Source organism: Martes martes (assembly GCF_963455335.1).
Source record: "Martes martes genome assembly, chromosome: 12".
In the NCBI taxonomy this organism is placed as follows: domain Eukaryota; kingdom Metazoa; phylum Chordata; class Mammalia; order Carnivora; family Mustelidae; genus Martes; species Martes martes.
The window spans coordinates 93,600,849-93,728,811 of NC_137900.1; the positions used below are offsets into that span (position 1 = coordinate 93,600,849).

General features: G+C 65.3%; 3 protein-coding genes across 7 annotated transcripts; 1 reads left to right on the forward strand and 2 right to left on the reverse strand.

Moving 5' to 3' along the window:
* Positions 1-8,762: 8,762 nt before the first annotated feature.
* Positions 8,763-70,485, reverse strand: KCNT1 (potassium sodium-activated channel subfamily T member 1; the record flags this gene model as incomplete). Of its 5 annotated transcripts, none has more annotated exons than XM_080820317.1 (32): positions 8,763-8,883; positions 8,975-9,059; positions 11,741-11,803; positions 13,076-13,400; positions 14,000-14,020; positions 14,349-14,477; positions 14,563-14,646; positions 14,952-15,053; positions 18,200-18,311; positions 18,691-18,825; positions 19,022-19,093; positions 19,476-19,648; positions 21,671-21,776; positions 22,609-22,843; positions 23,047-23,282; positions 23,521-23,670; positions 23,930-24,038; positions 24,385-24,493; positions 24,608-24,671; positions 25,940-26,076; positions 26,177-26,341; positions 27,970-28,150; positions 29,061-29,155; positions 29,725-29,808; positions 29,874-29,948; positions 30,077-30,136; positions 30,206-30,254; positions 30,896-30,952; positions 32,987-33,086; positions 33,717-33,796; positions 39,801-39,842; positions 58,896-58,990. In XM_080820317.1, the coding sequence occupies 32 exons, from the start codon at positions 58,988-58,990 to the stop codon at positions 8,763-8,765; spliced, it is 3,651 nt and encodes a 1,216-aa protein (XP_080676443.1). The 5 variants fall into 5 exon arrangements, with proteins under 5 accessions (XP_080676443.1, XP_080676440.1, XP_080676442.1 ...); XM_080820314.1 differs by lacking the exon at positions 58,896-58,990 and adding an exon at positions 44,755-44,909; XM_080820316.1 differs by lacking the exons at positions 39,801-39,842; positions 58,896-58,990 and adding an exon at positions 70,364-70,485.
* A 636-nt stretch (positions 70,486-71,121) lies between these two features.
* On the forward strand, positions 71,122-76,177 carry SOHLH1 (spermatogenesis and oogenesis specific basic helix-loop-helix 1; the record flags this gene model as incomplete). The annotated part of the gene is made up of 8 exons (XM_080820256.1): positions 71,122-71,453; positions 72,267-72,320; positions 72,766-72,913; positions 73,279-73,400; positions 73,486-73,583; positions 74,667-74,853; positions 75,313-75,401; positions 75,960-76,177. 8 exons carry the CDS (start codon positions 71,122-71,124, stop codon positions 76,175-76,177), a joined length of 1,248 nt encoding a protein of 415 aa, XP_080676382.1.
* A 20,425-nt stretch (positions 76,178-96,602) lies between these two features.
* On the reverse strand, positions 96,603-99,713 carry LOC308353590 (minor allergen Can f 2-like). Its single transcript, XM_080820513.1, has 6 exons — positions 99,591-99,713; positions 98,734-98,867; positions 98,184-98,257; positions 97,772-97,882; positions 97,157-97,258; positions 96,603-97,063 (listed from the first exon to the last, which is right to left on the reverse strand). The coding sequence occupies exons 1-6, from the start codon at positions 99,663-99,665 to the stop codon at positions 97,038-97,040; spliced, it is 522 nt and encodes a 173-aa protein (XP_080676639.1). The 5' UTR covers positions 99,666-99,713; the 3' UTR covers positions 96,603-97,037.
* Between the last annotated feature and the right edge of the window lie 28,250 nt (positions 99,714-127,963).

Genomic DNA, 127,963 nt, shown 5'->3' on the forward strand with positions numbered 1-127,963 from the left:
CGAGAAGCAGGACGCACTGGGGTGGCCTCTTCTCTGGGCAGCTCGGGGAGCCTGGCTCCGACCCTGGGTCCGGTGTCGCCCGCTGACTTGCACGGGGGGCTCTGCCGTCAGTCGCACATGAGGCCCGGGCCGTGGATGTGGCCTGCGATCTCGGGCAGGCATTGGGCCCAAAAAGCGTCTCAGTGTCCCTGTCCTGCTCTCGGCTTCCCCCCGTCCTGGGCAAATCCGTGCGCTCGTTTGACAGTGAGCAGAGGGACGATCCCCACTCTGTCCCCACTCTCGGCCTGACGCGGTCCTCGCTGCCTTAGAGCGAGTTACACGTCCGGAATCGCAAGGGACGCATCTTGCCGAAGCCGCTCGTCTTGGGAATAAGTGACAGAGCCCAGAAGCGTCGTGAAAACCACAGTGAGAACCTCCCCACGGGCACGCGGTCTGTGAAGTCTGCCTCAGGGAAACACGTTTCTGGGCGATGAAAACGAGGGGCTGCTTCCCCTGCAGAGAAGCGGCGACGGCGTCAGACCTGTTCCCCATGGAAGCGCAGGCCCCGCGCATGTCCCTGCGAGGCCCGAGGCCGAGGCCGCGGCGGCCGCCGATCGGCTGTCTGCATGGGAAGTGGCCACTTCGCCCCGGGCTTGGGGGGCCCGCCTGGTGCTCTGGGGGCCACAGGTGGGGCGGGAGCCTGTCGCCAGCCCCAGGGGAGTCAAGGTTCTGACCTCAGCCCCGCTGGCCGGCGTCGGGGTCGCTGGAACACGCCACTGGCGGGTGAGCCCACGTGTGCCGTCGGTGTGGGTGGTGTTCCAGGGTGACGTCGCTGCCCCCGCGGGCCCACGTGGACCGAAGCTCCCGCACCCAGGCACGAGACGACCTTGTGACTCGGCTCTTGTTCTAGAAAGAAGGCACAAGACCGTCCCTCACTGTCTTCCGTCGTCCCCGAGGGCAGTCACGTGGTCGTGGTGCGGATGAAACCCTCTGGTGGCCGGTTTGGCAGGAGGCGGATTTTACTTTTGCCTTTTTATTCCAAATGTAGTTTTTTGTTGGTTTCGTTACAAAACGGTCCTCACTCTTTTTCTAAACCGAAGCAGGACCTACGTATGGAAAAGGAAGCGGCTCACGGGTGTGCGGCGCAGTGAATTTTCAGTTTTCGGACGGGTGGTTCCCGTGTCCGTTACCCAGGTTCTCCCTGGGACACTCCGCCGCGACGCTCCGCTCACCGTCCTCTCCTCCGTCCACGCAGGTGCCCAGCTGCCCGGCTGCTGCCCCGCGGGGCGACGTGACGGCGAAGCGCGGTCGGAGACTTGGCAGGGTGAAAGGCACCACCGTGTCATCGTTTTGTGTGATTTACTCGGCTCAGACTCTCGTGCAGCCGCAGACACCCCGAGTTTGACGGGCGGTCTGTCCCTGGGCCAGGAGCTCGTGTTGCGCGGTGCACGCGGGCCCGGGGGTGTGGCCGTCAGGACCAGCTGTGGGCTGACCGGGGGCGGCTTGGGCCCTCCCGCGTGCCCTTCCCTTGGGCCCCACCGGCTGTTCCTCCTCTGGGTGGAGTGTCCGAGAGCCGCGGCCGGGCCGGGCCGGGGAAGAGCCAGGCGAGGGCGCCTGGGGAAGGCACAGGCTCCCGGAGGGACCGCGGAGTCTGCCTTCCCCTCACTGTTCGCACCCGGGCTGGGCTGCGGGCACCGATGGGTGTGCAGTAGAAGTGGGTTGAACTAGCTCTTGGGTAGGGTCCGGGGACACCGAGGCCTGGCTCCTGCACCCGGACGGAAGCTTCGTGAGGAAGGTTGTGAGGGATCCCGTGTGACCCTGGGAGTGCCACAGGTTAGGGGCCAAGACGGCCATGCTGAACTCCATGGGGCCCGGGGCATGGTCGCGTGGGCGGCCCGTGTAGGTGGGACAGGGGCTGAGCAGAGCCACCACCTTGGTCAGACGTGGACAGGGCCCCGCAAGGAGGGGAGGGAAGGGTGTGTGCTCATGGAGCACGTGCTTGGTCGGGGCCCTGCTTACCCGGAGTCTTCCTTACAGGAGGGTCACGGGGGTCTTCGGGGGGGAGTAGATAGCCACAGGGTACAGGTACCTCTCCCTAATCGGGGTGGCAGGAGGGATGAGGCTGGACAGCCCGGCCTTCTGAGCCCGTGGGCCTGCGGAAGCCCCCCGGAGCTGAACCCACGAGGGCTTTGTGCGGGGTGGGGGTGGAAACAGGCCAGGCCTCAAGTGACCGTACATGGCGAGAAGGTGGTGGCGCTCTCAAGGGGCTGGGCCTCCTCTGGTCGCCTCCTGCTGACCCCTGTGGCTTGGCGCGATGTCAGGCACCCGGGGCAGCCGGGGCCCAGTCGGCCTTCGTCCCAGCGATAAGCACCATCCGTTGGACGGGAGGGTGGGAAAGAGAGAGGGGACGATGGTCCGGTGTAAACAGCCAGTGCTCGGCCAGTGTCATGTGGCTTTCCAGGAGGGCCACACATCTCTGCAGAAGATCGCAGCCTCACGCCTGCCCTGTGCGCGGACGCCCGAGCGTGGACCAACGTCGCCCTGCACTCTCCCGCCGGCAGCGTCCCAGGCGCCTGGGGTCTGGGTGCCGTGCCCCCTGCATTAGGAAATCGAGAGCTGCAGGTGGTGGTGTTGGAGGAGGAATTTTTTTTTCCAGTCGGAGCATTTATAAGCAAGTACTGCGGTCCTGTCTTTCCTGCTTTCAGATAGACCCTGTATCGCAGGCCTCGTTTAGAAGCCCCGTAGAGGGAGCACCGCTGTCCCCAGGGGGAGGACGGTTTCTCCCGACGGCGTGCAGCTCTCGCTGGGGCCCGGGGATGGTGCTGCCCACGCGGAGGGACTCTCCTTGCCTGGACTGGGAGTGGGTTCGTGGAGTAAAACAATCCCTGCTTTCCAGACAGTCAAGTTGGACTTTTGTTTGCACAGCTCTGTGGAAAGCATGACGTGTGTGGCCTCCTCTCCCGGGAGCCTCCGGCTTGTTCCCTGCGCCCGGGTTTAAGTGGGTTGCTTTCACTGCCTGGTACTTTTTCTTACCGATTCACAGAAATTTAAACAATAATCTAAACAGGGTCTCAGACGCCGCTGCTGGCGTCTGAGCTCATCTGACGCAAGCTCATCTCGGGCGCTCACCGCGCTGCCCTGACCACGGCGGAGGAGAGCACGTTTCCGTGTCTTTGCGGGTCGTTCTGAGTTTCCTCTCTTGTAAGGTGTCTGTTCAAGTGTTTCGCCTCTTTTTCTGCTGGGTTGTCTGTCTTTTTTCTTATTAATTCCCAACAGATACAATATTGAAAGGTAGCATGGGAAAGAGAATACAAACGGTCCATTCTGTGATGTTCCGTGGTTTAGCGGGTGTCGTGATAAACACATTATTCAGATCTATTTGGCCTGATTACCATGGATGATCTTAAGGCAGCCAAGTTTATGGAGGCGTGTTGGAAGTGAACGTGTCAAGTGTGTGTGGCGGGCTGCTGTGTTTGGGTCCGTGTGCATGTGGCTTTCACGGCCGTGTGTGAGGTGGACGCCCCATAGCGTTTCCCTGCGTGGGTCGGATGACCCACAGCCCCCTTGCCCCAGCGTCCCACCTGGGCCATGATGTGGCTCCCGTCGTCTCTTCAGGCCTGCTGGCACCCATGGGAGGCAGTGACATGACCCCACAGGTGTCCACGGCCTCGTCTGCAGACCCTGTGTGTGACTGTGCTTGGTTGGTGGTGAATGGGTTAAGGCAGCTTGCTTCTCAGCTGACCTTGTCCGTGGAGCCCAGCAGGGCACAGGGGCTCTCAGGAGTGCAAGAGGGAGGCGGCCGAGCGTCAGAGGAGGAGCTGTGGCCACAGAAGAGGGCACAGGAAGGTGCCACGCGGCTGGCTTCGGCCGTGGATGAAGGGACCAGGAGCTCAGGAACATGGGTGGCTTCCAGGATCTGGAAAAGGCAAGACACGGATCCTCCCCCAGCACCTCCTGAAAGGGGTGAAGCCTGCTGACCCCTTCTTACCCAGTGAGGCCTGGCTTGCGTTTCTGGGCTCCCCGGACTGGTGGTGAGCAGCGCGCCGGCTGCCTGTGGCCTGCTCGCAGGTCGTGGTGTTTGGGGAGGCACCTGCTCCCGTCCAGAGCGGCTGAGGCCTTCTGCATGTCACCGTCTGCGCGCTCCCACGACCAGCCTCCGAAAGCTGCAGTCCCAGTCGTCTTTGTTGGAAATTTAAAAGGATCAGAAAAAACAAAATGAGCTTTTACCAAGGAGGCTAAAATCATAGTAGAAGGTGGCAGGAAGGAATCCGGCGTGTGACAAGCGGACACGGATGAGAGAACCACGCGCGGTAGAGCTGGTCGGTGGATGTAGCGCGGCCGCCGGCAGGACGATCAGAAGCAGCGCGGGGCACGGGACCGCGGTCCCTCTCACAGGGGACGGACACGCAGAAGCCGGGCTGAAGTCGTAGAGTGGATCCAGCCGCATTTTGGAAGATGCGACACCACAGGGTTGAAACTGTCTCGGCGTAATCCGTGCTGGTAGCGTGAGAGCGCGAGCGTGCGTGGGAACGGCTGCCAGCATTGAAGGCGCACCCGTCGTTCCTGCAGTTAGAAACGCGGTGACTCGGCTACACCTGCCAGTGGCCTCCAGCAAACCCCACATCTGGCAGTGAGATGCCGGAGGGTCCCCGTGTCGGTCAGGATGGAGGCCAGGTTGCCTTCGGTCACCAGGACTAGCCAAGGCGTTACCGGACGCCCGAACCATCGTAATAAGAGAAGAAAAATGAGGCATGACTTGTGGAAATAAACAAAGGAAATCTCATTGAAAGTCGTGTCTGGGCGCGCCCGGGTGGCTCAGTGTGTTAAGCATCTGCCTTTGGCTCAGGTCAGGGTCAGGGTCCTGGGATCGAGTCCTGCGTGGTGCTCCCTGCTCAGCGGAGAGCCTGCTTCTCCCTCTCCCTCTGCTGCTGCTCTGCCCACTTGTGCTCTCTCTGTCAAACAAAGTCTTAAAAAAAAAAAAGTGGTGCCCCACTCCCCGCCCCCGCCCAGCGCTTGTGTTGCGACAGGATGAGCCTGTCCGGTCCTCTGTCCCCGGCAGAAGGAAGGGGCTCGCGGGAACTTGGCAAAGGAGCCTCCCGGCCTCCGCCGCTCGGCTGGCCTGGGCCCACCACGCGCCGCTCGTCCGGAGCTGTAATTCTCTTCTCTACCCCAGTAAACGCGTTTCGCTGGTAAAGTCGCTGGCTCTTTTTTTTTAGGTCAACAAAAGGTAGGAAAAGAAAAACCCAAGTGGTTATTATCTGAAAAAACATGAAAGTTCTCTTAGAAAAGCAAAGGTGAACAGGGGACGAGTGTCCTTGTCAGACAGGCGGCTGCTAACAGTCCACCATGTCAACCGGCGTTTCTGGACCCACTCGTCACCAGCTGCGTCTGGAAGTGCGTTGTGCGAAGGGGTCACGGAACAGTGAGACAGTGAAGGCCCCGGGAAGAAGCCCAGTATGAGACGCGCGGGACGCCTGCGGTCACCTAGGACGCATTTGGAAGCAGGGCAGTGGCCAGGGCTTAGCTGGGGAGACCCCGTCACCCAGGTGGGTCTACAGATGGAATGCCACCCCACGCGGAAATCCCCAGACACTTAGCATGCGGTTTGATCACCAGACTCTGGGTTTGGATTTGGGGACAAAGGACAAGACAGCCCTGAATTTGGTGCCTGCTGTTGTCCTGTCTCCGAGGCTTGGAGAGGGGCTTTGGGGCCCCTGGTGTGTCTTGTCCCTCTCAGCTCCTTCACTGGGCACCCAAGGGCTCGACACCAGCTCTCGGAGGAGGAGCTGGGGGAAGGGGTTCCCCTTGGAAGAGCCCTGAGCCCATGTACAGCAGGACGGCTGGGTACCAGCCACTGGAACCACCCCAGAGCTCAGGGTGGGTGAGGAGTGCCCCGGGACTCCTGTCCATAAGGGCCAGGACCCCAAGATGGGATGGGAGAGGGGGCTGTGGCAGATGCCCAGAGCAAATCTGGAGCCCGCAGCGTCTGGGGACACAGGACAGGGCAACAAGGTGGCATGGTGAGCAGTCCTTCTGGCAACCCCAGAGGGACCCTGGAGGCTCGGTGCTGGCGGCCGTGAGGAGCCCTACCTGGGAGCCAGGCACACCGCACACCCAGGAACCCTATCTGAGGAGCCCCTCCGAGAAGGGGTCCACTGCTGGGGCCCAGAGACCCCGGGGGCCTGCCTGTGCAGTGAGGGAGGCTGTGTGCACTGCCCCCTTTAGAAAGGGCCCCTGCGGAGTGCTGCGGGCACAGGGGGCTACTGCCCCGAAGACCCCAGGCTCTGCGCCAGTCCCGGGTGGGCAGGCCAGACCCGACGGGGTCATTCGCGGCTGCTCAGCGCTCTGCAGCCAGGGCAAGGTGGAAGGGGCCGCAGATGCTGGGGGCTCAAGCCGGCAGACCCGGGGCAGGGCCCGTGACCCAGCTCCGTGGGTGGACAGAGTCTTGGGCCCGAGACCCCACTCTGGGGCATCCCCAAGCTCCTGCTGACCTCACTAGGGATGAAGGTGGTTCCGGCCAGCTGGCTGCCCCGGGGGGCCTGGAATGGCGGAGGCGCTCCCCGCAGCCCCAGCCCCAGGCGGGCACCTGAGGTCCTGGACTTAGAGCGGCCCAGACGCTGCCCCGGACCGCAGACCTCTGTGTGCATCTGCCCTGCGGTCGGGTCCCACCCGGGGTGCACCCACCTTCTCCGCTGACCCGCAGCCCAGCCCACCGGTTGTAAGACCCCCGCCTCTGCAGCTCTGGAACGCGGGGTCCAGCCTCAGCCCCGCGAGGAGACCACGGGCGTGTGCCCCGGGGTGAAGACGAGGCCGCCTGCCTCCATGGTCCTGGGGGTCCTGGACGGGGTCGCAGGCTGCTCCTGGCGACACACAGCTCGGGCTTTTGCTAATTTGGGGGTTCCTTCTGCTGTGCATGTAGGTGGGGTAACCTGCCTGCTCCTTGCTGTTCTCCCGGCCCTGTCCTTGGTTTTGGGACCCTGCCTCCTGCCTGCGGTGGGTTTCACGACACCTTCCCCCGGCGCCGCGTCCCTTTGTCTCCTGGCTCATCGCTTGGACCTTCGGAGATGGTTTGGGGTTGTCCTGGCGTTTGCCGCCTCTGCCGCCACTTGTGGGCACAGCTTGCCCTTTTGCAGGGGGTGTCCCCCCCCGCACCCCCACGATGGCCCCTTCCCCTCGCCCTCCCGTCAGCCGGTCCTGCCCAGCCCCTTGTGGGGACTCCTGTCCGAGCAGTGTCCTGTCAGATGAGGAACCGGAAGTTCCTCCTTGTGTCTGAAGACTCCTGCCAGGAAACACGGAGAAGCTGCCCGCCCGTCCCGGGGGTGGCCCCTCCTGGCGTTCGTGCCATCGGCCTCGTCCTCACGCATCCGTGTGGGCTGCCGGCCCCGCCGGCCCGTCCCCTGAGGCCCGCACCCGCTCAGCAGCCCCTTCCTCACCAGCCCTGGCCCAGTATGGCCGCACGAAGTCCTTGGGAGCTCATTGAGGGCAGGAGGCCCTGGGGGGTGAGCTGGACTCGTGTGGCCCGGGGCTGGCGGAGCAGGTCCCTCTGCTGCCTGCCACCATCTGGATGCCCCATCCAGCACCTGCGAGGGGGCTCTGGCAGAGCCTGGGGTCCCCGTGCCCATCCCAGGGAGCCCCCGCCCCAGCCAGCTGCCAGCACCCAGATGCCCAGTGGCCATAGAGGCCCAGGCCGGCAGCCTTTCCTCGGGATGGGGGCTTCCCTGTGGGGTCTGGGTGGGGCAGGGGCCACAGCACGCATGTCTCGCCCTTGGAATTGGGGGGCTGGGGGGTGGGGCTAGGGGGTGGGACTGGGCCAGGCCTAGACCACGAGGCCACGGCGGGAAAGCCTTATAACTGACCCTCGTATTTGCGGAAAGCATCCATTTAATAGAAGGTTCCAGCACTGACCGCACACCTGTCACACACAGTGACGAGGGAAGCCCGGTGGCGTGGCACCCACGACCTCCACGTCCTTCCCTCACAGAGAGAACCTGGGCCAGTAGCCCAGGGTGAGTTGTGCTTTGGGTCGGTGCTAACGGGCGTCCAGCGGCCCGTGGAAACGCTCCAGCCCTGCCCGACGCCCATGGACGCGGGGCCGCGGCCGGTCACGTAAACACGGACGGGAAGGACGCCTTCTTGTTCTTGGCCGCAAAGTCCTGGGTCGCAGGAACCTTCGCAAGGCAGCGGGACCCCTCGGGGGTCTCGAGGCAGCCCACTCCCCTCCATGGGCTCTGAGCAGGCCCGGCCTAAGGGTTGGGGGCTCCAGGCCAAGCTGCTGACTTCCTGGGGTCCACGGCTCCCCTCTCCCGCCGGCCGCACCGTGCTGGAGCGCTCGCCGGCAGGGGAGCCCCTCGGCCCGACCCTGGGCCAGACCCTCACCGTCGTGTGGCCAGGCCCGGCCCCGTGAGCGGGCGATCGGTACGTGGCCGCGGGAACACGGCTTCCGCGTGAGCTGTGTGAGTGTGCACAGTTGTCGGGGGCTTGGCTCCCTCCCGTCCGCATGCACCCCTGCCTGCCTCCCCGTCCGCCGCAGTCGGACCCCGTCACGGGTTGCGGTACGTTGCGAGGGGACGCGGACTGTACAGGTTTGTAAAAATAGGTTAAAAAAGGCCTCCCCGCCAGCTTCTCCCGGGGCCCGGGGCATGCGCCCCCTCCTCCCCGGGGAGGGCTCCCGTCCGGGGCGGGCCAGACCGACGCCGGGGCGCTGTGGGGGCGCGGCGGGGCCCCGGCGCTCCATGCAGCGTGAGGCATGCCGTCGTGGGGTTGGGGCTCCTCGCGGGGCCGGCTCAGAGCTGCGTCTCGTCGCGGGTCTCGGGGTTGCAGGAAGCCAGCCTGTGGCTGCCGCTGCTCTTCCGGCTCTGCGGGCCACTGGCCACGTGCGCCAGGGGGTCGGAGCGGATGAGGTACCTGCAGGGGTGGGGAGAGCCCTGGACGCTGTCCTCCGCCCGGGCTGGGGCATGGGGCCGTGGGGTCCGCTCTTGGGGGGAGGGGGACTCACACGATGTCATTGGGCTCCAGCCTCGTGTCGGGCGGGGGGTTGATGAGGACGTAGGAGAGCGTGTTCTGGTGGTCATTCATCTCGTCTGCAAAGGACACGGGCCCGTGGTGGTCACCAGTCCGCTGTGCCCCCCTCCACTCTGCCGCACCCCACGAGCTGGGGGCTCTGGCCTGGCCCCAGGATCTTCCTCGCCTTCCCTGGCGTCTTGCCTGCGCCCCGTGGGGCTGGCCCTGCCGGATGGGTCCCTGCTGCGGGCCCGGCACGGGCAGGGGTCTGCCACGAGGGCGCGGGCACGGGCTGACACCCACAGCCCTGGGCAGCCGGCAGTTCCAACGTGGCAGCCATGAGCACACCTGCCGATGGCACGAACCTGCGTGTGCCCACATGCGCCCACACACACGCGCACACGCACACCTGACTCAGCCCTCCCGCCGGCCCCTCCCTACCAGGCTGACCACCCTCATCTCTCCTTCCCTTCTCTGCTTTGGACATACGTCCTGTTTCCCAAAGCGGCTCCACAGTGTCAGCCCACAGGCCCCTCCCCCAGCCCCTTTCCCAGTGGGGGGCCCCTTCGGAGCCCACAGGGACGGCCTGGTCTCTGGCGCACGGGTGGCCGTGGGGACGCAGCCCGTGGTGGAGAGAACAGGTAATGGAGAAGCAGCAGTCCCACCACAGATGTCCCCTTGGCCTTGCACAGGGCGGCCAGAGGCCCTGTGCTCACTGGCAGAGAAGCGAATGGCTCGCGACCTCAGTTTACCCATTGGCAATGTCAGAAGGCATCTCCTGACCCAGGGCGGCCATCAAGGGGGTGGCACTCCAGAGGGGTCTGGCTCTGGCGGCCTGTGCCCCCAGCTCTCGTCATTTCCTTCTCCTTGCACAATCCCCTGTCGGCGGGACTGTACTGGCCAGGCCCCCGAGGGAGAAGTGGCCCGTGGGCTGGCTGGGCTGGGGGTCGAGCTGTGCCGAGTCAACTGCACACTGCAGCCGGGGGCCGGGCACAGCGGCTTCCCTGGAGGCAGGCGGGGGCAGGGGCTGGGCCCTGGGGGGCCAGCGAACATGCTCAGACTTTTGGGCCATCCCTCGGCGCCAGCCTCTGCGTCCACTCCAGGAACAGCTGCCTGGTGACCGCAGCTCTCTGCTCTTTCCACAGCTCGTGTTGGGGCCCTTTGGTGGAAGCTACCGGCCGTCGAGCAGGGGGTCATCGGTGGCCGTGCGGGGCAGCACGCCTCCCAGCCCCAGGCCCCCCGAGTGTCTCCGGGGCGGGCCTCGTGGCGCGTGCAGGGGTGCCGCAGGAGGAGAGGGAGGCGGGTCTCGTTGACCCCCAATCACAGGCACCAGCGGAGCGGCCACGGCGAGACGGACGCCGGGGCAGCACACCGAAAGTGGGGGGTGGTGCTGCGGTCGGAGCCACCAGCTGGTCCCCCCCAGGGCACACGGGCCACCCCTCCGTGGCTGGGCAGCCATCCTCACGCGCTGGCACCGGCCTCACGGGGCCCTCCCCACCCAGCCTGGGCCCCCCCCACCCAGCCTGGGCCCCCGCATCTCCCCTGGATGACCAGGGTGTTCCTGAAACCAACAGCTTAGGACTGGACCGAGCCAGGCCCACCTTTGTGCATCTGGGGGTGCTGGGCCGTGAGGTGGGCAGGTAGGCTGTGGGGGCCCAGCCGTAGCGCCAGGGGGTGGGGGCTGCTCGATCACGAGCCACTGACCCCAGTTTTCCCAGGACAGGTGAGCTGCACTGTGACCACCATGCTCAGGTGGGGGCAGGAGGCTGATGATGGCCCTCCTGGCAAATGGCCAAAAGAGCCCTCACGTTTCCCTGCGCCCCACCCCTGCACTCCTACTGCCTCAGGCCTTCCCGCAGCCCCGCAGACCAGGTGCTCCCATGCCACTCGTCCTCCCCGCCCCACACCGGGCTCTGCGCTCTCTGCCCCCCAGCCCTGCACCTAACCAAGTCCCAGCCACCTCCCCCACGGGTGGCAGCGAGCAGGGGTGAGGGCATGCGGCCGCACCCTCGAGAGGGCCGCCTGGGGAGGATGCCCTCCCCGGGGGGCCTGGCTAAGGCGCTTCCCTTTCCTCTGCCCCCGGCCTCAGGCACTTCCCAACACCACATCAGGAGGTGCTCAGCCTCGGTGGGAAGCAGGGGTGGCTGGGTGCAGGGAGGGGGCCGGGCGCAGGGAGGGGGCCACGCGGCCTCCCGTTCGTGGAAGCTGCCGGACTTGAATCCGAGCTGGCCCCGCCGCTCTGCCTTCTGTTGGGGGTCTCAGGGCAGATCTAGGGGGCTGCTGGGTGTCTTCTTGGAAGAAACCCGACCCAGATGAGAGAAGGGAGTACAGACACGCTCTGTCTTGGCCGGAAAGGGGGACCCCCTCTTGGAGCTCCTGCCAGTTCACCTGATACAGGCGGCCCACAAAAGCCCAGGGCAGAGCAGACCCCAATTTCCCTGCTGCTGGCCCAGGCCTCGCTGCGCTCCCCCGTGTGCGTGCGTGTGTGCACACGCGGGACCCAGGCCCGGAACCATCCGTCTGGACGCTTCCCCGGAAGTGGGTGGGCTCAGGACACACGGGAGCAAGGCTGTGGCGCAACCCGAGGGCGGCGCGGTGACCGCCAGGGCCCTGCACGGGGGCGGCCTGGGAGCGCGGGGGCCCTGCCTGCAGAGCCCCTCTCCTGCCTACTCTCCTGTGCGCCTGCCTGGCTGGGGCGGCCTGTCGGCACGGCTGGCATGCCCCCTCGAGTGGCAGCCGGACTCGGCCGGAGCAGAATTACCTTGCAAATATCCCAGGTTTACCCGATTCATGACATCACTGGCCGTTAAATTTGCTACATCCTCTACGGAGCACACAGCGAGGGGGCAGACAGAAACAGAGAGAGAGAGAGGTCAGCAAGCAGCGCCGCGGCCGGCGCAGCGGGGGACAGCCAGCCGCACGCGGGAGGCCGTGCACACGGGGACCGGCCAGCGCCAGCCGCCGGGGAAGCAGGTCCGCCACCACGCGTGGCTTCCTTCTCTGCCAAGCTCTGGGGAGGGCGGGGGGGTGCGGAGGTTAGGGGAATGTGGGACAAGTGCCAGTCCGGGGTTGGTGGGCTGGAGTTTCTGCAGACCCTGGCCGTGGGGCCGGGTGCACACCGTCTTGAGGGGCAGGGACGTGGAGGGGAGCAGAGGTGGAGCGTGCAGCTTCTGCATGGTGGGGGCAGGGCCGGCCCCAGACTCTGGCCTCTGGTCCCACTTGGAGGGGGCACTAGGGCCCCTGAGCCAGGCACACGCAGGACGCAGGCTGCCGAGAGCCCGTGCCCGCAGGGGGACAGCCATGCCTGAGCCCCAGGCAGAGTCCCTGAGACGGAACCCCACTCCCGCCAGAGGCTCGACCCAGCGCAGGGTGCGGGTGCCGATGGGCAGCGGTGGGAACAGAGGCAGCACCTCCGGAGCGGGCGTGGGAAAGAGCGTCTCTCCTCTGGGTCTGTTCTTGGCCAAGGTCATGAACTTCCCCCCAAAATAAGCTCCACAGAAAAGGGGGCTGCCGGGGTCTGGGAGCAGCCACAAGCAGCGGAGGCAGGGCCCGTGTCTCAGGAGCAGCTGTGGGGCCCCACGTCCACGGTGGCCACGGCTCCAGCTGCCCCTGCCGGGCCCCGGACGCTCTGGCTGCTGGGAAGGCCGGGGAAGGGGTGGCCGGGGGCTGCGGGGTCTCCCTGCCACATTCCCGTTCTCTATGGGAACACAGTGCACCCTGCGTTTCTGACCCCAGAGGCGCCTCACTGAACCCACATGAGGACTGTGGCCTTGGCTTTGGGGGAGCCCTGCCTGGCCTGGTCCGCCCCCCGGCCACAGCTCCCATGAGTTCCACACGCTGGACTCAGTCAGCTTGATCTAGTCCCGTTTTACAGATGGGGAGACTGAGGCCCCAGAGTGGTGAGGGGGGCCCTTCCCTGCGGCACTCAGGGCCAGTTCCGGGGGGATCCCGCGTCCTGGCACCAGAGGGGCTCCAAGGGGCCGCATGGGCGTGGCGGGCAGCTCGGAGGCCCCGGGCGGAGGCGGTCCCTGGGCACCCGGGTCAAGCGCCGTGTCTGTCCCAGCCCCGTGGCGGGCGGTGGCGTCCGGGCTCTTACCGTAGCCGGTGGTGGGCAGCCCCAGGTGCTTCATGCGGTTCTTGACCAGCTCGGAGAGCTCCTGGCGCTCGGAGCGGCCGTACAGGCTGAGCCTCTGCTGGCCGGCCCACTCGGCGGCCGCCGCCTTCCCCGCCGGCTTGGGGCTCCTGCGGCTCAGCTTCCGGGCCCACGGCAGGCTCTTGCGCCGCAGCAGCGGGTGCTCGGCCGGGTCCCCGCCGACCGGGTGCCGGCCGTGGGTGCTGCCGCCGCCGCCAGCCTGCACGCCCCAGGGCCCCCTGACTTCCTGCGTGTCCTGGCAATCCTCCACGCTCACCGAGATCTGGGACTGGCCGAGGTGGGAGGGTGAGGGGAGGGGAGCCCCGCCTTCTGCTGGGGGACCCCAGGCCCCAGGGGCACGAGAGCCTGCCTCCTCCAGCCCGAGCCGCCAGCCTCCAGGTCTGCCCACGTTTGCCGGGGGAACGAGGGCGGCTCCTGCCACCTCTGGGGGTCCTCCCACCTGGACCCAGCCAGTCCTGATTTTGCCACAGAGGACCACCCCCCTGTGAGCCTCAGTCTCCCCCTCTCGGAGAGAGGAGAGCAGGAACGGGGAGCGTGGTCGATGGGAGTGTGACAGAAGCTCAGCGGGTGCACGGGGACCCGGCGGGGTGCGGGGAGACTCCCGCCTGGGCAGCGGCCCTCACAGGCTGCGGCATGGAGGTCGGATCAGAACAGCAAGGAGGGGGCCACTCGCTACGACGGGGGCCACAGCGGGACATGCACAGAGCACATGGGGCCGGAGGGGCCTGGGTCCTCAGGGGCCCTCTTGGAGCTGTGCCAAGGCCGACCCATCCTGGGGACGCACTCCCCGACCCTGCTGTCACCCTGTGCCCCCCAGGCTTGGGGTCGGGGAGCACACCTTCATGGGAGGCTCACGGGGCCACTCACCTGGGCTCTGAGGTCGTGGGGCTGCAAAGGAAACCAGAGACAGCCTGAGTGTCTGGGGGTGCCTTTGCCCCGGCCCCAGACACTGCCTGAGCCCCTCATGGGCCCGGGACCCGCGTGGCAGGCTGCCCACTGTGGCTCCAGCTGCCTCCCTCATTCTCAAGCTCCCCGGCCCCACGTGGGAGTCCCAGCAGCCCAACCCCATGGGGGGGGCACATGAGCCTGACCCCAGGAGGGCCTCGCAAGCCAAGGCCTGGATCCCGGGACTGAAACACGGCAGCGACACGAAATTCACAGGAAGCCTGTGGGCCGCCGGTGCGCGAGCCCACCCTCGGGAGCCCCTCGCCCGAACCTCGGAGGTCGAGAAAACGTGGCACTCGGTGCGGTAGATGCCGATGGGGATCTCGGCGCTGGAGGAGCACAGCTTCTGGAAGAGCCGGCCGTACGTGCGGATCCAAAGGTCCTCCTCCGCGACCCGCATCTGGAGCGAGCGGCGGCCCTTAGCGGGGGGCCGGCCGCGCACACCCCCGCATCGGCCAGCCCGCCCGGCCGGCCCCGTCACTCACGGCGCAGAGGTAGCCGGAGCCCGGCGTGGTGTCGAGGCCCAGCAGCAGCCTGGTGATGGAGATCATGTAATCCTTCACGAAGGACTGGCCGGAGAGGGAGGCCGCAGTGAGGCGGGGGCACCCCGGGGGCAGGCCGGGTCCCTTCCCGAGCCCGCTGGGCGCCCACAGTCCCCTGCTGGGAAGCCTGGCTCGGCCTCAGGGGTCGGAGACCCAGAGGCCGCCAGGAGCAGAGCCCAGGGTGGTGTCTTTCTGGGAGGAAGAGGACGGGGACACCAGGGGGGGACCCGAGGAGGGATGCTCCAAACGTGGCTTCGTCGGCTGGAGGTGGAGAGGAGGCCTGGGCTGCCGGCGGCCCCCACCCCCGCCCCCCGCCCCCCGCCCCCGCTGACCTGGTAGAGCAGGGTGTCCAGCATGCTGATGCTGAAGACGCGGCCCGCGGCAAACGGCAGCCGGAACATGAAGGCCAGGTTGGAGCCGTTCTCCCGCTCCCTCTGCGGGAAGGGGGCTCAGGTGGGCGCTCGGGCCGCGGCGGCGGGGGGGTGGTGCAGGGAGTGCGCGCACCGGCCGACGGCTGAGCTAGGCCCCAGCGCCCGGCTAGCGCCCCCCGACCCCAGACGCACTCGGCCCCGGAGCTCAGGAGGGGGACCTGCCCGGTCCCACGGGACCCCCCACGCTTGCTTTCACGCGTGGCTCTCGCCATCCCAAAATTCGAAATAATCTCCGTCACTTTATCCTCGAGCCCGTGTAAGTGAAGTCGGGTGGCACAGTGGAGCGCGGGGACACGAAACCACGGAAACACGTGCGCTGTTCCCGCCTCCCCGTTCCCCCGCTGCGCCCACCAGGCTCCGTGAACGCCGAGTTCCAGGGACCCGCCGTGGAGGTTCCCGTGGCCGCGGGACACGTCGCCACAGCCTCGCAGCGGGAACACAGAGCCACCCTCGCCCAGCTCCGGACATCGGGAGCCCAGCATGGATTTCACGGGGTGGAAGGAAGGCGCCAGCGGGGCCGCGCTCCTTCCCGCAGCTCTGGGGACAGTCTTTTCCTCTTGCTTCGTTTCTAGAAGCTGACCACGTTGCCCGGCTCGTGGCTCACTCCTGCCCCACCTGCTGACCTCTGGCCCTCTGCTTCCGGCCTGGCAGGTTCCCGGGGAAGACACTGGGCCCCCAGGGGACCCTCTCCTGTCTACAGGGTCTCTTGACTGCACACGACACTGCATCCAAACACTAGCGAGTCAGACGTGGACGTCTTCGGGGCCGTTTCCCCCCAGCACCCAAGATTCGTCTGCAACTGACGGCCAAGAGGCCCCCTTTCTCATGGGACCAGATTTGCTTCAAAGGCAGGAGACAGGCAGGGGACACGGAAGACCCAGGGGCCACCTCGAGGCCTTTCCTGCCCGAGGGCAGCAGGGTGTGGGATCGGGGCATGAAGTCGCGGGGCGGGCTCTGGTGGCGGCATTTGTCCAGTCAAGTGCGCCTTGTTTGGGTGCAGGTCCGCTGGCCCAAGTCCCCCGAGAGCGTCCGCGTCCCACAGGCGCGCAGAACCCGCTGCCTTCCTGTCCCAGGGGCACTGGGGAACCGAGGAGGAACCGGGTCCGCGGGGCCTTTGGAGGGGCAGTGGAGGCACGGCGCTGCGGCGTCTTTAACACGACGTCCTCGGCATTTGACACGGGGGCCCGTGACCTCAGGCTGCAGGAGACCCTGCAGATTCCGGGGCTGGCGCCTCGGGGACCCCTCCTGCAGGCGGAGCGGGGCGGGAGGCGGGACCGGATCGGCAGCCCCTTGGCAGACAAGCGGCCAGAATGGGGTGGGGGGTGTCCCACCTTCCCTGGCTGTCCTCCCGCCAGGTCCTCTCTTCACACGGCTCTGTGGCCGGCAGACACCACAGCAACGTGGGTCGCCGTTTCAAAAAAATGTCTCCTTTGTCATCTCAGTGTTGCTTGAAGTAGGAGACGCGCACACTTTTATAAAAATAAACTGCCATTAATTCTTCAAAAGAACAGCCCAGCCGCTCCTGGGGGAGACGTCGCCGCCCGGCCATCTGCTGAGCCATCAGAGCTGGGGCGTGCCTGGGTGCAGAGACCGTGGGGGACCCCAGGCCAAGTCTAGCCAGCGTGTCAGAAGACGAGGCCTCCGTGGCCTCCAGGCTGGGGGCTCACGGGGGGTGGGGGGACGTCGGCTCCGACCATCTGAGGGAAGGTGACAACCCGCAGCTCCGGCGGCCCCCCGTCTCCGTGGCCCAGGACCCCCAGCCCGCGTCAGCCCGGAGGAGCCCGGGCTGTTTCTTGAGGCAGTGTCCTGGGGTCACACGTGCCGATGTCCTCCCTTCTGTCCAGGCCCAGACCACGCAGCCCCACGATGGGGTTCGTCATCCTGAGCTGGGCAGGGGGTGTACCAGCCACGGGAAGTGAGGCTGCACGCGGGCCGGCAGGGGACGTCAGCCGCAGAAGGAAGAGGAGCGGGAGCGCAGGCCACCTCGACACCCACCTCCTAGAACAGTCTGGGCGGGAGGCCTCTGAGGAGCCCCGTGTGCTCCGGGGAGCGGGCAGCGAGGGCCGGGACCAGCGGCTGGAGCCCGACCCCGTGCCGGTCACCCCTGCCCCTGCTCAGGTCAGACCGGAATTCCTAGATCGCGAGACTCTGGCTCGGTCCTGAGCAGCATCTGGACGGAGCCCGGCGTGCTCCCGCCGTTCTAGGCGCGGACGCTCAGCCCCTAGGCCGCTGCGAGGGACTCAGAGTGGCCGGGAGGACCGGCCCCAGGTGGCCGGCAGAACGCACTCCAGGGAGGGCCTGGCCGGGACGGGCGCCAAGCAGGAGCCCGCGTGTCCTCCGAGGGGCTGGAGGCCCCCTGCCCAGCGTCCCTCCGGCACGCACGGCGCCAGGTCCTCATGGGCCTCGTGACCTGCCCCTGGGCTCCTTTCACCGTCCGCCCGCGTCAGGGTGAAGCTCTAGCGCTTGTCTCTTCTCTCTGGGGTTGACGGCCTGGCCTGGCTCGGGTGGACGGCCGCTGGGGCTCCCCGCTCCTGCCCTCACCCCAGCACAGGCTCTGCCCCTTGCTGCCCAGTGGTGCCCCCAGTGGCCTGAGCAGGGACGATATCACCAGGGCCTGTGTCCCCGGTGGCCCATCCCTGTGCCCCAGAGCACCACACCAATGCCAGCCAGTGGATGTCCCTCCTGGAGTTCCGTGAAGCCCACAGTGCATTCCCACCCCACCTCCCCTCCACTGTGTGGTCCTGGGCAACTTCCTCCCCTCTCTGACCCCTACTCCTTCGTGTGCACCTGCCAGCCGGTGGAGACCCGTCACGCTTCCGGTTTGGGCCCAGTACATGGGGCAGGGAAATTAGTCGGTGTCCCCACCCAGTGCTGGTATTTATGGACACGGCGGGCTGCCTCAGCCCCAGGCACGGCCAGGCCTGAACCTGGCCGTCAGGGGGACCAGGGTCCCTAAAGGCTCTGGGCGACATAGGAGCCTCACACAAGAGCTGAGTCCCTGTCTCGGGCCCCCTTTGGCCAGAGGAGAGCAGGTGCCTCGGCCTTCCGTGGCCCCTGAGCCCCAAGAACCCCCCCGGCCCACTCCCTCCAGGCTCAGGGGCCTGACAGCTCAGCACGTGGGGCGGGGGAGATCTGGAGTGGCTGCTCACCTTTTCCAGCTTGGAAAGAGCCAGAGAGTAGCTGTCCTTAGCCCGGAACTGCATGAAGCGCATGTTGGAAGGGTGGGTGAGCTCCGTGGTGATGCTCAAGCTGGGGAACAGCCTGCGGGGCAGCGGGGTCAGGGCGGGGTCTGCGGTGGCGGATGCGGTAGCGGGGGCTCGGGACGGGTCCCCCAGTCGCGGATGGGGCAGCAGGGGCTCGGGGCGGGGTCCCCCGGTCACGGATGGGGCAGCAGGGGCTCGGGATGGGTCCCCCGGTCACGGATGGGGCAGCAGGGGCTGGGACGGGATCCCCTGGTCGCGGATGGAGCGGTGGGGTCAGGGCGGGGTCCGCGATGGTGGATGGGGTAGCAGGAGCTCGGGGTGGGGTCCCGTGGTCACAGCGGCAGCAGTGGGCCGGGCTCCTGGATGGCTGGGGCGCTGTTTCTGGACCCAGCCTGGCCCTGCTGCGGCCGCCCTGGGAGCGAGCCCCGGCCTCTCACCGGAACATGGTCTGCACGTTGACGATGGTCTTGGCGTCCGCCATGTAGTCCTCCTCGGCGCTCATGGTGCTCTCCTTGTCCACCACCACCAGGTTGTCCGCGTAGATGATACCGCACTGCAGCAGGCTGTCCAGGCTGGGGGGGGGGGTGGATGTGCCACGTGGCAGGAGGCCCCAAGGGCCAGGTCGGGCGATCCGGGAGCTCCCTCTGGGTGCACCTTACCCCCCTCCCCTGCACCTCCTGGGCTCCCCACGCCCGGGGAGGAGTCTGTGGGGGGAGGGGCGGGGCAGGGAGGGCTCTGTAGGGAGGCGGCGCGGCAGACGTCCCTTACTTGTCCACGGAGCCTTCCATGTAGTAGACCATGGGGAAGCAGCAGATGGCCTCCAGAAAGTGGTGGTCGGGCCTGTGGGGACAGCAGTTCCCGTGGGTGCCCGCCCTGCTCTGCCGCTTGCCCCCCGGGCCCAGCTGGGGCCCTGCCCTGGGTGAGCAGGGGTCCCCCAAGACCACAGCGCATCAGACCTGGGGCCTTCACAGACCCACACGGCTGTTCTTTGTTTTGCCTGAGGGAGAACCACGGCCCCGGTGCGGGAGGGGGACTGGCGCGGGTCAGACCCCAGGCTCCGGGGGTCGAGGGGCTGGGGCCGGGCAAGGGCCCCCCCCGGAGGTTCGCAGTGCGGGGACAGGAGAAACCGTGCAGGAGGAAGAAGGGTGCCCCTGAGCACCGGGGGGCCCGGGGACACAGGGGGCCTCAGCAAGCGGGCGCGGGGGTGCGCGGCGGGTCTCACTTGTTGTCCAGCAGCAGCACGATGGGGTTGAGCTCCCGGCGGGATCTGTAGTAGGCCCGCAGCGGCACGATGAAGTTGTACAGCCCGTTGCCCGCCGTCTCCGCCGACACGATGATCAGCTTGTTCTTGAAGCCGTAGGCCTTGGCGTCCTCGTAGCTGTTGTGTTTGCAGCCCTGCCGAGAGCCCGGGGCCGACCTCAGCCTTGGGACTGAGACCGGAGGTTACTGTACCGGCAAAACCCGGGTTCACCGGGAAGAAGCAAGATTCCACCCGGAACAAGCCGCGGGCCAGTTCTGAGAAGAGCAGGCCTGCTGGGCTTCGGAGAAGGGGGGAGCGGGGAGGGGCTCTCCTGAACCGAACGTCCACTGGGGGCAGGTGTGGTGGCCTCTCATTGGCTGCCCCGTGGCCAGCCCGTCCCCTCCCCGTGGCTCTGCCCTTGGCAGCGGCCGTGAGGCGCTCCCTCTGCCCACCTCCTGACTGTCTCTGTGGGGCTTCCCCTTACTGGCTTTCACATGGCATCGGCACCGTGGCGACGCCAGGCTTCTCAGGGACCCGTTGCCGAAGGGCGCCCACAGGCACCCGGTGGCCAGCTGCTGGCCCCGGCCCCTTCGTGGCCTGCAGCAGCCACCTGGGAGCCACACGCCCCAGCAGACCCTCACCCCGCAGGTGAGGCAGCTCCATGTATGACCACCCTGGGGCAGAGCTGCGGCGAAGGGGGATGGTGCCGCGGGACCCCTACGTCCAGGAGGGGAGGGAGGCACTGTGCAAACCTGCGTCTCAGCAGATGCAGAAAGATCTGTGTTGTGTGCGTGTGCCTGTGTGTACACGTGTGTGTCACGTATGCACAAGTGTGTAGTATGCATACGCACACGCCATGCCTGCCATGAACATGCATGCCACACGCACACGTGCACACATGTGTGCACGCACACCATGTCACGTGTTACACGTGCATGTCATGTATGCGTGCAGGTGTTGTGCATGTCATAAGTGCACGTACATGTGCATGCTATGCATATATGTGTGCATATCACATGTCCTATGTGTTGTGTGTGCATGCCACATGTGTACACATGCGTACACATGTGTCATGCGTGTACATCCGTGTTTGCACATGTTCCAGCTCCATCCGCTGAGGCCCAGATGCAGTGACACCCTAGGAGCTGTGAGACACCTGTACCCAGAACTTGGTGTCACCCCCATTTTGCACTGAGAGACGTGGGGCTCCCTGGGGGAGTGGCTCCAGGACAGGAGCAGGGCAGGTGCACGACAGGGTGGGGATGCTGCGCAAGCGTTCCGGGGACAATAGGGACACAGTCCCGCCCCAACGTGCCCGAGCAGCTTCCCCCTGCAAAACAGGAAAGTCTGAGCCCCGAAATCAGTAACAATCGGCCACAAACGGCAGCACCACAGGAGTAAGCGTGGTGACAGCCCCGAACCAAAGAGGAATCAGAGGCCACACTATGCGAACCGGTAAGCGCAGAAGCGGACACGCTTCCTCGTGGCTGACCGCTTAAAAACGGGTACGATGGGATCTGGGCTGAGACACCTGGGCGAGGACAGACCTTCCACGTCTCCCCACAAATGACTCACTACCCACAAAGGCAGGAGCAGAGGAACCTGGGTGAGCCACGTGATCCACACCAGCACCCCCAGGGATGCGGCACAAGAACGTCTCGTGCCTCCGAGCACACGTGTCACCTTCGGAGATCGGGCCCCAGGTGCACAGGTGGAGTCCTCTCACGAGAAAGCTCTCAGACCCATGCCCCCATCCGAGGCAAGTGCCACCAAACCACTGTCCACGCCTCCAGACGCCAGGGCTGAGAGCCATGTGAGAAGGGTCAGGACAGGTGCGTGCACCGCAAGGTGTGGACGGGTCCTGGCAGCGAACCTGCTGTGTGAAGGGCAGCGAGGGCTGCGGGACAAGGGGGGCGCTCCGAAGCGGCCGGTGGACCCGACAGGGGCGCTGAGGGACGTCCTGGCTCTCAGAAAGCACACGGGAGGGGGGCAGGGGGAAGGGGCTCCACCTGCTCCAGGGGGTGTGGGTAAAACCCGCATGTCTACTATGGAGGCCGAGAGCAAACGCGGTGAGTCTGGGCAAAGGCCCAGGATCTCCTTCTCGTCTTGCAGCGTCTCGGGAAGTTCGCGGTTACCTCGAAAGGCCAAGTCCCGTGGAGCGTGGGGGAGCCACCCACCTTGTCCAGCCGCAGGCAGCAGAACGGGGCCTTCACGGGCAGAAGGTGGCACAGGGTGGGGGAGCTGCCGATGTAGGGCGAGTTGGGGGGGTAGCCCTTCACGTACCTGGCGTGGGAGACGGGAGCCGCCCTGACCGGGTGGGCCTGGGGGCTCCCGCTCCACCCCCGCAGCCCCTCCCCAGCCCCGCCCGGCAGCCCCCAGCGCAGCAGGGCTGTGCCCCCAAGCGGCCACACGGAGGCGCCAGACCCCGCGGACCGACCCCGCCGTGGGACTGCGTGTGGGGGGAGGAGGGCTGGGCCCCGACCACGGGCTCTGAGGTGAGAAGCCACGCAGCATGCACACGCACACACAACTCATGGACACACACACGAGCTTACACAGAGCCTGCGATCACGGGCATAACCCGAGGCTCGTGCCCTCCGTGAAGCTGCCAGCACCCCAGCCCGTGGGCCGACGCTGGCCCTCGGCCCCTCTCTGCCAGCTGCCCGGGGCTGGGCTGGTCTCCCCAGCAGCACCCAGTGCACCCCACACGGGGACGGCCACAGCCGGGCCCTGAGCAGCGTGGGGAGGGGACGGCCTTCTGTTCTGTCTCCAGCGGGCTTCGGGGACACGGCCTTGGCGGCCAGCCACGCCACCTGCCTCCGGGGCTGGATGGCGCCTCCCCAAGGGCTCCCCTACCCGTCACCGGGATAGACGATGCTCAGAGGACAGCCTCCCCCTCTGGGCAGGCCTGGCCCCGCAGGTGTGGCAGCTCGCGGTACGAGGCGGAGGAGGGATGAGGGGACAGGAGGCACAGTCCAGCTTTCATTCCGTTTGCCAAACGAGGTCTCCCATGAAGCCGACTCAGCCCACGGCGACTTCTCCCTCCCTCCCTGCTGGCCGCAGCCCCCAGGCCCACCCCCATCGGAAGCTTCTGTCTGGGCGCACGGGCACTCACTCCACCACCGACAGCCCCTCGTCGTCTGACGGCGTCATCTCGTCGTCCGACGGGTCACTCAGCAGGTCGCAGGGCAGCAGAGCTGAGCTGTCGGCCAGCTCCAGGACGGGCGCGATGCTGGGCCTCCGGCTCCCGGAGCCATTCTCTGTGGGCAGCGCGAGCTTGCCGCCCCCGCTGCCCCCACCGCTCTGTGCGGGCCGGCACTCTGTGTTCTGGAGGTCCATGGCCACTGTCCCTGCAGCAGAGCGGCTGACCTTGGCTGGGTCCCTCCCTGGGCTCTGCTGGGGGCGGCTGCTTCGCGGATCCGAGGTGGGACCGCTGGTCAGGGCGGCCTCCCCCCACCCGCTCCCAGAGCGGACACTGGGACGCCAGCGCCCCCGAGGGCCCTGCGGGGCGGGGGGGACCGACGGGAACGCGAGGCGCGGGGCGGGGGCTCACCCATGGAGGCCACGATGCTGTGCATGGGCAGGCGGGAGGAGCCGTCGTACAGCCCCTGCGCCGGGAAGCCCTTCTTCTTCTGCTTCTCCTCCTGCTTGAAGATGAAGGCGGAGTTCTCCTCCTTGGTGATGTTGATGTAGAAGCAGGTGTCGGACGCCGCCAGCGTGTGCCGCGGCCCGGGGTTCAGCAGGATGCTCTTGTCCTCGCGCTTCAGCCCGATGAGGCACACGCCGTACCTGCGCGGGGCGGCGGCTGGGGGCGACCCCGTGGCCACGCCCCCGCCCGCGTCCCCGCCCCAGACCCCGCCCCCGGCCCGCCTCCCCGCCCCTCCCCGCGGCCCCGCCCCCGCCCCTCGGCTCCCCGTCCCCGTCCGCGGCCCCGCCCCCGAGGCCCCGCCCCCGGCCATCCCGCCCCGCCCCCGGCGCCCCGGCCCCCCCCCCGCGGCCCCGCCCCCGCCCCCCCGCGGGCGCGTACTTCTTGTGCGCGTGGAAGGCGGCGTAGGTGAAGCTCTTGCCCTCGTACTCGCGGAAGAACTTGCTGTCCCCCATGCGCACGTGGTACACCTCGTTGCCCGAGCAGCGCCCGTACATGCGCTGCCACTGCTCCGGGGACTCCTGGCCCTCCCTGCGGGGCGGCCGCCCGTCAGCGGCCCCCGGGGGCTGCCCGTGCCGCCCCCACGGCCCCCGCCGCCCAGCCGCCTCGCGCTGAGGGCGGAGCCCAGCAGGCCGCGCCCGGACGGCCCCGCCCCCGCCCGCCGGCCCCGCCCCCGCCCGCCGGCCCCGCCCGCCGGCCCCGCCCCCGCCCGCCGGCCCCGCCCCCGCCCGCCGGCCCCGCCCCCGCCCGCCGGCCCCGCCCCCGCTCGCCGGCCTGGCCGCGCACTCACTGGCCGCGGGACGTGTGCACCAGCAGCGTGATGAGCGTGGACGTGGCGGGGCAGATGCAGTTGAGCGCCAGCATGGCGTACTTGCACTCCTCCTCACACACCACGTGGTCTGCGGCGGGACGCGGCAGGTGGCCGCCCGGGCCTCGCCGCCGCACAGCGGGCGCCCCCTGCCCTCCCAGCATCGGAGCCTGACCCCCAGCTTGAGGACCGCTCCAGGGCAGGGGGCGGGGGGGTCTGCTCGCCCCCTCCCACCGGGAGCCCAGCTGGAGCGCGACCACAGAGATGCCTCTCGGAGGCCCCACGGACACCGGGGCCCGCGCGCCCGACGGTCACCTCCCCCGGGGACGCCTGCGTGGGCTTCACCGCGCCCCACAGCCCCCCGATGGGCTCTGTGAGCTCGCGGGTGCTCCAGCCCCTCCCACGCCCCACGCGGGCGCACACCCGGCCCCACGCACCTGCGAACTTGACGTGGAACTTGTTCTCCGGCTTGAGAATCTGGACGTAGAGGGGGCAGTTGGGCGCAAAGTCCTTCACGGCCCAGGCGCGCAGGATGGTCTGGTGGTCCTGGGGGAGGGGCAGCGGGGTCAGTGCTGAGGGGCGGCAGCGGCCCAGGGGAGGGTCTCTGCCCTCAGGTGTCCCCCTGCTCGGGCCCCAGGCTGGGGGGCCAGTGGCACTCACCGCCGCCGTGCGATCCACTTCGTTGCGGCTGCTGAGGATAAAGCAGGCCTCCCCGTTGTCCATCCTGCAAAGCACCAGGTCTGAGCGCTGCCTGGACCGTCCACGCTCCGTCTCAGACGTCAGGAGCTAAAAGGCCGGAAGGGCTGGGCCCCGTCGGACCCCACCTCGCTCTGGGCTGACCGGCTGGTGTCAGGACTCAGACCAGCTCGCCGGGGGCCCATCCTCTATGACCCTATCAACCAGGGCTGGGCTGGGCTGGGGCGCAGAATGGGGGAGAGCTTGTGGTGATGAAGAGGCCAGACCCTTGTCCACTTACTGGCCTGTCCCTCCCAAGGGACTTGGATGGCCCGTTCTGCTCTCCTCTCCCACCCCTGAGAGCCCCTGGCTGCAGCGCGGGCACTGGGGAAGTGCTCATGCCCCAGGGCAGGGAGGCCGCTCCCTCCCCAACACGCTGCCCTGCCACCCACCCTGGCTCGTCACTTGCCCCTGCCAGGCCTCTGCCTCTCCCTGCCGCTTGGCCTGGAGCTGGGTGTTGGGTCACAGGAGAGGCTGGGTCTCCTGGCCACGGCCACCTCCATGCTGGAGTCCTTTCTAAAACGTTACAGGTGGGAAGGGGGACCCAGGGCTCAGGAGGTGGGCGGGGGGGGGCGCCCTGGCTATCCGGTCCACTGCTTCCCCCTGGCCCGTACACCCCACACTCCATCACAGGATGAGTAGAGGTCCCTGGAATGAAGATGTGGCGAGGGGGGTCTCCTGGGCTGTCCTGCAACGTGCACTGGCACATTCTGGGAAGTTCCGTCTGACAGCTGAGTCTTCTTACCTCAAGTCACTCTGGCAGCTTGTCTTTTTTTTTTTTTTTAAGATTTTATTTGTCAGAGAGTGCACCAGAACACAAGCAGGCGGAGCGGCAGGCAGAGGGAGAAGCAGGCTCCTCGCTGAGCAGGGAACCCGATATGGGGCTCGATCCCAGGACCCCGGGATCACCACCCGAGCCAAGGGCAGAAGCTTAACGGACTGAGCCGCCCAGGCATCCCGCAGCTTGTCTTTAAAAGAAACCTTGCCCATGGCCCCCACCCTGACCCCACCTGGAGCCATTCCCGGAGCCTGACTGCATCTCCCATCCCGGAGCAGGGGAGAGTGGGAGCCCCGGCAGGCTGACCCTTGGGCATGGGAGGACAGGTGGGCTGGGCATGCCCTGGTGCTCAGAGGAGGGGTCCATGTGGGGCCTGGCTGGCCTGGGCGGGCAGCGGGCCCAGAGCCCGAGTGGGAGCCCCTGGCTGCCCCGATGACCCTCCCCACTCGGCCCCTCCCTCACCCCGGGCCGGCACTCACTTGGCTCGCATGAGGTCCTGGTCTTTGAGCGCGGAGCCCTGGAGGTAGATGACCCGCTGGGACCAGAGGGGGATTTGCAGGACCCTGCGGACCTGGATGTCCATCTCGGTGGGACACAGGATAACCACGTAATAGTCCTGCAGGGGGCGGGGTCAGTCCCACCACGGCTCAGGCGCAGCGGGCCCATCCGCGGAGCGGCCGGTGCAGACAGCGGGGATCCGAGGCCGCAGCTCTCACCTGCAGCCGGGGGTGCGCGTAGAACTCGTTGAGGAAGTCCATGAGCAGGTCGACCTTGAGGGAGCTGACACACAGCACCACGTGCTTCTCCGTCTGCGCCCGGTGGCGGCTGTAGTTCCCGCCCGACTTCTGGCGCTCCATCCACAGGTAGACCAGCTCCTCAAACTGCGGGGGAGAGCCGCCGCGTCCCAGGGGGCCCGGGCTCGGGGGCGTGCAGGGAAGGGGCGCTCCCCCATGGGAGCTGCACACGCAGAGCCCCCTTCCCTGACAGCACAGGCCGCCTGGGGCGGCACTGGGAGTGGGAGGAATGGATGCCCTGCTTTCTGGCCCCCGGAGCCCCCGCGACGGTGACGCGATGCCCAAGTCCACGCTCCCGACATGGGGGCGATGATGAGAACTTGGGGTCGCCATGGGCCCCTAAGGTCCCTTTGGAGAAGCCTGGGGGTGGCAGGAAACACTCAGGCACAGGGACCAAAATCCAGACTCCCGGCGAGGAAGAGACTGTTCCGTCCCGTGGGGATTCGCCCGCCCGGCCCACGCCTCAGGGCCGCCAGCCTGGCACCCACCCCATGTGAGTCCTTCTGAATTAGGAAGGAGAGGGGTACAAGCGGCTCAGGGAAGGGAGCAGGGCTCCGCGGACCCGCGGGGGTGCGGGCGGCCTCCTTCTCCGGCAGTTTCCCCGCTATCTCCAGGGCCCGAGTTTCAACACCCCTGCCTTCGGCGGCTGCCCTCTGGTGTGCTCACCCCTGCTGGGCGGCCCGCTAGTATCCTGCCGAGATGGCATCGTTTTACTGAGTTTACGGCACACCTGCTAGGTTCTGGGAACAAGACCCCGTGGCCCTGAAGCATAGGACCGGCTCCGCGGCTGGGGGGGGGGGTCACCTGTGTAGGGCGGGGGCCGCGTGCATGGAGTCCGGGCCTCAGTCTCCCCCTCTGTAAGATGGCGCGATGGCGTCTGCCTCCCGGGGCCGAGAGGCAGCTAGGTGACCTGTGTTAGGTTCGACCGTGTCCCCTAAGATTCACGCCCACTCGGAACCTCCCTATGGGAACTTCCGTGGAAACAGGGTCTTTGCAGGTGAGATTAGTTAAGATGAGGTCAGACAGGACTGGAGTGGGCCTCCTCCAATGTCTGGTGCCCCTAAAAGGAGGGCAGTGGGCACGGAGACACGCGAGGAGGAGGCACGTGAGGCCGGGAGCAGGGATGGGAGGGATGGAGCCACGCGCTGGGGGAGCCCAGGGATCCCCGCGGCCCCAGAAGCGGGAAGGGTGTGAAAGGGAGCCTCCCTCGGGGTGTCCAGCAGGAGCTCACCCTGCTGTCACCCTGGACTCAGATGCGGGCCCCCAGACAGGGTCAGGACGTCTCTGCCGTGTGAAGCCTGCGTGCGCCACGCGGTCAGTGGTGGCCGCTGGCTTTGCTCTTGTCCGTGGGAGCTAACCGGGCAGCGGACTCGAGCAGAAGGACACGGGGAGAAAACGGGGACCACCCCTTTCCACCTTCCACGAGGGGGCGGGCAGCTGCTCCGGCACCGAGCTCAGCCGCATCCTTGATCCTGAGGCCCCAGCCCCGTCTCCTCCAACAGACCGCGGTCCCGCACTGAGAGCGCTGCCCCTGGCTCCTCGACCCGCTGGCGGTGGCCTCACCAGCCCCAGACCCGCCGCGGCTCCCGCAGGGCCGGAGGCGAAGGGCTCGCCCCGTCCTGTCCCACGCGGGTCTCTGGCACTCCTCCTTCCCGAGCCGGGCGTGGGGGTGGGTGGGGGCACGAGGGGGGTGGAGGCGCCGACTCAACGCGCACCTGCAGCGGCAGCACCACGAGCGCCACGCAGATCATGATGACCACGAGCAGCTGGGACGGCCAGATCTTGGGCGTCACGTCGCCGTAGCCCACGGTGGAGAAGGTGACGATGCAGAAGTAGAAGGCCGTGAGCAGGGACAGGTTCTCGCCTGCTCGCTCCAGGTGCTGGATGCCACAGGTCCTGGGGATCCAGGCGGTCAGAGGGCCATGAGCGGGGCCGCGGCCACCTCACAGCTCCCTGGGTGCCCCATCACTGGCCGGGGGACCCCCCACCCCAGATGTAGTCCTGAGTCTGGCTCAGTCCCTGTGGGCTCTGGGTGCTCCCCGCCGCACCCCACCAATGGTCTGCCAGAGCCCGCACATCCCCGCCCGTCGGATTTCCCCCAGACATTCCCTTTCCGGCGCACGGCTCTTTTGAAGCCCCTGGAAAATGCACCCCGAAGTTCGTGCACTAGCTGAATGTGGGCCTAGGGGCCCGTGGGGGTGGGTGTGCCCCAGCTGTGAGCCCCCACATGCCACCCCACCTGCCAGCCTCCTCACCCAGGAGGTCAGACGGGGTGCAGGGATTGTCCAGTCCCTCCCGGGCCCAGCTGGACAGCCCTGCTTCCCGTGCCTGTGACCCCGAGGCCCAGTCCCCAGACGGAAGGTGCTGTTGGCAGGGCCTGGGGAGCCCACAGCACCCACCATGGGGTGCTCAGCACAGAGAGGGCCTCAGAGACCCTCCCCCAGGGGGACAGGTACAGAGAGAGATCAGGTTGAGCCCCCAGCTCTGCTGGGCTCTGTGTGTGTTGGGGGTGGGGGCGGCCAGGAAGCCTGTGGTCCTCCTTCTCTCTCTTTCCCAGGCCTTGGTGCCTGTCCTGCATCCTTGCCCGAGGCACGGGAGGTGGTGACCAGCTTCACCAGCACCGGGCAGGGCGCATCCCCGGCCTCCTCCCAGAGGAGCTGGACTCAGGCCCCCGCCGGCTGCGAGTGTGGGCTCTGAGCCACCCCCCCCCCGGCCCTGGGCCGGACTGCCAACCGCCCCCTCGAGGCCTCCCTGACCTCCTGGACACGCAGGCGAGGGTGGCGGACCCCCTGCAGGGCGCACTCACCCCGTGAACACCAGGCACAGCAGGGTGCAGAACAGGATGAGGACTTGGTTGAACATGGCCGACTGCGTGCGCAGGATGGCGCGGTGGAAGTCGTTCTGCGGGACGCCGGCCGGTCAGGGCCACGGCCTGGGACCTGCCCCGGAGCTGGGCCCCTTCCCGCCGGGCGTCCCAAGGCTCGGGAGCGAGCGAGGGGGTGCGTCGGCAGCCCGGGCCCCCCTGCGGACACCTGCCCTCGGCCCTCTGCTCTCCGCGGCCCCTCACGCTTCAGTGAGGATGGGGGTGAGCCCTGGGGGGAGCCCGTGTCCCGCTGCCGGCTGACAGCTCGGTAAAGGGGTTTTGGCCAGACACTCGACCGAGGGTCTGTCTGCGGGTCTGGGTCACGTGGGCCCGGTCCGCGGCCCCTTGGCTCCCGCCTCTCCTCCTGCGGCTGCAGGCAGAGCTCGGGGCTGGACCTTGGCTGCAGCACGAGGCCGCCATGGGTACCGGTCGGGACAGAGCCGGGACGGCCGGGACGGGCCTTCCGCCGTGACGGAGGCGGCGCGCCGCCGCACCCCAGCCTGGCCTCCTGGGCACGGCGGGACGGTGGCCAGCTCCCTGCCGGGCCAGGGGCGTCCTGGGGGGCTCACACCCGGGGAGGCCGGCCGCTGCGTGGCCCGCGGCTTACGATCATGTTTTCCAGGGCGTGCTTGGCCAGCCAGCAGTTCAGAAACACGGGGATGAACAGGTTCCTCAGGGGCGCCCAGAATATCTGTGGAGGAGACGGGTCAGGGGGCTGGCGCTGGGGGGCCCCCCGCTCGGCCGGGGCTCACCCACCGTCACGATGAAGGGCAGCGTGTTGATCATCTCCAGGACAAAAGAGACGCGGAAGATCTGCTCCCAGATGTTGCCCTGGGCGCCGAGGCGGCGGAAGAGACACACAAACCAGTCAGGAGGTCAGGAAACGGGGTGCGGGGACAAGCCGGCCAGGAGTGGGGTGGGGGTCAGAGGGGAGGGTCAGGCGAGGTGGGGGTACTCACTTTGTAGCTGAGGTAAATGAGGAGCATTGTCTCCAGGAAGCTTATTATGGCCACGATGACCTAGGAGGGGCAGAGCCTGAGTGGGGCTGGGGGGAGCAGGGCCCACCCGGAGCCATGCCCCCCACTCACCTGAATCGCCCACAGAGTCATCTTTCTTTCCACCCAAAGGATGGGCGCCCTGGGGAGGGAGGGAGGTGAGCCTTGGGCTGTTGCCCCCCAACCCCCCGGGCCTCTGGTGACCCGAGCTGCTCCTTGGGAGGATGGAGGGCGCCAGCCTTGCCCCCGGAGGGGACAAGAGCAGGAGGGGAAGGCCACGCCCGAAGCTGGGGACACGAGGCAGGGCTGCAGGCTCAGGGGGGCCCTTCACCCTGGACAGGCTCACTGGGGCTCACCGAGCCCGGGCTCCCTTCCTCCCCTGCTCCGGGGGGTGCAGTCCAGTGGGGGAGGGGACAAACTGAGTGAGCCGGAAGCCAGAAGCCCCTCTATCCAGGAGGTGGTCGAGGCCTGGGGGACACACACTAAACTCTGACCCAGGCATCACGGTCGCTCTGGGGCCATGGCTCTCCTTGGGTGAAGGTGCCCCACACAGGGGGAGCAGCCCCGACTCAGTCAGGAGCCTCCCTGCTGCTGCCCCCCACCCCGGCCGCCGTCTGCGGGCTGAGCTGGAGTGAGGGGCTGCTGAGTCGAGTCTCATGGTGGTGCCTCTAAGTCTAACGCTGCCCCCGAGGCCTCAGGGGCTCTCCAGGGGCACCCCGGTACCGCCCAGCGCACCGGCCAAGGCCACGCACCCGTCCCGAGGGGCTGGGCCAGGGGACTCACCAGTTGATCTCAGAGGATGAGCTGTTGAAGGTGTAATTCTGCTTTGGGCAGCCCCAGCTGTGGAGAGAGAGAGGCTGGCCCAGCCGAGGCCCTGAAGACACGCTTCCCGAGGTGGGCGCCCTCCGCACCCCACCCAGGGCCCGTGGACGCCCAGGCAGGCAGGTGGGAAAGCACACCGCGCTGGGGCAGGGAAGGCAGAGCCCAGGGACGAGCGGGGGCTTCGGCCTGGTCTAACAGGAAGGTGCCGGGGAGGGTCAGAGGTGGAGCGTGGAGGCTCCCGGAGTCCGGAGCTGCCACGCACAGGGCAGGGCGATGCGTGAGAGACGGGGGACAGTCAGCGAGCTCCCACCCTGAGCTGCTGACTGCAAGACGCATGTCTGTGGGTCACTCCCAGGAACAAAGCTCTCCGTGGCAGCTGGATGCCCAGCCCCTGGGGAGGGGGTAGGGGCGTGGCAGGCCTGCTCATTGTGCCCCAGGATGTAACCAACGCCAGGGGCACTGACCGAGGGGACCTCGCTCTCACAGAGCCCCATGGTGATAGGCAGCTCCTCCTTTTCTTCCAACTGACCCTCTTTCCCTGAGCCTTACTGGAGCGAATGTTGCAAACTCAGCGCTCATAGATGGGGCTGGCTGCCCTCCCACCCGCCCACCCAGCCTCCATCCACCATCCGTCTAACCACCATCCCTCCAACTGCTCTCTGTAGTTCACTCGTCCGTCTATCCGTCCGTCCAGCCACCACACACTCATTCATAACTCATCCATCCACACCCCTACCCCCATCCCCCCTCCCCACCGGCCCCTCCTCCATCCCCTTGCCCCCCCCAGCCACGTGCTGGGCACTGGACAATGAATATAATAGACCTGGGCCCTGTAGGGTTGTGGAACCAGATGCCTCAGGGTGTGCTGGGGATGGGAGAAGGTGACAGGGACTCGGGAAAGCGGTTTGAGAGTCAGAGCCCTCAGTTTTCTCCTCAAATCCCCACGGCCGGATCTGTGCAGCCCCCCGGGGTGAAGGCAGGAGGGGTTCCAGGGGAGCTGAAACAGTGTGTGGCTTGGGGACACCAGGCCCGGGGCAGACCGGGGTGAAGTGCAGCTTGCCCTGTCCTTGGGCCCCAGCTTCCTTCCTGCCTCGGCCTGGGAGCCCAGTGGCTGCACCTTGCCCCCAGGGAAGAGGCAGGAAGACCGGCTCTGCGGAGGGAGCCCGTCCACCCGGAGACAGAGCCGAGCCCGCCCGACTCGGCTCTGCGGCCCTCGCATGGGGCTGCGGACACTCCCTCAGCGCGAGCTCGGAAGAAGCAGAGACTGAGCCAAAGAGAAAACCGCAAGCAAGAGCCCGGTTCCCGATGCCACCTCGGGAGAAGCGGGATGGCCGCGCCTGCCCGAAGCAAGGGGAGCTCCGGGAATCGGGGCCCGAGGCAGAAAGACGGGCCGGGCTGGAGACGAAGCTCAGAAAGTCGCCCCGGAGGAGACGCGGGGGACCCGGGATCGTCCAGAGCCGCACGCACGGGCGTCGGAAGCCCAGGGACGGCAGAGGAGGGGAAGGGTGTCCTCTTCCAGGGCCCTGTCCCCCGGTCTGGCATGGGAGAGAAGGGGCCACCCGAGGTGTCCCCGAGACTGCCAGGCACAGAGAGATGATTCCACCAGGCGGCCGGCGAGAAAAGCGGGCGTCCCCCAAGGGTGACCAGCAGAACCCGAAGCAGCAAGGCCACGTGGGGCATCCGTGAGCCTGCGGGACAGCCCAGACCTGGGGGGGCGGCGGGTACCCCCTGCCAGGGACGGGGGCCCAGGAGGAGCCGTGGCACCGCGTGCAGGCCCAGGCTGGCTTGTGTCCTGCCCCCTCCCCGGCCAAAGCCGGCACCGAGCCGCTGGCCAAGCCCCCCCGCCGTGCTCCGCTGGAGGCACAGCCAGCCGCCGTCCACGGCCAGGGCGCCTTGTCCCCGGGCTGAGCCCGTTGGTCAGCAGGACTCTGAGTGAGGACACAGGGAAGGCAGGAGTCCCCGAGGGGCCGGGCTGGGCCGGGCGCCGTCGCACACCCCACGCAGACCCCCGCGGCCTCGGCCCTGGCCGGCGGCCGCCCCCGTGTCACCCACCATCCGATCCCCAGGGCCGGGTCGTCAAGGAGCACGCGGACAATGTACAGCAAGCAGGTGAGCAGCTTCAGCGAGAAGTTGAACAACCGGATCCTCAGGCCTGCGGGGGAGGGGCCGTCAGAGCTCCCGCACCACCGGAGTCCCTCGGCGGTCACTGCCTACAGCTCCCCCACCCCTGGGCCCCTGGGCCCCCCTGGGCTGGGCTGCCCTGGGGACTGAGGGACGCTCTGCATGGTCGGGGGCTGCTACTGTCCTGCCCTACAGATGGGGGTGCAGACAGCTCCCCAGGCCACCTACTCCTCGGGATGGGAGGATGGGAGTCTCGGGGGCACAGGGACGGGTGAGGCCCTGGGGGTACGGCCACCACGCCACCATCCCGTGTGCCAGAAGAGTCCGAGGTGGCCAAGCTCCTGCTGGGAAAGCAGGTGGAGGGAACCTATAGGGGAAGGGTGGGGTTGCACGGAGGGGAGCAGGGAAGCTAGCAGGGGGCGGGTAGGAGGGCCCCGAGTCCAGCCCAGTGTCCAGCAGGGGGCAGGGTCCCCACCGTTTCCAGGGCCTGAAGCTAAGACCAGGGGCCTTCCCACCCTGCCCTGCGTCCACCACTCACTGACAAAGCCCCTCCTCTGCCCCAGCCCCTGCCCTGCACAGGCCCCCTGGCTCAGTGACATCCCCCTCCTGCCCCCCCAACACGGCTGTCCCTGCAGGCTCTGCCCCCCCCGCCCCTGCTCACTGGATCTCTGGTTTTTGATGAAGAACAGCTTGAGGCGCTCCTTGAAGGTGTTCTCATTGACGTAGAACTCCACCTGGACCCTGGGGGCAGGGAGAGGGCCATGGGGGGCTCTGGCCAGCGGGGGCGCCCCCGGGGCCAGACCAGCTACCCCTGCACTTCAGGAGCTGGGCAGACAGATGGACAGAGAGCGTAGCAGGACAAGGAAGGTCCCCCCGCTCCCAGTGATCCATGCATCTGTGTGGTCCTGGCAGACCTGCCCGTCCCACCCTTGCAAAGCCAGTGGGCACAGCGGGGGCCGGTCAGCAGCCACCTGCTTCCCACCAGGGCCCTTCAGGCCCTGAGAGTGAACACCCACAGGCCCCCAGCCTTGACTGTCACAGGCAGCCATTCACCCGGATTAAATGCACCCTGTGTGGCCTTCAGCAGGGGTTAAAACATGCCAGCTCATCTATGTAGAATGTTCTGGAAGCTGATAGTTGCTCTGTCTGATGACCCCTGGTGGCTGCGGCCTGAGACTTGCTGCAGCCTGCAGGATGGTCACGCAGAGGGGCCGGGAGACGTGACCTCCCCTGCAGCCAGGCCAGCACTGGGCCCCTCCAGCCCCAGCCGCCCTCGCTCCCTCGGGCTGGCTGACGCCCACAGGCTCCCAGTCCTGCTCAGGCTCCCAGCATCCTGGGACGGACCGCAGCAGAGCCAGCACATCAGTGAGGGAGTCGCTGTGGGGAAGGGCCGTTTGGTCCCCCGCGGTGACACAGGGCCTGGGGCAATGGGCCGCTGGCCACCACAGCTCTGGCCTCACACAGGGGCCCCCTGTAGCCGCTCTGCCCCGCGTGGTGGTGGGGGGTCAGGGTCTCCCGGCACAGAAACTCCAGTGACAACAGCAAGCAGGACAGGCGGGGCGTGGTCCTAGGACCAGGGATCCCGTGGCAGGCAGCCTGTCCTCCTGCCGGCCTCCCGGCCACTGACCACCAGGGCAGGGGCTCCATCACATGGCGTGTGGACCGAGGCTCCGTCACGTGAGCTGTGAACCGAGGCCCCGGGCACCGCCCCCCGCCACCGGCCGGGGCAGAAGTTAGCCGGCTCTCACCCTGACAGGGTGGGCCCGGGCGGCTGCCTCATCTCCAGGAAGCGTCCGCAGCGTCCTCGTTCCCCAAATGCTGCTCTGGGCAGAGCACACGCGACACAGACGCGGAGGCCGTCCGCACCGGCCCTGGTCGTGAGCCTTCGGGAGGGGCCTCGGACTGGGCGCCCGCACCTCCCTGCCCTGCTCTGGGCTGGAGGCCTCGGCCCCGGCCACCGCGGCTTCTGCCGGTCACAGGGCTCAAGAAGGGGCCCAGAGGAGACAGGGGTGGTGCGGGCCCCTCTCCTCTCTTGCGTCCGGTGCAGGGGGTCACCCAGCCACAACCTGGACTCCTGGAGCAGCAGGAAGAAGCTCCCATAGACCAGTGTGCCCCGACCCCAGAGCCAGTGGGAAGCGCACTTCCTGGTACCCCAGCACAAGCCCTGAACCCCAACATACGCCCATGATACCCCGGCACATGCCCTGAACCCCGACACGCCCTCTGTTCCCCAGCACACGCCCTCCATACCCCAGCACACGCCCATGGTACCCCAGTACACCCTCTGTACCCCAGCACATGCCCCGTACCCCATTGGACCCCAGCACAGGCTCCTTTCCTCTCTCCCCTTGGAGCGCTGCCCCCTGCTCTCCGGGCTTCCTTCAGAGCCCCTGAATCCCGTCTTCCTCTGTAGCTGTCACCTGGAGCTGGGTTGGGGGCCCCCGAGAGTCTCTCTGGGGAGTTGGTCAGACAAGCCCAGTGGGGCCTGCACCCGGTCTGGTCAGGTCAGGAGTACAGATGCGACTCAGTGAGCCCAAGGGTCTCCCCAGGGCCCCAGAGCACCCCAGCTCAGGAACACACCCTCCCCGCCACTCTGGCCCCGTCCCAGCGAAGCCTCGACATGGGTCTCCCCACACCACCTGTGCCGTCCACTCTGGCTTGTCCCTGGCCAGCAGGGCCCCGCCTGCCCTCGGGTACTGGTAGCCATGGGGCACCTTCCTCCTCAGCTTCCCAGGGCACTGACCACGCTGCCCTCCTACCCCCACCCGCTCTGGTCCCCTCCCTCTCCCCCGGACTCCTTGGCCATCTCACATCCCAGCTCTGAATGTGCGATGCCCCAGGGCTGGTCGTGGGTCCCTCTCGACGCCCACCTGGCCGGCTTGTGCGAGGTGACTTAGAAACTCCCGCTCTCTCCGAGCCCCCCGCTGGCCTCCAGCACCACCCCTTGGGGTGCTGCTCCCTAAACCAGCAGGACCAGCCCCTCCCCAGGCCAGAAGCGGCTTCCTCCCCGACGTCAGACCTCAGACCCTCCTCCTCCCGGGGCCACCCTCTATGTGGCTGAGTGCCCCTGCTCTACTTCCTTCCAGGGGTCCCACCACTTCTGCCTCCCCTGCCTGTTCCTTCTGGAAGGCCTGACACCAGCAGGTGAGACAAAGGGCAGGAGGCTAGAGTCCCTAGGTCTTTCCCGCTCTCTGTCGGGAAAACTCAGGGGCCCCCCGCTCCTTCCCTGGCACCCCAACCCTAACCCCACCCGGCCCCCTGCCCCTGCCTCCCGCCAGCCCGCTACTGCCTACTACAGCCTACTACTGTCAGGACCGCCGACCTGGGGCTTGTTGGGCCCCGGACACCGTCGCTTCCCTCCCCTGCTCCTCAGAAGTGGAACCCTAGTCACTCCTCGGCCGGCCCTTGTCCCCTTGTGGGGCAGCTGCAGACACCCATCAGGACAGCCCCCAAGGCGGTCGGTGGCCAGCAGCCAGCGGCCTGTGGACGGAGGCGAAAGAGGCTGGCGGACGTGGCCGCGTGGACCGAGCCTGCAGGGCCGGGGAGCACAGGAAACCGCCCGAGCTTTTAATTTTTCATGAGCTGCGGCTGCCCACTTCTAGCCCCACCACGAGAGTGAGCTCCGAGCTGTCTGCATCCGGAGGTACAGGTGGTGATGAGCCTGACGAGGCCCAAGGGGCACGGGCGGACGCAGGAGGAAACGCCTTCCCGGCCGCCCGGCCCCGAGCCCCCGGTGCACCCGCAGGCTGGGCCCGGCTGAAGGATGCGATCTGGGCTCGGCGAGCTGGCGGGAAGAAGCGAGGGGCCCCGGGGGCTCAGACAGTCTGGCCCTCCTGAGGCCTCTTTGCTGCCCAGCCGCTCCGCGGCCTCCTCACCTGGGGAAGGAACAGTGACAGGACCGTCTGCCACATCGTCTCGAGGGAGCCAGGCCGGGGCTGTTACCTGCCCTCTCTGGGTCTCAGGCTCCTTCCTGGGAAATCTGGCAAAGCGTTCATTCCCGGATGGAGGATTAAGTGATTGATGGCCCCTGTGCACGGCCTGGAGCTTTGCACGCCCCGCCTCCCCGGCTTGGACTGATTCGGGGTGCCCACGGTGGCCCGCTCTGGCGCTCCCACTGCCCCAGAGAGATGGGCCCTGGGCCGTTGAGTCCGCATGTGTGGCTGCAGATGGGGCGTGGCCAATGCCCTCCGTGGGCAGGGCTGTGACCCTGGCTGGGGCCACCCCCTCCCCTGATGGCTGGTCCTGCTGTGGCTCAAGGCCCTGGGACGGGGCTGGTGACCGAGCTCCCAGGAAGCCACCTGCGGGAGAGCCGGGAGAGGGGCCCTGGGAACCCACACACAGTGCGGTGGTCTTGGGGCCGGGCGTCGGCCCCCAGCGGCCAACAAACTCCGCCTGGGCACCACAGGCCGGGGCGAGCAAAGAGGTCGACCTTTCTACGCATCCGTTCTCGGCAGGAGGCCTGAAGGGGAGGGCTGGGCGCGCCCGAGACCTCTGCTTCCTGCTGCCAGGGGCCCAGGAAGAAGGTTGGAGGCAGGGGTGTCCCTTGGGCTTGCCGTGGGTGGGCCTGGTCTGGGGCCCAGAGGCTGTGGGGAGCCTGAGGCTCAGACAGCTGGGGTCGGGCCACCAGCCCCGAGGACCAGACGGGCTAAACATGGGCCCCGTCCCTGGGACAGTCCTTAGTCCTCAGAGGTGAGTGGCTCTCAGGCTGGTGAGGACAGGGCTCCAGGCTGAGCAGACAGACGGGCCATCTCGCTGAGCCCTGCCGTGGGGGCCCTCAGAGGGTTCCAGCCACACTCATCGCTCCATGCGCAGAAATGAAGGTCTCACAAGGCCCGAGACTGGCCAGGATCACCCAGTGGGTCACAAGCGCTGGGGGCTCTGGGATCCCCATGAGACCAGGGCCTCGTGAATGTTTGGGGTGGAGAGTCAGTCCCCAGCCGGCTCGTGTTTGAGGGAGGCCCACCGCCCTCCTGGGCCCCACGGTCTTGCCCACGCTGGAGTGGACCCAAGCAGCCCCCCTTGTGCCGGCAAAACGGCTCAAACGTCCCTCACTTCATGCCAGGACAGGACCCACCAGGCAAGGGTGGCTGTCCAGTTGTGAGGCGGGCAGGGGGAGGCCGGGCGAGAGGAGGCGGGGGGCCGTGCATCTCCCCGCTGCCCAGTGGGCTGCCGGGTGAACCGACAGGCATCGGGTGAACCGGCATGGACGGCCTGTGCCGGGAAGCTCCAGGGGCAGGCCCTGCCGTCAGCCAGAGGGGAGGGTGGCCGGACACTAAGCCCGTGGCCACAGAGCCGTGCCCTCCCGTGGGGCTGAGATCCCACTGCCCGCTTCCCTCGGTTCGCTGCCAAGTGCTGCCGGTTCCACCGGCAGGTGCCCGGGAGCTCCCTCCACACCGGGACCCGCGGACGGACGGGCAAGAGACAGGCCGGGGCCCAGGCCTACCTGCCGAGCCTGAGGCCAGCTACTCTGAGCAAGGGCCGGGCCGGTGAGCCGGGCAGGGGCCCAGCGCAGGACAGACGTGGGGCTGGCAGCTCCCCCGCGCCCCAGCTCTTCCTGAGGCCTGTGGGCACGGAGCCGGGCGTGGAGGCACAGAGCACTGGCCGGGGTGCCTGCGGGGCGGCGGGGCACGGGGGGGGGCGGCGTGGGCACGAAGGCTGCTTTGTCCCCGCCACTCCCAGCCCCGAGCCTGCAGACTCCCCTGTGGGGGGCTGGTGGCCACATCCTTCCTGCACCCCGACCCTCACCGGGGCTGAAAGCGCTCCTCTAGCGCCTGCCCACGGCCAGGGGCTGACTGCCGGGGACGTCCCCTGGGTGGGGAAGCTGGAGGAGCAGAGCAGCCCAGCCTGGGCCTTCCGGGTAGAGTGGTCCCGCCTGGGGCCTGCTGTGTGCATGTCGGGGAGGGCCCCGTGTGGGTACCCTCGGCTGGGCAGGGGCCTGGGAGAGCCTCTGTGGGCCTCCGTGGGCCCAGAGCGTCTGCTCTACCGGTGACGACTCTGGGGGGGCGGGTTGGACTTGTAGCCTCGGCCCCTCAGGGGACTGCACACGGTCCACGTCCCCCCGGGCAGCCTGGGGTGCCCCAGAGAGCCCTGAGGGCAGTGAATCCCCCCATCACCCACTGTACCATGGGGGCCTGGGCTGGCCCGGCCTCCTGGCTCCCACACTCCGAATGGGAGAACCCCAGCCCCAAGCCTCAGGCCGCAGGGAGAGCGTGGGCAGCAGGAAGCACCGAGGGAGGGCGACTGTGCCAACGGATGAAGTCAGGCTCCACTTGGTGGCCACACCGAACGCCAAGGGCCTGGGCAGGATGTGGCCAGTCTCAGGACGACGCAGGTCTCCCCAGCCTCAAAGCCACCCGCCACCTGACCTAGATCTGAGTTGAGCCCAGGAACAGCCTTGTGCCCGGGGGCCTGGACCGGTGCACATCGCCCAGGCTGGGTGAGGCAGGAGGGTCCCAGCCGTCATCTACGCGCCTGTCCCCGTCCAGGCAGAGGCTGGGGGTCCCCGCCTCTGGACAGCCCTGTTTCCCACTGCAAGGCTCCGCCAGGGGTACTCGGCCCACACTCCAGCCCTCAGGCCCACATCTCCTGTTGGTGCGGGGAGGGGTTGGCCGGTGCTTCCTCGTGCCTGCTCCTGCCTGGAGTACCCCCCGCCAGAGTCGGCAGGGCCCGAGCCCCCGCGTCCCCAGGGCCGCCGTGGGTGCCAGGACACCTGCCCGTCCCCGCGGGCGTCCCTGCAAGCACTTACTGAGACAGAGAGGACTCCAGGCTGAAGTCTTCCGCGTGAAGCCTGGGGACAGACACAGGCACTCACGTCAACACGGAAGACGGACGGACGGAGGGCCTGGACTCCTGGACCAGGCGGGTCACGGACACTCAAGCAGGCGCTGGGCAGGGTCCGAGGGAAGCGGGGCGAACCCATGGGCACGCACCCCTCCCCGACCCACGGAGCCCCCAGGCGGCAGAGGGGCCCACGGGAGGCAGCCTGCAGCGGGGCAGTGACCGCGCCCGGAGACCTCGGTGCCCTGGAAAGCAGCACAGCGCAGGCAGCAGCGGGCACATGCGTCCCCTGCCCAGGCCATACCCCACCCAAGGCCAAGGCCAAGGCCACCCGCCTTCAGCCCAGGGATTAGGACAGGATCAGCCTGTGCGGCGAGTGCTCGCTGTCCCTGCTCCGGCCACGCCTGCCCCAGGAACCACAACCCTGGCTCCGGGGAGAGGCACCGTTAGCCCCACTTTCCACCTGGGAAGCCGACTTGGCGCGGGCCAGTTCCCGCACAAGACACGACAGTCAGGGCTCCCTTGTCTCAAGTCCACCCACCTCCCCTCTGCTCCCCTGCTCTCTATGGGCCACAGAGCCCATGAGCCCTGCACCCTGACCTCCCAGGGAGAGGACAGGCTGAAGCTGGGTGCTGATGCTTCTTAGGGGGTGCCCAGGTGCACTCCCTCCACTGACCAACCACCACACGGCGGCTGCCCTTTGGGCCGCCTGCCCTAGGGTTCTGCTGGCCTGGCCACACACAGCTGACCCCAAGACGGCTGGGCCTGGGTTGGAGGGGAGGCTGGTGGGAGCTATGGGGCTCTGGGGACTGGCCCCCGGGGGGCTGGCGGGGGTCTGTGTGTGTGCCGAAAGTCTACTCTTCTCTGATGACGCGCTCTTAATCCTCAAAGCAGCCACATTCCAGAAGAGGAAGCATGGGTTCAGAGAGGACCACTTCTTTCCCAAGGCCACAGGCAGGAGGAAGGAGCTGGCCTGACCCGTTCCCTGTGGCTGGGCAGGCTCCCCTCCCAGTGCCCAGCCCGCAGCTCCCGCTGCTGGGGTGGCCAAGGTGGGGCCGCAGGACGCTCTGGGAACGAAGTCTGGACCGGGTGTACAGAGGGGCTGGGCCCCCCATGGAGCAGGGGGAGCCAGGGCTGCCCCGGGCCTCAGCTTGGAGTCACCGGGCGCTTCCGGCAGAGTCTACACGTTTGTCCAGCTCAGGTTCCCTTTGTAGGCCCCGGCCCTGCCCCAAGCCCCGAGTTGGGGTGACAGCTGTCCCAGGAGTCTGGCAGGGCCACGGCCGTGGTGGTGGAGCCGGGAATTCACCGAGAGTGGGTGCGGGGCCCTGGGGGGTGGTGGGGAGGGTCGAGTTTCCTGGAGGAGCAGGGGGGCCCCAGGAAGGGGAGGGGGGCGAGTGCACCTGGGGGCGGGAGCTCTTCCTGCCGCTGTGGGACTGAGACAGGCAGGCTCGGGGTCAGGGCAAACACGTGGGGCCCTGGGAAGAAGAGCAGGAAAGCAGGACCACACTGGAACCCCAGTGTGGTGAGGGCCCCCAGATGGGCTTGGAGCACCGGGCGGGCCGGCGCGGGAGCGCGGAGCGAAAGGTGTTTCCTGCAGTCCTCGCTCCCCCTCCCCCTCAGCCGCAGTGCACGGACGCTCCCGGGGTCCTGCGTGCGGGGCCGGGCCCTGCCCCTCCAGGCCCCTCCTCAGTGGTCAGAGACGCAGCCGGACGGACCGGCTGCGCCCAGGGCCGCTCAAGGCAGCCCCCACCTGGGCTCACGGGGATGCTAACCCAGGCCCGGCGCCGGCCGCCCCGGCTCCGGCCCCGCCCCCGTCAAGCCCCGCCCACCAGACCCACCTCCGGGCCCCGCCCTACACCGCAGGCCCCGCCCCCCCCGCGGGCCTTGGCGCGGAGCCCCTGGCGGGCAGCTGGAGGTCCCCCTCCACTCCCTAAACCCCGCCGGTCAGCCCAGCTCAGAGAGACCCGCCCCAGGATGTCCCCTCCCCTGAACTACCAATGGCGGGGCACAGACAGCTGCACGGCCAAGTGCACGACTCCTCCGCCCAGGCCCTCCTGCTGCCCTCCCCCTTGGGGACCCCACTTTCTCTCTTTCTGCCCTGGGGACACCCTGGCCTCCACCTGCCCCCTCACACAGGGCCTGATTTCCATTCTGGCCTCTGACCTTCTGCCCGTCCCCTCCCCTCAGGGCACCCACACCCACAAGTGGGCCCCCGCTGGCCAGCCTGGCTCCTGCCCCTGGAGTTCTCCTGGCTGTGCTTCCAGGTGCCCCAGACTCAGCTGTCCACGGGGCGCCCCTCACACCCCGCCGCGCTCCCCACAATTCCCACAGCCCCGGACTCTCCCTCCTAGATCTGCAGCCCTTCCCTTCTCACTGGTGCTGCCATCATGCCTTCCAGGCTGCCCACCCAGGTGTCCCCTCCAAGGATACACCAGTGAGCCCTCCTTTGGTGCAGAGCCCGAACCCTGGTGGAGGTGGAGGTGGAGGGGGTTCCCAGTAATCAGGCCTATCGTCTCCCGCCCGTCTGTCCTTCCCGGTCAGCACGCCTGACCTGCCGTAGCACCTGGAAAGAACAAGGCCACGCGGTCCCGGGGTTGTTGGGGGCACAAGGGGGCCCCGGAGCAGCGCTGACGCCTGTGGAGGGCTCACTGGGCCCCTTGCTCAGAAGCTCTTGAATGACGGGCTGCATCACTCCAACCCCCAGATCCCAATTTCTAACCATTGTCCCCCTCCCACACCTGGCGTCACAAGGCATAGGGGAGGCAAGGGACAGAGGAAAAAGGGGGAGACCCATGAGCTCAGAGCCCAGGGAGCCTAGGCTGGGTGTGTGTTGCGGGGGGAACCCATGCGGGCCCACAGCATCCCTGTGACTAGGGTGCACTGTGTTGGGGGTGGGTGGGTGAGGGGCCTGGGCATGGGACCGGGAGCAGGACTTCCCGGGGCCTCACTGTCTCCCCAGCACTGGTGAGGCGTCCGGAAGGCTACCCTGAGGAAGGCTCCTGCTGCCAAGTGGCCCAGGGAGCTCCGGCCCTGGCAGGCCCCAGCGGGCGGCCAGGCACGCAGATGAGACCAGCTTCAGGAGCTGTGGCCCCTAGCTCCCGCTGACAAATGTCACCAGCACCCTGGAATCTGGGTGTGCCGGGTGCTCGGTCACATCTGAGTGCCTAAGGAGGTCTGTGAGTCCCGCTCCGCTCAGGAACCTGTTGTGGGTGCTCTCTGCTCCCGTCCAGAATGAACCTCGCAGCATGTATCTAACGTCTGGGGGCATCAGGCAGCCGGGCTCCCGGCCCTGATACTATGCAGCCTCGGAGAGTGCCCTTTGCTCCGCGCGAGGAGGCTGATATGGGCCCTACGCTTCAGGGGCTGTTGGGGACAGAATGAGCCCCTCACGTAAGCACCAGCACGGAACTGAGGGCAGGAGAGTGCGGGCACGGGAGAGGGCTTCCTGGAGGAGGTGGCCTTGCCATCTCAGCTCCCGTTCTGCACTGCAGGCTCAGATGCAGCCTGGGCAGGACCTGCCATCGCCGCGTCCCTGCAGGAACGGGGACAGCAAGGGGAGCCGATCTCTTCCAAGGGCTGGGCTGGCAGTCACCAGAGCCTCTAGAATCACTGCCCCCCACGGTGTCCAAGAAGCGATGGAGGAGAGACATCCGTCCTCAGGGCTTTGGCCAGCGCTCTCTTCCTTCCCACCCAGGCTGCCCATTAGCTGCCCCCGAGCCTCTTAGATGCACTTTGCCTCCATTCTTGACAGTCTGCTCCAGGGACTGGGAGTAACCACTGGGCAGCTCCAAGGAGCCGGAAATGGGGTGTGAAGGCAGGGAGGGGCCTGGACAGCCTGCAGCCCGGTGGGAGGGGCAGGGGAGAGACTCCCTAGGCACCCCCGATTCTGCCATCTGCCAGGCCAACTCCCTGCCAACCTCCGCCCTGACCTTAATGAGGCCTGGCGCCCCCGCCCCTGGGCTTCGGCCCTGGCCGCTGGCTCGGTCTGGAGGGCCCCTGCCGACCTCCTGGAGTCCCTCCCTGAAGACCAGCAGCCCGGGGAGCCCCCGCTCTCCTCACCCCGGCCCAGCCTGCTTCTCTCTGCCAGACACAGGATTCCGTGCCCACGATGTGTGCCTACACCAGGGCGGGTCTGATTCATCTCTGTTCCTCCCGCAGCATCTAGAAGGGCTCCCTGCACACAGAAGGTGCTGGCTAAGTACTAGTGCTAGCAGTCCAAGCCTCAGTGTCCTCATCCGTGTGATGGGGGTGCTGCGTGCCCCCTGCCCGTGAGACGGGGGAGCTGCGTGCCCCCTGCCCGTGAGATGGGGGGTGCTGCGTGCCCCCCTGCCCTCAGAGGAGCCGGAGAAGGGCCTGTGATGCCCCCTCCCCAGGAGAGCCCCCTCCCCAGGAAACAGGCCTTCTGCACCCTGGGGGCCACTAGCTCAGGGCACTCGTCCCCAGGAAACCTGAGACCTGACTATGTCCCAGCACCGATCTGCTGTGCAGCCTTTGGCCAGGCCCCCACCCTCCCTGGGCCTCATGCTGCCCGCGTCTGAAGTGGGGATGAGGACGCTGGCCCTGCCTCCCGACAAGCAGCCACTAGAACCAACAGGAGTGTGGGCTCAGTGGGCCAGGACAGGGCAGGGTCCCTGAGCCACCTGGCACTGTGTCCGGGTCCTCTCTTCCCTCTCCCCTCCAGTCTTACCTGCAGGCCCACCGTACCAGTTACTGAGAGCAGGAGGGAGTTGCGGGGGGAGGGGGGAACCACAGGCTCCGCGCGCCTGGGTGAGGGTTCCCGGCGGGGAACCCAGTCATCGCCCCCCTCCCCGGGGCTGCAGGCAACGCGGCAGGTGCAGCCCAGCGGAGCCCGTGCGAGATGCGAGCGGCAAAAGCAAAGCCCCTCCCGGTGGCTCGCGGGGTCCCCAGGCGCGCGCCCCTACCTCTGGCCCACGTCGCTGCCCACGGAGCCCCCGCCGCGGGCCGGCAGCAGCGGGCTGAGGCCGTGCGGCTCCTCCGGCGCCGAGGCGCCGGCCGGGGCGCCCCCCGGGCCCGCCTTGCCCTCGGACGGCGAGCGCGGCAGCTTGGCCCGCGCCATCCTGCGGGAGCGCACGGGCGGGAGGCGGCGGGGGCGGCGCTCCCATCTCTGCGCCCCGCCCCGCGCTCCCCGCGCCGCCGCCGCAGTGGATCGGCCCGGGCCGGGCGGGCGGGGGGCGCCGAGAGGCGGGGGGGGGGGTGGGGGGCGGCCGGACGCGCGGAGGAGTCCCGGCGGGAGGGGTCTCGGCGCCCAGGGGCCAGCGCCGCCTTGTAACGGAAGTAGTAGTAAGAATCACGACAATCACGGCGGCGCTGGGGGAGGGGAGCAGTAGTGGCGCGGTGACAGCTGGTGGCTCTTGGCCACTCACCTCCGCAGGCAAGAGCGGCTGGAGCCCACGAGCTCGGTGCTCAGCCGTGTGCCCAAGCCCCAGGCGGCCTGCGGGTCCTGGGGACTCAGGTGGGGCTCTGGATGGCCTGCGGGAGCTGTGCCCACCTTGCAGGTGCCCCCAACCCATGCTGGCTCAGGTTGGGTGATCCCACCGCCGCCAGGTGGGACATGCCCCATCTGTCTGCCCATCCTTCATCCATCCCACAGGGCCATCCGGTGTCCGTGGGGGCACTCACTGAGCAGGGCCCATATGCTAGGCTCAGCTCCGTGCTGGGCACAAGGGCCCTGCTTTGGACAAAGCAGCTGCTTCGTGGAGCCCCGTCTGCACCCGATGCCCCGCTGGGGACGGCTCGGGTCACCCCGGCGACCGGGAACAACCTGGGAGACAGCGCAAGCTTCAGTTTTGTTAAGTGGGGAGATGAGGCACGGAGGTCGGAGGTGGCTTCCCCAGGAGACGGAGGCAGGGAGAAGCAGACAGAGGAGCCGGCAGGTGAGGCGGCTTGGCCGGGGAGCTGCCGGCAGGTGTGGGTGCTGGGGGCCGAGGCTCTGGCTGGAGCCCGCTGGGGGCAGGAGGTGCTGAGAAGCGCGGCTGAACTCAGTGGCCAGCGCTCCAGGCCTTCCTGACTTGCCCGAACCCTGACGCCCAGACCGGGGGCTCCAGCTTGCATGGCTTCTGGAAGGCCTGTGGAAGGACGGTGGGCCTCAGAACCCGCAGCCCTTGCCGGCCCCTCCCCAGATGTGGAGAGGCAGGAAGTCCGGCGAAGAGCCATTTGGGGTCTCGGCAGACCCCCAGCACCCCCCGGGCTGTGCCCCCATCGGGAATCTGACGTAAAGGAACGAGGTGTTGATGTGGGCAAAGCCCCACGCCTGCTCCTAGGGGGGAGGGGGCGAGGAGATGGCGGCCACTTGTCCCCCTTCCTGCGGGACGACACGGAGCGGCTGCCCCCAGTGAGTGCGGGACTCTGGGCAATGCCATGGCTCCTTCGCTCAGTAAGGAGCAGGACGGGTGGTGGGGGTGCTCGCGTGGCCACCTGGGGGGAAGGAAGCTGTGGGGCTCCTTGGGAGTCGTTTTCACCCACAGACAGGACACGAGCTCGTGGTCCCTGGGCCACGATGGCGCAGTGCCCGCCTGTATGCGCGCAGACTGCCAGCGCGCCCGTCCACTGCAGGGCAGCCCACACATCTGGCCCGGCGGCAGCGGCCGCCACGGCTGCCGGGTGTTCTCCCGTTCCTGGGTTTTGAGGGCACTTGGTCCACATGCGGCGATGGCTTCCGAGGTCCGTGGTAAGGGGGACAAAGGAGGGTTTTCCCAGCGTTATGCATGACGTGGCCTAACGGAAACCCTCGGCTGATGTGCAGGGACGGACCACCAGGCGACCGTCAGTGTCGCTCCGTCTGGAGTGGGTGGCGGAGGCCCTTCCAGCTGGCCCGCTGCAGCGCTTACGTAAGCTCTGATTTATTTGGAAGATGGTCATCCAGTTTACTGCACGGTCCCTGCTTCCTGTATGTGGAGGAGAGACCCCCGCGCGTGGGGCACCGAGTTCCCTGGCCATGGCACACCACGAGCGGTGTCCCAAACTGCCCACTCCCGCTGGGCTTGGACAAGCTCGAGCCCCGTGGCTGCGGCAGGGGGGCGGAAGCAAAGAGCCGTCTCCCTCTCCCTCTCCCCCAGCACCACGAACACGGCTTTTCTCCTATTGCCGGAGCACCCCGCGGAGCAGGGGTCCCGCTGCAGCTTCTGTGGCCAGAGGGGCCGGGCCCGGCGGAGGAGGGGAGCGCAGGTGGAAGCCGCCAGTCTTCTGGGGGACTGGATGGCGGGGGAATCCACCCGGCCTGAGGGAGTGGGTGAGGGTGATGCCCCGAGACAGGGAGGGCAAGAGGGGCAGGTGGGGTGGGTCACCAGATCCGCTCTGGGTGTCCTTCACGTGCCTGCCCAACACTGTCTCGTGGGGGCTGGGCGCCCACGCCTGGCACGCTGTGGGCAGCAGGGCTGGAGAGGGACACGGAAGCAAGTGAGGCCTGCAGGTGGGACGTTACAGGTGTGCGGCAGGGAAGAGGGCTGGCCCCAGAGCCTCTCGAACCCAGGGAGAGGCAGAAGCGTCGCGAGAGGGCACGCGGGATAATGGGAGCGGCAGGCAGAGCGCGGGCTGGGGACCCCCAGGCGGGTGCCGGCCTCCACCCTGTGAAGCCAAACTGGGGTGTGCCTGCAGCGTCCTCGGCATCCGCACCCCCAGCCCCACGTCGGGAGAGGTGACCCGGGGGTGTCCTGATGGCAGGCACCGTCGCTGGGCCGGGGCGGTGCCTGGGCTGCTCCCAGGGGCCAGGGAGCCCACGGAAAGATGCTCGACACCGCCAGTCACAAGGGCAGTGCGACTCCAACGAGAAGCCACCGCGCGCTCGCCGGGACGGCGGTGACCGACCCGCAGAAAGAAAACGTGCTGGACGGACGGCGCGGAGAGCTGGGAACCGTGCGCACCGCTGGGAGCGGGAGAGGCCGCGGTGGCAGTGGGAGGGCCTGGAGCTTCCTCAGGAGTCCCCCGTGAGCCCGTGGCTCCGGCCCCGGGCAGGAAGCAGGGTCTCTGGGAGGCAGTCGCACACCGCGTGTGGGTCACAAGAGCTGAATGCGGACGTGGCCCAAGGGCCCAAAGACAGAAGGAAGGTGAGACGCGGTCCGTCCACGCCACGGAGCAGCACTCGGCCTCCAAGAGGAGGGAGTCCCGGCACCGGCTGCAGCGTGGCGGAGCTGTAGGGCTGGTGCCGGCAGAGGTCAGCCCGGCACCGCCGGACCAGCTCTGTGTGAGCGGAAATGCCGCAGGGGAGCCGGACCCACAGACGAGGGGCGCGGGGCACGGGGTGGGGCTGCGGCCGAGGGAGGGGACAGTGTTGCACTGGGACAGTTTAGGAAGATGACACGTTCTGGGGAAGGCTGCCCAACATGCATGTGCCCCGAACTGTGTCCCTAAACACAATTAGGATGATACGTTTTCTGTTACGCGTGTGGGCCGCCGTGAAGAGAAGCTGGGGGGGAGGCAGGGAGCCCGGCCGAAGGGGCCACCGCTGGGCCAGCAGGGACAGGTGAGCACCGGGACGGGCGATGATTAAATCACAGTGGAGGGGTTTCCTGCCGCTGCCAGGACAACTCACCCCAAACTGAGTGGCTGAGAACAACACGAGTTTACCATCTCCTAGTCCTGGGACCCCAGCTCCAGGCTGGGCAGGGCTGGTTCCTTATGGAGGCTCTGGAGAGGGATGTTCCCCACCTCTGCGGCTTCTCGGGGTCCCAGCCTCATGCCGCTGACCTCTGCTTCGGTCCTCCGCCTCCCTTAACCGAGGACCCTAGGACACCACAGGGCCACAGCAAAGATCCCCCACGTCAAAAGCCTCCACCTCGCCATGTCCACGAAGGCCCTCTGGCCTGCGGTGGGGACACACGCCAGGTGCCGAGAACTGGGGTGTGGGCGTGCTGGGGGCTCTGCTGAGCCTCTGTGGCCCTGCAGGTGAACTCTTTCCTCGTGCCCACAAGGAGGGTCAGAGAAGCGGCCCTGTGGGGTCACGGCCGGGGCTGCCAGGACACGCTGCCTTGCTCGGGAAACCGGTGACGAGAGAGAAAGGACGGTGCACGTTTTTCTGCCTTTTCAGCGGGAGTTCTGGGTCAGGGTGCACACCCAGCTCCCCTCGACGAAGAAGCAGCGGCTGCAGAGGCACGTGGTTGACACTTGGGGGCGAGATGCGGACGAGGCAGGTGGCAGGGCCCTGCGGGGAGCTGCGGTCCTTGGACGCACATGGGGTCCGTGCAGGGCAGCCGGGGGCTGTGCCAGCCCAGAGCGGGGCTGCGCGGCGGGCCCTAACCCAGCGGGATAAGGGGCCACGTGGCGACCACAGCATCACCTAGAAAGTCCTTCCTGTTCGGTCCACGGGGCCTTCGGACCCAAGAGCCAGCGTGTGAGGAAAGTGGAGGCAGAGGGACGTCCCCGGAAGGGGCAGCCGGACGCCGGTGGACAGCGGGACGCCCCACAGGGAGGAGGCCTCACATATCAGCTGTCTCTGCCGCGCGACCAGTCGCTGCTGCAGGCAACGCCTCAGCCCTGCCGGTGCCGCAGGGTGAGTCCGGGCGCAGCCTGGCTCCACCTGTCCCGGGGGCTCGCGAGGCCGTGGCCGCATCCGCGGGGCTGGGCTCTCTCGCTGGCAGCTCCTCCAGACCCCGGCGGGTGGCGGGTGGCCGAGCCCCTGGTCTCGCCGGCCGCCACCGGCTCCTTCCCCGAGGCTGCCTCCGTCTTCGGCTTGCGAGACCCCACCTGGAGCACCAGGCATTGGGTGCCAGCGGCCCCGTGCCTCAAACCGCCGGCTCCTCCCCGACCCGCCAGAGAAGACGTCCGGCTTCAGTGCGCTTGTGTGACGGCACTGGGCCCCCCCGAGAACGTCCTTCTGATCAGCTCAGAGGTCGAGCTGAGTCTTCTTAATTATACGGGGGAGTCCCTCCCCGCGCAGGGAAGCAGTGCTGACCCAGCGGCTCGAACAAGGGAAAGCGGGTGTCCCGATGCCGGGGCCGGCAGGGCCAGCCCTTCCGCGGCTCCCTCCCCGCCTTGCCCCTGGGCGTCCTCCCTCTGCCCGCCTCCAAACTGCCTTCTGCCAAAGGGCCATCGTGTAGACGACCTCATGGGGACCTCGACGACCTCGTGGGTACCTCGACGACCTCGTGGGCCCCCTCGACGACCTCGTGGGTACCTCGTGACCCTACTTCCACACAAGGTCCCCTTCTGAGGCCCCGGGGGGGGTTGGAACCCCAACACGTGACTTTAGAAGTTCAGCCGCTGACACCGTGTTGTGTACCGTGAACCCGGGTATGGCCTCCCATCACATTCACGGTCCTGGGCAACCGTGGAGATCTTGGGGGGGCCGCCCCGGGTGGGAGCTGTTCGGAATCACGAGGAGTCCAAGGATCCTAATAACCAGACAGGACACAGGACTCCTGGTCTGAGCAAACCAGCCGCGAGGGGTGAGCTCTCCCCTGGGCAGCTGCTGCTGCTCCCCTCCCGGGGTCCCCCAGCCCCCACTCCCCTCCACGCCCTCCACCAATCCCTGGGCACCACCAGAGGCTCCCCAGCACATGGCGTGAGTCTCGGGGAGTCCCCTGTACGTGCCACTGGGAACGTGCTCCCGGGAAACAGTGGCTTCCCAGCGTGGGGCTGGCCCGCGGGCCTGGGCACACCCCAGACGGAAACGGGGTGGTTTCTATCGATGGCCACCCTCCCCCAATAATTCCGTGCATTCCAGTGCCCACGGCTGTCATAGCGAGGACCGTTCCCTCCCAGTTCTAAGCCCCAAAGTCCGTGGTCAGTACCGCAGGGCTGTGTCCCCTGGCTTGGACCGTGTCCCCCTGATCCTTGCCTCTGTCCTCATACGAGCTTGTCTGTGTAAAATCGCCCTCTGCCTCTCTCTCTTTTCAAATTGGGGTAAAACACACAAAATTTACCATTTTAACATTCTTTGCCTCCTTCTAATGGGGACGCTTGGGACAGCACTTAGGGAGAACCCTCTCCCCATCCTAAATCCTTACTTTGGTCCCACCCGCAAAGTCTATGCCATCTGAGGCCACATTCACAGGCTCCACGAATTAGGACGGGGACCTCCTTGGAGGACTAGCCTTCAGCCGACCTGGGCGGGGGGGTCCTGGGCCCTGGCTTCCTGGGGCAGCTCCCACAGCCCACCTGTGTGCCCCGCTCCCGCCCAGCGGGTCCGGAGGAATGTGGCGGGGCTGGTTTGGTGGGGTGCCGCCGCTGTGGGGGGCACTGCCTGGCCATGGGGCCACATCTCCCCTCACGGGCATCAGAACCCCTGCCAGGCTCGGCTGGAGTTCTCAGCCACGCTCCCCTCAGAAGGAGACACGGGGCTGGGGTCCTTCTCCCTGCCCCCAGGCCCTAGTTAATTGCTCCGGAAGGGCCTACAACGAAGGACAAACCCCGGAGAGGCAGAGCAAGACGGAGAAGACACAGAGACACGGAGACAGAGAGACAGTCGGCTGCTGGTTAGCTGGGGGGGGGGGGCAAGGCGGGCCCCGCGGGGAGGGTCTGGGGCTCTCCAGGGGCTGCACGTGGGAGCTTTCCCCAGGGGACCTCACCTCAGCCTCTCCGGCCCCCCGGCCCCCCGAGGGCCCACTAAGGCTGGAATGGGGTACGGAGGAGGGAGGGAGCCAGGACGTGGGCCCCCCAGGGGTGAGGAGGCAGCTGGTTCACCTCCCAGAAGGGACTCCCACCCCTAGAAAAGACAAAGACGCAGTGGGGGTTGGCCAGGCTTGGGGGGGGTCTCCCTGCCCAGCACACAGCTGTGGAGAGGAGAGCTGGGGACCTCTACGTCTGTCCTCTCATACTCCCCCTGCCCACCTGCCCCAGGCCCCAGCCCCCTGCCCAGCACAGACACCTCCCCCGCCTCCTGCGGGCCTCCTCCCTGCCCCTTGCTGCCCCAGGGGAGCTGGGTTCCCTGCCTGCAGAGTGGCCTCCTTCCTGGGCTCTCGTGAGGGTCAAGGTCACGAAGGACGCAGGGCCCCCCCAGCCCCTGAGCCCTGGGAGCCATTGTTCCCACAGGCTGGGGGAGGCCCAGTGGGAGGGAGCCCCTTTCTCTGCTGAAAAGCCTATTTTCCACGTCAGTGTAGGACCCGCTCCAGAAAACACCCCAGCAAAAGGACGGGCCACGTTATTCCCAGACTCCATCCAACCTCCGTGGGCCAAGGGTCCCACTGGACAAGGGCAGGAACCACCCTGCAGGCCCAGGGTGCCCTCCACGGCCCCACGACGCAAGCTCCCTTAGTGCCCAGACAAAGGGGCAGGTGCCAGGTCCCTGGTTTCGGAGCCCCCCCCCCCACTTTACCCTGTGATAGCGGTGTCAGTGTCCTGGGGTGCCACAAACTGGGGCCCTAAGACAGCAGGAACTCATCTTCTGCCCGTCCCGAGGCCAGCAGTCCTTCTGGAAGCTCCAGCTGAGGGTCCTTCTTGCCTCTCCCAGCTCCCGGGGCCCTGCTCCTGGCTTGGGGCCATGTCCCCACAACCTCTGCCCTTGTCCTCTCTTCTCTAGGGACACTGGTCACGGGGCTCAGCACCGACCCTAACCTAGAATCGTCTCACCTTGAGAGCTTTACCTTGATCACAGCTGCAAAGGCCCTATTTCCAAAAAAGATCGCGTGCACAGGCTCTGCGTAAGCACGTGTTCTGGGGCTGGGGCTGGGGGCTCGTTGCAAGCACTGTTAGGGGTCTGGGCCTAGGGTACTCTCTGCAGCCCACCCTTCCCGAAGCTCCCCTAATCAGCCTTGGAAACCTGGACGGGGCCCTTTGCTGCATGCACGCCCAGCCTGGAGGGGACACGGGAGGCTCCACGCAGCCTCTCTCTCTAGTCTCTCCTGGGGCGCCCTCAAAGCTTAAGGACTGTGAAGTCAAAGAAGAGCTTAACCCCACGAAGGGAAGGGCCACCTGCCACCTGCCATTTCTCTTGTAGCGTTAACTCCTCTGCCAAGCCTGCAACTTCGTATGCTGAAGCCCCAGCCCCCGGTGGGATGCTGTTGGGAGGCATCCCTGGGGGGTGATTAGGGTTTGCTAAGGTCCCAGCGCTCCCTCTGTCTCTCCACCACATGAAGACACTACGAGAAGGTGGCTGTAAACCCAGAAGGGTGGTCAGCCGGACCCACCGTGCTGGCTCCGTGCTCTCGGACCTCCCGTTGCGAGAACTCTGAGACGTCAGCGTCTCTTGCTTCAGTTGCCTGGTCTAGGCCGTTTTGTTACACAGCCCGAGCTGACTGCAGCACGGCTCGAGCCCTGCCGCCTCCCTGCTCCGTTCTGGATGCTTGCACGGTGTGACGGTCCCCCCACGACATGGCTACAGCGGTAAATGGCCATCACGGGGAGCCCAACAGGCGCTAATGGGAGCTACAGTTTGAAACCAAAACCAATCATGGTTTTGGAGCCCCTGGGGGATGCTGGTGCCCCTCATGGGGGGTCCATGCCGCACTTCACACTAATTTGGGAGGAAGTGAACTCTGAGTCACGCACACGTGTCTCCCAATGTGGGCTCAGAGCTGGCACAGCCCAGCGGCAGGATGGGGAGCACGGGTCCCGGGGGACACCCAAGTCCCCATCTTGGGGACTCTGAGACACCTCCAGGGCATGAGCAGGGGGCCCAGGACAGCTGGCACACGGACTGAGGCCCACCACTCCCCCAGCGCCCAGAAGACAGAGCGGCGTGCCCAGTCCACAAACACACACACACAGGGCCCAGAGCCCGGCTGACCCGTCTCGGCACACGTGGGCCTGTGCCCCTCCCCCTCCCCCTCCCGTCCCTCCCTGTTGTCCCTTTACTCCCCGTCTGCCTGCTGCTCACCTTCTCAGGCTGGGGGACCCCAGTCCCCAGAACCCCCACTTGGAGAAAGGCACGACCTTCCCCCCAGGAGCCTCCACAGGGGTCACCCGCCCTTCTCTCTACCTTTCCCCCACCCCCAACACCACTCGGGCCCTTGTTCCCTGTGGGGGACCCCAGGTGACACGGGGAACAGAATCAGACAGCCCCGGCCCACTCACAGTGCTGTGGGGGAGGCGCAGGCGATGAGCCTTGGACCGGGAAGGTGAGTGGAAAAAATCACCAATTTTACTCCCTTAAAGGTCCTTAAAGCTCCGGGAATTGGCCAGAACCTGGCCCCACCACAGGCTCTTCCTTGGTTGGATTGAGCAGCAGTGCCGCAGGGAGCCCCAGACGGACGCGTCCCTGGAGCAGCCTCACGGCATCCGGCATCAGCTCCTGGGGCCACACGCCAGCGCCCGGGCCACGCCCTGACAGCGCGAAGCCAGAAGCTGCCCAGACTGTGCGTGGGGCAGCGGGCCGTGGGGCTCAGGCGGGATAGAGGTGCGGCGGGCAGCTGGGGGCACAGGGATTTCGGGTCAGAGCCAGGGAGCGAGGGAGGAAGACTGGGAGTCCATCGGAGAGGCCGGTGGGCAGCCGGCAGGTGCCCAGGGGCAGGAACAGCAGCTCCCGGGGGTGACGGGCTCTGCAGGGCTGCACTCGTTGAATGGAGTCTCTGGGGGGAGCTGAGGGGTTTGGCTTTTGCCCCATGTCCCCCCTGCCCGGGCCCCACTCAGTCCTACTGCGCAGGTCCTGAAGGTGGCAAGAGTCCTCCAGCCTGGGCCATTTCCCCGGCCCGCGCGTCCTCCGAAGTCTGCGTGTTTGCAATCAACCCAGGCCGCCAGCTGGGGCAGGGCAAGGAGCAGGTGCTGGGGCAGAGTGGGGGTCCCACCTTGTCCCACCCTGACTATGGAGCCACCAGCCCAGCCCTGCCCGTGAGTCACGGCACAGAACAAGAGGCAGGCCCCCAGGAGGTCTGAGCCCGGCAGCCCCACGCAGGAAGGACCCAGCGCGAAGCAGTGGGCTCCTCTGGTGCCAAGCCAGCCGCCCCTTCAGCCTGGCCGGCATGGGCAGGGGCACGTCCACGGTCCCTGGTCCCCCTCTACTGTGACAGGGCCCTCTGTGTTCCTCATCCGCAGGGAACACCCACGTGCAAAACTCGGACTAGCCTGCTGTCCCCACAGCCTCCCTCACAGCCCCCAATCTTCCCCGGACCCCCTCCAGAGCAGAGATCCCCGGCGGCGCTCGCCCTCCTGGGCTCTCGGGAGGGTCCTGGGTCCTGTGCCGGTGAGCGGGGACAGTGTCCCGCTCTGAACCCTGTGCATCTGCTGGAGCCCCCGGAGGGGGGGAGGGAGGGGAAGGGCCCTGGGGCGGGAGCAGCCTGGGGCGGTTCTGACCCGACCACACTGGGCCTCTCCCGCGGGGCTCGGCAACGTGCACTTGCTAACAGTTACGGCTGAGTGGCCCTGAGGACAGCTGTTCCCGATCCCCCCTGCTGCGGGGGCCTGAGCCCCTTCTGCTCGGCGGAGGGGAAGGGACGCACCTCCCGCAGGGACCCCAGCCCTTCCTGCTCCTCCTCGCACCCAAAACCTGGGTTTGAGGGTCCCCAGTGGACCAGGAGTCCTTGCCCCGGGAGCCCCGGCTGTCAATCACCCTGCTGCAGGGCGGGCAGGGGTCTGTGCTCGAGCCCCCGCACCCCACCCCAGGCCCCAGCAGCACAGGACTGCCTGTCTTCCCACTTCCCAGTTTGTTGTGTGAAATAATATTTGGCATTGCTCGACTCCAGGGAAGCAAGTCCGGCTCCCTCCTCTGTTGTCAGAGGAGCAGAGACCAACAGCCCCGTGGGGTCCCCTGGAGTCCTGGCCTCTTCATCCTTCCTGTAGCAGCCTGGTGCCCCCCCCAGGGCCCCTGAGGGCACTGATCCCTGGATGCTTCTCAGGGCCCATCCACCCTCCACTCAGATGCCTGGGGGAGAGGGGAGGGCGCCGATGCTGACACTGCCTCCAGCTGCAACCCCCCCCCCCCGCAGGCTGGGTTCCGGCCCGGCAGGCAGCTGTGGAAAGCAGCTGGTCAGGGACATGCAGGCCAGGAGGTGGCCACATGCCAGGCCCTTTGCCTTCACCTGTGGCTCTCCCCACCCCAACCCTTTCCACAGTTCTCCTTGTGGGGGACAAGGCGGTGGTGTCCCCGTGTCCCCCTGTACCTCAGGGGACAGAGCCCACCTGCATCTCCCTGAGCCTGGGGGTGGGCAGGGCGGAAAGCCTCCCATCTGTGTTCCAGGACAGGAGGCGGAGAAACACTTATGATGACAAAAGCCCCCACCCATGTCGCTGTCTCATCACAGTGCTGTTTGCGGGATGACTGAGGCTGTCATCACCCCTTCCTGTGGCCCCCAGCTGTGAAGCACTCAGATCCCTAAGTCTATCCCCCAGGAAGCTAGTGCCACGTGCGCAAGTGTCCAGGTGCGCGGGAGGGTCAGCTGCAGACCTGGGGTGGGGGGGGAGCAGGAGGCGGAGCAGGGAGTCCCGAGCCCCAGGCCTTGCCTGGCCCAGGGCACTTCTGCAGAGTCCTGCTCTCCAGGACCTCAAGACCTGGCCCTGCAGGCAGTGGTGAAGGTCACCCCGAGACCTCAGCTGCTCCCTGGAAGTTTTGTGAGCTCTGGCTCTGCCCTCCTCCCCCGCTCGGCTCCCCCCGCCCCCCCAGGAGAGGCCGAAGCAGCCTCCTCGACCCACGTGGGCTGAGTCCCTCCCTCCCTCCAAGGCCATAGCGTGTGAGGCTGCAGTGACTCACTGCTGGTGGCTTTATTTCTCCAGAGAGCAGGAAGCCCACAGCCCTTCCTGCCCACTCGCAGCCTGCCAAGAGTCAGGGCAGCAATTCGCAGCTCACCCCACAGAGCCTGCCCTGGGGCCTGGGGGCTGCAGGTGGAGGGCTGGGGGGAGGGAAAGGGCTCCAGGATAATGCTGGGTGGGGTCCGCCAGAGCCCCCAGCCTCATGGTGCTGGGGGACAGCCTGCAGCCCCAGAACCCCATGCCAGGCCCCTGCCCCCGGAAACACCCTGACAAGGTTTCTATACATGCAGAAGGAGACCTGCCGGACTGGGCAGAAGCCTGCCTCCATCCTCCACCTTGGGAATCAGTGATGGGGGAGGAGACATAGGCACTGAGGATGAAAAAGGGACAGAGGTAGAAACTCTAGGGGCCCATGTCACAGGCATCCAGGACAACAGCCCGGCTTCCCTGGCTCTTCCTCCCTGAGCTAGGACTGTCAGCTCTGACCCAGGCTGGGCCTCCCTGCTTGTGAGTCCTGACGGATGGGGGTCTCAGCTGATCTCAGCCACCCCCACCTCCAAACACTATCCTGGCCCCAATAAGACCTAGGAGCACAGCCTGTGAGCATGCGGGGTTCACGAGAGGGACAAGGCCACACCTGCTCCAAAAAGTTTGAAAACAAAGCTCTTCTCACTGCGCTCCTGGCACAGTGGCTGGCAGGGGGTAGAGGAAAGGTCCCTCCAGGTCCCCACTGTGCCCATTCCTCAGCGCCGCTCCCCCCCCAGCTGGCGGCTCCTGGAACCCTGGGCAGCCAACACCGCACCTCCCAGGGTCCCCTCCGGTCCCCAAGCAAGCAGGGGTAGCATCACCTGGAACCCGGCAGGAGAGGTGCAAACCGGTGGCCCCCTCCCCACCCAGGAGCCCCATGGACCTTCCAGGGGCCAGCCACATCCACCGAGGCCCTGTGCCTCCTCTCTGGGGCAAGCAGGGAGAAGACCTCGGCCATCCACTCCTGAAAGCAGAGGGATGTGTGGCTTAAATTATGCCAACCGCAGACACTGGCATTTACCGACGCAGCCAGAGGCCCCTGGCCTTCTCCGGGCGACAGACGCCATTCCTGCCCACGTTGGAAAAATCTCTGGGGTTGCTGTTCTCAAGACTTAACGGAGTCCCAGGGAAGCAGGTGCCCAGGGGCTGGTGCTGCCCTAGGAAGCTGCTCAGAATGCAGGTTCAACTCTGCGTTCCAGGAGGGCAGGAGAGCCCTGGCCACAGGCGGAGTTCTCCTGACCCCCTGTCTCCCCAGAGAGGAACGTGAAACTCTCCCTGTGTGTGCTCTTGGGTGGGCTTGTCATTACAACATCCAGTCCGACAAGAGGAACCAGGGATCAGGAAGCCTGTCTACTGAACTCTGACCTTGACCGTGAGTGAGCAGGCGGGGTCAGCTCCGCTCTCCTCCAACGCAAGCAGATGTGCTGGGGTCCGGTGGGACGCTCTGCTTCCGGCGGAGGGCACAGTGGTCTTAAAATCCCTTTCCACACGCTTTGGCAGCTCCTCACCGTCCTTACACACTGACCTTGTTCACAAATCTGACTTTTCCCAGATCAGCTTCAGCAAACGATCATCCCAGGGGCTCAGTCTGCGTCCGACCCTTTCAACCCGTGTGCGCTAGGTGCTGACGCCAACAGCTGCACCATGGGGGGGACGCTGGACCTCGCCCAGCTGGTCCCGGGCTGGGTGGGGAGGGACCTGCAGGTGCCCCGGGGCCATGGAAGGCGGCTCAGCACACACAGCAAGGAGAGCCGGCTCCTTCCCCAGCCCTGCAGGCTCCGCCGAGTCCCTGCGCTTGCGGTGAAGGCGGGTGGAAAAGTGCCTCCCTGGAGGCTGACGGAGCTTAAGTGCCGGGTGTTTACCCAAGACAGCTATTTGGGGAAAAGGCAGAGAAAAGCAACGCTTCTTCCAGCTTCCTGCCAGCTCTCCCGGTGTATGGATTATTCCCAAGAGCTGGTTCTGCTGGTCTCTTACCGAAAGACTCATGTTGGTTTTCTCCAGCCAGGAGAATTGGAGGTGAGGGGCGGTGGTCACTCTCCCTAAGGGACCACGGCAGGAGCTTGAAAGAAGCTCCCTCAGCTAAGAATAAACGGCCCCAGCCAGAGTCTGGAGGACATCGGCCTTCAGCCAGATCCCGGGCTCTGGCGCGGCGGCCGCCGGCGTGCTTCTGGCCCTGGCCTTGTCCCTCAAGTCAGCCGGGCTTGGAGTGGGGCTGGGGGCAGGCACGCGCGCCGGGAGGCCAGGCCGGGGGCGGTCTTCGGGAGGACTCCCCAGCACAGAGCTCCCCGTTCCCCCCCCACCCCGGGCCCCCTCCAGGAAGATGCGCGCCCCCTCGCCCAGCCCCCCACCGAAACTTCCCCCGCCCGGAAGCCCGCGAAACCCGGGAAAGTTGAAGGGCAGCGGGCGGCGCGCCGGCCTTCAGCACCGCGGACAGCTCCGAGCGCGCGGCGACCCCCGCGCCTACCTGTCGTCGTTCTGGAAGGACGGGTCGCCCAGCAGCAGGTCCCGGAAGCGGTACCGCGGCGGCAAGGGCAGCACCTCCGTGTCCAGGTCGCTCATCTTGAAGCTGCCGCTGTCCGGGCGCTCGCCGTCCCCGCGGCCGCCGTCCCCGCCGCTCGGCTGCCTGCGGGCACACGCCAGCGCCCCCTCAGCCCGCGCCCGCGCCGCGCCGCGCCCCCCCCCCCCACCCCGGGCTCCGCCTCCCGCAGACCCCCGCCCGCGGGGTCAGCAGAGCCATCCGCGGTCTGCACCCCCAAGTACCCCCACCCCACCCCCGTCTCCCACACACGTCCGCCCGCGGGGCCCGCATCCCCCCCAAGTACCCCCTCCACTCGCAGCCGGCTCGGCTTCACGCAGCCCCAACCTGCCCACCCGACCCCAGCCCCGGCCCCCTGCAGGCCCCTGTCCCCTGGGTCAGCCACGCACAACCCTCCCCCTCCCTGCACCCACCACCCCTCCCCCCTGCATCCCCTTCCCCTGTGCATCCCCCTCCCCTTCCAAAGACCCCTGCCTGATCAGCCCAGAGCAGCACGCTCTCACCCCACCTGCACCCCCAGTTCCCCCTCCAGCCTGCCTTCTGCAGGCCCCTGTCACCCACACCAGCCCCCCCCCCCCACAACTCCACCCTACCCGCCGGGTCTGTGGCCACTGTAACGCACAGCACCTGCCAGGGGCTCACTCCAAAGCACACAGGGAGAGGTTTGTCAAGTCCAGTTCAGGGCTTTGAAGCCCGCCCAGCAGCCCCCTCCACAATCCTTGCTGCTAAGGCTATCTGCTCAGTTTTCCTCCAGGTCCGGAACACCCAGAGACCTCCTCCCAGACCCTCAGGCTCCTGGGGAGGGGGAGTGCCTGACCAGAAGACTTAAGAGAGGACCTTGTTCTCTCTCGGCCTCCCTGGGGCCAAGGGGCTTGTCTCAGATCAGAGCCTAGGAGAGGGGTGTCACTTGGGGGAAGGCTGAACTGCCCTTGGCGGTGTCCACAGGATTCAGAGACCACAGAGCCCCCTGCCCCCATCGCCTGAGTTGAAGAGCCCTGACCATGCTGGCACAGGGGGTTTGGGGCCAGACTAGGTAAGCCAAGGGGGTCCCTGGAGTTGCAAGCGTCTTTCAGGGCTCCTGCGCTTTCCCTGTCCGCCCCATCGCCACACTGGAGTGAGTTGTGGCTAGTTACCCGTAACAGAAGTGCGTGCGGGCAGATGCCAGCACAGCCACCCCCAGGCTCCTGGCCTTCTGGGGCAGCAGCTCCCAAGGCTCACGCACCCTCTCTGCTCTCCAGGCGAGAGGGTCACTAGCCACCCCTTGAGCCCATAACCTCAGAACAGCTCGGTGTCTCCTGACCCATCTCTTAATGGGATGCCTCCGTGGCACAGATGTGCAAACACGGACCCAGGCTCCCGACCTCAACCGGTACCCTGGAGTCCCGGTCCTCTGGCATCGGCAGACCTTCCAGGGCAGTCCAGCCCCAGGGCACCCCTTGGTGTTGCTTCCCAGACAGACCATGGTGGGATGTTTGGGAGAAAGCAGGAATCCTTCCCCCGAAGCCTCTACCTGCCGGGCTCCCCCTCCCCAGGCTCCTGTAAGAGCCAAGAACCCCAGGAGGGCCACACCACAGCTGTGATTCTTCAGAGTCAGGCGGGCCCTGGGCTGGGCCTCCTGGGCCCCTTCTGAGCTGCTCCAGGGAGAGCAGAAGGAGCTGGGGACGGTGCCCTCCACTTTAGCAGCCCTGTTCCCCAGTCTAAAGCTGGGCTGGCGGGAGGGCGGCAGGAGGACACAGGAGCTGGACTCGGCCTCCAGGCAGGCACAGGAGTCCACTGACCACACTCTGTTCCCTGAGCTGGAAAATTGAGGGCAGGCTGTGCCCAGAGGCTGGAAGCGACTGCGGGCTTGGGGGGCACTCACCTGGAGCACGAGATCCTCTCGGGCGGGCAGGCGGGCGCCTAGAAGCCCTCCTCTCCTTCCTCAAACCCAGAGGGTCAGGCACATTCCCTGAGCCCCCAGCAAGGGCCTGTCCCACGCTCCCTGTGCCCTGAACACGCAACAGGGGGGTCTCGGCACCCCCATTCCACAGGTCTCAGAGCTGCTCAAGGACTCGGAGCACTCCCAGACCAAAGCTGCAAGCAGCAGGCACAGGCCCGACACGCCCGCGTGCTATTTTCCCAGGTTACAAGGTCAACCCCGAGGATCTGGCAATGTTTGAAAAACAACATTTTCCTAATTGCATCAGTGTGGCTGCGTGTTTTTCCTTAGTCACACGCTGGCTGGGCTGTGGGGAGGTGCGGGCAGGCGGGAGGGCAGAGCCTGGGGGCTGTAATTTCTCCGTTTGGCCCCTCTCTTGCTGAAAGCCTCCGTCAGTGCAGAACCCCGAGAGACTGCCGGCTCCCCGGTCAGGGCTGCCCCTGATTCCTTCCCAGGCTTCTTTGGGACCTTGTCTCTCCTAACCTCCAGGCCCAGACCTGCAGGGTCCACGGAAGAGTTCAGAGGGGGGGAGACACCGCTGCTCGGGGGTGGGGGTGGGGGCAGGAAGCGCACCAGGAGCCGGCGGGCCTGGCCTCCCACTCCTGGGGTGGGTGATAAGGGTGTGTTGTCTTCATCCCCGATGGTGCCGCTGGCATACAGGACCCTGGAGTCGGGACAAGGGCAGCCACAGGCCTCCTGGCCCCTTGCCTTGTTTCCCCGGCAGAACAGAACGCCCAGGACTATTCGCTGTGCTGAGGGCTGGGCCCCCGGGGTCTCCTGGAAAGTGGCCCATGGCTGAGCCATACTCCCCGAGGCACTGGGGTCTGGTAGAGACCTCTCCCCGAGCCTCAAGGCACATGTCCCGGGAGGCATGCTGTCCCATCCCTGCCTCGGCTGAGGGGGTCTGGGTGGGGCAGGGACAGGACCCTGGCTCGGCTGCCCAGACACAGTGTCCACCGCCCCCTTCCTGCTCTCTTGTCCCCGCCTGACCTGAGGGGCCTGGGGAGGAAGCCTGGGAAGTCCGAGACTGTGCCCGTTGTCTTTCCGTCTCCTGTGACGTGGCCGCACCGGAGGACCGCTGATTTCTACAAGCACCGTGTGCTCTGGTGGCCCAAGGAAGGCCCCCATCTCCCCAGCCCTCACGTGCCCTCAGGACAAGCCCGGGAGCCCCGTCTGTGGGACCTGCCAACCCTTGGAGCCAGGGCAGAGGGGGGGCGTCCCTGCTCCTCCTGGGGACTCTCAGGGCCCGTGGGCACCGAGCACGGGGCCCAGGCAGCAGCAGAGGGGTCAGAGGACTCGAGCGAGGCTCAGGCCTGTCCCTTCGGTTCATGCTGGGCAGCCCCAGCGGAGTCACCGCCCCTCTCTGAGCTTCAGCTTCCTCATCTATGAGTGAGAGTGCCTCTACCCTCCCGGGCTGGTGGTAAAGGAGTAAAAAGGAGGTGAGTGTGACACGTATGGCGTAACCCTGGCACAGGACAGCTTTGTCTGCATCAGTGTCTAATTCCAGGCTGGCTGGGCAGTGTCTGGCCAAGTTCCCATGGATAAAGGTTCCGACCCCAAGCGTCAGGTTCCTGGGGTGGCCAACACCCCATCCTGCCATTTCCAGGTCAGTTGGAGGCCCCTCTGGGGAGCTGGGATTTGTGATGCTGACCCCAGGCAGAGAGGCTGGGGATGGGAAAGGACGCGTACAGCTCTGACACAGAGCGAGTTCCGTGCGTGCGCTTTCCTGCGCCCCAGACCCCCAACCCTGCGGGAGGAGAGCCTCGGCGGCCCGGCGGGGTAGTGGCACGGGGTCTCGGAAACAAAGAGCACAGAGCCAGGACTCACAGCGCCTCTCCTCTGAGGTGAGGACCCATGGGCTCACGGAGCCCAAGGATGTGGGGCTCCAGAACAGGCCACAAGGGAGAGAAGCCAGGCTGGCCTGATGCCGGAGCCTCCTGCTACCAGCAGACGCGCTCGCTGCCTTTGGGTGGTGAGGGGAAGCCCCGAGAGTCTGCTTCTCTGTCCTGCTCGCATCGGCCCCTCGGGTGCTCAACGAGCCAGTCGGCAGGACTGCGGGAAGGTAAATGGTCAAGGACCCGCTCCTCCCACCAAAGGCACCGGGACCTAACGGTCTTATGCTCAGTTTCTGCCCCCTCAGTCAAACGGCCCCAGAGCCCAGAAGGCAATGGAAACTTCTCTGCTCCTCCATCGGGGCTGGCCCCAACCTGTCGCTGAAGTCACACTTGCACGGAACCGACGCTGGCATCAGCCCGTCTCCCTTAAGACCCGGTGTACAAACAGCCTGAATCGACTGTTCACGATGGGGCCCAGGAGCTGTTAACGTCGCACGACCAAAACCAAGTGCAGCTTACCTAAAAAAAACGTGCAACGTACTTTGTTATGCTGAGAAATTCAAGGACGACGTCCCTCTGGATCACATTGGCAGACACAGAAAAAACATTTGTTAAGATCCAAAATCCACTGATACGTTCCACAGAGGAAGACACACCCCCAACTTAATTAACAACAATGAAAAGAACCTTCCAGCAATTGAGGCCAACATTGTGCCTGTGGCCTGGGACGCGAGTCTGCCTGGTACGACGGGAGTCCCGGCCAGCCCAGGAGACAAAGACGAGAGTGAGAAGAACGAAGGCTGAAAAGAAACGCACGTGTCTCCTGGCGTGTGGCCAGCACGCCCAGAACCCCTGAGAGAATCGACTCAAGAACTGTTAGAACAAACGGGAGCATCTCATCGCCCAGCCCCACCTGAGCACATCCTGCAAGCTGGGAGCAGGAGCAAGGACACGGCGGCGAGCATCTTGGGCAGACCCCGCGCGCAGTGGCCGCATGGACCCCGGAGCCGAGGGGACCGCGGGGGAGACCGCCCGGCACGCGGATGCCGGCTGGAAGCCGTCGCTGGCAGGACGAGGAGGTCGTGCTTCCGACAGCTCCGCAGCGCGTTCCCCAGACAAAGCAGCAACCCGTTCCCATCAACACACGTGGTCAGTCTCTCAAAATGTGACAGACCGTTTCCGAAATTCAGACCGAAAAAGAAACGTGCAACCCAGGCCAAGACCGGCCTCGCGGCTGTCGGCACGAACTGCGGCCAAGGGAGCCCTGGGGTTTGGCACGAGAAAGGACGCGTGGCAGGGAGCCGGGGACACGCAGGGGTGGTGGGTGTGGTGGCCCTCCCCACCCCCACCAACCGCGGTGACGGGACATGGGGACGTGGGCCTGGCGGGGTAGGCGCTGGAACGCAGGAACCCGGGCTGCGGCGAACACGAGACCCCACCTCGCGGCCGCCCACGGAGGAGACTGGAACTGGATGCCGGGAAAAGCTGTCTGGCATGGAGAGGGCCTCTAACGCGTGACGACCACAGCACGTCGAGAAACGGAGCGGAGGACAGAACCCCTATCTCCAGGGACAGCCGCTGCCGGCAGCAGCAATCCCGCCGGGTCCCCCGCGGGACCGCCTGCGGGTCGCAGAGGAAAGACACACGGGCACAGAATGGCGAAGGACGGGTACGTGGCAGGTCAACGAACACACACAAAGTGGTCAGCGTTCACTGGAGAAGCTTTCCGCTCCCCTGGCGTTCGGGGAGACAGAGCCCAGCACGGGCACATGCTGGTGGCCGCGTGTGGTCCAAGAACATCCAGAGCGGGGAGGGCGTGGGGCGGGCGTGGGGTGGGCTCCCGTGCCCGTGCCTGCCACATGGACACGAGTGGAGCCGCTGGGAGCCATGCCCTGGCTATGAGGGGACAGCGGGGCTGTCCGGCCTGGAGACGTGGCCCTCACAGGGACTCTCACACTGAAGACAGCACAACTCCAGTCCCAAAGAACCTCCACAGGAGGGCGTTTCCTCTGGCGCCCAGCTTGTGGGCACGGACTACCCCCACCGTGCGGTGACCTTGGTTCAGGGACAGCAGCAGGTGGAAAGGCCACGTCCCATCCACAATGCCACACGAGGAGCCCGTGTCACATGAGCTTGTTGCTGGGGGCCAGGAGGCCAGGACCGGCCCTGCCACCGTCTTCCCCAGGCCAGAGCGCCCGTCCCCTGGCCCTTGTCCTGGGCCCACCTCTGGGCAGGCCTCTGGGGAGAAGCGCCCTGCTCCTCACACCGGGCGTGGGGCGTCCTGGGAAAACACTCCTCCCCCCAGGGCCACCATAGCGGTCCGGATTGCGGACAGTGCTAATGAACACTTCCAGGGCCGTCGGTGAGTGGCAGTTTCTCTAAGGGACACGGTGTCTCTCCTATGACGTGTCCCTCTGTGGTTCAAACTGTTCAAAATTCCCAAGGAGCCTGGAAAGCCATGCATTGGGGCACTGGGGATGGGGGACGTGTGCACGTGGACGTGTGCACAGACACGCGTAAGCACACGTGTGTGAGTACGCCTGTGCACATGGGTATGTGTGTGAGCACGGCCCCACGCACCCCTGCTCGGCATCCGGGAGAGCCCCGAAGTCACTGCAGCGTCGTCGGGGCGGGGGGTGGCGGAGAGCCGGGCATGGTGCCCGGGGAAGCAGACAGCCACGGAAGGCTAAGTGCTTCCTCTGCGCGATAATTAAAAAGCCGGAGCCTTTCAACCTCCTCGGCAGCGGGCGCGCAGGCATCTCTGGGGAGCGTCCGCCCTCTCTCCACAGGGGACGGGGCTCTGACTCCTTGCCTCGAACTGCTGCTCCCCACTACCTCCCCCCTGCGTCCGGTTCCAAAGGGAGAGCTTGGAACATGTCATTGAGCTGAATTCAAACTGGAAAGTCACCCAAACAGACCCTTCACAATAGCTTTCTCCATGCACGGAACTAACCCGGAGGGCAGGCAGGAAGGACCTGGTCATGCTGGGGATGTAGGGCCTCGGGCCTAAAGCCCAGGGCCCTGTCCCTGCCACTGACCTGCCCTGAGCCCGACGTCCACCCAGAAGCCACGGGGATCTGTAGTCCCCACCCCGCCCACCCAGCTGGGCTTGGGCCTACCTCTTAAGAAAGCCCCCCCATTGCACACGCCAACAAGGACGTGTCTTGTCCTTGTCCCTGGTCCCTCAGGGACGGACGGTGGGTCCGTGTCCAGATCGCCAGGCCCAGCACTCCCCCACTGGGTGCCCACGACCCTTAGCTGGTCCTGCCCGAGAGCTGTGTCCCATCCTCTGGCTGAAGGTGCCCACGGACCTGTCCCTCCAGCGGGACACACGGGACGAGGGGCCCTTAGGAACCCATCAGGACGGCCAGCCCAAGGTGGGAACGTGAACTCGCCTCTGTCATGGCCGGGCATGGGGACTCCCCCAGAGCACGGCTACCCCATCTGTCCCTGCCAGGCTCCTGCTCAGCCCGCAGAGCTGGCCACGGGGCGTGTCCCTGAAGGCTTCCCTGCCCTGCAGAGGTGTCCTCATGGAACAGAAGCCCCGTGGGGCTGTCACTCTGTCCACGCGTGACACCTCACTCCTGGCAGGTCCTCGGCTCTCTGAGTCTCGTGCTCTCGGCGTCCAAGAGAACCCAGTGCTGGGTGGCTCCCCTGACCTCTGACACCTGCCAGTGCCTCCGGGGTCACGTTCCCACCAATACCCTCAGGGCTCCCACAAGGACTCCACGCCAGGCTGTCAGCCTCTCCTGGGCCCCAGGCCCCTGCCGGCCTGGCGCTGTCATGGTTACTGCGGGTACAAACCCTGAGCTCCGGTCACGGTCCCCATGGGGGCAGGCAGGGGAGCTGGCTGTCACTTGGCTGGGGGATTGACAGGTTGGTCGACTTCCCCGAGCCTTTCCACACCCGTGTCCCACAGGGTCAGGGAGGACCTCTTCGGGCCTCCAGGACCCCCAGGTCCTCAAGTGCTGGCCCTGAGACCACGGGTGCCCCCGTCTCCCCGCATTGCCCAACGCAGGGGTCATGGGCGCCCCCGCAGCGGCTGAGCTGCACCTGCTCTCCTGCCCGCTCCCCGCCCTGAGCCCTGAGGAGTCCCCACGTGCTGTCCCCACGCGCTGTCCCCATGCTCTGTCCCCATGTGCTGTCCCCACGTGCTGTCCCCACGTGCTGTCCCCACGCACTGTCCCCACACTGTCCCCACGCACTGTCCCCACGATGTCCCCATGTGCTGTCCCCACGCTCTGTCCCCATGCACTGTCCCCATGCTCTGTCCCCATGCACTGTCCCCAGTGGCTTGGCAGGGCGGACCTCACAAGGATGCTCGCCCCTGTGCCTGAGCCACAGCATGGGCAGCGGACACCATGGCCTCCACGCTGCTCGGGAGCTGGCCACGGCCCCTTCCTGTGGCTGCCCAGCAGCCCAGAGCTGAGTCCTGAGGTTCTGCGTCCCCTCCGCTAGCAAGGACATGGCGGCTGCCCTTCTTTTCAGGAACCAGAACAAGCCGAGATCCCCAGCAAGCGGCCTCTGGCCCGGTCGCTGTCAGTGTGTCAGGCAACATCACGGGCCAGCAAGAGCCATCGCCTAGGGAGGCTGGCGTGTCCGGAGGCCTCCAGACCTCCCTCCCCACCATGGACCAGCCCAGAGCGACAACACGGCGGACTGTCTACTACACCCCCCATGGAAGGTCCGGACGGCACCACAGACTTCTCCGGAGCGGCTCTCGAGGGACTCAGTCCAGGCAGCCGGCCCGGCCCCGCCTCCATCCCCCACAAACATTTTTTTTTTTAAAAGATTTTATTTATTTATTTGACAGACAGTTCAGAAGTAGGCAGAGAGGCAAGCAGAGAGAGATAGAGGAAGAAGCAGGCTCCCCACTGAGCAGAGAGCCCGATGCAGGACTCGATCCCAGGACCCCGGGATCATGACCCGAGCCGAAGGCAGAGGCTTTAACCCACTGAGCCATCCAGGCGCCCCCCACAAACATTTTAAACTCACCAGCGTCTACTGTGAGCCTCACCTCCTGGGCAAGGCCCCTGACTCCGCAGGGGAAAAAGATTTCGGGGGAAGGTGTGGAGGGGGACACCCACCCGCACGCACGGCCCGAAGAGCTCCCGAGCTAACTTGACTCCTGCGGCGTCCGGGGCTGCTCCTGAGCCGACACCCATCTTGGGGTGCCCCCCGGAGACTCCCCGCACCCCCACCCCCCCTCCAGCAGCAGGCAGGGCCCCGCTCCACATTCCAGGGGCCCCACTCTCCTACTGCAATGCATGTGTGTGACACAGGCACACACACCCAGGTATGCACACACCTGCCCGTTAGGCCCCTTCACGCCCAAGGCTCCGGACACACTCAGGGAGACGTGCCCAGGGCACAACTCCGGGGGCTTGTCTGGAGAGAAGGCAGGCAGCCCTCCGAACAGCCTGCAAACCCCCGCCTTCCTCCGGCAGCCCGAGCAGAAACCTCGGTGAAGAATTCACACTTAGTCACTAACCCTCCGTTGGGAGAGGAAGTCACAGTCACAGAGCCGACCTCAGCCACCCCGAGGGTTACTCAGACCCAGACGGGCAGACAAGCTGGCGGGCGCACGGACTGGCACACTTAGCAGCCGTGGGGCAGCTGGGCGTGAGGACACAGGTCAGGCCCGCAGACCCGCCCTCTGACAGAAGCAAGCCCCCAGCGGCCACCCCCACCCCAGTCTCCTCACTCACCGCTGTCTTTCCGAGCGGCTGCTGCAGACTCCTCTGGCTGAAGGCAGACCCGAGTCCCCCCAGCCCCCTAGGCTGGGAGGCCACCCTCACACGGCCTGAGCTGGGGTGGACCTCGGGTCCTGGGAACCTTCCCCTCAGGCCTAGGCCACTTCCTGCTGCCCTGGAGGGACTGCTCCCTAATATGGGCCTGGAGGGCCGGCAGAGACCTCTGGCCAGGCACGTCCCTGGCAGGACGCCCGCCAGCCCCGGCTCTCTGTGCCCTCTGCCATCAGGGCCCACAGGAGGCCACGCCAGCCCCAGTGGGGAGGGGTAGGGCTGAGGGGAATTGGCAGTTCTGGGAAAGGCCACAGGGCTCGGACCAGAAAGCTAGCACTGGCCAGCTCAGGGGCAGGACCGGCCTCCCCAGGCTTCTGTCCCTTCCATAACGACCATTACCTGCAGGGCAATGACGTCTGTACTTGGGGGAGGAAGAGGATAAAAAGGGCAGTGCCCATTGATCTGATGGGTGGCCGGAGCCTGGGACCCCACCTCCCAGGGCTAGACTTGGGGTCCAGGCACCAAGGTAAAGATTCCTGCAGCCCAGAGAGCCCAGAGCCCTCCCAAGGACCTCTCCTGCTTGACCTCACAGCCTAGGGGCCGGCCCCCGCCAGCAGCAGGCAGGCATACCCACAACCCCCCACCCCCCGGCCCAGAACCACAGCGCTATTACCGATATCACGCAGCCCCTCTCAAGACAGAGCCTCACCCAAGGTCCGAAGAGCGCGCCAAGCCAGGCCCCTGGACTCCGGAGCTGCCCCTGCTGTGAAGCCTGGGACAGGAACCTCCCCAACCCAGGCCTCCATGTCACCCAAGAAAGGTCTTCCTTCTCCAGCTAACGCCCGCGCCCCCAACCCCGCGCCCCCAACCCCGCAGCCTTGTCCTTTGCTGCTTCCACTCCGGTCCGGCCTTACCTTCGTTGGGCCGGCGTGCGGGGTGGTCCTCACCCAGGCTAACTTCTCCTGTGGCCTCTCCATTCAGCCTGACCTTCTCCTGGGGGTCCTCACCCCGTCTCCCTTTCCCCATTCAGCCTGACCTTCCACCCAGCATGACCTTCCCTGGGTTGGGACAAAAAGCCCAGCAGGTCTGCTGGGACTCTGCCTTCCCTGGGGCTCCCCGGAGTGCTGTGCCCTCTGGGCCAGTCACCTGGCTGCGCAGGACACGTGGCATCCTGGGACACGGCATGGGGAAGGGTGGCCGACCGTCACTGGCTCCCAAGGCACTCAGAAGCTATATCAGAAACGACTCTCACGTTGTTGAGCAAACAGGGACCCAGAAGAGAAAGCACAAGCCCAAATACCAAACAATCAAAAGCCAGGATTCCTGCCTTTGATGTAAAAGTGCGCCTCCCTCCCACACCCCAGTCTGGGTCCTTCCTGGAAGGACGGCCCTCGGACGCCGCTTCCCTGCGGGGTACCCTTCTGCCATGGCCCACTTGGGGGCCGCCGGCCACCCCCCCTCCCCGCAGGCGTGCACCCCAAGGGCCCTTCTTCCAGGTTGGGTGGAGGGGGGCTGGGAGGCCGGCGTGGCTCCAGCTCCCCAGCCCGCGGGGGCTGCACCTCCCTGCGCCTGGGAGATGCTGAAGCCCCACACGTAAAGATGGCCACGCCAGGACCACCTGCGCGCTGAGAGCGCTGAGAGCGCAGACACACGGACGCCAGCCCGGGGCACCTGCGGGTCGTTGGGGTGAGTGCCCCTTTGGCGTGGCTGGTTCCTGCGGAGCGCCCCTGTCCCCCCCACCCCGGTAGGCGGGGGAGGGCGCTCGCGGCGCGGGCGTGGAGATGGACCTGGGATGTGGGGCTCTGGGGCGGGGGGAGGGTCTTGGGTGCAAGGGTCCTGGGAGGGGGTGCAGGCGGGGACTAGGGTCCCTCCACCAGGGGACAGGCGCGTGGGCCGTACCTGCGGGCGCATCTGCCGTCGTCGAACACGAAGGTCCGGTTGGTGTGGCCCGTGCCGCGCGCCCCCCGCCGCGCCCCCCTGGACAAGCCCCCCGGGACGCGCGCCCCGTCGGGGAGAGGCATGCGCGGCGGCAGCGGCTGGGGTCCGGAGCGGAGGGAAAAGCTGCTTCCCCTTGGCCGGAGCACCGCACTTTTCTCCCTCCTTTTCTCCCTCTGAGCAGAAGAAAGCCTGTTCCGGGGTGGGGGTCGGGCGCCAGGCGGGGCGTGTCCCCTGCCGGCGGCGCCGCGATCGGTCGCGTGGGCGCATCTGCACCCGGGGACCCGCCCCCCACCGCGGCGCTCGGAACCCTCCCAGCCGCTCTTTAACGCTGGAAACCCCCAAGGACGCATAGGGCTCCTCGCTCCTGGGGGGAGGGGGCTCGGTCCTCCCACCCACGCCCGCCCGCGTCCCTGGAGGCGCAGCAAGAGAAGCGGACAGACCCTGGCGCTCGGGCACCGGATGCCCCAGGGACCTGCGGGGCCTGGGCTCTGAGCGGCGCTCCCCGCGGGGCAGTGAGCCGAGGGGGTGGCGCTGGGCAGGCCGAGGGCACAGGCGCGGCCAGAGGCGGGGGCGGGGGGGCAGGCCGGCCAGCCCTGGGCTCTGACGCGGCCCAGGGAGGGAAGATGCCGTCCAGAGCTGCGGCTGGGCGCGGTCCCCGAGCCCCCGGCTCCTGAGCGGAGGGTGGCACGTCCCCGAGGAGGAGCGCCTGGGCAGGGGACATGTTTCGGGGGACAGGCACCCGTGCACGGCAGACTCGCCGGCCTCCGGGGCAGGTGGGTGTCCTCCAGCCCTCCGCGACCGACCCGGTGCCACAGATCTCCGACGGCAGTTCTCAGACCAGCTGTCCGCTCTCTTCTGGGAACCCCCAGCGGGCTTCCTGGCTGCAGAACCTTCCAGAAACCCTCAGCTCCTCCTCCTCCTCTCCCCACACCTGGGGCTTGCCCGCCTCAGGGAACACCGACCGCTCCGTGGGGGGCGTCGTCCCTGCCACCTACATGCCGGGGCCCGGCCCGTCCAGAAAACCCCTGTGCCCTCCTGCCCTCCTGCCCGGGTAGGGGTAGCCTTCGCTTGCGTCCCCTCCCGAGCCAGGCTCCCCACGGGCAGGCCCGGCCTCGCAGGTGGCTGAGCGCGGCTGAGCGGGAGTGGGAGCGGCCCGGCCCCCGATCCCGGGGAGAGGGCGGAGGAGCACCCAGGCCTGCGGACTCCAGCCTCCGAGACCGCAGGCCACGCCCGCACCCCCCTGCAACGCAGCTTCTGCGGGAGGGCCGGGCGGGTGGGGGCGGGGCCGCACGTGGGGCAGGGGCCCACGTGAGTGGGCGGAGCCGGCCTGCGCATGCGTGGTGCGGGGCGCGGGGTTGCGTCCCTGCCGCCGCACTTATGGCGTCCTGCGGCCCTGAGGCTGCGCTTGGGGGCTGCGGGTGAGGAAGTGGGGGGCGCTGGAGGGGTCGGCTGGAAGGCCTCTGCTCAGGGGTGCGGGGCTGGGGACCCGAGCAGTAGGTCCCCATCGGGCGGGACCGCCTGGGGCAGGGCACCCTGCGCAGGCCTCGTGGGGGGCGGCGGGCCGAGGGGGGCCTGTCCAGCAGCAGCCCCCACTGCGCCCGGCGGCCCCCCAGAGACGTCCGTGAGGGCCCCTGGGTCCCGGCAGCCTTTTCCCGGGTTCACGGAGCTCCGTGTTCTTGCCTGTCCTGGGCAGTGGCTCGTCCCCATCCAGCGTCCTGGGCTGCAGCGAGGACTACGGCCGGGCCGCCCGCCTGGTCAGGGCGCCCCCCGAGCGCCCCGGCTCCGGCTCCGGCTCCGGCTCCGGCCCCAGCTCCGGCTCCGGCTCCGGCTCCGGCTCCGGCTCCGGCTCCGGCTCCGGCTCCAGCTCCAGCTCCAGCCTTGGCCTCCCGAGGAACGTGCTCAGCGAGAGGGAGCGCAGGTGGGCGGAGGACCGTCCTGGGCTTGCCGGGGCCTTGTGGTGGGGGCGGCGGCGGACATCAGCCTGGGGGCTGTGACGTGGGTGTGGGCAGCGGACCAGGGATGTGGGGGCCCGTGCAGTCAGCGGGCAGTTAGCATGCGGCCAGAAAACCCAAGGGAGGGGCTTCCGAGGGCCCACCTGGGCAGCCCCCTGTCTGACCCCAGTCCTGGGCGGCTCAAGGGTGTGCTTCCGGGGTCTCTAGCAGGGGTGGTCCAGGGATGGGCTAGTCAGAGCTGGTGCAAAGATCTGGTTAGCCTGTGGCCCACAACCTTGAAGGGCTCACCTTGTTCCGAGAGCTGCCCAGGGGTGAGCCCGGGGTCCCTCTGAGGGGAGAGCCCGTGGCCGTGGTCCTTCTCCCTGGCCAAGGCCGGGTGGGCTGCCGGACATGTGGCTTGTCTGGAAGCAGGAAGCGGATCTCAGTGAGCTGCGAGCGCCTTCGGGCCCTGCTGCCCCGTTTTGATGGCCGGCGGGAGGACATGGCCTCGGTGCTGGAGATGTCTGTGCAGTTCCTTCGGCTCGCCGGCGCCCTACTTCCCAGCCAAGAGCCGCACACCGTGAGTGGCGTTTGGCCCGGGGCCACACTGCGCGGAGGAGCTGCCAGGGGACATCTCGCCCCCGGGGGGGGGGCAGCCAGGGTGGCTGTGATGGCGGTGGGACGGTGTTCTCTGTTTGTGCCGGTTCCAGCTGTCCGTGCACCGTCTCCCCCAGTGAGGTGGGAGCCCCCGGGAAGAAGCTGGGTCCCGCTTCAGTCCCTGACGTCCCCTCCGTCCAGCGTTCTGCTCTTCCGGGCTGTGGTCTGCGCTCAGGCTGAGCCTCTCGGATCCCCGCGGGGCAGCCCGTGACGACCCATGGGCTACGTTTCCTCTGTGTGTGTGTGTTGCTCGGCAGTTGTCATTTATGAGGCTTGTTTCCGTTTTAGGTCCTGGGTCCGTCCAGGGAGGTGTGGCGCGAGTGGCAGACGGACGTTCTGCCGCAGGCCCTGTCGCATGCGGGCGCAGCAGGGTCCCCAGACTGTGGCACGGGAGCCTCCGGCCTGACTGGGTTAGTGTCCCCTGGGGGCTGGGGGGCCCATAGGGGCAGCAGATGCAGACCGTTCAGGATCTCCCTCTGTCTTCGTGTCACCTAGGCCACCGGCTCCTGTGAGCTGTGGGACCGCAGGCGCAGGTGAGGACGAGGCCCTGCCGGGGGCGGCCGCGGTGGTGGAGGGGCCGCCAGTCCTCCTTGGTAAGCGAGAGCAGGTCCCGGTGCGGATGGGTTTGGTGTCCTCGCCAGGGGACAGGCCTGGGCTGCAGGATGGCTTCTGAGCCCGGGGCACGGCGGGGTCCGTTCCTCAACGAAGTTTGGCACTTACCGTGATGTCATCATGACACACCCACGTGTCGGGGTGAACCTCGGGGACCCCACGCTGCTCTCAGCTGCGGCAAACAGGTTCCTGGATGCCGCCGAGAGCAGGGGTGTGGCCGAGGTGCCCTGGCTTCTCGGCTGCAGGCTGTCCTCCGTCCGTCCTTGTTGTCCTTTGTTGGGGAACAGCATCCGCGCTTTTGCTCCCCGAGGACAGGCCCCCGGTCCTCCTTCACCTTGGGCCTCTGGGGGTCCCTGGGTCCTGTCCTCGTGCCTGCGCTGGCCACTGCTGTGCCCGGCTCTCTCAAGCAGCCCCCACACAGCCTGGGCTTCTTGGCGCCCTCCTGATCCTGTCTTCTGGAGCCGTGAGTCACAGGCTGTGCACGGGGAGGGCGTCTGTCCTCTGTTACTGTGCAGCCACCCACGCAGGGCATTTCCGATGACTGCGTCTGGCTCGTGCTGGACCCCGCAGCCCAGCCGTCTGTCACTCCTTGGGTGTGAATGGCCGCGGGGGGTTTAGGCCCCATGCACTTGACTGCCTTGGGAGCCAAAGCTGTGCCTTCTGATTGCCGGAATGTGCCCATGGAGTGGGGGAGGGGACCTCCTGTCACCGGGGCTGGCGGCGGAGCTGGGGTCTCGGGGGGACTTTGGGAGCCGAGGGCAGGCGTGAGGGTGCAGAGGTCACGTGGCAGGGAGCGAGACCTGAGGGTGGAGGCTGGGGAAGGGACGGTGGGCAGCTGGGGCGGGGTTCCATGTCTGAGCTCTCAGGGCTGAGCTGAGGCCAAGCGGGTGTCTCCTCTGAGAAGCTTCCCTGATCCCGGTGGCCCAGCCCCGCTGCCCTGGGTGTCTATCTCTGGGTCATTTGTCTGCCTTGTGCTTGTGAGCTCTCCTGTCCCTGTGCCGGGGACTGTGGACGGGGGCCGAGGGCTTGCGGGGAGGCCACCCTGCACCTCCCTTCCGTCGTAGAGCCCTGCAGCCTGCTGTCCCAGCCCCCAGGCCCAAGTCCTTCCGAGGCCCTGAGGCCGCCCCCGCTCTGGCCTCCTCACCCGTGGCAGCCGCCCTCCCCCCTGGTGAGTGAAGAGGCTCAGAGCTGCCTGGGCCGGGCCGGGCCCCCCGCGGACGGGGCCGACCCTGTCGGGACGCTGGACACCAGGTGGGTGCCCTAGTTGACCTTCAGAGCAGCCACTACTCTGCCCGCCCCCGCCCCGGGGAAGTCTGCCCGCCCCCCCCCCCCCGCCCCCCGCTGTCTGTGCCCGGGCCACAGCTGGCTGCCCGGGCCTGTTTGAGCCAGACGCCACGGTGTGGCTTTCTGACGCGTTTCCAAAAACGTTGTCGTGTTTCTAGCCGGTCTGTGTTTTGGCTGATAGTAAACGAGTTTGTGTTTTGTGAGCGTGCACCAGCTGGGGCGTGGGAAGGGAGCGTGGCAGAGGCTGGAGGGAAACCAGCAAAAGCGGGTGGCGGGATGGGCCCGTCTGTCCTCGGTGGGCAGGTTCGGTCTGGTGGGGAGGGAGGGGCGCCCTGTTCATCCTGAACCTGAAGCCGCCTTTGAGCTCCTGCACTTTCCTCTTGAGGTTTAAGGAGTTGGGCTCAGCTGGGATCACTCACGATGACGTCTTCTGATCCCACGCAGGCCCGTGTTGGGATGTGATGTGGAAGCTGGGGCGTCCTACTTGCTGAACGCTGGTCCCGACTGGTGGCTGGGTGAGCGGCAGTGTGTGCTTGGGCCGCGCCTCAGGGTCTCAGCCAGTCTGGGTGAGGGGCTGGGCAGGTGGCTGGGGTGCACGGGGAGGTGTGAGGGGGCTCACCTTGCTGTGTGCTACCAAGGTTCTGGTGTCTGTCTCTGAGCCTGTTTTCTCTGTGCTGGTGGTCGTCAAGGTCATGGGGGTGGGGAGTACAAGGTGACGCATGTGCACCTGGAGCGCCTGTGTAAGCGTGGTGTGTGGGGCTGGCTGGGGGGGTCTCCTGCCGCTCGGGGTCTGTGTGTTCCCTCCCTCTAAGCATCCGTGCGAGGGCATCAGGACGGGAGAGAGCAGGATGTCTGCGAGATGAGCCACGTGGGACATGGTTTCCCGTTGTGCTCTCATGGGTCCTCCCGGGTCTCGAGCATGGCCAGCAGGAGTGGGCTCGTCCACCTGTCATGGCACTTGGGAGTCAAGGGCTTCTGAGCTGGGCAGGACAGAGAGGGGCGGGCCTCTTCTGCACCTTGATCCCGCCATGTCGGCCGCGGTACCCAGACTGATGTGTCCCCTCTGCTTCCAGGGTCCGTGGAGGGCAGAGGTGCCCGTGCCCCTTCTCGGAGTGCGGTCAGGAGCAGCCTGCTGGACAGGGCCGAGCCAGGCTTCCCAACAGACCCTGAGCCCGGCCTCCACGAGCTCCCGGATGGCCCCCTGGAGCCATGGGGCTCCGATGCGGGCTGCCCCAGCCTGGCCCTGCGGGAGGAGGTGGACAGTATCTTCCCCGACTTCTTCCCCTGCTAGGCCCGTGTCGCACGTGTCCATGTCGGGTGCCGTGCGGCTTATTTTGGGTTCGGGAGGCAGCTGCGCTGAGCTGTGGCGAGGTTGGCGGGCCGCGGCCGGGGGAGGCTGAGGATTAAAGGCGGCGATCCTGCGGAAAGCGGGACTTGCGGAGCATCTGTGTAATCAGCGCCATTCACTCGTTCACTGGGCAGATGGCACGGCTTCCGCTTGGAGCGCGGGCACCTGCCCGGGGCTTTGTTTCGGCGCTGTTCTTGGCCATGCAGAGTCCGTGAATAGCCCTGCAGCCTGGGGAGGGCTCCGCGGCTGACTTCTGTGTCCCCGGCGGGCTCCCTGGAGAGGCAGGCATGGGACTCTACCTCTCGTGCCCTGGGATTGGTCCGAGTGGCCCTCACGGCCCAGGGGTCTGTTGGGGGAGGCCCTGGTACTCTCAGCCACAGCCAGGGCCCCGAGGGAAGGACTGGTCTCCCTGCCTTCGAGGTGGGGGGGTGTTCTGCCCTCCTCTCTCGAGATGTGGGTGTGCCTGGGACAGAGGCCACCTGGTGTCAGCATCTGGAGCTTTTTCCTGGCGGGCACAGCTCCAGTCCCAATGGCTCTGGACCACTGGGGGCTGGGGATGCTCCTCCCAGTAACCCAGGCCTTCCTCAGCCCCCAGTGGTTACTGGGAGGCCTGGGTTACTGGGAGAAGCATCCCCAGCCCCGTGGTCAGGTGCAGCGGATCCTGCCCTGCCTCTGACCCCCTTTCAGTCCAGCAGAGGCGGGTGTGTGTCCCTGACCCAGGCTGGCCAGGGCCTCACTGCTCTGCTCCTGCTCGTGCCTTTCTGGAGATGCCCCAGCCCCCCGTGACCCTCCAGCCCAATGAGTGCTCTGGGGGCCAGAGGGCTCCCCGTTCTCCAGGAGAGTAGGTTCTCCTGACTGTGAGTCCTGAGCCCCTGGCCCAGGTTGCCTGCCCCACACCTGCGTGTGTTTCCGTTCCTGCAGCCGGAAAGTTCCATTCATTCTGTGAGTCATTGCAGACGACCGTGAGGAGCGGCTGGCGTGGGATGGAAGCTCCGGCTGAGCGAGCCCGCGGTGGGGCTGGAGGAGAGCCAGGCAGTGGCTGGGGGTTGGGGGCACGCTTGCGGGAGGCCAGGTGCCCACGGGGGGCGGCTGTTGCCCCCGGACCCCAGTCCTCAGGACCCCCGTGTTCTCGTGTGTGTGTGCTTCTGGGCTTCGCTGCTGGTGTGCACACGCGTGTTCATGTGTGTTTCTCGAGTGCACACCTGTGCCTCTCTTTGGGGGGGAGAACGACGCTGCAGGTGTCCCACTATCAGGCCAGCACCCTGAGCCCAGCTGTGGGGGACCCTGCTGTGCCAGGCTGCCGTGTCGGGGCTGAGGCAGGTGCCAGGCCCTGCCCCCATGGGTTTCTGGCTCCCTGAGCCCGTGGGGGACCTGGGGAAGCATTGCTGAGCCCTGCCTGACCCCCGGGAGCTGGTCTGTCTCTGCTGGGGTTCACCGCAGGGCTCCCTGGAAATCGCAGCTGATTCTGGTCAAGCTGACTTAGAGCAGGCAAGCTCTGAGCCCTGGGGGGGGCCACCTGTGCCCCCCGCCCCTTCGATCTCAGGTCAGCACCCACTGAGGGAGATTGGGAGCCGCAGCCAAGGCCCTGGAGAACAAGGAGGAGACCCGGCCCCAGGCTCTCCCTCGGCAGGGGAGGGACGAGGCCCTGTCTCGGGCGGCAGGCCTGTCTCACCTCGAGCCCATGGAGGGGGCACCTGGAGCCAGTGTCGCAGATGACCCCGGGGCCCTGTCTGGGCCTGTGGGGTGAGAGCCGTGGTTGATCGGCAATGTCTGCCCCCCCTCCAGCCTCCAGGGGAGAAGAGTGGCCCGGAACCAGCATTCCCCCCAGCCGGGCCCCATGGGGCCACGGCCCCTGCCCTGCCGGCCGTAGGAGTGTGGATGCAGAACCCCATCCCTGAGCCGGTTGGGGCCTGGCCTCCCCGCTGTGGACAATGACATGCAGGGCAGAGGCAGGCGGGGCTTGATGGCAGGACGCCCCTGGGGAGCTGGAGGGGAGAGGGGCTGCCACAGGGCCTGCTTCGTGCTTGGCAGGAGCTGGAAGGAGCTGCGGGGTCCAGGGCGCTGCCTGCCTCCCGTTGTCCTGCCTGTTGTCCTCTCCAGTGCTTTGTGAACCCGAATTCCGGCCCCGGGGGCAGTGGTCCTCACTGCGTGTGCTTCAAGCTGTGCCGCTGGCAACTTCGGGCTTGTTCTGGGGCCTTGGGGGTGGCTGGGGGCTTCAACAAGTCTCTACCCGGCTCTCACGGTGACTTGCTTCCCTCTCCACTGCCCCCACCATGAGGATTGCCTGGAAGTAGGACACACAGAACGGACCCCGCCCCGGCAGGACCCCAGACGCCCTCAGGCCACATCCTCTCAGTCCACACTCCCCTCGAGTTGGGACATTTTGGGGGGCTGTGCTCGCATCTGGGCCTCGGTGACAGTTGGCCATTGGTCTGAGCAGTGACCATTAACACCCTGTCTTCCCCTTCTGAGTCCTGCCCACTCTCCTCTCTGTTCTCCTGTCTCTCTGCTGCTCCTCTCGCTCCTTGGGCCTTGTGGCCACTGTGGTCACCGTGAGCTGCGGTCTGGGTTGAGGTGTTCGTTTCTGCTCGGGGACCTCATCCAGCTCTCTGGCCACATGGGTCCTGTCCTAGGGGGCTGGGTGCTCCACTGTTGGGAGGAGGTGCTGTCCTGGGCCCCTGATTTGCCCCCAGGCTCTGGTCGTCTCTTGGCAGGACAGGCATAAGCTCCCTTGCCCATCTCAGCTGGCCAGTGAGTGAGTGAGTGAGAGGAGACCTTGGCTTGACTGATCAGGCCTCACTGTCCGCCCCCCCGCCCCGACCCTGGCATTCAGACCCGAGGGAGCCAGACATCCACTGGGTGCGTCTCTAGCCCCGCCCTTGTTCGCCAATGGCCAGGACACCTTGCCCCCCAGTAGGCCCCACTGTCCCTCAGCCCATCACCTGGGCCCAGCGGCCCCCAGGCCTGCTCACAGCCAGTGCCCTAGTTTGAAGGTCCCATTCCTGCTGCTCAAAGGATGGTAGACATGGCCCTTCACCCTTCCTGTCTGCCTCCCTGTGCCTGGACAGGGCATTCAGGTTGTGGGCCTAGATGGGCTGGGCCTGTCCTGGAGGGTGGCGGGTTGCGGGGGACAGGGCCTCTAGGGTGAGAGCAGCTGTGCTGGCATGGAGAGGAGCGAGGACACCGGGCGCCCAGAGACTGGGACCCAGACGGACGTCCCTGTGGGCCAGGGTCGGCGCTGCCCCAGGGTGATGGCTGGGGGAGAAAGGATGTGGGGGTGGGACGCAGGGGTAGCCCGGGCTCCGGGGAGCCGAGGAGAGGGACCTGGTGTTGCCCCTGGATTGGAAGTCGAAGAGGATGGGGTTGACCTGCTGAGCAGCGAGGCCTGTGGCCGCTGAGACGCGCAACCGCCCGACCCTGCTGGACGAGCTTCCGGTGTTGGGTCTTGCTGGAAGCGCTCTTGGTGGGTCCGGTGGCTACAGCGGCTTCTGATGAAGGCGGCTGGGGTAGGTGCCCGAGGGGTGGGGACCACAGAGGGCGTCAGGCAGGGAGGGCCCCTTGGTGCTGGGGGGTCTTGGGGGTGGATCCGCGGGGCCTGGGAGGCTCATCCCAACTGCAGACCCTTTCTTCTGACTGGGGGACACCACAGCCAGCTCCCCCTCATCCCAGGCCGACACAGGCCTTGGTGCTGGACGGCACGGCCTGCCCTGAGAGACCCCCTGGAGGAACCCTTGACTGCTGATAAGACCCCCCAGTCTGGGGCAGGGGTGGGCTTGAGGGATGGTTCAGATGTGGTGGCCCCAGGGGAGGACAGGGCCTCCATGCAGCAGGGCACCGTGGAGGGGAGGCTGGAGCCTTCAGTGTGCCTCAGTGGGGGCTGCGGGCACGCACCTGCCGGGCCTGCACAGTCGGAGGGGGAAGGGGCAGCGGTGGCGTCCCCTGCCAGCTGCCCAGTGGCTGTCCCTGCCCCGGGGCCTCAGTCCCCATTTAGCAGACACACGTGTGTGGCCAGAGGGGCTCCTGAGCCGGGCCCGACCTAGATGGATGGTGCTGACATCTTTGTCCTCACGACACCTGCTTCTGGCCCCGCTGGGTGGGAAGCCCTGGGACTGGGCACCAGGTGGCCCTGGGGTCTGGCCTCGCTGACTGCCTGCATCATGCGTGGCCATCACTTCTGAGCGGCGCCCTGGGAACCACTAGCAGCTTCCTCCACCATGTGGACGTGAGCCTGCAGTGAGCTGGGTTTACTCGGGGGGACGGTCCTCACCTCCCTGACCCCCGCGGCCCTGGCCCTGTGTGGTCACCGGCTGGAACACCCCCACAGAGCACACTCGGTCTCAGGGCAGGAGTCATTTATTGGACACACCAGGAACGGTCTCCGGGGATGGGGGGCTTCCTGGGGGGATGGGAGCGGTCGAAGGCTCTTCGGTCGACTGTGAACTGTCAGTCCTTTGCAGCTCCTGTGAGCAAGAGGCGGGCAGGGTGGGTTTAGGGGTGGGGACGGGTGGGGCGGATCCCGCAGTGTCCTGGGCTCTGCCCCTGGCCCGGGGGTGGGGGTCTTCCGTGAGCAGACCTTCCCCATCTGCTCTGCCATAACCTTCCTTCTGCAGACCGGCCCGAGCCCCTCAGCAGGTTCCCCAGGCCAGGCTGGCCCTGCCCCCGTCAGTGCTCCAGTGGATGCCGTGGGCATCCCCACCTTGGGTTCCGGCCAGCAGGACCAGCTGTTGAAACCTCCGCGCCGTCCGCCCCCCGCTGCACGGTCCCCACGGCTGGCGTGGCCGGTGCTTAGGGTGTGTGGGGCAGCAGTCACCCCTCACCGCTCTGCTCGAGGAGCCCCGAGCCACAGCCCTGCAGGGTCAGAGGTCACTCACCTGGGCCCAGCGGCCTGCCTACTGTCGGGCACGCAGGCAGCGATCTGTGAAGAGGGGCACGGGTTCCTGAGTGGGGGTCCGAGCTGCGCCCTTCCGGCCTCCGGGGCTGGGGCGAGGGCGGCCACTTACCCATTCGGGTCAGGTAGATGATGTTGGCCGGGCTGATCCTGTGGTGTTTACAGTAATTCTTAAACATCTGCATGATGTCCTAGCTCACAGTAGGGCTCCGGCCTGCAGACAGAGCGACAGGGGCTGTCCCTCCGGCAGCTCATTTGAGACTACGGGCTGTGGGGTTCTGGGAGCTTGGAGACGGCCCTGGGTTTTCCGGGTGCAGGCAGGGTTGTGGGGATGAGCTGCCCTGGCCAGAGTGGGAAGGGTGTGCCCGGAGGGCCCCGTGCCAGGCTGGAGAGGAGGCAGGGGGCCCACAGAGCTCCAGCCGGCCCTTGGCTGGGGTCCGGCCCGTCCTCTGGGCCCCGGGCCTTGTTCCCAGCCAGTGATTCCTTTGTCAGCCGCACGTTGGGGTCAGGGGCCTGGGCCTGAGAACATCTGTGGGTGTCTGGTTGTCGGGGTTGTTTAAAGGCCAACAGATTGACCCAGCGGTGTCTGGGAAGCATCAGGGGGACACGGGTGAAAGTTCACCATCGCGTGCCCTGCGACCCCGGTCCTGCACCCACCTCCCGCAAAGCAGAAGCAAACAGCTGTGGGCAGCAGTAGTCTTGCCCGCCTGACGGTCCGCCTCTCCTCGCCTTTCCCGAGCATCGCTCTGCCCCGGGGTCCACAGTCTGCTCCCCCCGCGCGCCTCTTGGCCTGGGCGCGGCCAGTGGCTCCTGGACGTTTGGACCTCACCCCACCGGCCCTGCGGATGTGGGGGCCCAACACGGGGCCATGCACAAATCAGATCGTCTTCATGCTCCCTGCATGGCTGGAATGGGGCCCCTGAAAGGTGGGGGTGGGTCCTGGGCCCCAGAACTTGGAAATGGGGTAAAGTCTGGAAGCAGGAGATTTGCAGGTGTGGCGAGCATCTTAGGATGAGGAGGTGACCGCTGGGTTCAGAATGGGCAGGAAAACCAGGGACAGGTGTTCTTTTAAGGGAAAGAGGAGGGAGGTTTGAGAACAGGAGAAGCCCCGTGGCTTCTCAGAGGCAGAGCTCAGGGACACGGCGGAGGCCCCCAGGGCTGGAAGGGGCGGGAGGAGCTGCCCCTTGGAGGGGCTGGAGGGAGTCGGGCCCCTTCCCACGACCCTGCCACAACCCTCGCTCGCCTCGGAGAGCTCTGTGACTGCTGAAGCCCAACCAACAGCCCTTACCTCTGGGCCCGAGTGAGGTCGCCAGCCTGTTTGCTAAACACGAACATTTCCCCAGCCGCGTCCGGGTGCTGCCATGTCACGCCGAGGGTGCCGGGGTCCCCGCTGAGATGTCCCAGTGAACCCACAGAGTCCTGTCTCTTACCTGCGCTTCTTGTCTATGGGTCTCTGTGGCCCTAGTGGCCTCGGGGAAGAGCAGAGGCTCCTTCAGCCCGGGGGCCGCTGGCAAGACCTCGGGGCTCCGCTAGGGTGGGAGGGGCGCGACCTCGGGTTTCTTCCAGACTTTACTGTCCATGAAGCTAACAGAGGCCCACCGGAGCTGCTGGCGTGTTAGGTCTCCCCTGCTGGCCTTGTGCCTTCCTACTTCCCCGGACCCCGGGTCCCGCTGGCCGGCGGTGGACACTCACCGAGGAGGTTCACCACTGCCGTCTCCTTCCCGGCCCAGCTGTTGTGGAACCAGAAGATGAGAAAGCGAGTGGGGTGCACCTCCTCCAAGAAGATGGTGTTGTGGCCAGCATCTGTGAATCCAGGCAGCAGGGCGGGAGGCGGGAGTGCGGGGTCCTCCCCGGGGCGAGAACTGGGCCCTGGGAGCCCCGCTGTCCCTCCACAGCCTTGGACAGCTTGGTGCTCGTAAGCAGTTGGGCCCCAGGAAGGGGCAGGACTGCGCACAGGCTCCCCACCTTCCCCAGACACCCACTGCCAGTGGAGGGGCCCTAGGGGGTGCCGAAGCCGGCCGGGGACGCTCCTGCAAGGGGGCATCCCGGCAGGTGAGCTCCTGGCCACACACTGCTGGGACTCCCAGGGGCTCCCCGCTCGCAGGCTGGATGATGCTGACTGTTCATACTTAACATCTCGGTGTGTACTGAAATTTCTGTTTTGCTCTATCTGCCATCATTATAATCAGGACACACATGCCCTGTATTCTGGGACAAGATTTCTTAGGACCCCGGATCCAGAAGACGTGCCCACAGCGCCCCTTGGTGGGACTTGGTGAGGCTTGGCCATGCTGGATGTTGGACACACGTGTCCCATCCCAGCACAGCGAGCCGCAGCCCTGCCCTGTGTTACTGTGTCACCCTTTCTCCAGTGTCTTGGTTAGATGGCCTTGAGCCGACTGGGGATAGGGCACGGGGCTCCCCTGGACCTTGGCCCCGTCTGGCAACCTCTTCCCGGACTTACCTTCGGTAGAGATGAAACCCCATGGTCCTGAGGGTCATGCAGATTTTGTGAACGAAGAACATCCTGTCTGAGTCCTTCCAGAGGAGTTTTGGTTCACTGGAAGCCTGGGCTACCGAGAACCAGTTGCCGCTGACCTGCCAAGCAGAGGTAGGTATGCTGGTCCCGGGGAGGGAGCGGGGGGCTGGCCGGTGCCTGGCCCTGTCCCCCTCCCTCTGCCCCCAGCTGCCACCTCTCCCCGCTCCAGATCCCCACTGTGGCTACCAGATTCTCATCGATGTTGGGGTCCTGGGGGCCTGTGTGCAGGGCATAGGCCCCCCTAAGCAAAGCCAGCACCAGCACCAGCAGTGGGGTTTTCATGGTGATGCAGGCGTGGCCCAGGGATGACTGGTGGCACCCCGGGCGCCCAGAGCCTGTGGCACTGGCCCTTTTGTGCCCTGCTGGGAGAGTGCTCCTGCCACATGGCTGGCTGTCACGGGTTCCCTCCCGCTCACCACGATGATCTCTATTTGTTGACACTACTGCCAACAATGGTTACTTGGCCATTTGTCCACAAAGCCCCTGCCCGACCCATGCTGGCGGTTGTGCCGTTTCCCAGAACCACAACCGTGTGCCTGGGCAGCCTCCAGGATCCGTGTGTCCCCAGTGGGCTCCGACCTCTGCTCATGGAGTCACGGAGCTCCTTCTGATGCAGCCAGCAACCTGGGTGGCTGTGACGTCTCCTCGTGAGGCCGCCCGTGTGGTTGAGAGCTTGGTCACGGCATCCAGGGACTCTGCAGGACATCTGAGGAGGCTGCAGTGCCCGTGCCCCATGCTGCTGTGCCGGGGCTCTGGGGACTGCAGCCGCTCTGTGAGATGGCCTCGCTGCCCAGTGCGTCTCCTGGAACTGCCCATCTATGTAGGGCAAGGCGAGGCCTAGGGCCCAGGAGGATGGGAACGGGCTGGGGGCCGCGGGCTGGGCTGGGGGTGCACCCCATTTCCACTTTGGCCTATTTCCAGAGCCTCCCCGCTGCAGGGTGACCCGAGCTGGGCCAAATTCAGCTGCTCAGAGACCCCAGGGCCCAAGGGAACAGAGACCAGCGCAAGTGCAGGTTACAGTGTCCCCTGTGGGCCGGGGGCCTCAGGTCCTGAGCCCCAGTGTTCTCATTGTGGACGTGGCTGTGACGACTCTGCCTGCCCGTCCATCCACCTGTGCACTTGGCTGCAGACTCCTGGGAGGTGCTCACGGAAGATCTCCCATCACCCCACCCCTGCACCCCCACCAAGGCTGGGTCACTGTGCTGTGTCCCCGTGCTCACCCCTGCCCCCCGTGGTCTGTGCTCACGACGGTGGTGGCATGTGGTTATCAGAACCAGACCTGGACCGTTACAGAGAAGGAAGTGTTACGAGTCTCACTGACATAAAGTGGGCCCAGCCATGTGTGGCCAGGCTGCTGTGTTAGAGTCTGTGGGGTTTGATCCAGAAACGCAAGGTTGGTCACGGAGAGTCACTGTATTTCACGCGCAGAGACACAGAGGAGATCGTGTGGGCGTCACGTTAGCAGCAGGCAAGGCCGCCGAGGAGAATCAGCAGGATGCGTGCCCAAAGCCGCTGTCGACACAGAAGGGAACGGGTCTGTTGGAAGGGGGGTTGCCAGATTCCTACAAAACAGTCCTGTGTCAGCATGAAGCAAGGAAAGCTGACCTCACAGGACGGTGGACGCTGTCACCCCTGCCGTTGGACACGGCACCGGCTCCCTCCGGTAAGGGACGAAGGGAGCACGGGGAGGGTCAAGGAGCGTTAGCGAGGTCGTGGGACGGTGGCCCGCTGGTAGGCTCGTCACGCTGGCGAGTTCAGGGAGGCGAGTTGTCCGAGGGTCTGTGCACAAAAGGCGCCCTCCCTGAGTGTGAGCGGTCCTCCTGCGGAGGGGAGGCCGAAGAGACTATTTGCAATTCAGAAAAAAAAAATCAAGTAACCAGCAATAAATCCAACAAAGAAAACCAGGCGGACCTTCTGGCCGGAAAACTACCAGCTGGTCCTGAGACGTCTGGATGAACGGAGTCCATCACAGACCAGGGCCTGGGCTGGAAGTCTCAGCACGGCCGGGTGCGCTCTCCCCGGGACCAGCTGCGTCCAGACGCCCGGCGGGAGGCGTGGCGTGTGGTCCGCACGTGCCGCGGCGCCCGGCCGCTCAGTTTGGTGGGACTCACTCCGGCAGACTTGGGTTCTCACCACAGAGGTTTCGTGTTGAAGCCCGTGAGGAATCGGCAAAGCCGGAAGGAAGCCCTCACCCTCCCTCGTGTGGGCCCGCAGAGAAACGGGGTATGAGACGGCGTTTTTAAGACTGGGCGCTGGATGCCCTTTGGGACGAGGATGAGTGTGAGCCTGCATGATACCCGCACAAAGCTGAACCCCAGCAGGGCACTGTGTGGTGCCCGCCCCAGAGCTGGGTGGCCCTTCTGTCGCCGGAACCTCAGAATGTGACCTTCTTTGAGATTGAGTCTTTGTGGGTTTAATGCAGCGCTAGGGGGGCCCACAGAGCAGAGGTGGGGGGATGCGGCCACAAGCCAGGGCATGCCGGCAGCCCCAGAGCTGGAAGGGGCCGGAAGCACCAGTCTCCCCCTGGAGTCTCTGGAGGAGGGTATGGCCCTGTCACATGGAGGGCGGCCTTTGGACCTCAGAATTGGCTGTGTCTGCCCCACCTGTGATTCTTTGTTACTGCAGGACGCCCATATGGCAGGACGGGGAGACAGGTCCCCGCAGGAACAGGTGGCCCACTCAGAGGGGCATCTGCGGAGTTCAGGGAAGGGACTGAGGCTAGAGTGTGGGAGGGCAGGGAGAGGCCAGCCAGGGGAGGGCCGGACCCGGGGAGGGACACAGCAGGGTGGGCTGCTAGTGACCCTGGACTCCGGTTCCCGTCTCCCACGGGGCCTCCCTTCCCTGGGTCCCGTGGGAAGCTGCCTGTCGCTGCAGCTGTAGGGACGTGGTTGTGGGTGGAGAGAGGGTCTGTAGGAGGAGGCGGAGTGTCCCGCACAGGTGGATGGTCCACTGGGATGTGAGGGGCAAAAACGGCCAAGCCCCTGAACCGGAGGAGGACTGCAGAGCACATCCCACGGGCTCGGGGAGAAAGATCCAGCAGAGACGGGACAGAAAGGGCAGGGCCTTTGGCGAAAAGCCCACTCAGCTGGACTGTGGGAGAGGAGGAGCCCCATTCACTGAAGACAAGCAGGTGAAAATGCAGCCACAGGTGGCAAAGATGAACGTCTCTATTACCAGCCAAGGGCTCTTCTCCAGAATATGTAAAGAGCACACACCAAAGCATCAAGAACGCGGTGATGGAGAAACGAGCACAAGACTTGAGTTGCGACTTGACCAAGAGGCGATCCGACAGCCCAAAGCACGGAAGGGTGTGCGACCTCACTGGTAACCAGAGAAGTGGGAATTATACCGAGATTCTCGACACCCCCTACCCCCCGCACCCCAGAATGTTAGAAATAAAATGACCACAGCAGCCGTCGTGAGGATGGGAACTCGCAGGAGCTCGGATGCCGTGGGGCAGGGGGGTCAGTGGGTCCAAAGCCCTCAGCAGGCCGGTTGCAGCCGGAGCCCCTGGACACGGCCGGAGCCCCTGGACATGGCCGGAGCTCCTGGACACGGCCGGAGCCCCTGGACACGGCCACTGCTCTGCTGGGCATGTCCCCACAGAGATGTGAGCCCACAGGCCCCCGGGTCCCCAGCATTCTCCACTCCAAAGTCCAGGGGTGGGACCGTGGTTCTGGCTGTCCTCAGGAGGCTGGGGAACGTCTGGCGCTCATGTTTCACAGCTGGTACGGCAACCCGCGCCTCCCAGAGCAGCCACCACCTGCCAGAGGCCCACTGCGCCCCGGGAGTGCCGGGTGTCCCCCTTGCCATGCTGCCGTGAGAGGGGCCCCAAACCATGCCTGTGAGAACACGGGGTGTCGTTGGAGCCCCTCCTGTCGTGGGCGCCGTCTTCCCTTTGTTCTGAACCAAGAAGTGCAGGGGCAGCCCCCGTGGGCTCAGGGAGGTCGTGTGCGGGAGCTGCGGGAGGCTTCGTGGCTCCAAGTGGAGCGAGGTGGGGAGCGGCCCGTGGGCGATGGCGCCCGGCAGGGGCGCTGGGCACTTCGGTGGCCATCAGCCGTGGGCAGCACTTGCTGGTTCCGACCCTGCAAGCCACGGGGAGGGGAGCTGTGGTGGTGGCCAGCCTGCGTCCCAGGGTTTAACCCTGCAGCGTGTTTGTGGTCACACTGCTTGCCTGGGGGGGCTGGCAGGGGCCTCCTCGGGGGTGATCTCAGTCCTGACACCCGGCCACCTGGGACCTTGCTGGCTGTGGCTGGGGGAGAGGACATGTGTGGACAGCAGTCTGTCTGAGTCACTTGGGATGAGCGAGCTTGGGGATGCCCAGAACTGGGGAAACTGGAGACGGGGCAGGGGGTCGGGGGGACCCTCCATGCCTCGCAGAGGGGCTTGTGGTGGAAGTAGAGCGGGTGGCGCATTGCTTGGAGGGTAAATGCAAGAAAGGGACGTGGTCGCATTCTACTCCTTCAGGGAGAGTCCCCCTGCCTCCTGGGCGGTGTGGGGGTGAGCAGGGCCATGGGCGTGGGGTCGGGCGTCCAAGACACTGGCTGAACTGGTCTGGAAGGCCAGGGTCTTGGGTTCTGTGTTTCAGTTTGGAAAGCATTTGGGGGGACCCGGTCTTGCGTGATACTGGCCACTGCCTTTAGGACCCCTGGGGCCTTGGGGTCTTTGCCCACCAACTTCGGAGTGGCTGCCCAGGTGTCCCTCTGCGACCCGTGGTTGCCCAGCTCCTCCCAGTCCCCCGAGACCCTGGTGGGGGGGACCCTGGCGGGGGGGTTCTGGCGGGGGGAGTCCTGGGGGGGTCCTGGCAGGGGGGTCCTGGCGGGGGGGTCCTGGCGGGGGGGGTCCTGGCGGGGGGGTCCTGGCGGGGGGAGTCCTGGGGGGGTCCTGGCAGGGGGGTCCTGGCGGGGGGACCCTGGCGGGGGGGTCCTGGCGGGGGGGGAGCCTGGCGGGGGGGACCCTGGCAGGGGGGTCCTGGCGGGGGGAGTCCTGGGGGGTTCCTGGCGGGGGGGTCCTGGCGGGGGGGGGAGCCTGGTGGGGGGGGAGCCTGGTGGGGGGGACCCTGGCAGGGGGGTCCTGGCGGGGGGAGTCCTGGGGGGGTCCTGGCAGGGGGGTCCTGGCGGGGGGAGTCCTGGGGGGGTCCTGGCGGGGGGGGGCAGGCCCACTTGGCACCAGTTGGGCTTCAAGACGCCTGAATCTCCAAGAACAAAGGGGGGGCCCGGGCCGAGCCGAGGCGCTGCCCGTGACTCCTGGGGTCCTCCCTGCTCAGGAATGGCCGTGTTCGGATCGGTGGGTGCTGGGGACCCTCACCCGTGCCCCCATTCAGGTGAGCACCGCCCCCCCTGGCAGAGTCATGGGGCGAGCGCTGCTGTTCCTGAATGGGGCTGGATCGGGTCTCCCCCAAATTCTGATCCATCCAGACCTCTGAGCGAGACCTTATCTGGAGTAGGAGTCTTTGCAGATGGAGGCTTGACCTGGGATTGTCCTGGATCCCCGTGGGCCCTGAACCGGGGACGGGTGCGGAGACGAGGCTCACGTGTGACGCGGAGCGATGAGCCCGGTGGGGACGGACGGGAGGTGCAGGGTCGCGGCTACAGGCCGGGGACAGGGGCCCCACCGAGCCCGGGAGAGGCAGGGGGCGGTTTCTCCCTCGGAGCTTCGGCAGGGCTCAGTGCTGTGGCCATCTGGGGCTTGGCTCTCTGGCCTCGGGTCGGGGGGAGGCGGAACACAGTTCAGCTGCGTTACCCCGTGTGTGTGCGAGCGACGGTGGCCCCCGGGAGGCCCACCCACCTTGTTACCCTGTGCCGGGTCAGGCTGCATGTGCCCTGCGCATCGGCCTACCGAGTCCTCTCTTGTTTTTATAGATATGGAGATGAGGGGGGCAGGTCACTCGAGGACATGCCATGGGCGACGGTGACAAGGCAGGCCCCGCCACTGTCCCTGGCCTGCTCTGGGGCTCAGCTGGCTGTCTCCGTCCTTGTCCATCCCGGGCAGGTCTCCTGGTCCGGCTAGCATGCTCTGGAACGTGGGGTCCCAGCCATGCTTGTGTCCGCGGCCCCTCGAGGAGGTCACAGGCACCTCGCCCCGTCTCAGACCAGCCGCAGGTGCAGCCCAGACGTGGAGCCCTCACCCCAGTCGGCCTGCTCTCTGCCTGGGCATCCTTGTTGGGGATCCGACCGTGAGTGCCCCTCCCTGAAGGGTCCTTCCTGGCCTGGCTCCCAGCCGCAGTTACCGTCCCCTGGGGCCCAGGGTGGCAGTGGTGGTTGGCACGTCAACAAAGGTTCCTGAGAGGTTAATTTTCTAAAAACAAAAGCTGGCGTCCTGGTGGCCTCTTCCTGGAACAGACTGGTAGTGAGGCCTCTGGCCTGGGACCAGCAGGTTACACGCTTGCATTCTCTGTCCCTGTGGCAGGTGTGGGGACGGGCGTCCTCATCCTTGTCCAGGGGCCCGGGTGACCTCAGCCAGCTGTGGGCGCTGGCTGCACCCTTTGTGTCCATGTGTCCACTCTGCGTCATCTGCCTCCCAGGCTGTGTGGAGGTCACGGGTGCCGGGGCAGGACCGAGAATGCGGGGCAGCTGCTGGCTGCGGAGGGCCGCGGCCCAGCTCTGCGGCAACCAGGGGCCTGACGCCTGGGGCGGGGGCTCAGCCAGGGGCTGGCCGTGGCTCTCCCACAGGTGGTCCCCACAGTGGCCCTGTGCTTTCGGCTCCTGGGGCTCTCCCAGCACCCCATCTTTTGGGTGAGCGGAATCCAGAGCCCTCCGATGTCCCTCACTCATCCCGCCCTGCGGTGCTGGAGACCAGGCTGCCAAGTGTCCCCTGCCTGTCCGTTGGGAGCTCGGGCTCACGTCTGCAGGCGGGTGTCCCCCGTCTACTGGGGCATCTTGGGGTCGGGGGTATGTGCCCTGTGCTTGCTGGCCATCCTCCCAGAGTGACCTCTGACACGGCTCGGTCCTTGAAGCACGTTCACCCCTGCAGGGTGCCAATGCCCCCGGCGCAGCGGGCGGCTCCCGCCAAGAAGCGGACGTTAATTTTCCATGGTGAACGCTTACTGCCGCCGGCCTGGGGGCTGAAGCAGCTCTCGGGTGACATGGGTCTTCCCGTGACCGCCCCGCCATGGGGCACCCCTGTGGGGGGGACCCTACCCCGGATTCCTGCCAGTATGTCCCCCGCCATGGTGCGTCCTGGACCCTTGTTTTCATTTTGTCTGTTTTGGGGGTTGATCGGAATGGTGTCGCACGGGGCACACGGTCTCATACCCAGGCTTTTTGGTGAAATGCTACATTCCAAGAGTCACCCACGTGACTTTCTAAGCGAATGGGTTTATTTTTGTCATGGTCGCGTCTGTGTCACAGAAGATCTGCCATCGTAAGCGTCGGGAGCGCACGCGCCGGGCTGTGGGGCGCACTCGCCGGGGTGTGTGGCCGGCCCCACCCTCCGGCTCCCGAGCTCTCCCTCCTCCCAGCTCCTCCCCAACTGGAGCTCTGGCCCCCGCCCGGGCCCCCACCCTGCCGCTCTCTGCGACGACGACCCCGCTAGGGCCCGCACGGACACGGAGTCCTCCGGGTTCGGGCCTTTCTCGGGCGGCCTTATTTCACCGAGCAGCAGAACGTGCCCAAAGCTCACGTGGGTCGTGGCACGTGTCAGAATGTCCTTCTTACGGCAGACGGTCCACGCCATGTGGTGGTCACCGGCGCCCCGGTCCGTGGGCGTCGGGTCGTCTCTGCAGCTGCTCCGCCGTGAGTGTGCACAGAGCGGCGTCCCGGCTTTCAGCGCGTGTGGGGCTCCGCCCGGAAGGGGACTTGCTGGACCACGTCGTGGTTCTGGGTCTCATCTGTCGGGAAACTGCCGCTGTTTGCCACAGACGCCGCAGCATTTTGTGTTCTCGCCAGCAGCGGGAATGTGTGTGTCTGTGTGAATGTGTGTCAGTCCGTGTGAGTGTCTAAGTGTGTGAGTGTGTGTGAGTGTGTAAGTGTGAGTCCTTGTGAGTGTGTGAATGTGTGTGTCCCTGTGAGTGTGCATCAGTGTGTGTGTCCGTGTGTTCCCGTGGGTCTGTCTGTGTGTCTGTGTGTCTGCGTGTCTGTGTCTGTGTCCGTGTGTCTGTGAGTGTGTCCATGAGTGTGTGTGAATTTGTGTCTGAGTGTGTGTGTCTGTGTGTGTCCGTGTGTCTGTGTGTCCATGAGTGTGTGCCTGAGTGTGAGTGAGTCCGTGTGACTGTCTGCATCTGTGTGTGTCCGTGAGTGTGTGTGATGTCATAAACACCACAGGCGTGCAGGGTCCTTGGTCACGGCTGTGGCCCGCGTGGCCCGTGGGGTTGTGTTGGGTTCTCCCCCCTGAGCGTCCCGTGTGGGGCCGTCCCGCGGGCCGTCCGTCCGCGCCGCTGTCCGTGGACGTCTGGGTTCCTTCTGGCCCCCGGCTCGTGGCCGTGCGGTCCCTTGGTGACGCGTCATGCCGCTTACTGAGGTGCTGAGGACAAACTCGTACCAGACGCTGAACAGACATTCCATGCTAAGCGCCGAGTAGAACCCCAGTATCTACTGAGACGTCTCGGAGCAGCGTGGCCGGGGTGCGAGCTGCGGTGCTGCCCGTGTCATTACAAACCCCCCAGACTCCCGGAGGGAGCCGCACCCCGCGGCAGCCCCACGGGCCACGCCGGAGACTTCTTGCTTCACGCTGGTGCTGCCGCGGATGAGTCAGCTCTTAATTTTAGCCATTTTGTGGGTGGGAAGCGGCAGGACACCGTGGTTTTGCTTAGCGTCTCTGCTGGCTGGTGGCGCCAGGCACCTTGCCGTGGACCTCTCGGCCGCGCGCCCACACGCCGTCTTTGGTGAAGGGCCTGTTCCCCTTCGCTGCCTGTTTTTGTTTTTGTTTTTTTCTTAAAAGTTGGGTGGTTTTCCTTTTGCTGTTGATTTGTTGGAGTTCCTGAGAGATGCTCCCCGTGAGGTCTGCGGATGTGTGTGACCTGATTTTTTTTCTCCGTTAATTGCGATATGATGAATCGTCCGAGGAATAAATGGAGCCACGAAAGAGAAGAGGGGACTGTCCCGCGTGATTTCTGTTCTCTGACCTGTGCTGAGGCTTGTGGGTCGTGGTGCAAGCTGTGGTGTGGGCGTAGGTGCCCCGTGCCCCGAGGGACGGGTGTTCTGTGTGCCACGCCGAGCGTGGTGTCCCGGGGCTCTGCGCCCGGTCCCGCCTGCTCACATCTGCACCTGCGCTGGCTCCGCCTCGTCGGCCTGGCAGGGACCGTGGGAGGACCGCGGAGAGGGCAGGCCCCCGCGTGGACGTGGCCTCTCGTGCAACGGCCGTCTTTGCGGATGTGAGTACATTAGGCATCCTTGGTGGGGGGTTTCCCGGATCACCCGCCGGACTGTAAACGTACTGGCAAGGGTCTTTAGAGGGGAGAAGCAGTGGGATATTTGACCCAAAAGGAAGAATTTGCCTGGTGGAGGGGCTTGAAGACGCTCTGCTCCTGGCTTTGAAGCAGGAAAGACGCTCTGGAAGCTGGTGAGAACCCGGATCCTTCCCGAGGGCCCCTGGAGGGAGCGAGGCTCTGCTGGCCGCTGGCTCTCAGTCAGTGAGACTGATCTCCGACTTCTGACCTCCAGAGCTGGGCAGAGGAGCTGCGAGGCAGGGCGGTGGGGGTCGCCCGGTGAACGCAGAGCCCGTGGCCTCCACCACCCAGGCTCCCCCATGCAAGGGTGGGAGCACCTGCCCAGGCCCAGCCCTTGTGTCCCATAGCCCCTCTCTGGGGCTCCTGGTCCCCACCCCCTCCTTGCCTACTGGCCCCGGTCCCCACCTCCACCCCAAACTTGCCCAGGGCCCAGGCCAGCCGGCAGGTGGCACTTAGGGGCACACCTCATTTCAGGGAACAATCTTCCTCTTCTGGGTCATGGAGCCCTTTGTGGTTGACAAAGAGCAAATGGCCTTCTCACTGAACGGTGTGCTCGGTTGTAAATGCTCTTGTTGCCCCTGGTCCCGGGGGCGCCCTGAGCCCTGCACGGACCCCTGGGGCCTGGCTGTCGGGACGGCCAGGCATGCGAGATCGGTCAGGAGGGTATGTCCTATGCCGGGAGCTCCCCAGGGGTGTTGGGTGTCCACGCTGAGCTTCTCAGCACCACTGGGGAACGTGTCGACATCTTCACCTTGAAGGACGATAGTGGGTGCCCTGTCCCTGCTGGGCGGAGCTCTGCTGGGGTCACCAGCTGTCTTTGTCCTGCCCCAACCCCAGCGAGTCGTGTTACTGCCCTGGAAGCCAGCAGGTGCTCCGGGCGGCTGGGCGTGACTGGCAGACGGGCAGCCGTGGGATGTGTAGGGAAACAGAGGCAGGGGCCCTTCCAAGCTGGCTCCTGGTGTGGGAGAGGCTGTGAGCCATGGAAGGGGACTCAGGACCACAAGCAAAGCAGCAGGGTGGGGTGTCATTGGTGGTGGGCCGGCCAGACGCTTGTCCCAGCCCAGACCACGGACCCACCACCCCTTCACCTTCCGGAGTCTTCTCAAGGACCCAGGGGAGCTGCCTACTCAGTTCACCCTTTCCCACAGAGGATGCTGTCCCTGGACCCACAGCTGGGGTGCTTTTCCCCAAGCTGCGGATCAATGAGTCACCAAGTCCCCAGGGGCTCGGTGACTGTCATGGGTCACCCCAGCCCTGCCCAGATTCCGGCTTCCCAGGCACAACGGCCTTCATTCTCCTTGGCCATGTCCATAGGAGTGAGCCTCACCCCCTAGTACCCCCACTCTGGATCGCTGGCATGATTTGGGGCTGTGTGTGGCCTCCCCTCCCCCTGTGGTCCATTCTGTGTGTGGCCTGGCATCCTATGGGGGCGTGAGGGTGGCTTTGGCCCCGTACAGACGGGTGTGTTTGCTGTGGGTCCTCAAGGGAGGAGAGAGAGTGGTCAGCCTGGACTGGACATCCGTCCCACCGTCCCCGATGTTTGTTTGCTGATGTTCCTGGACCCGGCGTGCGGGTCCACCTGACCTCTCAGGCCTCGGCCTTCGCCTGGGTTGGGGAGAGGCCTCAGCCTCGTGTGTCCTCTTTCGGGTGCTCTGGTCACGGCTCGTGGCGTCTTGTACGTGACAAACGATAGAAAACATCATTGATGACGAGTGCGCGGCCCCATCTCATCTTTGATTTTGTTTCACATTTGTCTTGTGAGAACTTCCTCGCGTCTGCGTCCTCGCCGCCCCGGTGTTTGCTGCCCGCAGGGACCCTCCTCCCGCCCCGTGGGGCCGTGCTCCTCCCTGAGCTCCCCTGGGCCGCTCGCCCTCCGGACAGGCCGCGTGGGGCTGTCTTTCGGTCTCGGCCCCTCTCCGAGACGTCCCGGCCTCGTCTCGCTGCGGCCCGTCCTCTTCCTCCGGGCCTGGTCTCCGTTGACCGGAGCTTCTCGAGCGATGGGGAGCGTGTTGGACTCGCTTTGGCTTCTCTAAGTGGAGGCCGTTCTGTAGGGCCGTTTCTCCTTTCGAGGGGGCTTCCGGCTCGAAGGACGCCTCTGTGTCCAGCCCCGTAGCTGCCGCTCGTTCCCGGCGCCGCAGACAGCCGCCGGGCGTCCCTGATGTTGGCCGAGCCGCCGGGACGCCAAGAGCCTTCTTGCGGTCATTAGCGTTTCTCTGCGAGCGAGCGGAAGCGCGTGCGCATGATTTTGTCGGCTGTTTGAATTTTTTCTTTGTGAAGTGCGTCCTTGTAGTCTTTGTGCGTTGCTGGCTGTGGGAGGGGCCTGAGGTGTGGACGGGGGCAGAGCCAGCAGGGAGGACTTTGTCAGAGCTGCGGGGCGGGGGGAGCACTGGGACCGCTCATCCTGGCCTGGCCCCTGGGCGCCCCCGTGGGAAGGGCAACCGGGAAGCCCTTGCCGTGTGCTCCCTGGGGTATCCACCCGGCGTCCCAGCAGGTGGGGTGCCCTCGCCTCCTGCCAGCCTGGAGCCCTCCTTTGGGGCACCTTCTGGCAGTAACCCCAGGTGGCCCCACGCCCACCAAGAGGGCAGATGTGAGATCTTGCCCTCGTTCTCACTCATGGGGGCGTCCTCTGGGTTCCTCCCCTCCCCGATGATGAGGGGGACCCCCATCTCCCACCCGTCAGACCTGGAGCAGACACTGTGACCAGGGCCCGGCAGGGGGTCAGGGTGTTAGGGTGATTGAGGTGCACTCATGTCACTGGGAGGAGGCATGGGGTAGAGGTTGCAGACTGAGCAGTGCACCCAAGTGGGACCCGTGTCTCCACCCCGCCCCACCCCCCGCCAAGCACGTCCTCATGAGGACCACCCTCTCTCCGTAGACCCTGGGCTTTGGGTGAAGTCGCCACTGCCCCGGCTCTTGGGAGGATACCTGACTCAGGCCTGGCCACCAAGAAGCACGAGAGCCTCGCCTCTCTCCATTTGGAGAAAAGCACAGACAGGGTGAGGACCCGGGCAGGCCTCCGGGCCGCAGTGCGGAGGCCTCTGCAGGGACTTTGGAGAGAAGTATGAGTTCATTACGCTGTTATCTCGAGGAAGGGGGAGGTCGTCTGTGGCTGCTGGCAGCCGTATGGGCAGCTGGAGAATGGAGCCAACAAGGAAAGAAAGAAAGGAGGCAAGAAACAGAGAGAGATGGCTCTTCTGCTCCTGGATACAGCCATGCCTGCGGGCACATCTGCCTCAGCACCTTTCATGTGTAAGAGCCAACAGAGTCCATGTACCGCCAAAGTGTGCGTGTAAGGTTTTCTGTCATTTGAAGCCAAGAGTCCTAACGGATGCATGTTCACACACTTGGGAGGGTGAGACTGTAATGAACGCGTTCCTGCCACTTGGCAACAGTCTGTGCCTGAGTTCTGTGGGCACTCAGGTTTGGGGAGGGCTCTGGCTGCTTCTGCCCACGTGCTCGGATTGGGGGAGACGGTTCGTCTTTTCCTTTGTTCGTTTCCGCGGCCCCAGAAGAAATGACCGCTGGACAATTTTGACCAACCCGGCAGTCATCTTTTGAAAGGAATGTCCTTTATTGTGCAAGGGGAGGGGGGACCCCATCATGGGGCTGGGTGGAGCGTGTGGCCGGAGCAGATGGAGAGCAGGGAGCAGAATGGGGCCGACCAGGGCCGCACACGGAAGCGCAGGCGGGTGTCCTTGGTGGAGTCCCCGGAGGGCTTGCGGGGGTTGCGGGAGCTGAGCAGGGCGCCCGGACCTGCGGTCTGAGTCCCCATGTAGGCGAGACCCTGCTTCTTGGCTCTGCACACAGGGGTGGGGATTGGGGAAGGGATAGCACGGGAGCTGGGGCAGGTCTGGGCTCTGAGAGGCAGCTCCAGGGCTGGGTGGGGGCTCTGTCCGCCTCCTGGGCCCTTTTGTGTAGCTTGGGGGTCCGTGGGGAAGCCCGCGGGCACAGCTCCAGAGCGGCACCACTCATCTGCGCGGGGCCGACGGCTCTAGGATCTGAAACTCTGGCAGCGGTCTGAGGGGCACAGTGAGCTGGAGTGAGCCCCTGCCCGCCGGGTGGCCGCCAACCCACGGGGACCCGGGGGTGCAGGAGAGCGGCGGGGCTCACCGTCCGTGTTCAGAACCACAGTCTGGTCCTCGTGCAGGCCGAGGTCGTCACAGACGGACTGGAATGTCTGCAGGACGTCCTGCTGCGCGCTGGGGTCCCGGACTGCGGGGGACATGGGGGGTCTGCCAGGTGCCGTGGGGGGTGGGGGGCAGAGGCCCAGGGGCATCAGAGGCTGTTTGGGGGGGCCAGGGGACAGTGCTCTCTGGACCGAGAGGGGAGTCCGTATCTTGGTGGGAAATGGGGGCTGGCGTGGGGAGAAGGGAGAGACCCCTCTGTCCCTCGGGATGACCTCGGAGGAGGGGACCATCTCTTCTTCCCCTTGCCGAGCAGTGTGGAGGTGGAGCCCCGGTTGTGGGAGGGTCCTGGCGAGAGGGCCGCGTGGGCGAGTGTGTGGGGGTGTGGGGGGATCCCCGGGGCCACAGTGGCCGAGGCTGCGCAGGAGCACGGCTGGGGCCGGAGCCTTCTACTGGGGTCTGGTCCCTGGCGTCCCCAGACCTGTTTAGTCCTCTGCTGCTTTGGGGGGCAGCGGGCCACCTCCCCATGGGTTGGCTGGACCAGAGTCCTGCCTGTGAGGGAGGCCCTGGCGCCCCGTTCCCTGGAGGGGACCCCGCGTACCCATCAGGTGGACCACCAGGCTGGTCACGTCTTCGTACTGGTTGATCATGTGGAGAATTAGGTAGTCATTGGGCTGTACCTTGTCCAGGTAGAGGTCATTGTGTCCCCAGACTGCGGAGGACACGGGGGCTGATGCCGGCTGGAGATGGGGGGCTGCCCGGTGGGGTGACCGCAGGCCCATCTGGGTGGGGGGAAGCCTCTCCCCTTCCTGTGCCTGGGGTCGGGCCCCGCATCCTGCCCAGCCTCGGGGACCCGGGTGGGGGAATGGGCTCTGTGCCCTGTGAGCTGGGCTGGGGGCCCGAGTCCCGATGCCGGCACACCCCTCGGCCACGGAGCTGCCGGGTCCTTGCCACAGGGCCAAACCTCCGAGTGGGCCGTGCCCGCAGGGGGCCCGTTGTCCGCACACACTTACATTCCAGGTCGAATTTGTTGTTGGTGTCCGTCTTGAACGCAGTGAGGGAGACTTTCTCGCACCGGCCTTCCTGCCTGCAGAGAGAGGCCGGTGCGTGTCCTCTGCCCACCTGCCCCTTTCCGTGTTTTACGTGAAAGCGTGGTTTGCCCACAGTGACAGTTGCTGCTCTCCGTGTGGGCGTCGGCGAATTGGGCCGGTGCAGCCCTTCGACCCCCTAAAGGTGACCTTGATTCTCACTCCTGGGCGGCGCCTCCAGGCTCTGGGCTCCGTGGATGCCCGGAAGGCACGTTATCAGCTGCCGCTGAGGGGACGTGCCTGTGACCGCAGCAGCCCCACCCCCCATGGCACCCACGAGCCCAGGTCCCAGAGCCTGGGACCCCGGGGCCAAGAGGGGGCGGGACGGTGGCAGAGGCCACACGGCCGTGAGGGGTCTGGAGTCAGACCTCTGAGGCTTCTCCCATGGCACAGCGCCCCCGTCCCCTCCCCGAGGCCGGCCTAGTCCACCCAGCTCCCCCGCCACGCCCGAAGCCCCCCCATGCCCTGCACCCACGGTATGAGGATCTCCCCGTGCAGGTGGCCGTCCTCCGCACTCATGGTGTTGATGAAAACCCTGAAGTGCCCGCCGGGCCTGATCAGAGCCGAGTTGTTGGAGGCCAGGGCGGCGGTGTGCCAGGTCCCAGCCAGCTGTGGGGCCGCGAGAGGACAGGGTGAGGCCCGGACCCCGCCCTCCGCTGGTCCCCCGCCTCCGTGCCCGGCGCCTGCTCCCACGGCTGTGATGCACTGTGATGCCAGTGCGGCCAGCGGGCTCAAGAACGGTCCCCGTGGGTGGCACCTGTCCCTTCTCGGGCCCGTGGACCGGCTGGCGTGTGTGACCACGGGAAGGAGGCCCATCCAGGCTTCTGGCCCCATGGACTCTGTGCCCAGCACTTGCCCTGTCGGCCCCAGGAGAGGCCTCACTCCCTTCTGGACTGAGCTCAGGGCTCCTTCCAAGACCGTGGCAGGCACTCCGGCCCCCAGCGTTGCCTTTGGACTTTCTTCCTCGGTCCCCCCACCATGGACTTGCTCTGCAGCTCATTTACAAGTCACCAAGATTGGTGTCTAGGCTCTGGTCTTGTGTCTTGGGCTGGGTCTGCCCGTGGCCTGTAAGGGTGGTGGCACCCGGTGGCGTCGGACAGGGCTGACCCCAGAGCACAGGCCTCTCAGCCCTGCTTCCCTGCACAGACTCAGACGGGGGGCGTCTGGCTGCCTGGGCCGATGATTCCAACCCCAGTCCTGTTCCCTGGACGACCCCCAGGGGGCCTCTGCCTCAGCCAGGAGCAGGCCACCCGCCGTCCGCAGCACTCACTCGGGGTCTGGCCCCTGCAGCCCCACCGCACCCCTGGGAGCAGCCGGCCCCCTTGTGCTCACCTCCTGCAGGCTTTCCTCCTGAGCCTGGAGGCCACCGACTAAGGCCAGGCCCACGGTCAGCAGTAGAAGCCACATGCCCACAGCACCGTCCGTCTGGGTTCAGAGACAGCTCTCGCAGGCTCTGGTGGCCGGGCCCCGTGGCCTGTCTATAGAGCCCTGTGGTTGGGGGAGAGGTCACGTGGCTAGGGCTCCTGGCCCCTCCCTGCGGGGGGTGTGGGGACTCTTGATGCTCATGTCTTAACCTTGATCTCGACGTTAGCCAGCTCTTGTGTATTCTTTCTCTGTTGCTTTGGACACCAAAAATGTCATGCGCCCATACAGCCAGTTTCCAAAACCAACAACCATCCGCAGGCCGGGCCAACTTCCTGGGCCCGAAGGGTGCTGGAGTCACCTTGGCGTGCCCTCCGTGCCTGTCACGTTGCCGGAACACGGCTGGTGAACGGGGGCCGGGAGCAGGGAGCCCCCGGGGTTGAGAACCCAGGCCCCCGCAGGCCCCCGCAGGCCCCGCAGGCCAGGGACAGTGACTGAAGCCTGTTGGGGGCTGAATCGGGGCCCTCCAGCTATGTACGTGGGAGTCCGGACCCCCAGGACCTCAGGACGTGACCTTATTAAAAACCAGCGTCGTGATGGATGTGAGTTTAGATGACCTCATGCTGGAACCCTGAACCAGGATGGCTGCTGTCCTCAGGAACGGGGTTTTGGGGCACAAGATTCGCATGAGGAGACACTGAGTGGGGACTCGGCATTTGCTGTCACAGCGGCAGGACCCCCGGGAGCGGGGACGGGCCAGGGACGGACCCTCCGTGGGAGCGGTCAGGCCGCACCCCCATCCCAGGCTTCTAGCCTCCCAGCTGGGAGAGGGGAGATCTGTTTTGTTGGAACCCGTGTGTGTCACTTTGTTCTTGCCCCCCCAGCAGACTCAGCACCTGACGGGTGCTCCCCGCTTCTCCCAGAGGCCACGGCCCTGCCGCCGCCATCCCGGCCCCTCTGCCCAGACCTGAGGCCTGGGAGGGACTGTGCAGCATTTTCCCTAGGGAGCCCCCGTCCAGCCTTTGTGACTGGGTTGCAGGAAGTCCCAGGGCTGGGTCCTGCTCCAGCGTTCAGGACACCCCCATCCCTGTCCCCGTCCCTGGAACCCTGAGGAGGTCCCACGATGAGAAGCCGTTTCCCGGCGGCCTGCCTCTCCCGGGATTAGGATTCCATGGGGACCGCCGACCCCCGAGCTTGTCTCGTCCCCCGTGGCCACTACCCACTGTTCTCCCAACATTGCCATGAGCTGCGTATTTATCCCTAGTGATGGCAGCCGGGCTCGCTGGGAGGTGATGGAGTAGGAATGCAAACGGTCTGGGAGGGTGCTGGGGGTCAAACTGCATCCCCCCAAAAGATTCGTGTTAGTCCCAACCCCTGGGAGCTCAGGACGTGACCTGGTTTGGGAATGCAGTCTTTGCCGATGTAATGAAGATGAGGTCATGCGGGGGTCGGGTGGGCCCTCAGTGCAACGTGGCAGGTGTCTGTGCAGGGAGAGGGACGCCGAGACATGGGCTGTGGCGGGGAGGCGGGCAGGGAGGGAGGTGTTACCCACCCAGGACGGCCGGTGTCTGCAGGGGCTGCGAGACGCCGGGGGTGGGGCTTCCCCCCGAGCCGCTGAAGGAGCCCCCGCTACTCCTGGCCTTGATGGGGGCTTCTAAGCTGCCCGGTCCGTGGGAACATGTTGGGGGCAGCGCGGGGGGTGAGGAGGAGGGGGAAGCGGGAACAGGGGCAGAGCCTCGGCCACAGCACGACTGACCCCTCGGCAGTCAGAGAGAAACCGGTGTGAAGGAGGCGACCCGCACGGGCGGCGGCGGCCGGTCTGGCTCTGCCCGCGGAGCTGAGGGCTCCCGAGAGCCAGCCGGGCAGTGGGCGCCCCCTCGGACGGTCCCCGGATGGGCGCCCCGCCGTGCACACAAGGGGGCCCAGCCTGAGCTCCCGCGTCTCCTCGGTGGCAAGATGTTCTGCCCTCGTTTCACATCCGCAGCGAAGACCTTACAGACAGGTGTCGGAGGGATTGCGGGTTTCCTTAATCCTCATGAATTCTGCGAACTCTAGATGCCTGTTCCTGCGTTTGGGCCAGATTTGCGGAGCGCCTGTGTGTGCCCATGGGAACCCCCGCCACTCGGGGTCGGACACGTCAGGACGCGATGGGCTTGGGGGGGGGCCACAGATCCTACGTTCTACGGCGGAGATAATACGAGGAAGACACGGGAAGTTGGGGAGCCCTTCTGGGTCCGTGTTGAAAGGGACAGTCCACCTGAGAATGGGACCTGTGAGCAGGGTGGGGAGCAGCGCGGGGAGGGTCGAGGGCAGGGGGAGGGCAGGGCAGGCACAGGGAGCTCCCGGGGGGCCAGGACGGCGCGGCCTGAGCGAGGGTCGAGGTCTCCCTGCCCCCGCGGCGAGGTGGGAGCAGAGGGCACACGGCCCAGGGAGCGCTCGCTTTGCCTCCGTGCGTGAAGGACCAGACTGGAGTCCTGGTTAGCTTCTCTTCCCGCCTTCGCCGACGCAGGTCCGCCTTCGTGTCCTGCGTTGTTTCTGATGGGGAGTCCCTGCTCCCCGATGGTTCCGGGTCCCTAATGGGCCAGGCGGGACAGGTGCTCATTCGCGGGTGACCTGGGGGTGCTTTCCTTTGTGCTGTTTTGACCGGAAGGTTCTAGAATCTACCAATTCATGTTTTCTGCCAAATCTGGGATTTGTTCCACCCGTTATTCCTTTAAACGTGTCCCCTGCGTCTCTTCCTTCTCTGTCTCGAGGCTGTAGTGGAGTACTAGGCCCTCGCTGTCGTCACACGATCGCGGATGTGCTGCTCGCACCCCCCCCCCCCCCCCCCGCCGTTGTTCTCCTTTTCGGTTTTGAGACTGGACAGTTTCTCCAGATCTGTCCTCAAGGTCACCGACTTCTCCGTCTCCACGCGGTCCCTGAGACCGTCCAGGGAGTGTTTAATCTGACGTGTGTTTGGGGAGCCCCGGGATTTCTGTCTGTTTCCTCTCAGAGCGGTTACGTCCCCGAGCTGTCCCTTGTCTCCGTTCCTTATGAGCGTGTTTTTCCGTTCCGTCCTTGACCACGAGTCTTCGCCGTAGCTGCTTACGTGTCCGGTCCGGCGAGTCCAGCACCTGCCCTCTCAGCACGGGCTCGCCCTTTGCGTGTTTGCTGGTTTGGGAGTGTGTCCAGGACACCCTGAATGGTGTGATTTAGAGCCTGGATCCTATCTAATTCCTCTCCGGAGTTTTCAGCGGTCATGTCCTTGGCTGGATCCAGACCCTGAACACGGTGTGTTTGCTGGGACAGAAACGTCCCTTCCTTCCTCCCAGGCCCGCTGGCTGCACAGTCTGTCCCGGGCACACAGAGAGGTGATGGAGGCGCACGGGCGGGTTAAGGGCTCACCCTCCTGCCCAGGACGCCCCTGTCCGTGCTTGGGGCTCGGGCTGCCTCCAGCTTGGTTCGCGGGTTCTCGAAGCCAGGAAGATCGGGGATTTCTGTCCACGTGTTGGCCACCCAGCCGCAGCCGAGTGGGGCCTGTGCTCACGCAGAGAGCTGTTAAAGAGAAAAAGAGAAGTAAAGAAGGAAAAATACACGCATCTCTTCCAGTGCTGTCTCTTCTTCCGATGTGGTCCCGTGCGTTTAGAGGGTTGTTGGTGTCCTACCCAGACTAGTCACCTCTGTGCGTGCCGTGGGACTGGTTCCGTGGCCGCCACCCCGTGTTACCGGAAGCAGGACACAGACTCCCATCTTAACTGGGATGTTGTAGCTGGTGGGCAGAGAGGACACAAGTGACCAGCCAGGGGGTCCTAGGAGAATCTAGGCGGCAGGAGGGGCTGGCTGGCACAGGGGAGCCCCCGAGCAAGTGGGGGCAAGGGGTTCTGTTTTGAGGAGTTGGATTCCCGCTGGGGGATCGGCCAAGGGTATGGGAGCAGGAGGCCCAAGGATGGTACAGAGCTGCCGTCCTGAGCACTGGACAGTTGGAGTTGGGGGAAGCAGGGCGTTCTGCTGCAGGCGCCCCGAACGGAAGGGACCTTGTCAGCATCAGTGTGCGTCTGGGACTGGCAGGTGCTCGGCACTGCTGGGTCTGTTGGCCCGGCCCTGGGTCCCAGCATCATGTCCCACGAGAGACGGACCTCCAGTGTGGCCACTGCCCAGCGGGGAGCCCTGGGCAAGCCCCCTGTGGGGCTCTGAGTTTCAGGGCACCCCTGGGAAGCGACTGGAGTGCCATGTCCGTCTCCTGGGGCTTCTGGAGCAAGAATGGAACGGAATACTGTCCAGGACAGCGCAGGCGAGAGCCAGGCCCCTCTCCCCCCAGCAGCTCGGGCGGCAGGGGGCCCTGACCCTCAGCCTCCTGGGATGTGGGGCTGCGGTGGCAGGAACCTCTTGCGGGCCCGTGAACCCCGAGCTTGCCCCACTCCGTCCTCCTGCCAGGAGGTGGATGTCCCCAGATTCAGTCCACCTGGGGACATTCATGAGGGACGACCTCGTGTCAGGCCGAGGGGGTCTGAGCAGTGCAGCGGGGAACCGGTCCTCTGAGAGCCCCTTCCCCCAAGGGATTCCCGGCAATACCGTGTCGGGGGCAGCCGCCCATCGTGGCCTCGGTGGTGCTGGCAGGAAAGAGCCTGCAGCCTGATGCCTGAGTGTTGTGGGGCCGCCCAGGGCAGAAGCCCCCCGAGACGACGGAGTCCCTAGGCCTGACAGCCCGTCGTGGGGCCGCTCACGGGAGCCTGAGCTCTGTGTCCTGCCCCGGGCTGGAGGCGAGTGGGCCGAGGGCAGCATCAGACGGGGGGGCTGTGGACGGGGTGGGTGTGGGAGGGCCCGGCCGACCCACCCCTTCTCTGGGTGCCTCGCTGGGTTCACCCCTGCCCGAGGCCGTGCAGAAACCCAGTTAGACCGCAGCTTCTGACGCACCACAAACCGTGTTCCCTCGTGGGTGCGCCCTGTGCTGTGCGGCGTCTGGCGATCCTGTCCCAGGGGTCTGAGCTCCAACCTCCATCCTGTCCTTCACCCCCGCGGGCCAGCGCTGGCCCCGATCCCGAGGGACCCTCCCACATGGTGTCCCGTGTCTGTCATTTATCTTTCCCTTCTGGGCCCCGCTCTGGCTACACGTGTCAGTCGGGCGTCAGCCTGGAAACTGCGAGGCGGCCTTCCACGCCAGGGGGTGGGCGGTGTGATGCCACGTGTGGGACCACCCGCCCACACTCACCAGACCTCTCTGTTAGCTTCCGGGGCCTGTGATGCACTTGGGGCTGGAGAAGCAGAGGGCAAGGGGGCCATGCTTGTGCCTCTGGGGCTTAGGTTTGGGGGTGGTAGATGGCCAGCGTCGGTGCTTCTGCCCACCCTTTACTCTGTGTCACGGCCTTGACCCCTGACCCTGCCATGCAGGGTCACTACCCCAGGACGCTTCTCTTCAGCCTGGAGCCCCCGGCACCGGGCTCCCCGCATGCCTCGTTCATTCTGGAACACTGAGCTCCGCGCTCCCTACAAAACTGAGGTCAGTGCCTGCAGGTAGAGCTCCGGGAGCAAGTGACGGACAGGCCGCGGGTGGGCCTGGGTCTTGGGGACCGAGGGTCCTGCAAGCGGTCTGACCCCGTGGCTTTCCCTGCCTCCCAGAGGCTGCCTTTCTCTGTAGGCATGGCCAAGGTCACCCTTTGGGTCCAAACCCGCCTCTGTTAGGTGCTTCTGGCACCGAGGGGAGGCTGGTTCTGAAAGGTCAGCCTTTAAAAACAACACGGACCAGCCTCTCCCGGATCCAGAGCCTCCCGCCCCCCGGTGTCTCTGACCTTGCGGGAGGGTGAGCCCGTGGATCCGTTCCTGGCTCAGAGCACAGACTCCACAATCGATCGTTTAATTGGGGGTCTGTGTGCCAGCCTCCTGGCAGGGGCTGAGACCGCGGTGACGGCCAGGAGACACGGCTCCCTTGTGCCAATGCTGTCTGTCTGGTGGTGGGGGAGGTGCTCGGTCCAGGGCCGCCCCTGTGATCCTTGTCACGATGACCTGATGGTGCGGGGTCCTTGTCTGCGGCTTGCCGCCGTGGAAACTGAGGCACGGGGGGGGGGTAAAAAACCATGCCCAAGGTCTCAGAGTGGACAGGTGGCAGAGTCTGGGCCAGCATCCGACACCTGTGGGGAGCCAGGCCGCCTGCCGTAAGAGCCAGGAGGGACAGGAGGACAGAGGCAGCCCTGAGCACACCAGGTTCGTGGACCAGGACAGCCAGACAGACGAGAGGTGCGTGTGTTTTGGAAGGACGCGATGGAATCAGCACGGTAAGAGGCAGGTCACAGACGGGGGTGGGGGTCTGCAGCCCAGGAAGCAAAATTGGATCCGTATCCAAAGTAGAGAGTTAAGAATCAACAAGGAGAAAACCCACAAACTGAGAAAGGGGGCAAGGTATCCGAACGGGGAGCCCCCGGAGGGGGAGGAGGGCGCACAGACGCGTCTCCCACCTGCTGGGGGTCCGGGCGAAGGCGGACAGCCAGCTCTCGTCTCTGACCTGGGAAATGGGGCCGGGCGAGCCCCGAGGGTGGAGGGGGCAGTGATGGGGCGCGGGGGCCGGAGCTGCTTGGAGTCCTTGCAGGGGCATGGGGGCTGTACGCACCCTTGGGGCCTGCCCCGGAGTGTTTCCCCGGGCGGAGCGGGGGCACCCCAGACCCTCGGCCCCGGAAGAGCAGAGGCAGTCGGCTCTGGACGGGGCGTTTGGCCACGTTGGGGCCCCCCGTGGGTACTGCCTGTGAGGCCTGTCCGCGATGCTTCAGCTGGAGTCCGACACGGCCCATGGCCTCCCCGGGTAGAGGGGCAGGACAGGTGCGCCTGTCAGGCAGGGTGCGGTGTTAGCAGTCCGTGGGATGCTGAGGGAGTCAGGGCCAGGGTCCCCAACAAGACAACAGGAAACCGGGACAGCTGAGACAAGACCATGAGAGCGTCCTGTCCAGCAGCCTCTGCGGGAGTGACTTTTACAAAACATCCCAGAACAGAACAATGAACCGTAAAGCCCTGGTCCCTGTCACATGCAGTGGAACAAAACCCGCTGGTGGACGGGTGTGGTCAGAGCCCTGACAGGCACATCTCAGCGGCCAGTCCACGGGGACCACTCTCAGACGGCTTAAGACAGTTCCTGGGAAGAGCTTATCAGAATCCCCGAATGCGAGAACGGCAACCCTCTCGGGACCCCTCCGTCTTCGGGAGCTCTGTACCACCGCTCAACTGACCCTGCCCGGCTGCCCGCCCCCTCCGTCTGGTCAGCCTCTTCCTTCCTCCAGCCGGCGCAGGCACCAAGGAACGGAATCCTGTAACAGCGGCAGAGATTTAAGGGGGGGGGGGGCTCCTACCCTGGACCCTTCCAGGCCACGCCCTGTAGATGGGGGCCCCGAAGCCCCTGTGAGCCCCACTGTCCGGGGTGAGGTGGCAGAGTCATCTCCCAAGGGCCAAGGGAGAGGGAGGGTGAGGCAGCAGCCCGTGTGTGTGACGTCCTGGCCCAGGTCTGCGGGGCCGGGCGTTTGCTCTGTCCCGCCCAACGTGCTCAGCCGTGCCCCTTTCCTCCTGGACTGCTGCGCGTCGTGCCCCTGGCTCGATGGAGGAGGGGATCCCAGGCTCCTTCCTGGGGGATAACTGAAAAATTCCAGGATCCGGCGGGTTTTACAAGGCCCACGAGACGGGCACGTGGCACATGGGTGTGCACAAGGCAAAGGTGCCGTCCGGTGTTCCCGCTGTGGGGCGGCTCGGGGAGGCCTGGCCTGAGCTGCAGGTGCCCATGAAGTCTTGGACGTGCCCTTGAGCCGTCCGGGCCCTACAGGCAGGGCAGGGTCTGCCTGCACGGTGCAGGGATGGTGTCAGGCCTGAGGTGACATGACACTGGTGGGTACAGGATGGGGGCCTCCGTTTAGGGGAGCTGTGCCTGCCCACCCCCTCCTGTCTCCCGCACGATCACCCAGTGCCACCTGCCTGAATCGGTGGACAGAACCGGCTGCTGCTTTACCCAGCACATGGGGTTAGGGACCTCGCCGTACCTCTTGCCTTGGTGTCACTTGTTCCAAAATCTTTTTCCTAGACATACGTGTGTTGACGTGTGACGTCTGAGGCCAGGCCCGTCCTCCTCGGCCCTCTTTCTAGTAGGCAGCACCTGCTGGGAGGCTCCACGTTCAGACACAGCAGCGCTGCCGGGAGCCGACGACGGGCGTTGGTGCGGCCGGCCTCCACTTCCACGGTCCCACGCCGTGGCGCCACGGGCCCCCCTCACCCTGGGCTCGGTGCCTGGAAAGGCAAGGACTGAGGGCTGGTGGGCAGCCGGCTCGGCTTGGTGTCTCCTCTGTGTTCAGACTCGGCCAGGTGGGGAGCAGGGTCCCTCTGCCAGGGGCCCCGTCCCTTCCTGGCCTCTGGGGACGTAGGAATCCTCCTTATACGCTCCAGTGACCTGGATAAAACCCGCAAGGGGGCCATCCTCTTGCTTCTCTCATCTAAGGCCAGGAGAGAAGGATGCCGTCTTCCGGAAAGCCAGGGGAGGGGAGGGTGATGAAAGGGGAAAGAAGACAGCTACATGGCGCGGAGACTGTCCGCCCGGCACCGTCCGGGGGGGAGGGGGCAGCAGCCCTTCCTTCCGTCTCACCCCCCCACCAGGGCCGTACCCTTGGACCCCTCTGTTCTTAGGGAGAAGGATTCCGGAGGCAGCCCTGCCCTGGGGCTTCCCAGACTCACACGGGGCTGGCAGTCGTGTCCCTCGGGATTCATGCCACCATGGGGTCGGGGGGGGCGCATGGCCTGGGGCACTGGCGTGCTGCCCCACCCCCGATCTCTGCCTCCTTTCCCCCTGGGCCAAGGGCACGGCAGCCGGTCCCCTAGAGACGGGACACGGGCCCAGTGCGGCGGGTGCTGCTCTCCCACTGGAGTAAGAGCCTTCGGGTCGTAACGGACAGTGAGACGCACGTTCCCGCCGGGATCACACGGGCTTCTGGGGAGGCTGACCGGGCGACTTTCTACTTCCTCTCCTGCAGCTTGTTGAATTTCGATCCTGCCAGACTCACCGCTGAGGTCCTGTTCACTCACCGAGGGTGGGCCTCGGCGGCCACAATGCCAGTGGCAACGTCTCTTGGCGGTTCCCTCATGCCCCGCGAGTCCCGCTTTGCCTGGTGACCCCGAGACCGTGGCCCGGCTTCCCTGACCCTGCCTCTGCCCCCTTGTCCACCTGGAGTGTCTCTGGGGTTGGGTGGCCCGTAGGAGCGTGCTGAGCCCCAGAACCTGGCTCGGTCAGCAGGGACTGGGGTCCCTCAAAGCTCTGCTCTCTGCTGGGAAGCCCCCGTTCTGTCCCCAAATGCCGACCCTCCGTACCCACGGGCCCTGACCGGGGGCAGCTTCCCACCTATCCCTTGCCATGGCCCAGCCGGCTGGACTGAGGGGCAGGAGCTGGAGGTCGGTGGGCCACGGGGATGCAGGGGTGCGGGGTGCGGCCGAGCTCCCTCCCCGCTCTGTCCGAACCTCTCCATGGCTCGGAGCGCCTGGACTCCTGGTCCTACAGCAACCCGACTCTGCTTACGAGCAGACACGGTTCCCTGCAGCACCCTGGGAGAATGGGCTGTGGGGTGGACCGCCCCCCCACCCCGAGATTTGTGGCTTTGAATCTGGGCTGCTGACCCCAGCCAGGGCCGTCCAGCCCATAATCCGTCCTGGAGGTTTCTGGAACGGTGGGCTGTGGGGAGATCTCCGGCTGTGCTCCCTGTAGAGGGCGGCCAGGGCCAGCTGCTTGTCAGACCGGGGGTGCCCAGGGGCCAGGACAGCCCCCTCCTCGCCCTGCCTGCCAGCCGGAGAAGCACTTACAGAGCCGGTGTGCAGAGTTCGGTCCCTGTTCCGAGTGGCTGTGAGGGAGGTGGAGGGAATCCCGGGCGGGACGCGAGGGGGCCGCGATAGTGGTGGGGCCTGGGTGGGGCCTGGGGAGGAGGAGACGATGGGCGGGGGAACCTGCTAGCATTTTTGGGGTTGACTTAGAAGGAAGGACACACATTTTCTCTTTCTAACCTTTTATTTTGAGATAACTGTGGACTCACACGCAGCTGTGAGAACAGAGTCAGGAGACCCCTGGTGCCCGTCACCTGTCCTCCCGATGCTCCCGTCCTGCCGCCGCCCCCACCCCAGACACGGGCCCTGGCGTCACCCTCACCCCCACCCCATGCAGCCTGTTGGCGTGCCCTGCGGGTGAGTGCGAGTGTGTGTCTGCGGCGCCGTGCCTTTCCCGGGGCCAGCAGGCTCCCACACCCTCCGGCGGGGTCCAGACACGCGGGGACCCTTCAGGCTGCACTCCTCCCCACCCTGAAGCCTTGGCAGCCACAGAGTGGCTCCGTTTCTGTGCCAACACAGTCTGGAAGTGTCGTCTTCTGGGGCTGGCCACTGTCACTGGACACCACTGCCTCGAAACCCTTCGGCTCCGTCTTGTTCACGCCGAGCCGCGTCCCGAGGCACGGGGACTGCTGTGTTCCGCAGGGGGCGGGGCCGGGGTCTCCAGGCGGGAGGCCGAGAGCACGGCTGCTGCTTGCTGGTCTTTGCCTGCAGGTGTTTGTGGGCTCGTTTCCGTGTTTTGGGGATCAGCATCCGAGGGACAAGCCCTTCTTGTCCATGAATGGGTGAACCGTGGACTAGTGGGAACTCTCTATGTACCCATAAACATGGGGTGCGGCGGGGGTCCCGTGTCCCAGCTGATGAGCTGATCGCCTCCGAGGGGTGGCGGTCACCGCCGTCCACCTCATGCCCCTCCCGGAGGCGCCGTAGGGTCCTCACCTCTCAGATGAGGCGACTGTGGAGGGCCGGTCGCTGGGAGGTGTGGAGGGGGGCAAGCCTCACTGGGACACGGCTGGCCCCCGAGGAAGGAAGACAGCTCAGAGAAGGAAACTCGGGGCTGAATGGGCACCCCCCAGTTACATGCACGTTCCAGTCCCCACCTTAGAACCTGTGGTGGGACCTTATTTGGAAAAAAGGGTCTTTGCAGATGTGATTAAAGTGAGAATCTGGAGGGGCGCCTGGGTGGCTCAGTGGGTTGAGCCTCTGCCTCTGGCTCAGGTCATGATCTCGGGGTCCTGGGATGAGCCCCGCGTCGGGCGCCCTGATCGGCTGAGAGCCTGCTCCCCCTCTGCCTGCCTCTCTGCCTACTTGTGATCTCTGTCTCTCAAATAAATAAATACAATCTTTAAAAAAAAGTGAGAATCTGGAAATGAGATCATCTTGGATTATGCGGTGAGCTCTAAACGCAGGGACAAGCGTCCTTGTAAGAGGAGGAAGCAGAGAGACGCAGACAGTGGAGAAGCCGGCAGAGGCGCGGCCCCACCCGACCTTGACCTCGGGCTCTGGCCTCCAGAGCTGGGAGGAGGGAATTCTGTCTCGGTAGAACCCCCAGGCCATGGCCAGTTGTTACAGCGGCCCCAGGACACAGACACGTGTGCTCGCACGCTCCCACCCTGGAAGGCTCCCGGTCCTCGGGCAGGGGGAGGGCTGGGTTTGCAGAGGCGGCCCCACCCCTGCACCCAGCTTCCTCCCACTGAGCCCCTGCTGCCCCGGCAGCCCCTCACGAAACTCACACACCGAAAGGCCTGGGTGGGTTCCCCTATTTCTTGTATTAGAAACAGGTATCTGGGAAGACAGAGCTGGGCTCACAGACGGGGCCTCACTGGGGTGCCCATCCCCCCAGCCCCGAGACCCTGGGGCTCCCTGGAACACCCCTGCCCCAGGCCCTCCCAGCCCGAGGCTGCCGGTGCGGAAGGCGGCGGGCCCTGCTTTGGCTGCTCAGGCTGATGACGCTCTCTGGGCCCAGCCCGGACTTCCTCAAATCTGTTTGGGAAGCTGGGGCTCAGGTTTGGCACCTGTCCTGAGGATACAGCAGTGGGGGTGGGGGTCCCTCACTGCTTGCTCGGGACATGGGTGCACAGAGGAGGTCTCAGGGGGACGCGGGCAGTGCCGACGCTGAAGGGGGGTGCCCTGAGTAGAGACAGGGGCTGTGCCGGGGGGAGGGTCCCCCACCCTCCGTGATGTGACTTGACCGTGGCTAGACCGGCAGGTGGGCTCGGTGTGTGGTCAGAGCCCCCCAGGATAGGGCGTGTCTACAGAAGATAGGGGTCCCCAGGGGCCCGGCCAGTCTCCCCTAGCCGACAGGCGGAGTGGGGAGCAGTACTGTAGAGTGCCAGCACGCTGGTCTCTGTCCCATTCCTGATGTTTCGGAGATGGAAGGTGACACATAGCTCGCAGTCGGTCTCCAACAGGAGTACCCTGTTGTCACCCTCATCTGTGTGCAGACCTGGCTCAGAGGGGCCCCCGCCGGCCCCGCGGGTTACACACTGGGTGTGCTGGTGGCCGTGGTGCTGGGCGGGTGGGAGGAGCGGTGCCCCCCTGGCAGAGGTCTCTGGACGTTGTCGGTGGGGCAGGGCAGGCCCCCTCCCCTGAGCCCCACTCTGGCACACCTGCTTCCCCAGAGCTGGGGCGGGGACGGGGGCCGTCCCGATGGTGGTGGGCCAGGCCAGGGCTCTCACGGCACAGGCAAGCTGTCACAGGGCCCCATGGAATCCCCGAGGTCAGAGCTCACCAGGAGAAGGCCAGGGCCCCGAGGGATGGGAGCGCGCCGGCGCCAGGTGGGGAGAACCCCTTTGCACTTACAGCTGACCGTGTACTCCCTGTCCTCCGTCTTCTCGAAGACCATGGCCGCCTGCACGCACTCCCTGTGCTCCCCGAGACCAGCTGGCTGATGCTGGGCAGCCGACCCGCATCCCGAGCCCGACCCCTGGTACAGCCCTGCCCTCCCGCTCGCCAGGGTGCAGGTGGCGGGACCCCCGCCCTCCCCAGTCCCCGCCGAGATAGGCGGCACGCACGTGAACTGGAAACGGAACCTCAGTCCGCCGTCTTTCAAGGTTTCAGTTTTCCGTATGAAGACCCTTAGGTCCCTGTTTTCCTCGATCTTCTTCCTGTCATCCGAGGCCGTGCACACTGAATACCAGAGCCCTGAATCCCACAGATGCCCTGATGGGCAAGGAACCTCGGGGGCAGCCCTGGGACTTCCTGGAGCCTCCTTCCTGGGGCCGGACCCCTGAGTGTACGGCTGCCAACCAGGGTCCTCCCCTCCCTGCCCTCCCGGGACCCCCTTCTCTCTTCTCAAGGACACTTCTCTCCTCTCAGGGAGCCCCTCTGCCTGCCCGGGGACCCCTCTTCCCTTCCAGGGACCCCGCAGCCATCACAGCTGGGGGAGGAGAGGCAAGCCCTTCCAGGAGCCACGCCCTCCTCCCAGGTCAAAGACCGCAGACTGAGGGAGGACAGGGGCCCTGCGGCCCCAGAAAAGGCCCAGGCTCCGGACCGCAGACCCCCGCTGGCCGTGTCATAGTTCCTCCGCACGATGGCTCGGGGGTTGAGCTCCTGTGAGGAGACCAGGCTCAGCCCCAGGCCCAGCAACAGTAGCGCCATTCCCCTGGGTGGGGGTCTCGCCCGCGGCCTGCCACCCTCATACCCCTTTCTGCCCTGTGGTTTCCGCCCCGGCATGGCCTGTCCTCCCCACCCGTCCTCTGCATGCTGGGAACACAGCCAAAGGCCCACGGCGGCCGCCACCTCCCACCGCGTTTGGATGTCCTGCAGCCAACCATGGGCTCACCCCGGAATCTGTTCGACAGGGTGTCTGTCTGGCTCAGAACCGCAAGGGGAAATCAGATGAGGCTGGGGGCCCTGGGTGGGAGCCCCCAGCAGCTGCAGGGGCCCTGGGTGACTCTGGGCCCTCCCTGGGCTCCCCGTGCTGCTGGAGCTGGGCAGCAGACCGCCCTAGGCCACGTCCCTGCCTGGGCCTGGGCGTCCGTGCTCGAGAGCATTTAGATCCCGTGTGGCCATGCAGGCGGGATCTATGTGGGCCAGCCCGGCCTTGAGGGTGTGACTGTGAATTCGGAGCGAAGGTCCTCGGGGCCCTGGAAGGGATGAATCCCAGGGGAGGGCACATGATGGGGCCCCAGGCAGTGGGGCCAGAACGAGAGAGATGTTTTGCGGTTTGGGGCCTGGAGACCACAGACACGGATTCAGACCGACGTGGGCCTGGCCTCCAGCCTGTCCCCGTCCTGGCCAGGGTCCAGGGCATTGGTGGAAAGTTCCCGATCTCCCTGTGCTGCCTGTAGGCACAGGGCCGGCAGAGGTCCTCAGGAGGACTGACCAGGACGTCAGACCCCAAATCCTAGGAAGAGCACCAGATCCCAGCTCGTGCATCGGTGGACGCCTGTTCCAGGGTCCGTGAGGACAGTGAGTAGCAGTTCTTGGTTCTTGAGAAGCCCCCAGAGGGGGAGGCCGACACTAGACAGTGAGCGGTGATGACCAGGGCCGGCCTGCCCCACCCGCTGCCCCTGCTGACCGCCGGCCGGCCCCTCCCTGGCCACCCCTGCATGGCTCCTTCCGCCTCCAAACCTCTGTCCCACTCAGGGGTGGCTTCTGGAACGCCTAAACTAGCCCCTCGGTCCCTGATCTTGACTCTCAGGTAAAGACGGCATCACGGAGGCCTGTGGGGGGCCGGGGCGGCCCGGGCGCAGGGGCGACCTTGGTGGCTCCAAGGAGTGGGCCCGCCCGCGTCACTCTCCCCCAGGGCCGGGCATCGGGCCGTGGCCTGGGGTAGGTCTCTGCCCCGCGTCCGCCCTCCCCGGGGCTGGGCAGCCCCACAGCGGGGTCTTCTGAGATCCAGAGTCTTGCAGCAGGAGGGGCCTTCCATGCCCGCCCGGGCACCTTCCGGGCAGCGGGTGTGCAGAGACGGGTGTGACGGGCAGGGGCACCGCGGGGAGGGGCGGACGCACGGGGAGAAGCCTCCGCGTGAGCACAGAGGCGACACCAGGTGTCTGGGAGCCGAGGAGCTGCGGGGAGGCCACCGGCCCGCCGCCTGGAGAGCGCGCTCGGCCCACACTGCTGCACGCGCCTCGGGCCCCCTCAGCGGTGCGGGCACACGCCCGCGGGCTCGACGCCGTCGGTCTGTGGCGGTCTGTCACGTAGCCTCAGGAAGCCAAGACACCACGCACGTGGGCTCAGCTCTCGGCAATAAACGTGACTTCGTTTTCAAAGGGGAGGCGTCGGGAAAGGTGCGTGTCACGACCACAGGTCATGGTGGCGGGTCCTGCGTTCTGTGATTTCACCGGGTCTCCGTGCACCTGCAGGTCCCCGGCACCGGCGCGGTGGCGTCTGCGGTCTGAAGGATGCGTGCTGCGGGAGCGTGCTGGACAGCGCCGGGCGGCAGCGAGGGGGACGCCACCGTGGGACGAGGGGACACGTGGGCGCACGTCAGAGGCGTGAACACACGCACCGTCCAAGCCCCTCCCTGTGAGTGAGGGTCAGTCGTGAGAAAGCAAGGAGGGGACAACAGAGGAGACAAGGAGCATTTAGAGATGTCCTTTATGTTTTTATTTTTATTTTCTTTTATATATTTTTAAAAGACTCTTTTGATCTTTTTAAAAAAGATTTTATTTATTCATTTGACAGACAGAGATCACAAGTAGGCAGAGACAGGCAGAGAGAGGGGGTAGCAGGCTCCTCGCGGAGCAGAGAGCCCGACGTGGGGCTCGATCCCAGGACCCTGAGATCATGACCTGAGCCGAAGGCAGATGCTCAACCCGCTGAGCCACCCAGGTGCCCCTCCTTTATATTTTTAAAAAAATATGTTATTTATTCACTGAGGGAGAGAGACCAAGTGAGCACATGAGCCGGGGGAGAAGCAGAGGGAGAGAGTTTCGAGCAGACGCCCTGTGGAACGTGGAGCCCGACGTGGGACCCGATCTCACGACCCGAGCTGCAACCAAGAGTCAGCGGCGCACCCCACGGAGCCACCCAGGCGCCCCGTCCTCGGCTTCTCGACTGAGACGGGGTCCTGTCATCCGGAGACCGTGAGAAGCCCCCGCCAGCAGAGGCGTCGTTATGACTGAGACTTCCTGACGTCCGCGTCCTCAAAGGGCCTGCCGACGTCACCACCCGCAGGGCAGGGGACAGCGTCCGGCCTGAGGCTGTGCGAAGACCTGAAGACGGACGCCGGGCAGGTACCACCTTGTCCCTTCCGCCCCCGTCAACGGGCCCTTCGGGAGGGATGGGGACCAGTTTGAGTGACCACGGGGGTGACATCACTGGGAGGCATGGGGCATCGCCAATGCCCTGGAGTTAATGTAAGATGCTGTGAAGACCGCCCGTGCGGCGCCGTGTAAAGCAGACGCCCCACGAGCAGACACGGCTGCATCAGCGACATCCTTTTCTCGTGGCCCACGTGACAGGAGGTGAGGAAACAAGTGAATTAATTTTCACGACATACTTGTGTGTAACTCAGGAGGCCGGACTATACTGATCTCAGTGTTTTCTCAGTCTAAAATCATTAAAGACATACGTTCCTTCTTTTCTTTCGTCCTACGTCTGCCTTCAAAACCCGGTTGGTGTGTTTTGGGCACGCACAGGACGTCGTAAGTCAGAGCAGCCACATTTCGTGGGCGCAGCAGCCCCACGTGGCTGGTGGCTGCCGAGCCGGGCTATGCAGGTCGGAAGCCTCTTGCCCACCGAGGGAGCGCTCAGGAACGAAGCACCAGACACCTCCACTTTGCTTCAACACAGAACCCTAGAGCCCTACAGACCCGTGACCGGAAATCCCAGTGTGAGCTCGGGAGGTTGGCCGGAGCCCGAAGGTCCTCGTTGGAACTTAATGCCTGTGATTTGGGCTTTAATCCCTGTTCATAAGCATCAGCCTATGAGGGAGCTCGTAGCTTTTATTGAAGCCGCCATAGTCTTGGGACCAATGAGCCGTCTTATTTAGTCTGTGGAGGAAAAAGACCAAAAAGGTGACTTTTGGGGCCCGTCACGCCTCCTGGCCCGGGAAGCCCTCCTGGGGAGAGCTGGGTAGGGGAGACGGATGCGTTTCCTCTCCGCGGTCCAGGCGAGGCTGCGCGGGCTGTAGCCGGAGGCCCAGAGGCTGTGTGCACCCCGTCCCCAGAGGGGAGCTCGGCGCCCCGGGAGTGCCAACGGCACAGAGCTTCCCTGCCGCCTCCTTCCAGAAGCAGGAGCCTCAGACGCGTCCCGAAGTCTGCCAGCCAGACGTCGTAAACCCACGGCAAGAAGGTGGCAAAGGCGCGACTGATTACTGTTTAAAACCTGCTTCTCCCTGCTCCTGCCTGCAGGACACCACGAGCTGCAGGAGAAAGAGGCTGTTACTGGTTTCCTGTGTCGTAGAGCTCGTGTTGCCCGAGGATCCTGTCCGGCGAACGTGAACTTCCGGCGAGTGCGGACCCGCAGCGGTCGGCGGAGAGGACGCGGAGGGCTGGGGTTGGCGCAGACGTTACTAACACTCTCGAAAGGGACCAGACCTTCCCTTCTCTGTGGGACAAAGCAGCGTGTCCCAGCTTTAACTCGTTCCGTGGTGAGTGGGTACCAGGGCTTCCGGGGGGCAGCGGGAAACCAAAGCCCCTGCTCTCGGGGAGCTTCCCACTCCGGAGCGGGAGGACAGACCGTCGCGAGTGGGCGACGTCCGAGCTGACACAACAAAGGCGTGAAGGAAACGGGGAGCGAGGCGAGGGGCGGCGAGGGGCTGCGCCTCTGCACAAAGCGGACGGCCCCGAGCGGCCTGCTGGGGCCGCAGGTGGGCTCGGGGCGGCCCGCGGTTGACGCACGAGAATTCTCTCCTGTAGAAAAATTCGTTCTCGCCCACTCGGCACGACCTTCCAAGGAGCCCGGCGCTGCTCCCAAATGGTATTTGAGAGGCAGCCGCACTGTGAGAAATTACATCTTCACAGAATCGCGTGTCTGATACGAGGCTCGCATCCACGTGTGCAAAGAACTCTCCCCGCTCAGCGGCCAGGAAACCGCCTAATTAGAAAACGGGCAAAACCCGAGCGTGCGGCTCACGGAAGATGCCGGAGACAAACGGGCTCGTGAAAATGTGCTCCGTCCGGATCGTTCGTCCCTTGGTGGCCGGCCAGAACCGTGCGATGCCAGCACAGGCCGGGAGGACGACCCGGCCCCTAACCCTGCCCCCACCGGGCGCAGGCGAGGACCCGGGGCAGCGGGACGCTCGTCCGGGCCGCGGCCGTGCGACACGGGGCAGGCGCTCTGAAGACCGCTGGGCGGCTTCCAAAGGAACTAAATAGTCTTCCCGACGGGCGGTGGTCGTGCTCCTGGTTATCCGAGGGGTCTGAAGGCGCACGTCCCCCGAGAACCCACCCACGCTGTGTGAGCAACTCGCTTCCTAATTGCCGAGCAGTGGAAGTGACCGCGGTGCCCTCCGGTGGGTGAATGGACGTGCCAGGTGTGGCGCACCCCAGACGAGGGCCTGTCACGGCGCAAAACGGACATGAGCCCCGGGGCCGTGGAGACACGGAGGAACCCTCGACGCACATCACTGAGCCACGAGAGCGGTCTGGAAAGGCCCCACGCGGCACCTTCAGCTCTGCGGAATGGGAGTCCCGAGTTTCGTCTGGCAACCTGCCCTCCGGGGGCTTCTCTGCTGGCCAGAGCTCGGCTGTGGGAAGACCTAGAGACTGACATAAAGGGGGGGAGCCGGGCGGGTTCTGATGGACACACACAAGCCGGAGACGGAAGTCCCTGCAGGCCCCCTGGAGATCGGCTTTCTTGCCCGTCAGCGGGGATATCCGCTGCCCACGTGTGCATCTCCGTGAGACCAGTGTGCGTGTGTGGTAGGCCCGGGGAGGGTGGCGGTGTTGGGGGAACAGACAGGACACGAGAGGACAGTGTCTCACAGCGAGCTTTACCGCCTCCCGGAGCTCACGGGGACCCAGGCGGGGCCCCAGGTCCATGGGACGGTTTGCTTCTTGGGGGTTAGCAGACGGCAGGTGGGTTTCACGGGGTCCCAATGTCAGCCCGCACCGCAGGCAGCCGGGCGCGTGAGCACGCGGTGTGGGGGAGGGGTAGGCGTGTGGCACGGAGCTGGGTGCCCTTGGCCGCCGCATGACAACAGTCCTCTGAGCCCCGCAGGCTTCGCCCCCACACCGGCTGAGGCTGACCCAGCTGTGGGTGGAGCTTGTCCCTCCAGGGCGATGCCGTCCCTGGAGCAGGGCCCCCTCTCCGACCACCCGCGGTTTCCACACCTCTGTCGCTCCGCGGGACCCCAGCGATCCGGGACCCCAACATTCTAAAAGAAAGGCCACTTTCGGGGCGCCTGGGTGGCCCAGTCAGTGAAGCTTCCGACTCCTGATCTCAGCTCGGGTCTTGATCTTGGGGCGTGGGTCCGAGCCCCGCGTCGGGCTCTGTGTTGGGTGCAGAGCCTGCTTATAACCAAACGGCCACTTTTCAGCAAGTTCCTGGTTTGTCAGTTCATGATGCTCGTGCAGACCATCCAGAGTGTGGCGTCTACCTGCAATCAGGGGTTTGTAATCCTCCCAGCAACCCCCCCACGAGTCCTTTCTTGCCGTCGCCCCTCGGCCGCCACCTCGTCACCCCGCACCTCCTTCCCGACTACTGGTTCTCTTCCTGACCCGGAGACACAGCTCCTCTCCACGTGACTCCCGACCCCCAAACTGGATGAACCATTTATGCACCTGGAGCCCTGTCCCTGGGGTCCACCCTGACCGCTGGGGGCCTCTGGGGCCGCCTCCTCGGTTCCCCAGCTGCAGCCGGCAGGCTGTGCCTCCGCCAGCTGTGGCGTCAGCACCGGACAGCGCCCGCCCCGCCGCGCAGGCTCCGTAGATCTGGGGGAACACACGGGTGACTCCTCGTAACTCGGTTCTCCCTCCACCCCAGGGCTGAAGTGGAAGAACCACGGCTCTCAGGCTGGTTTACTCCCAGGTAAGGGGAGACGCGACTGCCCACACAGAGAATGGCGCTGGGTTTGCAGCCAGCGGTGTGTCCGATCAGTGACAGCGGCCCTCGGAGCCGTCCGGAGCATCCTGTCTGCCACGGCCGCATGGTCGCCGCCGTTAGGGTTGCGCACCATCACCGGCTCAGCCGGGTCCCTGCTGGTCTTGGGTCGTCTGCCGTTCGGGGCTTTTGCAAATGAGGCTTCAGTGACTAACCCTGTATGGATAAGTCCCCCAGACGCGGTCATTCGGTCAAAGCAGGTAGGCAGTTCTAATTTGGACATGGGTCGGTGAACCTCCCTTCAATAATGGTACCGTTGTCGTTAGGTTCAGTGGATAAATGGAAGCATCAGAAAATCGTTTATTCCAGGCCAAACTGCTAGTTTAAAATACCCCAAGTCAGCTTGCAATTCCGTGATTATTCCCCTGTTGGAACATATTTTATCATTCATTTGTATCTGATCTTCTGTGAATGTTCTCCTCACGTAGACATGCATTTTGAATGGACCTCAGCTTCTGAGATGACTCATATCCATGGTTCACGACACTGGCCTCATTAGTTCATGCAAAACCTGCTGGTATTACTTATGGGTTTGCTTACTTGCTGATTTGGATGCGACGACAATCGTGATGTGCATCTGGCTTCTTGTCCTTTCCCATCCCTTTACCCGTGACCCCTGTGATTCGTACAAAGAGGATATCACACTTATGCACTCTCGGGACTTACGTTTTCTCTTGACGCTGAAAGATTCCCCCCACTTTTGCACATCACCGTCCATTTTGGACAGCGGTAACAGTCCAGTGTGGAAATAGGTGAGCTTATCCGTCAGCCATCCTGCTGGTGGGCACTTGGATCATTTCTGTGCTTTGCTGGAACCATTCCTACGCATGTCACCCAGCACGTGTGTGTGGGAGCCTCACGAGGGTGGAGGTGGAGGCCCTGGGGGGGCAGGACACTGGACTGTCCAGCCCAGAAGATGGTGCCAGGAGTCTTCCAAAGCTGGTATCTGATGTCAGTTCCCAAAGTTCTTGCTTTATGATGCTTGGTGCTCCAACCGAATGAGCACGAGAGTAGAGCTATGTCACCAAAAGTGATGAAGTACTAACTCCCCCAGGTTTATCCTTCCTAAAACCAATGAGGAAACTGACCAAAAATTGTTATAATTGACTTTTTCAGAACCCTGGAAACTAACCAAAGGCTTGCACCAGTCTGGAGAGCATTTGCTCAAGATAAAGGAAAGTGAGCTCTCGGGCATTTTCCCCTGCCCTGGGCTGGGTGCCTCTGTCCAGCTCTGCAATGGCCTTGAGCCTGGTCCTCCCTCCCTCCCTTCCTCCCTCCTCCCCAGGGTGTGTTTTTGCTGTTTGACATTATGTTCTTTGGTTCAATTGCTTCCGAAATATTTTGATAAATTCTGTGTTCTTTGTCCTTTGTGGTCACGGAAATCTCTGCTCAGAAAGGATCTGATTTATAGAGTTTCCACTTTATTTAAATGACCCATTTTTCAACCCTAAATTACCAAACATGTGAAGAAATAAGGCAGGGTGGCCTCTGTCCAGGAGAGGGGAGGAGAAAAGCGGTCATCAGTAGACTGCCCCTGGAGAAGACGGGTGTGGGACTCAGTGGACAAAAACTGTCTTTAACTGAAGCACAGTTGACGTGATGTTATGTTATATTTGTTTCCGGTATGCGGCACAGAGATTTATTCCTACACTTTACAAAATGCTAACTACGATGAGTGTGATCGCCACCTGTCACTGTACAATATTATTGACTATAATCCCGGGGCCTTACTTCTCATGCTGGGACTTACTGATTTTATAACTGAAGGTTTGTGCCTCTTCACCCCTTCACCTAGTTTGCACCCCCCACCCCAGCACCCACCAGTTTGTTCTCTGTATCTAAGTGTGTGTTTTTTGTTTGTTTGCTTAATTGTTTTTTTCGATTCCACAAGTAAGTGAAATCCTATGGTATTTGTCTTTCTCTGACTGACTTGTTTCACTTAGTATAATACCCTCTAGGGTCATCCGTGTTGTCGTGACTGGCAAGGTCTCATTCTCTTTTATGGCTGAGTGATGATCCATCGTGTGTCTACACCTCCTCTCATCTGTCCGTCCGTCAGTACACTTGGGTCGTTTCCGTGTCTTGGCTATTGTACATAATGCTGCAATAAATATGACGGGGTATGTATCTTTTGGCATTTACGTTTTCGTGTTCTTCAGGTAAATACCCAGAAGTGGAATCACTTCCATTTTCAAATTTCTATTTTAAAATTTCGAGGAACGTCCATGCGGCCTTCCATGGCGGCCGCCCCGGTTTGCCTTCCTACCACAGGGCGCGAGCGTTCTCGCTTCTCCACGCGCTCGCCGACACTTGCTATCTCCTGTCTTGCGGACACTCGCCTTGAACAGCTGTGAGGTGACATCTCGTTGTGGTCTCGGTCTGCATTTCCCTGATGATGGCTGTGGGGGGCGTTGAGGATCTTTCCACTTGTGTGTTGGCCGTCTGGATGTCTGGGAAATTGTCTGTTCTGGTTATCGGTCCATGTTCTAGTTGCATTGTCCTTTGGCGTTGAGGTTTTATATATTTATTGGATATTAACCCCATAACAGGTTTGTAAATATCATCGTTTGTAAATATGTTAAATATCTTGTAAATATCTTGACATCGTTTGTAAGTATCCTCTCCGTGTGGCTGATCACCTCCTCCTCTTGCTGGTGGTTTTCTTTGTTGGGCCACAGCTTTCTACTTTGATGTGGTCCCAGTGGTTTCTTTTTGCTTTTGTTGCCCAGAGACTTAAATGAGCCGTTTCCAATACGTGGCTATTCAGCACATGAAAAGAGCCTCATTAGTTATCAGGGAAATGCAGATCCAGTTCACACCCCATGATGTGTAAAGACTGTAGGATGGGGGCTGCCTGGGTGGCTCAGTGGGTTAAAGCCTCTGCCTTCGGCTCAGGTCATGATCTCAGGGTCCTGGGATCGAGCCCCGCATCGGGCTCTCTGCTCAGTGGGAGCCTGCTTTGCCCTCTCTCTGCCTGCCTCTCTGCCTACTTGTGATCTCTGTCTGTCAAATTTAAAAAAAAAAAAAAAAAAAAGACCGTAGGATGACTGGATTCAGAAAGTTAGGCCACAAGACGTGCTGGTGAGAGTGTGGGGAACTTTGAACTCTTATAGACCGCTGGTGGGAATGTAAAATGGTGTAGCTGCTTGGAAACGTCTGGCACTTCCTCGAAAAGTTAGCCATGAAATTACAAGATGACCCAGAATTTCACCTTTGGGTATACATCCGAGAGACTTGAAAACAGTCTACAGCAAGTCTTGCATAGAAGTGTTCACAGCAGTACTACTGATAAAGCCGAAAAATGGAAACAACTAAAATGTGCATCGACTGATGAGTGAATAAACAAAACCCATGCCGTAGACTGTTACTGAGCCATAAAAGGAATGAAGTACTGATTCATGCTACGATATAGAGACCCCCAGGGAACCGGCGAAGTGAGAGAAGCCAGGCACAGAAGACCACATAGGCCCGGCCCCGTTTATAGGAGACTCCGGGGAGAGTAGATCAGCCGTTGCCGGGGGCTGCCGGGCTGACTTCTAGTGGGTACAGTGGTGTGTCGAAATATTTCATTTTCTTGGGAGCAAATGTAAATAGTGTTGTGTTTTTAATTTCAGTTTCTGCATGTTCCTTGTTAGTATGTGGAAATGAGATTAAATTTTGTGTGTGACGACCTCGTATCATCCTGTGACCTTGCGGAATTCACTTACTAGTTTTAGGAGACCTTTTGGCAGATTTTGTGGGATTTTATATGCAGGCACGTCGTCTGTAAACAGGGACACGGGTACTTTCTCCTTTTCCGTCTGGTGCTTGTTTCCTTCTCTTGCCTTATTGCCGTGGCCAGAACCCGCGCCGCTCTGTGGGGTAAGAGTCGGCGAGGCGGGGCATCCTCGCTCCGTTCCCAGCGGTGGGGGGAAGCGCGCGGTGTTCCACCGCTAAGTATGGTGGGGGCCGTGGGATTTTTGTAGATGGTCTTGATCAAGTTGAGGTGATTTCCCTCTATTTCTGTTTTTCTGGGAGTTGGTCTTCTCCCTCTTTTTTCTTCCTTATGAATAGTTGTTGGACTTTGTATAATTTTTTTTCTGTATCAATTGATATGGGCATCTGACTGTTTAATTTCGTAACTGGTCGGTGCACTGAACCATTTTCAAATGTTGAACCATCTTTACATATTTTAGGTTCTATTGTTACTGGAAGCAATTCTGATATCTCTGTCCCTTTTCGGACTCATTTTTTAATTTCTGCTGGATGGTGCGGATGGACCTAATGCATGAAGGAGAGGTTTAAAGCCAGGTGTCTTCTAGATCTTCTGGGGAGAGGGGAAGGAGGGAGGAGGAGGAGGAAGGGAAACTGAAGGGCTTAGGGACACGTGGGGAGGTGGAGGCACTCTGCCCGCAGCGCTTCAGGCCGGATCAGAGGACACTGACTCTGGCGGCCTCCATGTAAGCTGGAGCTCAGAGAACGTCGCCGCTGGGCTCAAAGGCAGGTGACCCGGTGACAAGAGCAGCCATCGCTGGGTCTTGTGCACCGACCCGCACAGGTCAGCTCTGTGGCACCAGGCAGCTCACTCAACTGATCTGTGCGTCTGTTTCCCCACATTGAGAACAAGGACCAACGCACGCTTGCTGCGTGGGGCCCTGTGAACATGGCACGAGCTGCTTCAGCCACCGGGACCGGGCGTCTGGCGCGCGGTAAGGGCTCTGTCCGTTAGCGGGGAGCTGGTTCTCCGCGGCCTCTGCGGCTGTGGGAGCGAAGGCAGGAGCTGCTTACTCGTTCTCGTTTGGTCAACAGAAGACGCCCCGAGGTTGTAGCGACCACAGACTGCCCCGCTCCAGCCGTCTGGGAAGGCACTCCGAGTAGACAGGTCCTGGGGGTACCCCGGGAGACGGAGCCTCTCCGCAGGCTTGGCTGTCCTTGCTGCGGGCAGGTGTGTGCGAATGAGCCTGCGGAGACCTTCTCCCCCGGGCCGCCGTGGGTTCCCCTGACCGTCGAGTCCGGCCGTCCGGTACGAACCCCAGGACACTGTTTCTCTTTGCTCGCTGTGTCGCTCACGCCACTCGGCCGCACGGATGGCTGCCCTTCAGCTCACGTTTCCTGTCTGCCCAGCAGTCGTTTCAGAACCCCTGGCTTTTCTTGGACCCCGGGCTCACCACATCCTTCCTTACTACCCAGTGCGGCTGGGGCCGCAGACCCGACCAGCCCCCCTTTCCCCCGGGTCGGGTAGCATCGCTGGCTCATCAGTCCGGCGGCACGTTGGGTGACGTGTCTCCTCCTGAAAGCGTTTAGGGAGCGTCTCCCTCCACGGGTTTTGTAGGACTGCGGATCCGGACCTGGAGCCGTCCGTCCGTCGGCCCGCGGGCACCTCATGACCGGCTACAGGGGGGTCTTCTACCTCACGGGGGACGCCTTCTGCAGGCTGCCGACCCCGGATCCGGGGCCGCGGCAGACGCTCCAGGTCCTCGACGTCGGGGGCCGCGGCGGGACGGCTCGGACCTCGCGCGCACGAACTAGCCGCACACACGGGACGGCGTGTCCAGGTCGCAGTGGACTTTGTCTTCAGCGCGACGGCCGAGAGGGCCCGAGAGCTCGTCCGGGATGCCAGCGGCGCGGAGCCCCTGGGCGCGTCCGTGGCTCCGCTCCACGTCTGGTTGCACGTCAGAGACACGGGGGACCCCCCTCACGAGAGGAGGCCGCGTCCGGGCGTGCGTCCCGTAGGGACAGGGCGACGACTACTGCGACGGCATGGCCCTCGGTGGCACGGCCCTGGGGATTCTCAATGTCATCAAAGACTACCTGGAGGGCGTCAGTCGCGACAAGGACAACGGGCCGAGCAGCACCCGCGGGAGACCCCGGACAAGTACTTTGTCATCACAAACCTGCCAAGCTGCCGTCTCCGGAGTCCGCTGGGACACGCGCTGTGGCCCCCGCGCAGGTTTGCTGGTCAAGGCCGCGCGGTGCTCCCCGAGGGCCCTCTGACTTGTCAGCTCCTCCCGCCACCGACCGACCGTGTAGACGCGGACTCCCAAGCACAGAGCGCATCCTAAAGTGCTCCTGGTTTCCGGACTGTGCACACGGAGGCCACCGAGGGAGATGTTTCTCCTTGGGGCTGTGAACCGTCCAGTTTGGTCCACGTGGGATAAAGCATAAAAATGGTGACTTGCGTTTGATCACAGCGATGTCAGAGTCTGCGTGCTGTAGGCAGCCGGCGGGGCAGGAGACGTAATGGAGAAAGATTGTAGCCCAGGAAAAAATACACACAAAAGGGCAAAGAGTAAAGGGAAAAAATAACTGTCCATCAGCTCACGGGCAGAATGCATCATGTGCGTCGGTCCTGGACATGCGTGGCCGTGTTGAATCCCCACGAATCATCTGTGTCAGTATGTGACGGACACGGGTGACCTGGGGCGTTCCCACTGAACACAGACCTTTCTTTGATCCTGGCATGAAGAAGGTATGCCCTGAGCTCTGCGGCAAAGGCTGTCTCGGGGGCAGTGAAGGGAAGGAAGTGGTTGTTGAGATCAGAATTGTGTCCCGCAGCAGCCCGTGGCCCCGCACGGCACAGGAGACCGCTCACCGCTTTGCTTTTGGAAGTCCAAAGTGCTAAAAGTGAGGAGGGGGGCGTGGGGGGGGCAGCGCGGTGGCTCGGGAGGGGAACCCTCTCCATGCGAGGTGACAGGCCGCCGTGGAGGAGAGCACAGTGGCTGTCTGTTTAGGGCCGGGAGGGCTTCAAGAGTCCCCATGAGGGCTGGAGGGGCCGAAGGTTTCCTCTGTGGAACAGGAACCAGTGCTGGTCAGTGTGACACCTGTGTCACGTCCCCCAGCTCGGAGGTGGAAGCCTTGACCCTGGCACGGCTGCACGTGGCTACCTGGACGGGGGTCTTCGCAGATGCGATTACAGCAAGTGAGGTCCCGAGGTGGGTCCTGATCCGAGCGGACTGGTGACCTTGCGGGACGGGAGCTCAGGACGTGCGCACACTCGCATGCACAGAAGTGACCAGCAGCCCGGCCACACCGGCCCCTTGGACCCCAGCCCCCCGGAGGTGAGGGAACACCCTTCTGATGTTCAAGCCACCCCTCCGGGGGGCTGTGTTGCAGCCGCCCAAGGGCACAGCACTCCCGGACGGCAAATAGAACAGGAAAACCACAAGGGACCCTGGCTGTTGCGTCCTGGAGAGGAAGGTGGGGCAGGACTTGCCCCGTGGCGGAGCCGCGGGCACCCCCATCGTGTTAGGGCACCTCCCTCACCATCCGTCCTGAAGCTGCTCTTGAAGGACGTGTTTGTCCGGCACCAGCAGATCCCACTGTTCTGGGGTTGATGATGCCACGTTCAGGGACCTCCACCCTTGGGCGTCACGGAGCAGCTCTTGAAAACAGAATCCGTGAACGTCTCAACAAGGAGAAGGGATGTTCCACGACCCACAGCCCCGCCAGCACAAGCTTGGTGTGAGCCGTCTCAGGTGGGGCCTGGAGAGAGAGGAGGGCCTCCCTCGGACGAATGAGTGGATTTCCCCCTCGACATCTGCTGGGCAGGCCTGGGGGACATCCTGGAAGGGGCTCTAATGTTCTCCCTTTAACGAAATCATGGGATCAGACCGAAAGCACTGTGGGTTCCTCGGCTTCTTTGGGATGAGGGCGGGTCAGCGTGTTCTTGTCTCGAATTCCCCGGTCCAAGAACAAGTCTGTCCAGGGGACATGAAGCCGGGTCCCCCAGAACGGCCCCCCACTTCCATCCCTCCGAGCAACGGTGCACTTCCCCACACCGTGGGCGCTAAGTGAGCTATAAAAAAACATTTAATTTTGCCAACCTGATAAGTAAAATAGCATCTCTTTCTCTAGGATTCCTTGTGAAGTCAAGCCCCCTCTTACGCTATAATGATCGGCTGTCTGATATGTGATGGTACAAACGATCGGTTTCTGTGCTCTGCTCACTTCTCGCACACTGGGGTCCTCTTCGAGAGCTCTGACGGATAGCTTCCGAGAGGCCGTGTGGGCCCTCTGTCAAGCTTCTTGACAATATTAATTTCAGGTTTGGATTTTAATTTTGGCGAGGATGTTTCTGAGACATCGAAAGCATCATTACCATCCTTCCCCCTGATATTTGTATCTGTAGGGTGGGGGCCCGTCCCTGAGATAGAGACAGGCTTTCAAGGTTTTATGTTTGCCCAGAATCACTGGGAATTAATTTTAAGATAATGCAGAGTGAGACAGCTAAACGTTAATTATTTTTCCCTCCAAATCTCTTGGCCCTTTTTCCCAACACGGTTTATTGAATAAATAATGTCTTTTAAGACGGGCCATTTGTACACCGCACTGTTCCTATGCGTGCTGGTGCGCACTTCCTGACTCTACTCCCTGGTGGTTCTTCTGTCCCCGAGCTGAGTCCGCACGGTTGGGATTGCTGTTGGGTCCCGCTCGCTACAATAGAGCGGTGCCTGTGGGGCTTCTCTCTAAACGTGTCAAAACGCTCGTTCTGTCATGTGGGTTCTAGACTCGGGTTTTTGGTTCGGGGCAAAGGTCCCACTGGAATATTTTTTTAAAGACTTTATTTA

Bases quoted from the DNA above. Each gene is read 5' to 3' on its own strand.
- LOC308353590 (XM_080820513.1), bottom strand. From the start codon at position 99,665: ATGTGGCTTCTACTGCTGACCGTGGGCCTGGCCTTAGTCGGTGGCCTC. The intron at 98,258-98,733 runs GTGGGTGCAGGG...CTCTCTCTGCAG, and splicing joins CACGGGGAGATCCTCATACC to GCAGGAAGGCCGGTGCGAGA. The intron at 97,883-98,183 runs GTAAGTGTGTGC...TGTCCTCCGCAG, and splicing joins CAACAAATTCGACCTGGAAT to TCTGGGGACACAATGACCTC.